Raw genomic sequence first — 141,912 nt, 5'->3', positions numbered from 1 at the left:
ACTATTCCCTTATGGTTTCTCCCCCCCTTGTATTCGTTCCAGGAGCAGGAACAGAACGAATGAATACAATTACTATGGTAATTTCCTATTTTCCGACTACACAGAGGCCATTTGGAAATCCTGGTAGCATAATGGTTGGTAATTGTTGAGTTCTTAATGGCTTCTGTAAGGTTGGCCCAATAATGCTGCAAAAAAACACGCAGGCAAAGAGCAGAGCCGCTCAGACATTCATTGCTACGGCGAGTGGACCTTACAAAAGGAATGAGTTTATGCAACTCATATTTCATGAAGGCAAAGGAAATCTCAAATGTCCTATAATTATAATAATTATTTCTGCTTGATGTTTAATTACTCTACCTAATGAGCCAGCAGCGCTATAATGGACAGGTAAAGCTCGGAAGAGATTGTCTTACTCGTGCAATTTGGTTTCTAACAGAGGAGAGAGGTTTGGGTGTTTACAGCAGCACATAATTAAATAATGTCACAATCTCCACGATTTCCAAAATGGGATTAGCTGTGGCTATCCTGCTCCTGCAAATCTCTGCCCATGCCACAGAAGCTTGAGCTAGGCTGTGCACGAAACTCCTCTTCCTCCAAGTACTTCTGTTGATATTGATTATGTCACAAATCAATGGTCAGTACTGTGGGAGCAAGCTGACTATAATGAGGGGTCTGGGGGGAAAAAAGGGGACAGTCCATTAGGATCATCTGGAAACTATTTAAAACAAAATAGGAAGGATGTTGACTTGCTGGAACATGTCCAGAGAATGACAACAAAGTTGGTGAGGGGTTTGGAACACAAGCCCTATGAGGAGAGGCTGAGGGAGCTGGGGCTGCTTGGCCTAGAGAAGAGGAGGCTCCAGGGAGAACTTATTGCTCTCTACAGCTACAATGTGGATTAAATTAGAATATATTGGTTTGATTTTGGGGTACTCTAAAAAGCAGTGGATAAATGGCAGTAGAGTGGTTGGTCTAGAAAAGGACTTGGCCACAATCTACAGAACAAGAAGGAAAGTAGGATGCAAGCTTTCTGGTCTCACAGACCAAATGTTAAAGGACTCATCAGAAATTATGGCAATTCAGGTTCAAATCTCCCATTGCACTGACTTAGGGCGGCAATCTGACCCAAACGCTCCTGTGTTTAACCCTAACCCCCTACCCTTCAGCTATTGATCAGCACTGATCAGATCCCCTCTGGGGCTGCTCTTCTCCAGGCTCAACAGCCCCAGGGCTCTCAGCCTTTCCTCCTCACAGAGATGTTCCAGGCCCCTCAACATCTTTGCAGCCCTAGCTGAACTCTCTCCAGTAGTTCCCTGTCTCTCCTGAACTGGGGACCCCAGAACTTGACCCTGTACTCCAGATGGGGCAACACTAATGCAGAGCAGAGAGGGAGGAGAACCTCCCTCCACCTGCTGGCCACACTCCTCTCAATGTATGAATGTCTTCATTTCAAATGTCTGTCCGGAAGCCCACTGTGGAAGGACCACAGTGCTGACATGAATGGAGAAGACTCTCTCACTGTGCTCCACTATCAGGAAAAAAAAAAAAACCCACAACAAATAGAGTCAGTTTAGAGCCTACTGCTGTGTTACCCAGACCTAGGAGGAAGCAACCTGTTTCTGTAGAATTTGTCCTGACAGCTGGCTGGTGTTTGAATGCCATCAGGCTGCAGGTGAACGTGAGCTGCAGAAATGGCGCCGGCTTCGCTGTAGTTTGAAGTATCAAAAACTGCTGACAATTAAACTTAATTGTATGAATAAGCTCCTTAACAGAATGCACTGCTGGGCTTTCATCCAGCTGAGGGCTGGCAGGGAGAGAGAAATCTGTATGCAGAGAGCCTGTCAGCATCCCCCAACCTGGGAGAACAGGGCTTTAGCACAGTGTAGTAGGAACACAGATGCATCCTGATCTCCCTGACTTCCCAAGAAAACTTCGTTTTCCTCTCTCTTTCATCAAGTGTTGCATTAATAGTCCTTATCCTCAACAACCTGCTTTTCCCTCACCAGGTTCTCTTGAAGGTAAATTTCTAGGGGGGGGGGGGGGGGGGGGAAAGGATTAAATCTTTTCATAAAGAAGTTTAATTATAAGCTTTGGCTCTACCTGCCCAAACAACAGCCATGAGGAGTCTGGAGAGAAAAAGCCCAACATCTCTCTTCTGAAGATAGCCCTTCTGAAATATTAATGCTTCATTCCCTCCAGGGTGGCTTCTTTATTTGCTGCTTCTTCCACACCCAGTTTGTTACCCCAGCTGCCCCTGCAAGTAGGATTGCAGGTAACAAAGATGTTCTTGAGGCCCAGGGGTCAGTTGTTTTCCATTTCATTTCTCTGTGCTTTAATTTTAATTTGTTTTCCCTTACTCTATCACTTACAGAGATCTGAAGGCAACCATTCAGGCTGCATAAATCTAAATACCATTACTGGTAATCAAATATAGCCTTAGCATGGACTTCTGTAACATTATAAACCTATTTTCATGCTACCTAAAGTAGATTTAAGGAAAGGGACAGCTGACCCGTGCAGCATTGTGGGGCTCAGAATTCTTGGCCTAAGAACCAACCGATTTTCTCTTCATGTTTTTTTCATGTACTGTGATTTCATCCTCATAATTACAAATGGGCTAAGGCCAAACCCCAGCCCACAGCCCAGAAGACTACACAAGGCTTTAGATTCAGTTTCCTGTGCTGATCATTGATTTGTTTCTAACCCTTGCGGTGGTAAACGTCCACAATATTTATTTAACAGCCGTGAACTGCGGCAGAACTGTTTCCCTTTCCACCCCAACAACATATCTCAGGACCCTCACCTTACAAAATACAGGTCTTGACTGCAATTTGGGATAAAATATGGGCCAGAGGAAAGTTCATGGGGGCAAGAGAATGTTTGGATATTGTGAGCAACATAGGCAGCATTTAAAACTCCAAGGAGGAAAAAATAAATAGAGGTGGAAGAGGTGAAGGAAAAAAAAAAACACAAACCTAAAGCAAAACAAAATCCACAAAGTTGAAAATTGAAGCCCTTAAATGCAGGACACAGAATGGTCAGTGGGAAAGCACAGAAAATTACATGCCAGGTAATGGATCCACTGTTGATGCAAGGTATGAGGCTTCTAGATACTTGGGTCTGACTTGTTTCCTCTCTGTGAATGTAGTAAGAAGTAGAATGTAAGTAGTAAGGGACAGTTTACAATCCTGTTGCTTCCCTGGCAAAGGTAAGGAAGGTCTAGAGACAAAGAGATCCACAGATCCTTCAGTGGAGAAAAACAACTGTTCTAGAGGATGCTTACAGGAGCAGAAGACAAAGCAGCACCAAATTATAAAAGCCAGCAGAGCACCTGTACCTGAGAAGAAAGTTACACAGAATCACAGAATGACAGGGGCTGGAAGGGACCTCTGGAGATCACAGAGTGGCCTAGGTTGGAAGGAATCTCAGAGCTCACCTACTCCAACCTCTCAGCCATGGGCAGGGACATCTCTCAACCAGACTCAACTGCTCAAGGCTTCATCCAGCCTGGCCTTGAACACCCCCGGGGAAAAGGTGTACACAACCTCCCTGGGCAGAGTCCAGAGTCTTACCATACTCATACTGAAGAATTGCTTTCTAAGATCCAGTCTAAACCTCCTCTCTCTCCATTTAAAACCATTCCCCCTTGTTCTCTTGCTAGATACTCTTATGAAAAGTCCTCTGCATCCTTCTAGGATCCCTTCAGATAATGGTTCCCCCAGAGTCTTATCTTCTCTAGGTTGAACAACCCCAGCTCCTTCAGCCTATCCTCATAGCAGAGGTGCTCCACCCCTTGGATCCTCTTTGTGGCCTTCTCTGGACTCTCTCCAGCAGCTCTGAGATCATCTCATCCAATCGCCCTGCCAGAGCAGGGTCACCCAGAGCAGGTTGCACAGGATGGTGTCCAGGACTCCAGAGAAGGAGACTTCATCTCTCTGGGCAGCCTGTTCCAGTGCTCTATCACCCTCAAAGTAAAGAAATTTCTCCTCATGTTTAGTTGGAACTTCTCCTGTTCCAGTTTGTGCCTGTTACCCCTTGTCCTGTCCCTGGGCACCACTGGAAAAAGCCTGGTCCCATCCTCCTGACACCCATCCTTGAAGTATTGGTCAGCATTGATGATCCACACCCCTCAATCTTCTAGAAGTTTTTCACCATGAGGGTGGTGAGACACTGGAACAGGTTGCCCAGGGAGGTGGTGGAAGCCTCATCCCTGGAGGTTTTTAAGGCCAGGCTGGATGTAGCTCTGAAAAATCTGATCTACTGTGAGGTGTCCTTGCCCATGGCAGGGGACTTGGAACTGGATGATCCTTGGGGTCCCTTCCAACCCTAACAATTGTATGATTCCCTTCACATTCCTCTTTCCAGCTTTGAGGAGCCCAGAACCATGGTCCTTCTGCTTACAAGTACTCATGCTTCTCACCTCAAGTCAAGCTGCAGCACCATGCAGGTGTCCTAGGGTGGATTTATCTTTCCCTTGCTGTGCACTCGTGTGTATGCTCTGGTATTTCAGTAAGCTTTCAACTCTGTTTGAACGTGGTTCAGAACAAATCAAGCCCCCAAATTGATTCATGAGGATTTATGGCATTTTAATTACAGAGTGTGGTTTGGAATGATTTAAGGGCTGATAAGAGCTCAAAGTAGCCCAAGATTCTGTAAGCAAATGAGAAACATGACATTTTGAAAAGGAAACCAATTTTCCCTCAACTTAAACTGTTGCTCATATAAACCAAATTATAAATGTACCCTGTGACTGTAATGCTACCAAGGACTGCTTATGAAGATATGATTAGCAGTGCAATTTTCTTAGGTTTCAGCTGCTTTCTTTCCTTTGCTGCTGCTAATGCAGGAAAAATCAACATCCTTCCTCCTCACCCACCCATCTTTCTCAATGAAAACAAAACAACAAATCAGCTTCTGCAGGAGAGCTTGGAGGTATCCTGCTGAAGCTCTGCTGCTGTACCAAGAGAACTCAGGACAGTGGTGGAGCAGAGAAGAAAATGTACCTGTACAAAGTGTAAAGACATTTCAACGTGGTGTGGTGGGTTGAAACTACCACACATGGCTATGACCCCACAATTATGCCTCATCTAGTACCACAGTTCCTAAGAGAAACAAAGGCCAAGAGATGCAGCAATATGTCCAGCAGGTCTAGGGGGGTTCTCTTCTCCCTCTACTCTATCCTGGTGAGACCACACCTGGAACACTGTCAGGTTTGGGCTCCCCAATTCATGAGAGACAGGGATCTACTGGAGAGCATCCAAGGGAGAGCTGCAAGGATGATTAAGCAACTGGAGTATCTCTCCTGCAAAGAAAGGCTGAGAGACCTGGGGCTGGTTAGTCTTGAGAAGAGAAGGCTGGCAACTAAACCATGGCTTCAAGTGCCACATCCAATCCCCTCTTGAACACCTCCAGGGATGGGGAATCCACCACCTCCCTGGGCAGCACATTCCAATGGCCAATTTCTCTTTCTGGGAAGAACTTTCTCCTCACCTCCAGCCTAAACCTCCCCTGGTGCAGCTTGAGACGGTGTGCTCTTGTTCTGGTGCTGGTTGCCTGGGAGAAGAGACCAACCCCCTCCTTGCTACACCCTCCCTTCAGATAGTTGTAGAGAGCAAGAAGGTCTCCCCTGAGCCTCCTCTTCTCCAGGCTAAGCAACCCCAGCTCCCTCAGCCTCTCCTCACAGGGCTGTGCTCCAGACCCCTCCCCAGCTTTGTTGCCCTTCTCTGGACACCTTCCAGCGTCTCAACATCTTTCCTAAACTGAGAGGCCCAGAACAGAACACAGTGCTCCAGGTTTGGCCTAACCAGTGCTGAGCACAGGGCAGAATGACCTCCCTGCCCCTGCTAGCCACACTATTCCTGATCCAGGCAAGGATCACATTGGCCTTCTTGGCCACCTGGGCACACTGTTGGCTTATGTTCAACCTACTATCAACCACTATCCTCAGGCCCCTTTCTGCCTGGCTGCTCTCCAGCCACTCTGACCCCAGCCTGTAGCACTGCATGGGGTTGTTGTGGCCAATGTGCAGAACCCAGCACTTGGATGTGTTAAATCTCATGCCCTTGGACTCTGCCCATCTTTTCTCTGTTAGTGCAGCCCTAGAAAAACAACGCTGTAACTTCTCCCATGCTTAGTTCCTAGTGTGTATTTAACCCCCTGCATTCAAATGGTAATGGTATACCTTCACCAGCAGGTGACTGGTGTCTCTGATACCTCTTCATTACACCCCCCCAAGTGAACTGTCTCTGTTTTCTCTTTTTAATATGAATCTCTTCAGCTTTCCAAAAGCAGTGGCACACCTCATCCTTTTAAGTTCCAAGCAGAGGACTCATTCTATTACTCCCAAGCCCATGCAGAGCAAGGCAAGAGACTGGCTAGTTTTGTGGCTCCCAGAGCTCTAGATGAGCTGGGGGGGATACTGGCTGCAGTGGCATTGGAAATACCTGGTTAAAAATCTGTATGGGTTTGTGTAGTGCTCTAGCCCCAAATCACTTCCAATGGGAAAATTACAACATAACAAACTGGATTTCTGGTATTGGAATGAATCTGGCTGGAAGAAGTGGGCAAATCAATAAACCAGCAAGCCCCCTGCCTGTGAGTAGCCACAAACTGCCAAGAGAAAAGCACTCTTGGATGTGCTTGTTCTCTCAGCAGTCCAGTCACCATGGCAGCTTCCAAGCTGCAGTACTGGAGGTGAGGGGTGGGAAGGGTTATGTGTGGAAAGAAGTTACTGCAGTATAGGCTGGGATGTGACTTTGCAGCATGCTGCCTTCTCCATAGTAACTCAAGAGCCTGCCTGCACACAGGCTCTAATCCCAGCTTCGTCTGAAGGGATTTCAGATGTCTTACCCAACAGGGGAGGGGGAAAAAAAAGAGGGAGGGATGAGCTACATTGCATTTACCAGGAGGTTAAAAGCAGGTACAAGGGCACTTACAACAGAGTAGCTAACAAATTGCAGGTCTGCAGCCTCGCTCACCCACAGTGACACCTCCAGGTGCTCAGCCTCCCTGGAACAGCAGAAAACGCTTCCCCTGTGCGCACTGCTAATGGCAGTAATTGGGAGATACCATCCTGAATGCTGAACTAGCAAAAGCCCTGAGCTGCCCACACGAACATCCCCTAATGTTCAATTAAGATAAGGCTTAGTACATTGTTTAGTCTGCAATGGACAGTTTTTTTCCTCCCCCCTGCTTCTGCTGGGTTGAAGCTTTTGAGATCAATAGAAAATGGAGAAAAAAATTATTAATAGAGCAGATAATTTCAGTTACACCAGAGCCCTGTTAGAGCTCTGCTCTCCACTCAGCCCTTCTGCCTAATTGCTCCCTGCCCAAGCACATCATTTCTTGAAACCCTTTTATCTTCTTCCATTTCTCCTGGATATTGTTGACTGGAAGAGTCTGTTTGACACTCAGCAGGTGAGATTGGGTTGCTGGCAGCAGCATGGCTGAGCACATGCCTTGCCAGGACCTGGACCTAGGGTTGCTGTGGTGCTGTCTGCTGCAGCTCTGTGGAAATGAGGGATGATTGTGCAATGGGTACCAGCAACAGCTGGGGTGGGAATCGTTGCTTACAGGTGCTCCCTCACACCAAAAATCTCAATGATTCTTGGTTTTACTTTGGAATCATAGAATGGTTTACATTGGAAGAGACCTCTACTTCCAACCCTGCTGCCACAGGCAGGGACATCTTCCACTAGCTCAGGTTGCTCAAGGCCCCATCCAACCTGGCCTTGCACACCTCCAGGGAGGGGGCATCCACAGCCTTACTGGGCAGCCTATTCCAGTGTCTCACCACTCTCACTCTCAATAATTTCTTCCTAATCTCCAGTCTTAATCTTCCCTCTCCCAGCTTCAATCCACTGTCCCTCATCCTGTCACTACAAACTGAAAAAAGTCCCTCCCCAACTGTCTTGTAGGCCCTTTCAGGTACTGGAAAGACACTGTTAGGTCTCCTTAGAGCCTTCTCTTCTCCAGGCTGAACAGCCCCAACTCTCCCAGCCTGTTCCTACAGAGGAGGTGCTCCAGCCTTCTGATCATCTTTGTGGACCATGAGGGTGGCATGTGCCCACCTCTCAAACCTGTCCAAGTCCCTCTGGATGGATCCTTTCCCTCTAGCCATGTTTGTGTCATCTGCAGACTTGCTGAGGGTGCTTCCATCCCACTGTCCATGTAACTGACAAAGCTGTTAAACAGCACTGGTCCCCCGAGGGATGCCACTCATTGCTGTTATCCATTTAGACATTAAGCCATTAATTGCAACTCTCCAAGTGTGGCCATCCAGCCAGGTCCTTATCCAGCTAGTAGTCCATGCTTTTCCAGTTTGGTGCCCAGGATGTCACATGGGACAGCATCAAACACTTCACACAAGCCCAGGCAGATGGCAATGGTTTCTCTTTGTATTCACTGCTGCTGTAACTTCTTGGAAGGCCAAACTCATCAGGCTTGATTTGCCCTTTGTGAATTCATGTTGGCTAGCACAAATCACCCTAATCATAACCATAATCATCACCAAACATGGCCATAATAAAAAAATCAAGTAAATACAGGTTAATCTCATCTGAAAAATACTTGTCCAGTTAAACACTTGTAGTGGCATGTTCAGCTTTGGGGTTTTATAAACATACACTCAAAACATTTAATCTCCAGATTTTGAAATAAAGATGAAGGGAAATTTGGTTTACAGGTGGGACTCAATCATCTTTGAGGTCTTTCCCAACCTTACTGATTGCCCATAGGAATGGGCTGCCCAGGGAGGTGGTGGAGTCACCATCACTGGAGGTGTTTAGGAGGAGACTTGATGGGGTGCTTGGTGCCATGGTTTAGTTGATTAAATAGCATTGGATGATAGGTTGGACACAATGATCTCGAAGGTCTCTTCCAACTTGGTTTATTCTATTCTATTCAGCTGAATCTTGAAGCCTGAAGTGATGTTTTTCACTTCTACCCTCACTCACTGAGAACAGCATCACACCTTTCACTGTGCTTTCACCTCAGACGATTATTCTATCCCACCTCGCAAGCCTGGCCAAGAAATCAGCTATTTATACAACCTTCACTTCACTCAGCCTCAGAGGATCCCAAGAGTAGAGCCAGCTCCACAACCTGCCCTCTGTGCCGTGGGATAGCCACGAACGCCCAAGCAGATGACGACGTTTGCTTGCTGCCCTCCTGTGGCCACGCCGTGGCCACTCAGCCGCTCTGGCGCGGCGCTAAAATCGCCTTTGCTTTTGACACGATTATTGTTTGCTCCTGGCTCTCCACCTGGATTGTTTTCTCTCCCCAAATGCAGCTGCATTTACCGAGACAATTGGCGCTTTTATGTGAAAGGAGCCAGGGATGTGTTTCTAGATCATAAATTTTAATCCCCACAAACCCCTCTCAGGTACCCAAGGATTAATATTTAATGGCAGTTCTATAATGTAATTTCTAGAGGCCAATCTTTCATCTTCAAAACTTCATCATCACAGAGCTACAATAGTAAAGACTTCAAGATGACAACAATACCTTATGAACACAGTGATGCCTGAATTCCCCAGCTCTGTCCTCCAGGCAATGGAGGTGTTCCCAGGAGTCTTAAAATGAGCTAACCATTTTAATTGTCTTTTAGCTCTTCAGCTTAGACTCAGCATGTGTGTGAAATGCTAAAAGGAGCTAGGTCAGTGTCAGGACAAGATGACAACCTTCCTTTTCTGGTTAACATACCTGTAGAAGCCTTCCTTGTGGTACATCACATTTCTTTACAGCCCTTGCCAAGCTCAGTTCCAGTTAAGGCAAGTACAGCTCTCTGTGATGGTGATTACTCTAGGGATTAAGAGAGGTCCATCTCCAGCCTCCTTTCTGGTCTCCCAACATAATGTAAGTTAAAGTCTTGCACAACAAAATATGAGGAGCTGCCTAAAGGACAAGATACTGGTCATGATTCCAGTTTGGCAGCAGCTTGTGTTTGTTAGAGGCCTGGTTACTTTCCCAACAGTAGTCACCCTTGCCTTGACAGCAAGTAAAGCCCTTACTGACCCTGAGGTGAGACATTCCAGACACCCAAAAACTCTGAATAGCCCCAACATCAGATGATGTCTCCATCACTTTCCAATAAACAAACCTTGCAGCTAGCAGGTGTTAGCACCCAGAGCTCCTTTCTGATCTAGAGTGAGATTATGAACAAATCCAGAGGAGAAAGCTTTTACACACACTGACTTGTGGTCACAAAGCTGCTGCAATCATCTGAAAAATAAATCCCAGCAGAGTCAAGAGTCAGGACAATGCCTCTATCAAGTCACCTTCCTTCAGAGTGTATCCATACAAGCATTTTGGTCTCAGTGATCTTTAAGGTCCATTAAAAAAACAGCATGCCCTTGAACTTGTGCTTCCCAGGAAGGCTTTTCTCAGGGTGTACAAGTAAGCAGGTTTCTCTGGAGCTGTGGAACACAAGCCTGTGTGGGACAGAGCCATATCCACTCCAGGCAGAGCTTTGTAGATTATTCTGATATGCAGCCTGACTGAATTTTTTTGATTGATGGCTGTCTCTCCCCAGCCTGTGCTGCTGACTCATGGAAACCTACAGCATTTAACCTTCCTTGGCCAAAGTGGAGAGTTGGGGCTGTTCAGCCAGAAGAGAAGGCTCCAGGGAGACCTCAGAGTGGCCTTCCAGTACCTGAAGGGGGCTGAAGGAGAGCTGGGGAAGGACTTTTGACAAAGGTTTGTAGTGACACTAGGGGTAATAGCTTTGAGCTGGAGGAGGGAAAAATGAGATTAGGAAGAAATTCTTTCCAGTGAGGGTGGGGAGACACTGGAACAGTTTGCCCAGGGAGGTTTTGGATGCCCACTCCCTGAAGGTGTTCAAGGCCAGGCTGGATGAAGCCTGAAGGAACATGGGCTAGTGGGAGGCATCCCTTCTCATGGCAGTGGGATTGGAACTAGATGACCATTAAGGTACCTTCTGACCTAACCCATTTTAGGATTCTATGAACATGTGAGCTCTTGGCTTCCATACAAGGTCAGAGTTGGATGGAGACTCTTGCCAGGTTTCCCCAGCTCAGACCACTGACAGATGGGACAATCCCTGATGTTTCATTCCTGAGTGTCTCTGCTATGCACTGCCTAATGCAGCAGTACAAAATAGCTCCTTCCCCCCTGCATGAGGTTTTTGAACAAAGAAAATTGTATCCAAGTTAAGCACGCTGCAGAGCTTTCAAATCACAAGTGACTCTGATGCTCACCTCTGTCCAGAAAGCCAACAGCAGCCTTACTCTTAAAAATGATGATGACAGAGTCAGTTACATCTGTTTAAAATGTGCTTTCTAGGTTAATTGCCAAGAGGGAGCAATATTTTGGCTAATTGTTCTTCACACAAAAGCTATCAAATCTCAAAAGAAATCCCAGCTGCAAGTACTGGCAGTGATCCTCCAGGATCATAAGTTCTATGGAAAATACTTCTCTGCTCAACAGCTGTGTTCAGGAGCACCTTATTTTTCATAGAATTACAGCACCACAGAAACATTCAGGTTGGGAAAGTCCCTCAGGATCACCAAGTCCAACTGATAACCCTACCCTACAAGGTTCACCCCTAAACCAGATCCCCAAGCACCACATCCAAATGACCTTTAAACACCTCCAGGGTTGGTGACTCAGCCATCTCCCTGGGCAACTCATTCCAATGCCTGACCACTCTTGCCATGATAAATGTTTCCTAATGTCCAGTCTAAACCTACCCAGTTGCAGCTTGAGGCTGTTCCCTCTTGTTCTATCACTAATTACCTGTGAGATCAGCACCAGCCTCTCCACAACCTCCTTTGAGGTAGCTGTAGAGCTATGAGGTCTTCCCTCAGCCTCCTCATTTTCAAACTAACCAGCCCCAGCTCCTGTTTTTCAGCTAGCTATGAGCCTGGGTTTACTCTAGAAGCAGGAAGGCATTATCAATCCCCACAAGCTTTACTCACTGCCAAAGTATTATCTCCACCAGCTGCTTCCCTTGCTGAGGAGGGGCCACAGGAACAGCCAAGGCACATGCCCAGTTCCCCAGACTGCCTTTGCAGGATGAGATGTTGGTTGTCAAGTCACTTGCTTTTCAGTATTTGAGGTCTGATTGTCCCAGTGCAAGATGCAGAAGCTCATTCTACCTCTCAGAGCATCTCAAGAGCTTTTGGAGAAGGAAAGCAGAGGGAGGCAAGGAACAGATCTGTGCGTTCCTCCCTGAGGGCTGATCCTCAGGCTTTCACAAGAAGGTGAGATGACAATGAGAACCCACCTCTCAATGCACACTTGAAGCAGTTCCTTACCCTTATAAATCAGAACTAATTGTGTCCCAAAGTCAATGAAAATTTCATCACACCCACTCTGAACAAGCTCAAAGAGGGCCAGGTGCCCAACTAGTGCTTCCCCTTTTTGTAGCTGCAGATCTCTTTGGGATATGTTTTGCTGTAACATCTACTTCTGATGTGTTTGCTTTTTTCCCCCCCTCCCCACATGCATAATGTTCTTTTCATCCCCTCAAATTCCATATTTTTTGTTTTTTAAACTTGTGGGCTTTATCTCTTAAAATGTTAGTGGAGGATTTGGGTTGTGCTGCAGACAGAACAATAATTTCTACTGTATCAGTCAGCATCACTCCATTGTCTTAATCTTTCATAATGGTTTTTCTGCAGCTTCCAATTTTCCTCTGAATAAAACAAATTACTTAGCAAGTGGAATATCTTCTTGTCATAATAATTTAATATTAAAATGTCAATAAGATTTGGTACACACAGCAGAGGGCACAAAGGTACAGAGACAGAGCAGAAATGAAGTAAACCTAATAAAGTAAGTGAGAAGGTACAATGGGGATTGAGTCTGGCTCCTGCACTTGATATGAAAGAACCTTTTTATCCTGCAGTGCAGAGCAATTGTTGTGTCAGCAATAATATGATTGCAGCACCACTTATAGCTGCTGCCTGCCCACTTAGCTTAGACCAGGCCCAGTATACACTCCCTGGGCTGTGTCCTCCTCAGGGAAGGGATTCATAGAATGGTTTGGGTTGGAGGGGACCTTAAACAATCTAATTCAAACTGCCCAGCATTGACAGGGACACCTCCCACTAGCCCAGGTTACTCAGGGCCTCAACCCAGGTGATTCTATCATTCATCCACTCTGGGAGGCTTTTCCTTATTAACTGCTGCCCTCCTACATGTAAAACTGAAGTGATAAAGAGCAAAGTCCTCCTAAGAGTCACAGTATGGAATCTCAGGATGACTTAGCTGTCAAGAGCTGTAACCTAAACTGCTAGACAAGGAGGACTTTTTGCAGCCTTGTGCTAGCAGACTGTTTGCTGCTGTGTGGTTTGTTTCCCAGTTCTCAGCCTATACCATTTTAAAACCACTCAGCACTTTTCTTGAGAGCTCATTCAACAGGACTAATTGTTCTGATAATAGGAAACTGATGCTGATGTTCAGCCAGTATTTTCCTGGCCTCCCTAGTGAGCACTTTCTGGCTGCCACCAGGAGTCCCTGACTCTATCTGTACGTTGAGGCATTTATCTACACCCTAAAGACTTGTTGATGCTCACTAGCTCTCTTCCTCCCCCATTCAAACATGAGCTCAGCAAAACTCCCATAAGGCAGCTTTTGGACATCAGATAACTCTGTCCTTCCTCAATCACTTGTCATGTGTTTTGTTTCTTTCTGGTGCTGAAATGGTCATAACTGAATGCAAATTTCTGCATGTGCCCAGCTGCTGCTTTATGGACAGTATTCCCTTCCTTTCCCTCTTGGCCATGCTTCTGCTCATCCAGACTTAATTATGATCCACTCACTTGCAGCCATGCTGCACTACCAAAAGCACTCTCAAATACCAGCTCTTGGCTCTTCTTGCCAAGTGTGTCCCACCTACCAATACCAATCAACACCACTTACCAACCCATCCATCGGTTTCACCTAATTGCATCTCCTCTCATTTCTTTTCTCCTGTGGTCCATCAGTGGTTTTTTTCCAGGATGGTTTTCCTATTGTTGCTTGCTACACCTTCCAATTTAGGTATCACCTGGGAATTTAATTAATGTGCTTTTTACCTCGTTTTCCAGGTCGTTAGCAGTGCTTCTGAGCAAGACTGGACATAATGAAAGCCCCTGAGGTAATCCCAGCAGAGCTTCCCCTAACTAGACATCTCAGACTGATGCCTGTTGTGCACAGGTAACAGCTTTCCAGACACTTCTCAGCCCCTGTGAAATGACTTCCCTCCAAGGAAATCAAAGTGAGCGAGTTTTGGAGTGAGGGTTTGTGAGGCACTGGATAAAATTGTTTACTAGAGTACAAAGTGACCAGAGACACAGCACAGGCTGGAAGCTGTCTGCATTTTCAAATCAAATAAAGCAACTAATCCTTTTAGCAAAGAAACAACTCTTAGTAGAGAAGCTTCCTTTTAGTAAGAAGCAACGCCCATTCTTCCCTTGACATCACCCCTCTGGCCTGAGGTTTATACAGGACCACTTAGCTGCTGTGCATCAGTAGCCTGAAGAGTTGGGGCTCTCATTCCTGTCTGCATCCTGCTTGGTCAGGTCCTGGTGGGGAGCAGCAGTACTTTTGGCTAAAGGACAGCAGTAGGTTTCTCTATCAGAGCCACCACTACTAGCCTCCAGTTCCCACAAGTGCAGCACATCATGTACTAAACATACCCTGATGGTTCCACAGCAGCCTCCTCTGGGCAGATTTGGTTCAGACACTGGCTGTGTTCAATAAAAATAAACATGGAATGAGCCTGACACTGCACTGCCCAACAAAATGCTTCTCTGACATTCAGAAGTCACCTATTGTTCTGGTTGCAGCTGGAACAGAGCTGATCTTCCCAGTAGCTGGCACGGGGCTGTGGTTTGGATTTGTGCTGGGAGCAGTGTTGATAACACAAGGATGTTTTCCTTATTGGTGAACAGAGCTTACACAGAGTCAAGTCCTGTTCTGCTCCTCTCCCCACCCACAAGCAGGCTGGGAGTGCACAAGAAGTTGGGAGGGGACACAACTGAGACAGGTGAACCAAAAGGTTGCTCCAGACCATATGATGTCATACTCAGTATTACAGACTCCCCAGGAAGGTGGCTGAAGCCCCATCCCTGAAGATGTTTGAAAGAGGCAGAGATGTGATGCTGAGGGACACCATACAGCACTGAACTTGGTAGAGTTAAATCACAGTTGAACTTGAAGATCTCAAAGGTCTTTTCCCATCTAAGCAGTTCTATGATTTGCTAAAGCTAGGGCAGGAAGGAAGGGGAGGACATTTGGAGTAGTATTTTCTGTCCTCCCAAGTACCCATTACACATGATGGATCCTGGCTTTCCTGGAGATGGCTGAACACCTGCATGCTGATGGGAAGTGAATGAATCCCTTGCTTCACTTGTGCAAAGCACAACAAAACTTGCTTAACAGGCAAAGCAAACTGTCTTTAGCTCAAGCCATGAGTCTTCTCACTTCTACCTTTCTGATCCTCCCTGCTATCCCACTGGAGGACAGCGAGTGAGCTGCTGGTTGGAGCTTAAGCCATGACACTTGTACAGAACCACATCTAAACCCTCCCCACTGTGCACACTGCACTGTGTGGGGCTGTTTATTTCCCAAGCACTGCCCTAGATGTGAATAAATTGCTCAAATGCGATTCCCTTAGTCACTCACTTCTTCTGCAAAGGACTGAGAAGAAAACATGCCCAGAAATTATTTGTAGGGTAATTTAGCAAAATCCTTTCAAAATATGAAGGGAGATGGAAATAAAAGCTGTGCAGAGCAAGATTGTTAAGTAAAGCATGAATTATGCACTCTTACCTACCCATCACACAGCTGTGTGCCTTCCTACAGAGCACTGGCTGCTCTGTGACAGGCCAAGAACTGCAGATAGATTTAGCTATCACCCAATTCATAGCAAAGCCTAATGAAGCAAGGTTTGTGAAGCACCTGAGACCTGCAATTAAAAGTGTTCCACTTTATTATTTTCCATATCAGAACACTTAGAGGAAGAAAACCAAAACCACACAAAAACACACACAGAAAACCCCCCGCCCAGCCCGGTAACCAATTGCAGAGCTATTACACCTAAGTGTGTGTCCAGGCAGAAGCACTAGAGGTGGGTAATTACAGTCTGCTGACAGGAGGAACGTGAGCTGGAGATGCTGCAGAACTGCCTCAGCTCTGTGGGAATCCCAAATGGCATTCAGAAAACATTTCAAGGGGATCAAAGCTGCCTCACGGGCGCTATACAAATTCCCCATCATAAACACTGAATAATACATTACACTAATCTGATTGCTATTGACTGCTACAGTTGCATGTGTGACCTTGGGCATACATTAATCAAAGGGAGCCGTTCAGATTTCCATCCTGTATCCTGCAGCGATGAGCAAAACTCATCTCAAATCTCTTCCAGCCCCTGTATCACTGAGCTCTCTGATGTCGTGTGGAAGTGGAGGCTGGCATTTGGAAGGAAGTGGCTTTCTCTGCCCTCCCCTCTGAGCACACACACACAAATGCTCTGACACAGCACAATCAAATCATGCACCTTCTAGTCCATCATGTGCTCTCTAAACCCAGTTTAGCAAGCATCACAACCTTAAAGAGCTTTCAGGCTTCACAGCAACTGGTCTCCCAGCAAAGACAACAATTAAGCAGAAACACTCTTAGGAATTTCACCAAGTCATAGACTAGAACAATAGCGTGGTCTGGGTTAGGAAAGGACCTCCAAAGGTCATCTAGTTCAAGCCCCTCTGCAGTCAGCAGGGACACCTCAACTAGATCAGGTTGCCCAGAGGCTCACCTTGAACATCTCCAGGAATGGAGCCCCAACCACCTCCCTGGGCAACCTGTTCCAGCATTCCACTACCCTCATAGTGCAGAACTTGTTCCTAACATCCAATCTAAATCTGCTCTTCCCTAGTGCAACTAGAGATCATTTTCTCTTCATTTATTGCTATTTGGGATACCAACCCCTACTCACTCCAACCTCCTTTCGGGTAGTTGTAGAGAGCCAGGAGATCTTCCCCCATTCTCCTTTTCTCTAGACTGAACATGCCCAGGGTCCCTCAGGTGATCCTCAACAGCCTTGTTCTCCAGACCCTTCCCCAGCTTTGTTGCCCTCCTTCAGCCCTCTCAATGTCCTTCTTGTAATGAGGAGCTCAAAACAAAGCCCAATACTCAGGGTGCTGTCTTACCAGTGCAGAATACAGGGGGCCAATCGCTTCCCTGCTCCTGCTGTCATTCTATTCCTGATACAGGCCAGGATGCTATTTGCCTTGTAATGAAACAACAAAACCAAAGCAAGGACATAAAGTTGTACTCACCCCAGCAAAAACACAGCAGCCACACCAAAAAGAGAAAGCAGTCCTAGGATGAAGGAGCCAGAAGGAGCAGGAAGCCACAAGCAGAAGATGGCCCTCCTAAACCTTTCCCCTTTATACTGAGTGTGATGCTCATGGTCTGGGATACACCTGGAGTTGAGTCAACTCAGCTCAGCTGTGCTGGCTGACTCCAAACTACTAATGACCTGAAACCCATAGCTGGCTGAGGATTCTGTTCCAGTCAAATTAGGACATTGTGTTACCTGAGAGCATGACAGGTAATAGATTCAGGTAAAGGACTCAAAGAAGCTGGAGTTACTCTCCAAGCAAGTGTTGTAAATAGAGACCATTTATATCTAAGATAAAATTTAAACAAGTGATGGTAATGCTGATACTGTGTGAGTGATTAGTTCTGCAAACACAGGGACTTGCTTCTGAAATGTTTGATTTAAAAAGAAATGAAAACTGAAAATCCTTGCAATGTGTTTCCTACAATCTGTCTCCATGCATGCCAAGAGGCAGGTGCTGAGGAATACCTGGGCACCAGGGAGCAGTCAAGCAGAGCAGGATGTATGCTTACTCCTGCCATCCAAGCATCCTCTCTCCTGACAATGCAAAAAAAAACCCACCCTGACTTAATTAAAAGTGCCAATTTTATCTACAAAGCCTTTCACAGTCCATGACCTTTGCTCAGACACACTTACTTTTTCCATCAGTCACCCCAGAAGCTGCAGAGTGTTGCCAGGGGACCCCCTGGAAGCTTTCTCCTTCATAAATGTTTCATGCTGGTTCTATTACCTGGAGTGGACTTCCACACCACAAGAATGCAGCCTGGTCCCCCCAGACCTTTATCAACCCTCACTGCTTATGCCAGGGTGAAGAAGCATAGTGCATGTAGACCACTCTTCCTCCCTTTTTCATTTTGCAGCAGCCCTTCAGCCCCTAAGAGAGCATTTCAGGATGAATTAATGGATATTTTAGGAGGTTTGAAGAGAGGTCTTAGAAAGATACACCAAATTGAGGAGAATCTCAAGGCCAGATTAATGCCTTGGATAGAGCTATGAATGGCCATTCAGACTGGAAGAAAATTAGAATCATTGTGGTTGGGAGAGACCTTGAAGAGCATCAAGTCCAACCTTAGAGATGGAGACTGATTGCAGAGTTTTGATGGCTCTGTGGGCTCTTACCCAGATGACTCAACACGAAATGGTCACGCATTGGAAATCACACTGCAAAAGTATTTTTCTTGTCCCTGCTAACTTCTCTTCTCACATCCCACAAAGAAAACTTCATCAGCCCCCATATGGAAGTCCTGAAGGGAGGATTGCTGGCTGTTGCAGATAGGGATGTTTCAAGGGGGAAAAAACTGACTCCAGGGGAGAGAATGCAAGAATTTGTTCTCCTGAAATCCAGGTTCAAGAAATAATTGAAAAGAATGGCTGCAGCCTGCAGCCTGCAGTGCCTGGCTGCCTTGTCCTGCTGTGAGTCAGACAGCTGATCTGGTTAGCTTCAGGAGAGGCTGGAGTTAAGGGACTTCAATCTCACTTACACAAGTTTCAAGCCAGCGTAACTTCTGACTCTCGTGGGTGTTACTTTTGATTTATACTCACGATGCCGAGGAGAAAATCGGATCAAGGGAATATAAATCAAACACAGATCAATACTGAGCATCAAGGTACTAATTCTATCTCCTGAAACAGCCCTTACAAGCTGCAGGAGGCTGGGAGGCAATTCCCCTGGCGCAAGCACAGCAGATTTATGTTGATCTGTGGTCCTGGTGCAGCGGAGATGTTGGAGGTGGAAGGGGATGGGTCTGCACTGCACGCTATTAAGAATCTGTCTGTCTGGGCTGTCAAACATTCTGTAGGCAACTTTGGGAAGTTCTCATAAATCAGCACACTCTTGCACTGGGGACTGTTGATGAGAGCCAAATCGGGTTAAAATTATCTTTTCACTGTGTTGTGCCTTCAGGAACCACTACAGAACCTGAGCCTTGTGCTTCCTCTCATGGAAGGACCACAGGATAAAGAAATAATAGCTGGCTGAGAGCTCCTCTCCAAAAACAAACTCTCCCAAATGGCATAGCAATGTTCCATCATAGAATTGTTTCAACTGGAAAAGACCTCTAAGATCATTGAGCTCAACCATCACATCATTTACACAGAGAAAGTGATTGCCCCTTGGAATGGGCTGCCTGAGGAGGTGGTGGAGTCACCATCACTGGAGGTGTTCAGGAGGAGACTTGATAGGGTGCTTGGTTGCATGGTTTAGTTGATTAGGTGGTGTTGGATGATAGGTTGGACACAATGATCTTGAAGGTCTCTTCCAACCTGGTCTGGTCTATTCTATTCTATTCTATTCTATTCTATTCTATTCTATTCTATTCTATTCTATTCTATTCTATTCTATTCTATTCTATTCTATTCCATTCCATTCCATTCCATTCCATTCCATTCCATTCCATTCATCAGTCCAAGACCACTATGGCCCTTAAACTGTGTCCCAAAGTGCCATGTCCACATGTTTCCTGAACACCTCCAGGGAGGGAGACTCCATCACTGCCCTCATCTTCCTCCAGCGACACAACACCACAGCAAAACTGCTCTTTAAAGTGTGATGAAATGCTTCATGGCTTGAGCAAACTGGTCCATGGGAGGACACAGTTCAGTGGTTCAGTGAACTCTGCAAGCAGTGCTCAAAGCGTGGGGCAGATGTTCACACCAGCCAACAGCTTGTCTGGTGGAGCCTTAATTTGTTTTTAGGAGATATATTAAACAGGTTGAGGCCATTTGGCTGCCTCATGCCAGCACTGGTAAATGTGACTGTATATATTACACAAGCCTGAAATCAAAGGGCTCAGAAGGGGAGGAGGTGGGGAGAGGCACAGTAAAAGGGGCAAGTATTTTGTGCATTAGAAAATGGCACAGGTTATTGATCAAAGCACAAATTCTGCAGCTCCTTCCTTTGTAGAAATTTGCAGAGCTGCGTGATTGAAAGGGGACATTTGTTTGGGGGTGCGTGAGGGGCTGGTTGGGAGAGATTGATGGCATGTTAAACTGCAATAGCTGATAGCATAATTAAGTAATAAAACTCTCCAAGCAGTAATTATAAGACGTGTCAAACAGAGTTATAAGGCAGGAGGCCAAAGGCCAAGTGATTAACCAGCTGAGAAGTGTAACAATTCCCTGGAAATGCCCAGCCCAGGGTGCTGCTGCTGTGGTGAAATATAATTTAATAAATGCCAGCAAGTAGGAGCAGCTTCACATTTCAACCCTGAGCACATGGCAGTGCCTCACATTAGTCTCCCAGACTGCAGGAAAAAGAGTCAGGGGAGCTGCCCAGGACCTCATTAGGAGGCTGACCACACATTTCTGCACTTGGTGCCCATGCAGCCCAGCCTTCCCCTGACTCATCTGCTCAGAGCTGGGCTGCAGGACCCACCATGACCACGTCTGACCTCTCTCAACAGCTGCTGAAGCTGGTGCTCACTGAGCCCTTTGACTTTAAGACATTGAGGTGCTGTAGCAGGTACAGAGAAGGGTAATGAAATCAGTGAGGGGTTTGGAGAGCATGTCTTGTGAGGAGAGGCTGAGGGAACTGGGACTGCGTGCTCAGAGGAGACTTCATTGCTCTCTACAGCTACCTGAAAGGAGGTTGGAATGAGGCTGGTGTTGGCCTCTTCTCCCAAATAACTAATGACAAGACAAGAGGAAATGGACTCAAACTGCAGCAGGGTAGGTTTAGGATATTAGGAAAAGATCCTTTCCTGCAAGAGTGGCCAGACATTGAAACAGGCTGCCTGGGGAGATGGTGGAGTCACCATCCCTGGAGGTGGTCACCATCCTTACAGGGTAGAGTCTAGTGGGCACGGAGGTGATGGGTAGAAGGTTGGACTTGACGGTCTTAGAGGTCTTTTCCAACCTTAATGATGCTATGATTTTGCTCAGGACAGGACCAAGAGAGCTCAGTTAGCTGAAGATAAGATGTGGTTTAGAAAGGTGCTTTTCATCATCTTGTAGCAATTGCAACTGTCTCCTAGCAAAGGTGTGGTGCCTTACTTGAGTGTATCTAAGATACCTACTGAAATGTGAACTGGGGATAATTCCTATTGCTGGAGAATTCACACAGAGACATTTCTACTTCATTAGTTTCAAGGCAATAAAGGGGGGAAATACCCTGACCTCTGTCTCAGTACAGAGATCTGAAATTGCATTTTTCTCTGAAAATCATTCTGGCTGGTGCTGCTTCAGGATCAGAGGCAATAAACCCATTAATGAGCAGAGGTGATTTATAGCCATTCAGACATCAGCTGGTGGTTGGGCTGAGCTCAACTGGTGGCTGGGCTGACAGTCGTGAGTTTTACTCATTACAGGTCAATACAGATGAAGTATGCTTGGACACCATTCACACTGATGCCAGTCTTCTGTGGAGGGTTGCTACCCCACTGCAAAGAGTACAGAAAAGGTCTGAACTTGTTGCTGTTTAATTCCATGTTATGTGCCTCCTGCTCAAGGAACAAGAGTTCTTGGCTCATCTTCTTTAAACACTTTGCTTTCTCTCTCTCTGCCATCACCCCTTATTCCTCTTACCTCTAAGAGATATTGTTCTAATCTTTCAATCTCTCCACACACTGCAGCTTTATGTTCCCTGAATCATTTTCCCTGCCTCCCCTGGACCTTTTTTATCTCTGCCCTGCCCTTTGAGGAGGTGGTGGAGTCCCCATCACTGGAGGTGTTCAGGAGGAGACTTGATGGGGTGCTTGGTTGCATGGTTTAGTTGATTAGGTGGTGTTGGATGATAGGTTGGACATGATGATCTTGAAGGTCTCTTCCAACCTATTCTATTCCATTCCATTCCATTCCATTCCATTCCATCCTATTCTGTAAGACCAGGGAGCAAAGCTGAGCAAAATATCTGTGCTGAGCTGTCACTTCATATAACAGAGATGTAAGAATTTTGTGCTTTCATCTAACTTTTTCTTAATGCAAATGAACATTTTGTTTGCTTGTCTGGCCACCTCTTCCTAGTGACTAGATGTCTTCTTGGCAATGCCTTGTTCCCCTCCTGACTTCAGTAAATTTAACACATATAAGTGGTTGAAATTGTTCTCTTTGTCCTTTTGGTCTGCTTTAGCTTACACTCATTCAGACTGGCCTGACCCCTGGGATGCTGTGTAGCTCTTTAAGAGACTCCTGGAATGTTTTACATCTTTTTTTTCTCCTGCTTTTGGCAATCAAAATCATTATTTTGGCTCAAAGTTAGGGCTGCTCCTGGAGCATCACCCCACCAGCCTTACCCCGCCCCAGTTATAACTCTTTCCTTCAGAAGAGAAGCAATGCCCATGCAGCTGCTTGCTCTCCCAAGAAGTGTTTAGAGGAGAAAACCCCATTGAAGCTTTCTCTGCTCTGCTACAGGGACACTAAGAAGCGTAACAGTCTGGAGAGAAATGATTACTTTCTTTTCCAGAGGAGTCCAGTTCTGTCCACAAGATGCCACAAAGCAGCAGTTTCTAAGTGCTGTAATTTTTGCTGGTTTATTGATTAAGGTGAGTATTATAGAAACATAGAATCAATAAGGTTGGAAGAGGCCTCAAAGATCATCAGGTCCAACCTGTCACCCAAGACCTCATGACTACTAAACCATGGCACCCAGTGCCACGTCCAATCCCCTCTTGAACACCTCCAGGGATGGTGACTCCACCACCTCCCTGGGCAGCACATTCCAATGGCTAACAACTCTCTCTGGGAAGAACTTTCTCCTCACCTTGAGCCTAAACCTCCCCTGGCACAGCTTGAGACTGTGTCCTCTTGTTCTGGTGCTGGTTGCCTGTGAGAAGAGACCAACCCCCTCCCGGCTACAACCACCCTTCAGGTAGTTGTAGAGAGCAATAAGGTCTCCCCTGAGCCTCCTCTTCTCCTCTTTGCTTTCCAGGTGTTTCCTAGCATGAGAAATTTGCACATATTATGCACCTGACACTCCTTCAGCGTAGTGTGTGCTCAACACTGCATAAACAACTGGTGTGAATTCTGGTGTCACCTCAGAGAAGCAGCCTCCCTCTTTGGATAATGCAGACCATGAGAATGACTCTTTTGTTTATTAAGCACATCGAACCCATCCACACCAACTATAACTAAAAGATAATTTCTTTTCCTCTAACCACAAGAGGTCTTTTCCAACCTTATTGATTCTATGATTCTATGGTTCTATAATGCATGAATGCAAGTGCTACCATCCCTGGAGGTGCTCAAGAATCATGTGGACATGGCACTTGGGGACATGGTTTAATGGCTGTGGTGCTAAGTTGATGATTGGACTTGTTGATCTCAGAGGAGTCTTCCAATCAAAACACTTCCATTCAAAGGCTGTGGTGGTGGTAAGTTGATGATTGGACTTGTTGATCTCAGAGGTGTCTTCCAATCAAAACAACTCCATTCAAAGGCTGTGGTGGTGGTAAGTTGATGATTGGACTTGATGATCTCAGAGGTGTCTTCCAATCAAAACAACTCCATTCAAAGGCTGTGGTGGTGGTAAGTTGATGATTGGACTTGATGATCTCAGAGGTGTCTTCCAATCAAAACAATTCCATTCAAAGGCTGTGGTGGTGGTAAGTTGATGATTGGACTTGATGATCTCAGAAGTGTCTTCCAATCAAAACACTTCCATTCAAAGGCTGTGGTGGTGGTAAGTTGATGATTGGACTTGATGATCTCAGAGGTGTTTTCCAATCAAAACAATTCTATGCCAAGACTGTGGTGGTGGTAAGTTGATGATTGGACTTGATGATCTCAGAGGTGTCTTCCAATCAAAACAATTCCATTCAAAGGCGGTGGTGGTAGTAAGTTGATGATTGGACTTGATGATCTCAGAGGTGTCTTCCAATCAAAACAATTCCATTCAAAGGCGGTGGTGGTAGTAAGTTGATGATTGGACTTGATGATCTCAGAGGTGTCTTCCAATCAAAACAATCCTATGCCAAAGCTTGTGGAAATCTATGTGTAAAATAAAAATGGCACTCAGTGAAAAGAGGCTTCAGCAATTCTTTGTTGTAAGGGATACCAAGCCATTTCTTTTTCAGGCAGAGAGACAGTGTGCTTCTGGCCCTTAGGAAACTCCAGGTGATTTCTGTGGCTTGTGGGAAATGGTGAATTATTCAGAGTTTTCAAAACTCCAAGAATGTTTGAAGCCTCAAATCAGAGTTTTGAAAAGCCAGGTTTTCCTATGAAGTGGAAATTTCAGGTGCACTTGCTGGCTGTATGGAGCATTTGGCTCCTGGCCGTTGCAGTCTCAGTGCTCCCCCATGTGTTTGCACGTATCCTCTAGCTAGAATTTGGGCTCCAAATTCCCTGGAAGCCTGAAAGAAAAAAGTAAGTAAAAAAGAAAGCAAAAAAAAAGAAAGGAGGGGTAGGAGGAGGAAAGATCAATTGCAGCAAAATTCCTAGGCCATCTCCATGAAATACCTCCCAGAAAAGGAAACAGATATTTAGGGTTCTTAGTCATGGTTATACTTCTCTCTCAGTGGTCTTTCAGGAATCAGACTCTGAATTGCTCCACAGGTTGCTTTAGCTCACAATGAAGTCTGTAGGGGGTGGGACAAATGTTGGTAAGGCTGTCATCTCCAGCTCAGATGCTCCCAGGACCTCCTGGTGACAGGAATCATCCCAGGGATTCAGATTGCATAGAGTTGGAAGGAACCATCTTGTCCAGACCATCTTGTCCAACCCTCCTGCAGTCGGCAGGGCCACCTCCAACTAGAGAAGGCTGCCCAGGGCCACCTCCAACTAGAGAAGGCTGCCCAGGGCCACATGAAGTCTCCAGGGATGGGGTCTCAACTACAGCTCTGGGCAACCTGTTCCAGTATTTCACCACCCTCATTGTGCAGAACTTCCTCAAGATGTCCAGCCTAAATCTTCCCTGCTCCAGTTTCAAACCATTGCTGCTTGACCTATCTCCACAGGCACTTCTAAGCAGTCCCTCCCCAGCCTTCCTGTAAGTCCCCTTCAGATATTGAAATGCTGCTCTAAGATCTCCCCTGAGCCTTATCTTTGCAAGGCTGAGCAGCCAAAATTCTTTCAGCCTGTCCTTGTAGGAGAGGTGCTTCAGCCCTCTGATCATCTTCATGGTCTCCTCTGGACCTGATCCAACAGGTCCATGTGCTGGGGATCCAGAGCTGGACACAGTCTCACCAGAGCAGAGTGGCAGAATCACCTTTCCTGATCTGCTGGCCCTGCTTCTTTTGATGCAGCCCAGGATGCACAGCCCAGAGGCAGTGAGGAGGCAAGGGAGCCACTCGCCTTGTCTTGAGGCTGTGAAGACACTGAGAAAAATAAAACTCTTCCTGCCAAGAGCCCAATATAATGAGCAGCAAAGAAAGCACCATAAATTAGACACTCTGGTCATTTGTGCCACAAGTAGATGTCTTGGTTATCCATCAAAAATGAAGCTATGGCTAATAAACTTTCTCCCTTTTCTTATTTGCTTATTTGCTTCAGGGGAGCCACATGCATTTGGATAACAGGAATGGAAAGTTTTCCATTTCTGATGTAGTGTCTGCTTTGGAGGACTAGAGAGAGCTTGTGGGCTTGGGCTGAAGTTCTGCAGGTTGCCTGATGCAGCCCTAGGGGAGAGGTGGACTGGTTTTGAATTTTCTCATTGATGTCCTCCCCTGATTTTTCTGAGACAGTCCAGGCAAATAATTTAAACTTGGTGCCTAGGCTTACTCATGCTTTGGATGAGCAATGCATGATCTAACATCACTGCCTCCCACAGACCCCATGAGTCTTTCATTTCTGTTTGTAAGGTGACTTGAGATTCATAGATTCATAGATTCACAGAATGGTTTGGGTTGGAAGGCACCTTAAAGATCATCTAGTTCCAATTCCCTCCCTTGGGCAGGGACACCTCCCACTAGCCCAGGTTGCTCAAGGCCTCATCTAAGCTGGTCTTGAACACCTCCAGGGAAGGGGCATTCCCAGCCTCCTTGGGCAACCTGTTCCAGTGGCTCATTCCGGTCTGTACCTGCAAGATGTTAATAAGAACTCCAAAGGCAACCAGTGGCATGAATGAGCCCTGTGGATAAATGCTTTGATTTGTAGGAAACATTTTTCACCTGTGAAAACAAAAGTAAATTTTGCAACTCCTGGGCTTCTAGGAAAAGTCTTCCAGCGTGTCTCTCCCAAGGCATTACAAGTTCTGCTTCTGCCCTGCAGACTCCAGCTCCCTGGTGACTAATCCTCTCCCTCTGCAGGGTATTACATGGATCATTGTGCAGACACTCTCTGTCTGTTAGCAGACTTACTGGCATAGCTCACACTACCTTACAGCAGATCTCTTTTCTTTTAAAAACTTCTGATGGAGTATTTAACATTCATTTCCCCCCTCCCATCCTTCAATCAATCCACTCAGGCAAATTCCTAAGCAGATGCAAGAATACATTCAAGTGGAATTTCAGGGGATACTTATTGCATGTTAAATACCACTAGGCAATTATTTAATGAGGTTTAACAAGTATGTAATAGATAGATTACTTCTGACCCTGATGTGAAACCTCAATGAATATGTTTAATCAATTGGCATTCAATTAACATACATTAGGGCTTTTCCTGCAGCGCGCTGCTTTATTTCAGCTGCCTGGCTAACAGACAAGGCTTACGTACTTGTTAACCACTTGCAGCCCATAATTTGAGGTCCAATATTCTACCTGTAATAAAGAAAGAAAAAAAAAACATGATCTCATATTCTAGAATCATAGGATTGCTTCAGTTGGAAAAGCCTTCTAAGATCACAGAGTCCAACCATCAACCCAACACCACCATGGCCATTAAACCATGTCCCGAATCGCCACATCCACGCATTTCAGGGTGACTCCACCACCTCTCTGGGCAGCCTGTTCTAATCCCTGACCACTCTTGCAGCAAAAAATTAATTTTTCCTGATCTCCAACCTAAATTTCCCCTGGCACAACTTCAGGCTATTTCCTCTTGTTCAATCACCTGATAGTAAGGAGAAGAGACCAACCCTCCCATCACGCCAACCTCCTTTCAGGGAGTTATAGAGAGCAATGAGCCCTCTCCTCAGCCTCCTTTTCTCTAGAGTAAACAATCCAGTGCCCTCAGCCACTCCTTATAAGACTTATCACAGAATCACCAAGGTTGGAAGAGACCTCAAACATCATCAAGTCCAACCTGTCACCACAGACCTCATGACTAAACCATGGCACCAACTGCCAAGTCCAATCCCCCCTTGAGCACCTCCAGGGATGGTGACTCCACTACCTCCCTGGGCAGCACATTCCAATGACTAATGACTCTCTCAGGGAAGAACTTTCTCCTCACCTCCAGCCTAAACTTCCCCTGGAGCAGCTTGAGACTGTGTCCTCTTATGCTCCAGATCCTTCACCAGCTCTGTTGCTCCAGCATCTCAACTGCAGAGGCGCTCTTGGTGAGTTTATTTGCCTGTGATTACCCATTTAGAAGCATAGATCCCACCTGGTGTGTCAGTATACTCAATCATCTTCTCTGCAGTCACAACTGTAAGGACTTTTCCATGCCCCAGACACTTGTGTCCCCACCTTTGTTGTGATTCAGCAAAGGAAACCAGCCAGTTTCTTCCTTTGACAGGATTTTCAGTGCCTGTGAAGAGGTAATACAGGATTAAAGTGTAATCTAAATTTGCAATGCTGATGGATGTCCTAGGGTAGAGTTACTCTCTTGAAACATCACAAACAACCCAGAAACTCCTCTGCATCTCTGCAGTGCTACAGTTTAATTGAGGCTTAATAAAGAACAACAAATGTGTGGGGGTCTTTGTCCAGTTGCATTCATTAATTTACATGTGACTTTGTGGCTTTTTGTTCTGCTCAGCAGTAGGAAAAAATTGCCTCCAAAAATTGTCAGAAATACATGGAGCACTGTGAAATAATGTTGAAGGCAAGCTTAGCCAGGAGAACTGAGAGAGGAATTAATTTTCAGCCCCACTGTAAAAGTGCTACAGAGGCCAGGCAGCAACTAATGGCTTAAGCTACCTCTAGAGATTTGGATACACTCTTGTCCTACCTCTGAGAGCACAAAGAACTAAGCCATTTGCTTCACATGGTTGAAAGGGAAGGTTAAAAAATCCATGGATAATGCTGAAGAATATTTTCTGTAAACTGGTTAATTTTGCTGCAGAGTCCTACAGCTTCCTCCACCAGAACTGACTCCCAGAGCTCTGCAATATGGCTTCTAAAGTCTGTCCTTTGATCCCAGTCTGACTCCCCATCTGACCTCACAGGCTTCACGCCACCCCGTGCAGCACAAGGAGTAATGCAGAATTTCTGGGGAGAGGAAAAAGGTTTTGTGACCACAGAAGCCACAGTGGGAGAAGTGAGAAAACGACCCAGCTCCTGGCATACTGCAAACTGGCTTAGGAACACATAAAATGCCAGTTTTGGTTCCATTCCCAATCCTTCAAACAGAAAAAAGCCTTGGCGTGCTCTGAGGGGAGAGCTGAAGTGGAGGTTCAAACACTGCAGAATCCTCACATATCCACTCTCTGCACACAAACTGAGACACCATGTGCCAGGAGGGGAGCTGTGTGCTCCTGCCCAATTTCAGTCTGCATCTTTGTCTTGGGATAGGTTTCTTTCTGGGTGTTCTGACTCTGGCTAACCTGCCAGGTTCTGCACTTCCAAGCACGGCTCTTTAGCACCAATTCTCATAGTCCCAGGCAAACTTTGGTGTCAGAATCTGAAGGGCTACAAAGCAAGAAGATGCATTTTGTACTTCTCTTCTGCAGAGAGGACACCCTGCAAGATTAAAGTAACTGGGGTTTGATCAGCATTTCCCATTTGCACTGGGCTCTTTACGAATTGAAATGTAAAAGGTCAAAGCTCCAAAAGCATTTTTCATTTCTAAAGAGGTTTGTTCACCACTGTAATTTAATAGCCATGCCAAAGCTGATAAGATTTTGGAACCTGTCCATGGCGTGTATTGATGTCACAGGTCAAAAATAAAGGCTTCAATGTAATTTATTTCTCCAAGCACAGTGAAGATAATAACTCAAACACAGAGCAATATGTTAAAACTAAATTATGTTCAATAAAGATGACTTATGCCAGTCTTCTAAAAACTAAATACACTTGGCTCGTTACTGTGGCATGGGGGCCTTCAAGAGGCACTTCAGCATTGCACAGTGGCCAAGGTATGGTTCTGGGTCTCAGCCGTGGGGTTTGAGAGCACTGCAAGGGGGAGGAGATGGTTCCTCCTTTCTCTGTTGAAAATCTGACTTGGAGGAGCATTTTCCTGCCCTGGCTTCTTGTTCTGGTTTGCTTTCTGCTGGATGGAATGATGCATAAGAACAAAAATTGGCTCCTGCTATAAATAGAGGCTGTGCATGTGATGCAAGGAGGAGGAGAGCAGATGCTGCACACATAGCTTCAACTGGAGTGTCATGCTGTAATGTGTGGTTAGACATGGGGGAAGGAGACACTTACAAAACACCAGGAAAGAAAATCATCAACAGAATAGGTGCAGCAGAGCCAGCCAGGAACAGCTTCTCCTCGACTACCCAAGCTGTAATATAAAGCATCTAACACTGAAGTTCAGCAGGTGGTCCACTCTGAGTCTTTCATCCAGTGATCTGAAGGAGGAAGCCGACAGTGCTGCTCTTCCTCCATGTGGATATTTACTGGCTGCAGGAAATCCCACACTGTCACCAGTGGAGTGTTTAACTTCGCCCTTGCAGCAAAACAGCAATCAGCAAGTCTCAGTCCCAGCCTTGATATATCTTTCAGCTTTCACCTCTCTTTAGCACTCTTTTAGCACATTGCTTCTGCTTCTAAGAGTTTTTTTATGTGACCAAAGGTTTCTCCTCATGCCTCTTGTTTGAGGCAATGAGACTTGATTTGGGCTACTTGATTCTGACTGGATGCCACTGGGTTATTTTAGGCAGTGACTCCTCCTGAGAACTGGTGAAGTCATAAAAGGGTTGTATTTAATTTCAGAGGATTTCATAGGGTTGTGTCATCAGGCTATGGATTCAGCTCCTGAGATGACATAAGAGCTGATGAGGCAAACTCTGCCTCCCAGTTGCAGGACTGTGGGACTGTCCAAGCTCTGGAGGCACCGTAAGGAGAACATAGGTTGCTCTTCTCATAGCCCTGGTTGAGACACAGCAAGGGAGAGGCAGAGACCCTGTGATCCCAGTATGCAGCCAAATGCTGCACTGGACAAACCTGCAGGATCTATAATGGGCCCTAGGATCCATAAACCAATACAACACCAGCTGGTGTGCTGCTCCTGAGCTGCAGGCGCCTCTAGCAGCAAAGTCCTGCTGGGAGCAGCAATACCTCTGTACAGGTTGGCATTGAGGTTGAAATCTTTAAGTTATCTAGATGATTTAGATTTCAGTGCAGTGCCTGCACAACTAATTTTGAGTAACTTACATGTCAGAATTGCTTCTAGGCTGGTTCCCAGTTAGCTGATTGTAATTTATTTAACACCACACACTTAAAAAGAGCTGCAGGGACGAGAGTAAGGGTCAGGGCTTTAGCTGTCTCCAGGCTCTAATGAAAATCCAGGCATGGCTTCCTCTAAACAATGGGAGATTTCAGCAGGAAAAAAAATCAACCACTGTGAGGAAAAGCAATCAAATAGCAGTCCTGATTATGAAAATCAAAATAGTGAAAGGTTGGTGACATTTACCCTGCTATCACAGCTGCCAGTGCAGAACAACCAATGGTGCAGACTGAATGAGGTTTAGAAGGATTCATAATGTGCATGGAAAGGTTTAGGATTAAACTAAAACCCAAATAAAGCTCTAATTCATTAACAACATTGACAGTGGAAGGCGGTAAGAAAGGCAATCAATTTCAATTTGAACTGAAGAATAAATCAGGTGCTACAAGACACAGATTTACAGGTCTCACATGTTCCTGCAGGATGCCATCAACCAGTAACAGCCACTGCAGTTTACAGGCAAGTAAACCTAAACTCAGGATAGATGAGGCCATCTACCTCTGTAGCACCTCCCCTCTGGGGACAGGATGAAAGAGCTGGGATTGTTCAGTCTGGAGAAAAGAAGGCTTCAGTGAGACTTTAGAGCAGCCTTCCAGTACCTGAAGGGGCCTGCAGGAAAGCTGGAGAGGAGCTAACTACAAGGGCTTGTAGAGATAGGATGAGGAGCAATGGATCAAAGCCAGAACAGGGGAGACTAAGACTGGAGATTAGGAAGAAATTCTTTCCAGTGAGGGTGCTGAGACACTGGAACAGGTTGCTCAGTGAGATCATGAATTCCCCCTCCCTGGGGGTGTTCAAGGTCAGACTGGATGGAGCCTTGAGCAACCTATCTAGTGAAGGTGTCCCTGCCCATGGCAAGGAGATTGGAGCTAGGTGATCTTTAAGGTGCATTCCAACCCAAACCATTCTATGAGTCTCTGATCTAGAGTATGTGTGAAAGAGTTGAAACAGCACCATCATCTTCTCCAAAACACCCTCACAAATGCAGTGGAAGAAATTCTCTGTAAAACAGAGAACAATACTGGAAAATGCCATCTGGGTTAGACAAGAGGAAGGATTTGGATCATGAAGCCAAAGAGGCTTTTCAGAGAACTGACAGGAAAACACTTCATCTGCTTGTTCAGGTCCTTTTGTCAGGTTGCTGCAGCTGAAGTCCCTCTTAGTGATTAATGAAGGAAGATTGTTAATAGGAAAAAGCAAAAGGTAAAGTGGCCAAACCACTTTTAAAAAGCACCAAACAGACAGAAACTCCATGCAACTATTGACTCTGGCAAATAAACTTCTAGCACTGAGCAAAACAACAGTGAAACAGCACAGAAAACTCATCTCAGGCTTGCTCAAAGCAGAAGTCCGTCAGTGGTACTGGAACAGTGACTAGGGTGGATGCATGGAGGAAAGCACCTGACTGCTCTGCAAAACCTTGGCTAACAAAGCTCTGCAAGGAAACAGAAATGACTCTGTGGGCCCAATGGGAAAGAAAGAATGTCAGTAAACTGGGAAGGTCTTCTGCAGTGGCCTTCTCTGCAGAAGAGTTGGTTGTGGTAAGCTCTGTGAGAGGAGTATCACTGTTTGAACCAGAAAACCATATGTTGAGCAAGCTGCCCAGAAAGCTTGTAAAGTCTCCTTCTCAGGACAGATTCCAAACCCTCTTGGACATTGTGATCCTGGGCGAGCTGCTGTGTGTGACACATTTCATACCCTCAAGAGATTTGGAGAATATTTGCTTTTGAATCATAGAACCATAAAATCATTTGGGTTGGAAAAGACCTTTAAGATCATGGAGTCCAGCCATTCTCTAACTCTAGGAAGTCTGGTGCTAAACTGTGGCCCCTGAGCACCACATCTCTGCCCCTTTTAAACACCTTCCAGGGATGAGGATTCAGCCATTTCCATGCAGAGCATGCTCCAGCATCTGAGAACCCTTACAGTAAAGAAGTTTATTCTAATATCAGCCTCAGAGGTGGGGGTGGCAGGAGGGGGTGTGTGTTGACTAGATGATCTCCAGAGGTCCCTTCTAACCCCCACCATGCTGGGATTCTGTGATGCTGTAATTAAAACAAACAAATGATTATAAGCAGATGAGTGTCTAGGCTCAGGGAAGCATCATCATGTAACTTCTAGGCTGCAAAATGAGCTTGATGGTGTCTGTTGCAAGTGCAGCTGGGAAGTCAGGAGGTCTAATACAATGCAAATAACAATGTGCCCTCTGCCAGGTGCCACCTCAAGGCCAGGGCAAAAGCAGTGGCATCTTGTTTGCCTGATGCCAGAGCAATGCTGAAGTCAAAGGCAAGCTCTCCCACACCTACTACTCAGGATCGCCGCAGACTTCACTGCAAGAAATGAAGAACAATTTCCCTTATGAAATCCATGATGTGCTCCCAACCAGAGCTATGCTAAAAAAATCAGATATGGTACTGACAGCATCACTCTTGTACATGACAGCTTAGCCAACACTGAAGTGAGGACCAGAAGGCTATGTGGGGAAAACACAGATAATATTCATGTTGCAAACGAGCTTTGCAATCACTGCAATAGTTTCAAACTCAAGAAGGTAAGGGGCAGCAATCAGCAATGCTCTCTGCATGTGTGCCATGGAGATTCCAGGAAGGAAACGATGTTAGAAGATGGTCACTGCCTGTACCACCTTTAAAAACAAACAAACAAACAAACAAAAAAGATTTGGTTATTGAAACTCTGCAGCTTAGTGTCAAAAAAGAGCATTTTGGGGTTTGTTTTGTTTTTCATTTCCATCTTGTCTTGTGGATGTGAAAACTGAAAATCTGTAGCAGCTACAGGCAGCTATGGAATGCCTTTGAAAGGAAATGCTGTAGGAAACTGTTGACAGCAAATAGAATTCATTTCTGCAATTAATGAGCTCTTGTGGTTTAACCCCAGCCAACAACCGAGCACAACGCAGCCACTTGCTCACTCCTCCCGTCTCCCAGTGGGGTAGAGGGGAGTGGGATGGGACTATAACAAAACAAAACCTAAGCCAAACCAAATAAACATAAAGACAAACATCAAACATCAAACCAAAACCAACCACCACCACAAAACCAAACAAAAAAACCCCACCACAGACAAACCAAAACAAAACAGAGCCACAAACAACCTGACTTGGAAAGGTTCCAGTGTGTGGGCATCTCTCTGAGAAACCTGGGCATGACTCTCACCACTCTCAGTGCAATTCCATCCTTGCAAGTGTAAATCTCCCTCTTTTAATTTCAATCCATTACCCTTTCTCCTTGTCACAACAGACCCTGACAAAAAGTGTGTCTCTAGATTTCTTCAGTACTGAAGGGCCACAAGTTGGTCTCTCTAGAGCCTTCTCTTCTTCATGCTGAGCAACCCTAACTCTCTCAGCCTGGCCTCAAAGCAGAGGATTTCCAGCCCTTGCATCTCTTTTCTGGCCTCTTCAAGACCCACTCCAACAGGTCCACATCCTTCTTGTGTGAGGCCTCCAGAGCTGGACACATGGTTTCCATCCACCCAACACAACCCAGCTACAGTTAAAACAGGGATCTTATCTGTTGGCTTTCAGTGACTGCTACCACCACTGCTCAAAGTCCCCCACAATGATCTTAGCACCCCCAGCCTGGCCTGCTGCTGCTGCACCAGGGGAGCAAACCCCAGCAAAGCCCCAGCTAAGCAGCTCATCAGCTGCTGGCAGCCAGGAATGTCCTCACTGATAAATAACAGCACAACCGTGCTGCACCCGTGACCAGGGGGCTGGTGTCAGGCTAATGGGAAAATATCACAGGGCATAAATAGGAAGGCATCCTTCCCACTGCTAGCAGCTCATTATGGCTCTGACCTAGGGGGATCTGGGCTTATTTCTGTAGCTGGTGGAACTAGTGGTTTACATATAAATTATCTGATGAATGTAGCCTTGTTTTCCGTTCATGAATCATTCATGCCCTGAGTCCAGTTTTGGCAAAAGTGTGTATATTCTGTAAGTATCCTCTGAACCCTCTGAGGAGCACTGAGCTCAGGGCTGTTTGCTGCACACAGCCTGCAACCAGGCAGGTACCACTCATGATCCGATTTCTGCCTTCTTCTCTGGATAACTTAACTGTTTAAAACCAGGTGTAAAAATGATGGCACCAAATAGTAGTTTCCTTCAGACATTAATTCCTTTGCTTCCTTCAAAGTTGTGTGTTTTACAGGCTGCACCTGTTCTTCCAACATCCCTAGAGACAAAAAAATCTTCTCTACCTCCAACTGGACTGCCATCACATAACATATTCCTCATCTAGCTGGAGATGTCCCTGCTCACTGTAGGGGTGTTGGACAAGAAAACCTTTGTGGGTCCCTTCCAACCTGATGCATTCTGTGATATTCCAGCCCACCATCCTCAGGCTGCCCAGTCCTTCCTGAAAAACATCACATAGGAACATTCCCTGGTGCTGACACCCAGGTCCTGTTGGCCTCTTGAAGCTCCATTAACAAGCCTTGTAATACACTCTTCACCCTTCACCTCCCATGGCTGCTAAAGGGGCTTGCTCCTGCTGCCTGCTCTGTAGACTTGCTGCTAATTTCAAGCCTATATTAACTCCTGGCTTATTTAAACCATTTGTCCTCATGCCCATCACTGTTAGTTCTGTTCAGCAGTAATTGTCTCCTTTGGGTGTTTTTCTCCCCAAATGTTCCACTCCAATCTTTACCTAACTAAACTAAGTGCTTTTTCCTCTCTCTCAAACGAAGAGCCCTTGCATTCCTCTGATTGTCCAAATCCCTTTGCTGGACCATTTACTGTTTGAATTCTTCCCTCTCACACTTGGGGGAACAGAACTGTGCACACTGCTCTGATGAGGTCAGACCAACCTTTGCAAAATTGAATTGGTGCTTTGCTAGACTTGTAGGCTTAAGTGGCAATCCAAGGTGGGTATATTTGATCATTACATGAGACCAGATAATTGGCACTTAATAGTTACCCTGTGACATCCAAGTACCCTCGAGTCTTTCTCACCCTCAGTCATTTCTAACAAATAGCTGAAATTCTCTCTACAGCTCCATAAGTACTTGTCCATATGGTAGATATTATTGCATTTTATCCATTTCCCATTCCTTCAGTTTTCAAGGTCAGCCTTCAGTTAATAGCCCCATCCTGGTCTGCATTGACAGTGCTCCTACCATCGCATCAGCTCCAAGTGTCATTGGCACGTTCATTTCCTTCCAAGGTCAATACAGAAATGAAATATGTTCAGGCCCACTCCTGATCCTCAGGGATGTTTACTGGTAACCTCACTTCAGAGTGATAATTCCCCTCTCGGTGTTCCCTGTCACCAGCTCCCCTTTAGCCAGCGCTGTGCCTACTTTACAGCTCCTGTATAAATCCTCAGTGCTTTTGCTTGAGCTGATAATTTCCCATGTGGCACTATATCAAATGATGCCTTCGGCCCAGATAGATGAGGTACCTTGCATTTCCTTTGTCTAGGAAAATCATTTATCTTATCAATTTTATCATGAATGGACACAGTTTGCCCAGAAGAATTTAATCGTCAGCAGGACGCTCGCGACTGCAACAGAAAATCAGAGAGCAGGCTGCGCTCCCCCGCAGCTCTGCTGGGTGCTCTCACTTATCCAGGGGACCCTCATTCCAGAGACACTATTTCCTGCACTGCTATGCCTTGAAATGACCTCTTCTGCCACCTGAGGCTGCGAGTAGATGGTGACTCTCGTTCCTGCTATGGAGGCTGAAGTCAGCAGAAGTGATGCATTTTCACACAGCTGCGCCCTGGCACTCCGAGGGAAGCAGCCGCAGCGTTCACCTGGTTTGTTTTGGTTGCTGTTATATATCAATTTGTTTATTGCAAGGGAGAAGGAGCACGCTTTTTACACAAACCTGATATGTTTAGTGCTTTCATTTTATGTTTTGAGCAGTTAAGCTATTCAGTGTTTTAAAGGTAGTATTGGATCTTTATAACTCTGTGCCGACAATAGGAGGCTGAGATAATGGAGCCTAAAGAGAGAGATTTTTCCATTCCCACATTGTTTCTGAAATATAGAGCGATCAAAGGCACTCAGTAGAAGGTTTCTATCAGTAAATCTTCAGTAAAAGTGCCTTTAAAAGTTAGGCAGAAAGATTGTGGAAGGGAAAATGGCTTGAGGTTATGGTAAGAATTTGCAGAAGTTTTGTGAGAATTCCTTAAAGGCACTGGAGCAGGTTTTCTTTAATGGTGATATCCAAATGCCTCTCACATCCTTCTCAATCTGGCAGGTTGGATCCATTTCAGCCAAGCTCATGAGTAATGAACACCTGTATTAACTGGAACAGGAAACAAACATTCTTAACATACTCACCTGGAGTACTGTGTCCAGCTCTAGGGCCCTCAACAAAAGAAGGACATGGACCGGCTGGAGAAAGTCCAGAGGATGTCCACAAAGATGATCAGAGAGCTGAAACACCTCTCCTGTGAAGACAGGCTGAAAGAATTTTAGGCTCGAGCTGAGGAGAAAGTTCTTTACTGAGATAGTCATTAGTCATTGGAATGGGCTGCCCAGGGAGGTGGTGGAGTCCCCATCCCTGGAGGTGTTCAAGATGGGATTGGATGTGGCACTTGGTGCCATGGTTTAGTCATGAGGTCTGTGGTGGCAGGTTGGACTCGATGATCCTCGAGGTCTCTTCCAACCTTAGCGATACTCTGATACTGTGATACTGTGAGTTGTTCAGCCTGGTGATGAGAAGGCTCCAGGGAGACCTTGTAGCAGTGTTATCAGAAAGGGACCCACAGAAAGGCTGGGGAAGGACTGTTTGAAAGGGCTTGTAATGATAGGATGAGGGGCAATGGCTTGAAATTGGAGGTGAGTTAGATTGAGGTTGGACATTAAAAGGAAGTTCTTCACAGTGAGAGTGGTGAAATGCTGAAACAGATTGGAGATGTCTTTGCTCACAGCAGGGGTTTTGGACAAGATGATCTTTAAGATCATCAACTCCAAACATTCTCTAACTCTACAATGAGAATGAGAACCCAGGAATCAGTATCTCACTTTTCCTCATCTTCTGCACATCTCTTGTCTTGCTCTGGACAGGAGAGGGAATGGTTAATATGAGCCATGCTGTCCAAGCAGAGCAATCTCCATCTGAAGCTGTGGAAGGCTGGTGCTGGTCCCCTCTGGGTGCCTGGCTCTGCTGTGGGGTATCCTGGACGTGCATCATAAATATCTTCTCATTTCTCAGGTTCATAATCTTCACCAAATCCTGCCTGCTGATTACAGCCTGGACGCTCATTGTTTCCTTTCCAAAGGAAAATTTCATCCCTCTTGGGTGTCTGCTTTTCAATTCCTGCTTGTGCACATTTCCTGAAGTGAATAGAAATGTGGGACTTATCTGCACAGGCAGCTGATAGGATCTTCTGCAGAAACCTGCCCATGGGCAATTATGCATTGAAAGGGCAATTACACACACAGCCACCCCATTTGCATACAAAATCTAAATTATTGCCAAGAATTGCATGTACACCTCTGTGCAATATTCAGCAAATTGGGCCCCAAAGACATCAACACTTTCTTCTGCCATCAAATAGCTTTTTAATTTCAGCAAGAAATGGAATATATATGAGTCCTATTAGAACAAATATTATTATCAGAAAATGCAAATGGCTACAACAGGTCAGAGTGCAGGGCTGGCCCTGCTCTCACCCCATCCCTCTGTTGGCCAGCACATCCCAGGGTTTACCCAGTGTCCTCTCCCAGCTGCCTGGACTCCATGGCTCAGGGACTTTCAGAGTCAAAGAAGGGATCTCAGTATTTAATAGCCTGACAAATGGATTATTCTCACAGATAAAAATTCAAATACAGAATAAAGCAATTCTGTTGGCACACATTTGTCCATATCAATGTAGCATCTGATGGGTAAATATGCCTCAGTGAGCAGATTCCCCTTCCCTGCCTTTGCACTTCAGTGGTGACAGGGCAAGGAAGGGTGAAAAAACAGGTGTCACTGCTGGGGCTGGCAGTGTGTGTCCATAAAGACCTCTGCCAGCACAGCAGGCTGTCAGAGCCAAGGAACAGACAGCCCTCCTGCAAACCTTCTGACAGGGCAACTTGGGCCTTGGCTGCAACAAGGAGAAGTGGCAGAGCAAGGGGAAACCACAACTGGGCAGACCCCACCTGTGCCCAAAGCCTGTGCAAGCATCAGACAGAGCCTGGGTTTGGAAAACAGACACTGATCTATTTATTGGGAAAGACAAGCAAACATATTTATAGAAGGGAATAAAGAAACATATTTATGGAAAGAGATAAATAAATGAAGAACAAACAACAAGTCTTTAAATCACCACCATCTCCACCAGTCCCTACATCTTCATCACACCTGGAAGCAAAGGCAGCAATGTGGCCATTGGCCTACCGAGCAGCCCCTGATGGGCACTGGATGTGCCACAGCCCTGCTAACCTGTTCCAGTGTCTCACCACCCTTACTCTAAAGAATTTCTTCCTACTCTCCAGTTTAAATCTCACCTCTTCCAGCTCAAAGCCATTGCCCTTTCATCCTATCACCCCGTGCCCTTGTCAAATTTCCCTTCTCAGCTCTCCAGGTACTGGAAGGCTGCTATAAGGTTTCACTGAAACTTTCCAAAGGCTGAAGAGACCAAATTCTCTCAGCCTGTCCCCACAGGGGAGGTGCTCCAGCCCTCTGATCATCTTCATGGGCCTCCCACTCAAATAGTTCGATGTCCTTCCTGTGTTAAGGGTCCCAGAACTGGATGCAGTGCTCCAGGTGGGGTCTCATGAGAGCAGAGCCGAGGAGGGGAAGGTTTATTTCACGACGTGTGGAGACACCTTCATGAAACTGTACATTTTTTAGTGTCTCTGCCTCGGAGACAAAAAGAGGTGGGGGGTAAAGCAAGGAAGCCAGCCATCAAGAAAACTGTTTATTTGCTTCACAAACCACCTGTTAGCGAGGCCAAGAGAGCCTTCCTGCCTGACAGCCCACAAAACACCCGGCGTGCTTGGCTTTGTCACCGAGATGTGGCCAATAAACTTTCCTCCAGTAAATGTTCTCATTTAGCCAGTATATTTCCATAGCCCCACTTCCCACTGTCACAGGTATTCAGATTCAAAAATAAAGCCACACTTTATAGAAGTCCACTTAATGAGAGCTTAACGTTGGTGCAGTAAATCTGCGAGCAGCTGGATGTGTTTTTAAGTTGCCTTGACGCCTTTTATTTGTTTAATACATGGGTCTATAAAAACCACTTCTCTGTGCCTGCTAATGAGCAATAGGGGACTTGCAGCTATTTGAAACCTGGAACAAGGCATCAAAATGAAGAATGGAGCAAAGGCTGCTGGAGCAGGGAGCTCCAGATGTGACAAATGGTGCTTTATGGTGCAGGAAGATGGAGCACCAGACACGTGGCTGCAGTGTCACACCAGATAAGGGTTTGCTCACAGGAATCCAGAGCATTGCTTTCCTTTGGGCTGAACACCAGCTGACAAGCTTGCTTCCTACAGATGCTAGTGAGCTTGGCATTTCACAGAATCCTGGCCTTGTGGGGGTTGGAAGGGACCTTTACAGATCACCCAGTCCAACCCCTCTAAGGGTCAACCACAGCAGGCACCCAAATCACATCTAGGTGAGTTCAGAATCTCTCCAGGGAAGGAGATACCAGAACCTCCCTGGGCAGCCTGCTCATGTTCAGGTGGAACTTCCTGAGTTCCAGTTTGTATCCATTGCCCCTTGTCCTATCACAGGACACCACTGAAACAAGCCTGGCCCCTTCTTCTTGGCATCAACGCTGCAGATATTGATAAACATTGAAAAGATCCTCTCTCAGTCCTCTCTTTCACAGATTAAATAGCCCCAGGTCTCTCAGTCTTTCTTAATATGCAAGATGCTTCAGTCCCTTGATAATCCTTGTAGCTTCCATTGGACACTCTCCAGCACATCCCTGTTCCTCTTAAACTGGGGAACCCAGAACTGGACACAATACTCCAGATGTGCATCATTCTTTTTAAATGTTGTTTGATGCATTAGTCTCTTTTCATTCCTGTTTAAAAGCATTTCTAACTGTATCTGGCTCCACTACACACACACACACACATCAGACACTCTACCCTCGATCCCTATACAAACCCCTACACTCACATAGAGGCATTCAGCCACATGCAAGCACAGTTTTGCTCAGCCAAAGGCATGTCCCTTCATCTGTGTGACCTGTGAGATCAGTTCCCCTGAGCTGGCTGGAACATCTCCATCTCAAAATGGAAAGATGTCTATTGGGGATGTCACTCCACGAGAGCCTCCCCCTGCCTGACGAGGAGACCGTTTCAGCTGTACCATACAGCGTGATGCGAGGATGTGCATAAACCTGTGTTGCAACACCTCCCTTCAAAGGAGCCTGAGCCACCTCTTCCCAGAGACATCAAATATTCACCAGTGTGGAAGGATGTCCATAGCCCAGAGCCCGTGGCCACCTCATATCCAGTTCCCTGTTGCCTTGATTACAGCAACATCTGCCTCGTCTTAGCGGATTCTCCTCTCAGGCGGCCAAGTTGTTTCTGTCAATAATAAAAATAAGCAGCAGAGCATCCAATGTATTATTGATCAGATAATAAATATTTTACTCTTTTTCAATAATTCAGCATTATCTTAAAAAAAAACAAAACCAACAACCAACCCAAAACAACAAAAAACAGCAACCAACCCAAAGGCCCATGAACAACGGAGGAAAATCCCTCAAGTCCTGAGAGGGCTTTGGGAAGAATGTAAAAAGGATAAAATCTGTGTTAAAAGTAGGCATGTCTCTCTCATTTTGAGAAAAAACCCCTAGGTTTTCAGCTTGGATTGAATAGTAGAGAGTTTGATGCACTTAATGATTCGCCTGAGCTGCTTGGGAGGGTAAAATATCTTTCCTGTCTCAATAATTTATCAGAAATAATGTTGCAGGGGGAAGTATACAAAGGGCTGAACCCTAATGGAGCAAAACAGCAAGTATCTGCTGCAATGCCATGGAGCTGCATATTTATGTGCTACCTCTTTCTCTTCTCTTAGGCTATAGTTTGTACCAGATTTACTCATTTTTACCCCTAGGTGAAAAACCCAGTCTTCTACTTTCAGTTGCAGTGGGATGTAGAAGCATAGACCTGGTGGTAGCCTGCTGAGCATTAAATACTCTTATGGCTTTTCCCAGTGCATTTACTGGCAGAGCTCTCACAGATTCCTGGCATTGTGGGTGTTGGAAGGGACCACTGGGGATCATCTTGTCCAACACCTCTGCTAAAGCAGGGTCACCCACAGCAGCTTGCCCAGGATCACAATGTCCAGGTGGGTTTGGAATCTCTCCAGAAAGGGAGACTCTACAACCTCTCTGGGCAGCCTGCTCCAGGGCTCTGGCACCCTCATGGCAAAGAATTTTTTCCTCATGATCAGGTGGAACCTCCTGAGTTCCAGTTTGTGCCTGTTGCCCCTTGTCCTAACACTGGGCATCACTGAAAGGAGTCTGGCCCTGTCCTCTTGATTAGAATAAACTTTATTATTAGAATAAACCAAACCAGGTTGGAAGAGACATTGAAGATCATCGTGTCCAAACCATCAACCAATCCAACCCACCCAAACAGCTAACCCATGGCAACTCACCTTTTAGCTCTTGCTGAGCATTGATCAGGTCCCCTCTGGGGCTGCTCTTCTCCAGGCTCAGCAGCCCCAGGGCTCTCAGCCTTTCCTCCTCACAGAGATACTCCAGGCCCCTCAGCATCTTTGTAGCCCCTGCTGAACTCTCTCCTGTAGTTCTCTGTTTCTCCTGAACTGGGGAGCACAGAAGTAGCCCCAGTAGTCCAGATGTGGCCTCAGCAGGGGGGGGTAGATACACAATCAGTATAGCTCCTCAAAACTATGAAGGTCATAGGGAAAACATTTCTGCTCTGAAACTGGACTGTGTAAACACGGCACTAGCAACTCCATGGCTGCTATCTTTTCCCACATTTCTCCCATTTACAGCTCCAGAGGGATGGTTTCCTAAATGCTCAGTGCTACCTCAGCACCCACACCTGGTGATGAAGCCCCTTGGCTCTGAACCAGTAATCAGTCAAAACTTCAGCAGTGGTGTTATTTAAATGATGCCTGCACTAGAGCAGGATTTCCCTTCCTCCCTGAAATTCCCCCAACAGCTGTGAAATGATGGAAATACCTTTTCCCCATGTTTTTCTGCCAGAATTGTTTGCCTCAGCAGTTGACAGACTGAGATTGGGTAAACAAAATCAATTTAATTCCTACAAAATCAACACCAATTTATGAATTGAATCAGAGTAAGAACGTGGTGAATACAACTGGATCTGAAATACATCTCTGCTACCTCCTCTGCATCAGTAGTGGAGGGGGGAATGGAGGTCACAGTCAGTCCCAATCTGTTCCATGTTGTTCCTGCCATTTCTTTCTCTTCAGTGAGAAAACTCCTCATAGGCTTCCCCTGCAGCAATGTGAGGAGCACTCAAGGGCCGGCTTTGGTTAGCAGAGCTAGACCAGGGGATGTATCCAGGGCTGATCTGAAGTGGATGGCAAATGGATAAGAGGGATCTGCTTGTGATGCATCTCTGCAGCCTCTTTGAAGAGCAGCTGATGGTGACAGGGCTCTGCCCAATGATTAAAGCATGAAAGTCCTCTCAAGGTGTAGCACAAAACCTCCTCAAGATCCTACTGAAACTCTGCTAAGGCACATGAAAAATGAGGAGGTGATTGGTGGCAGCCAGCATGGCTCATCTGCCTTAAAAAGAGAGAGGCTCCATAACAGTACTGATGAAAGTGGATACCTGTGAGAAATAGAGGGGAGATTTACAGGCATAATTCTCTGTCCTCTTTCATTTCTTTAGCCATCACTCTTCTTTCCATGTTGATAATAAACACTGGTGTAGCTCTGAGAAAGCACCTTGTACACCATAGAATGCTACTACAGAAGATACGTCCATCTCGGTCTAACCTAGTGCAGTTCAGCTCCAACGAAGGAGGAAGTGGAGATTGTTTGACAGTGCTGACACCTCTCATGACCCATGTGCCCCCACACTCAGCTTGTGTGAGCCCACGTTAAATGTTCATTCTGCTGGGACATAGAAACATGGAGTTGTTTTTGTTGGGAAAGACTTTTAAAATCATCAAGTCCAAGTGCTCTCTAACCTTAGCAAGTCTGGTGCTAAGCCATGGCCCTCAGCACCTATCTGCCTCTTAGAAACACCTCCAGGGATGGGGATTCAGCCACCTCGCTGGGCAGCCTGCTCCAATGCCTAAGAACCCTTTCAGAGAAGAAACTTCTAATGTCCAACCTGAACCTCCCCTGGTGCAACCTGAGGTCATTTCCTCTTGTCCTATCACTTGTTACTTGGGAGACCAACCCCCACCTCACTCCAAACTCTTTTCGGAGAGCTCTAGAGAGCAATGTGGTCTCTCCTCAGCCTTCTTTTCTGCAGTCTAAGCAACCCCAGTTCCCTTAGCTGCTCCTTACCAGCCCTGTTTTCCAGACCCTTCACCAGCTTTCTTGCCCTTCTCTGGACCTGCTCCAGCCCCTCAATGTCCTTCTTGTAATGAGTGGCCCAAAACTGACCCCATTACTCAAGGTGTGGCCTCACCAGTGCTGAGCACAGCACTTAGCTAGCAAACAGTCAGGTTTGCTTTGCTCAGCCACTCTCAGAAAGGAAGATGCTATTTGATTTTATTTTAGATGCAGACCTTTTGTTTATTGATGTGAGCTACAGCAGCATGGACTGCACCTAACCCCCACAAATGGCAGCTCATTGAAAGAATGCCCTAGCCGGGGGAGAAAGGACCATTTCTTATGCCACAGGGAGGAGGTTCAGGTGCAACATGTTGATGTTGCTGATTCTGTCCTCACTGAGCTCCAGCTCCTAATAGAGATCAAAGATCTCATTAGATGTATTTGATGAAGAGACAGTCCCTCATTATAGACTTGGATCAAGCTGAGCAAAAGAAAAAGCCATTAAAAAACCACAGGGTCTGCCCTTTCTCTGGGCACAGAACCTGGTTCTTCCTCCAGCAGGCATGTGCTGGTCTGAAGCATCCCAAGCAAAGATTTTACAGGCTCACTTCCCAAACTTTCTGGATTCCTACCTAATCTGTCCTGCTCTCCAACATGGAAGAAAGGGTGCAGGAATAGCTCTTTAGTTTAAGTTAAAAATAAACAAGGGGAAACCAAGGCATTAAGGCTTGATTGCAATTTAAATAAGCAACTTCTATGGGATAAAAGTGAGAATTCAAGCATTAGAAGAGCTTTGGGGTTGGGGAGTTTTTTGGCTTCTACAGAGGGACTTCAGCTGTGCTCTTCCTCCTAATGCCCAGGGGAAAGCCACACTGAGAAAAGACCAGAAGCAAAGCTGGCAGGGATGGTGTTTATCAAAGTGTCCTGTTGAAGGCAATCCTCTTGTCACTGCCTACCAGAGGAGCTGCTCTATCACCTCTGAAGCCTGCACTTGCAGGCCAAGCAGCTAAGTCATCTTTCCAACAGGCTTAGTGTAGCCTACAGCAGCTGGTAAGGCTCTTTACTAGCCAAAGACACCACCTCCAGTACTTTTCCTGTCCCTTCTTGGCCACTGTATAAATATCTCTATGTTCTGCCTGCCCTTGAGGTCCCGTGGCATTGGCATCCTCTAATGTTAGATTAACATACACCACGGACCAGACAAGGTGAGAATCAAGATTTGCATTTCTGTGGCAAACATATTTCAAAACCTGGTGTCATTTTGCATTGTAACTCTCTTCACCTTCTCCTTATTGATATTAACTCAGTATTCCTGGGGGAAATAAACAAACCAAAACAAACAAAAAAAAATCAACACAAACCAACAAATGGAAAAAAAAACCAACCCCAAACAGCTACATATTTTTTAAGTCTGCTTCAGCTTATTTGTTAAAATCTATGACCTTCATTTAGACTGGAGATGAGGAAGGAATTCTTTACAGTGAGGGTGGACTGGAACAGGTTGCCCAGGCAAGCTGTGGATGCCCCCTCCCTGGAGGTGTTCAAGGCCAGGCTGCACATGGCCTAGAGCAACCTGGGCTAGTGGAAGGCTGTGGGGTTGGAACTAGATGACCTTTAAGGTCCCTGTGATCCCATGATTCATCAGCAGAAGTTCAGCCTGATACACTTTTGAGGTCCAATCTGTGGGGTATTCTGGCTGTCTGCCAGCTTCATCTTCCCTTGATGACTGGAAATGTCTTTCCCTAGAGTGGCAAGTCCTCTACCACTTCCCAGCTCCTGCTGCTCAGTGCCTACATGTAGAGAACAAAACAGAAACTCAGTGCAAGAAGCTTCCAGTTTGATAGAATAGAATGGAATAGAATAGAGTAGAGTAGAGTAGAGTAGAGTAGAGTAGAGTAGAGTAGAGTAGAGTAGAGTAGAGTAGAGTAGAGTAGAGTAGAGTAGAGTAGAATAGAATAGAATAGAATAGAATAGAATAGAATAGAGCAGGTTGGAAAAGACCTTCAAGATCATCGAGTCCAACCTATCACCCAACACCATCTAATCAACTAAACCACAGCACCAAGCACCCCATCCAGTCTCTTCCTAAACACCTCCAGTGATGGTGACTCCACCACCTCCCTGGGCAGCACATTCCAATGGTCAATCTCTCTTTCTATGAAGAACTTCTTCCTAACATCCAGCCTAAACCTCCCCTGGCACAGCTTGAGACTGTGTCCTCTTGTTCTGGTGCTGCTTGCCTGGGAGAAGAGACCAACCCCCACCTGGCTACAACCTCCCTTCAGGGAGTTGTAGACAGCAATAAGGTCTCCTCTGAGCCTCCCCTTCTTCGGGTTAAGCAACCCCAGCTCCCTCAGCCTCTCCTCATAGGGCTCGTGCTCCAAACTTAGTGCAGCCCTGTGGCTGCAGCCTCAGTCAGCTGCACACTAAACACTTTAGTTAATTGGCAGCAAATTGGGAGCTATGAGCTGATTGCAATAAATATTTTATTAATTTCAAAAAACAAAGGGTTGCCTCCCTTCTAGCCCCATTTGATTGTGCACAGTCACACGTATTAACGTGTAATTGCCACATCAATTGGCAATCGCGGGCTCAGAAGGAGCTCATTATGAGCAACACTTACGCCTGTAGCCTCAGTAGGTGTCAATCAGCAGCCTGCCATTGAGATCAGTGGAGCTCAGCTTATTTATAGAGCTGCAGCTCCAGTGATTCACCTGGAAAATAAACCCTACACTATTTCCTCATGTTTAAGCTGGGCAGGGAATGGAATGGCATAGAATGCAATGGCATAGAATGCAATGGCATAGAATGCAATGGCATAGAATGGCATGGAATAGAATGGAATGGAATAGAATAGAATAGAATAGAATAGAATAGAATAGAATAGAATAGAATGGCATAGAATAGACCAGGTTGGAAGAGACCTTCGAGATCATTGTGTCCAACACATCATCCAACACCACCTAATCAACTAAACCATGCAGCCAAGCACCCTATCAATTCTCCTTCTAAACACCTCCAATGATGGTGACTTCACCAGCTTCCCAAGCAGCACATTCCAATGGGAAATCACTCTCTCTGTGTAGAATTTCTTCCTAACCTCCATTCTGAAGCTCCCCTGGCACAGCTTGAGACTGTGTCCTCTTGTTCTGGTGCTGGTTGCCTGAAGAACATGTTTTTGTTGACACAAAAATGCAATTTTGTCTGCACCTCACCTATTCTTGGAAGCAAGATATTATTCTTTTTTTTTTCAGTAAACCCCTCAGCTAAAATATAAATACTCAAACCATGGTTCTCCGTGAGCCATGTTTGCCACCTTGGTTTTAGGGGATGTTTGTCAAGGGTAAGGGCTGGGCCAGTCACTAGATGAGTGACAGTGGCCCTCTGTGAACCCTCTGCCTTCCCAAAGGGAAGAGAGGAGAGAGACTTATGGGGTGGGAAAGAAACTAAACCAGCTGGGATGGAAAGAAGAACAATCCAATGAAATAGAGACAAAGAGACACAAACTAATGTAGACCCAACTGCTGGTGGCAATGACATCACCATTGCCACCACTGATGCTGGGGTCAGGCACTGGAGGAGTCCCAGACTGGACTCAGTAACAGAGGAGAAGCAGATTCAGGAGCTGGGTCCTGAAAATGGATTCCAGAAATGGATTCCAGGAGACACAGGATTCAAGGCAGAATGGACAGAGTCCTCTCTGGCCACTGGCCACTGAAGAAGAGGCTTGACCCTGGTGATCCCTCAGTTTGACCCTGAAGATTCCATCCATGGGCTCCAACCTCTTGTTGGTCATTTGAGGGTCACCTGTCCTGTCTGCTCCTCCCCACAGGTGCCAGCTCTGACTGACTCCACCCCAAGATGTGGCACAAGATGTGGCTGTGCCCTTGGTGTGCCCAGGAGCAAGTCTAAGCCAGAGCCTTTCTGCAGCCCAGCCCTTGGCAGGAAATCTCCCCATCAGCTTCTCTCTGCTAGAAGCAGCCTCTGGCTGTGCAATCCTGCCCTGAACTTCAGAAAGTGCCTCACTGGGCAGAGACTGAGCTGAGGATTCAAATCCCTGAGCAGAATCAGTTCTGGTCTAGCTCAAACAAGGACAATATTGCTGACATGAGCCACAAGTTTTCCTGATGCTGCTGGTGGTACCTGGCTGCTGCCCATCCCAAGCAGAGCTGCAACCCACACCCACAGTGTGGGGAATGTTTCTGGCTGGGGAGGGTGGAATTGGGAACCCACATTGTGCTCTTTCCATCTCCAGTTTTAAGGTTCCAATGATAAAATCAAATGCAGCATGTGACAGAAACGTGTGGCAAAGCAGTGACAAGAAGTGGTTGAATTACTCATGAGGAATGAATTAGCGATGAGCACAGCCCCTTCCCAGCTCAGGAAGATTCTGAGAAGGGCAACAAAGCTGAGGAGGGGTTTGGAGCACAAGCCCTATGAGGAGAGGCTGACAGAGCTGGGGTTGCTTAGCCTGGAGAAGAGGAGGCTCAGGGGAGACCTCATTGCTGTCTACAACTACCTGAAGGGAGGTTGTAGCCAGGTGGGGGTTGGTCTCTTCTCTCAGGCAAGCAGCACCAGAACAAGAGGACACAGTCTCAAGCTGTGCCAGGGGAGGTTTAGGCTGGATGTTAGGAAGAAGTTCTTCATAGAAAGAGAGATTGGCCATTGGAATGTGCTGCCCAGGGAGGTGGTGGAGTCACCATCACTGGAGGTGTTCAGGAGGAGACTGGATGGGGTGCTTGGTGCCATGGTTTAGTTGATCAGATGGTGTTGGGTGATAGGTTGGACTCGATGATCTCAAAGGTCTTTTCCAACCTGGTTAATTCTATTCTATTCTGTCTCTGAGATTATGGAGCCTTGCATAGATCAAGAGCACATCGAGTTAACTGCTGCTGAGAGGAAGCTGGCATTGTGTTCAGGCCCAATATTTAGAAGCAGGCACTAGAGCTGTCATTGTGTTTTGTTAGCAAATGTGGTTTTCATTTTCATCAAAATGTTGCAGAGGAAACTGCTGATTTCCACAACATTTTTGATGGGCAAAAGTCAAAATAAAGTGCTTCTCTCATTCTGATGAGGAAGAAAACATCACATCCTCTCCTTTGCTGACTCGATTCAGTTCTTTGCTTCTCTGCATGATTCTGATGTTCTTGCACTTTGGAAACAGAGAGCCACAATTAGATCAAATATTTTATTCTGGTTTGTGTAACATGCTTGTTCTGTAGACAAGATAAAGAGTTACTTGGGATATTTCAGCCTAGCACATGCCTGCCAGAGGAAGAGCCAAGCTGGTGAAGGGTCTGGAGAACAGGTCTTGTGAGGAGCAGCTGAGGGAACTGGAGGAGGCTGAGGGGAGACCTTCTAGCTCTCTCTCCTCTCAGATTGGGGTCAGTCTCTTCTCCCAAGAAACAAGTGATAGGACAAGAGGAAATGGCCTCTTGAGGTTTAGATTGGACTCCCCACCTGAAAGGTTTCTCAAACACTGGAACAGGCTGCCCAGGGAGGTGGTTGAATCCCCATCCCTGGAGGTGTTTCAAAGACTTGCTAGAGTGACAGAATGGTTGGACTGGATGACCTTAAAATGCTTTTCTGACCAAAACAATTCTATGGTTCTATAATTTTTCTCCTCCCTGACTTTTAATGTAAGGGTTTTGTGTAGCACACACATTCCCTTCTCTGACCATTCTGTGGAAGGGATGAATAATTTTTCAGGCTGTATTTTAATCATAAGTTGTTTACTTTGACTACTTACTAGTCATTCTGTGCATTTGAGCTGTCACTGAAGTCATTGTGGCTTTCCTTCTGCTCCTGGAAGAGAGGACAACGTGTTTAAACAGAAACCCAAAAAGCAACAAATTATGAAGAGCAACTAAAGAAATGCAAAGAATTCATAAATACTTCTTTCTGGCCAGCCTGGCACTCGTGCATGGCACAGCCCCTCTCAAGCAGCTACACAAACACATGCTGTGTGTGCAGCACTGCTCACAGCCTCTTTCTTGGCACTATTTGTCAACAGCAGCCTGGAAGAAGAGAGAACAGAATAAGAATTATTAGAATAGAATTAGAGTAAACCAGGTTGGAAGAGACCTTCAAGATCATCAAGTCCAACCTATCACCCAACACCATCTAATCAACTAAACCATGGCACCAAGCACCCCATCCAGTCTCTTCCTAAACACCTCTTCCTCCACCACCTCCCTGGGCAGCACATTCCGATGGCCAATCTCTCTTTCTATGAAGAACTTCTCCCTAACATCCAGCCTAAACCTCCCCTGGCACAGCTTGAGACTGTGTCCTCTTGTTCTGGTGCTGCTTGCCTGGGAGAAGAGACCAACCCCCTCCTGGCTACAACCTCCCTTCAGGTAGTTGTAGACAGCAAGAAGGTCTCCTCTGAGCCTCCTCTTCTCCAGGCTACAAACAGTTGTACTGGGCAAGATAAGACACAGCAAGATATATTTTCCTATCACAACTAAACATGATTAGTCCCATCTCAGTGGTGTCTGATATGATATAGAGTTCAGCATGGTGCAAGGGCTCAGGATTTGCAAGGTGGTGATCAGCCTGTTAGTCTCACAGCTTACAGTAATGTCACAAAGCTAAATTCATCAGGTTTATTAAATGTTTGGAGGCTTTGCAGAAGGAGTGGTGCAGGCTGAGGCCATGGACACTTGTGGCTTCTAAGTGTATCAGGCAGGGAAAGGAGCAAGCTGGACTCATTGTAAGGGTTCCTGTGAGACTGGGAGAAGTGATGGGGAAGGAGGAGCCAACCTAATAATCACACTCTCCAACACAAGGTCTCTGGGAAATAACTCCATCAACAATGGTAAATATTTCCCAGGGAAGCATGTCTCCATCTAAGTTTCCAGAAGCACTAAATCTGTCCAAGAAATAGAGCCAGACGTTTCTCTTGGCAACTCTTCCACCTTTCCCACGGTGCTTTGGCAGTTCTGAAACAGAGATAAGTCATTGCACAGCTGACCAGAACAACACCAGCTGCTCCAGGCTCCCAAGGACCCCATACCCAGCTGCTCAGACCCAGTCTCCAGGCACAAGGCAGAACCTTCTAATGGTGGTGGCCATGGGCCACCCAAGAGATGCTCCACACTAGCCCATGCCAGCAGCTGGCTCTGGGAGGTGTGCTCAGAGAGCTCAACCTTTCATTTCAAGATATAGCTGAGGAAATAAACAATAAAGAATGAAGTATTTTAGACTTCCCACTTTAACATGGGCACCAAGGGTTTCTCCCACCTTATTGTATTCTTTATATTGTCAACAGGGGGAAAAAAAAGTGACAGGAGTATCTAGAAGTGAGTGGCTAGATTTGGATGACCCCTGGAGCCAGCTCTCCAAGTGAATCATTTACCCCCATGAAAGTACAAATTTACTACTGGCTCCCTTCCAGCTCTTTTCTCCCTTAATTTCTCTTTTCTTCACCAGCACAGTCAGTCACTGAACTTTTCTTCTCCACAAAGGGTCATTATTTATACAAGGTGAAACAAGAAGGGGAAGAGAAATGGGTGGCAGGAGTGCCAGGACTCTCTCATACTGTAAGTCTAGCTCTCTACTGTGGTTTATGGTATGACAAAAACCCCCACAACAACACACCAAACAAACAAATCATAAGCAAACCTCCTTCCTTACCATTCTTCCAGCAGAGAGAACTTCCAGGGTTGGAGCAGAATGGGTGAAGTATTCCAGTGGCCCCCTGACATCACCCCGCAGAGAGCTGCCAAGTCCCCTCTCTCTTAAATCCCTCTTTGTGTTTTACCCAGCCTAATTAAGTTGCTTAATTCCACTTGGTGGATACATTGTGGGAGCAAAGCTCTGTTCCAACAATGCTAATGAGCCTGGGTTAGAAGTTAAAGCAGCCGCTAATGTGTTTAAATGAGTTCTTACTTTAGCTTCACAATCCACTAGAAGACGCCTGGCTGGTACTTTTGGTGGCAGTGGGACTGGGTAGGGTCAATCTCAGGTTAAGGTCTCTCTTCCCACACCTCAGCTCTCACTCTGAGCTCCTCAGATTAATCACAGCCTGCTGAAACCTCTTGAAGGAGTTGAGACATTCCCACGTACCTCTTGAGCTTTGCCCTTTGGGATATCTTTGAACTTCAATGATTTGGGTTTTTCCTCAAACAGTTCCTCCTGGGGCATGTCTCCATCCCAGGAGGAGAAGGGATTTTATTGCACACCAGCTGCAATAAATTTCTGCCTCCTCCTGCCAAGAAACCCTCTCAGTGCCCAGCAGATCCTTCACACACACCCAGGATCAATTCTGCAGAGATAATTGATGGCTCCTTCATCAAGTCTTTCTTCTCTCAGTAAATGCACTTCCTGGTAGCAGGCATTAGCATAGTCAACCGAACTCTTTGCAGGCAATGGCTGAGGGTGAGGAAATTGTGCTGAGCAAAAGATTGCCTTAGCAAACTTGGAGCCTTGCTGCTGGGGCAGAGCAGGAGCCCTGACAGGAGCAGCGTTTGGCTGCTCTGGGGCTGGTTTATTCCTATACTTTTTTTTGTGTACTTTGCATAATAATGCAATAGAGTTGACAAAAGATTTATTCCCAGTGTCTATAAAATGACACAATACAATGGGTTTTAAATGGAGAGGAGGGGGGGGGGGGGGGGGGGAAAGCAAGAGAAAAGGTAATTATGCAGGTTCTTCTTAAAGCCTGTAAACATTATGGACAGAAATTCAATTAGTGCAGAGGAAGCTGCAGAAGCACTCATTTTACCTTTCTGGGGTTTTGTTGGTTTTGGGTTTGGTTTTTTTCCAAGCCTTTTAATGTCCAGGCAGCAGGGTATATTTAGAAGATGCCAGTCGTGATGTGCACCAGCATGCAGGCTCATAGACTCACAGAATTGTTAGGGCTGGAAGGGACCTCAGGGTCCCATGGGCAGGGACACCTCACACTACAGCAGGTTGCTCACAGCCACATCCAGCCTGGCCTTAAAAACCTCCAGCAATGAGGCTTCCACCACCTCCCTAGGCAACCTGTGCCAGCCTCTCAGCACCCTCATGAGGAACAACTTCTTCCTAACATCCAATCTGAATCTACTCATTTCTATTTTTTTCCCACTTCCCCTAGTCCTGTCATTACCTAACACCCTAAAAAGTCCCTCTCCAGCTTTCTGGCAGGCCCCCTTAAGATAGTCGAAGGGCACAATTAGGCCTTACATTGCTGCCACAATTAGGCAGCGTACATCTGGGTGGAGCTGAGGAGGGTTTTGCATATCTGTGAACTCTGTGTCAGATGACCAGAGGAGCTGGAGCTCATGCAGACCATGCTGTTGCCTGCAGCAAGCTGCAGCACCAACCCACAGACACAGCCAAGCCCTGGGGGTATTATGGAATGGAATGGAATGGAATGGAATGGAATGGAATGGAATGGAATGGAATGGAATGGAATAGAATAGAATAGAATAGAATAGAATAGAATAGAATAGAATAGAATAGAATAGAATAGAATAGAATAGAATAGAATAGAATAGAATAGAATTAACCCAGTTGGAAAAGACCTTTGAGATCATCTTCCTTCTGCAGAAGGATGTCTCTGGGAGATGGTTCTGAACAGGGTTGCAAGGAGCCATGGAAGAGCTGACTAGTTGCCTCCCCTTTCCAGTAAGGGTGATGAGATGCTGGAACAAGTTGCCTAGAGAAGCTGTGGATGCCCCCTCCCCAGAGGTGTTCAAGGCCAGGTTGGATGGTGCCTGGAGCAACCTGGTCTAGTGGGAGGTGTCCCTGCCCATGGTAGGGGGATTAGAACTAGATGTTTTTTAATGTCCCTTCCCACCCAAACCACTCTATGATCCTAACCTTGTCTCAAGTCCCACGTTTTGCACTCTGAAGACGTTGGAATTGCGATCTGACGTGCCACCGCAGGGGCACAGCACTGCAGGGGGAGCATGGCTGCGGTATGCGAAATGAGCCTCAGCACCTTCATGAAGGACAGCTCAGTGCACTGTATACACTATGATTTGGAGACTGTCCCTATCAGAAGACTTAGCAAGGCTAATAAAATGCTTGGGCATCTCCAGTTTTGCTTTCTGAAGGACTGTTTGACGAAGGTCTGGCTGAAGAATGGACCATCTCTTCCCGGTGTCTGCAGGCAGCTAATGCAAACCAAGAGCACCACCTGCTGTCGTGTTCTGCAGCACTATCGACGTTCAATAAAGGAGCTGTTTTTCCAGCCAGGTTTCCTGCCTGTTGCACCGAACGTTGCTCAATACCTTATTAGAGTTTACTAATAAGGAAACCTCGTGGAGGAATGGATTTTTCTGTTCAGCACTTGGGCTGAAGGAACCTGGTATCCTAGGCTTTGTCAGCTCTGCAGAAAAGAGCTTTTCTTAATGCAGTGTATGAGTCACATGGCCCAGGGCTGGGGTCCATCATCACCAAGCTGTGCAGTGGCCTATCTGCAGCCTGCCAGCAGAAACACTTGTGTGCTCTAGATGTTGCTCCCCGGATGTTTTTCCATGAATAACCCAGTTTCCTAGGGGAAAACAAACAAACAGGGAAAAAACCCAACCAAGCAAACAAAACCAAACCCCTTTCTCCAGAGCATGGCCACAGGATGAAGTAAAGGTTGTGAGGCATGGAAGTACAGGATAGCACTTAAGGAAGGACTATAATAATGCTGGGGACAGACTTTATAGCAGGGCCTGCTGTGACAGGACAAGGGCTAATGGTTTGAAGCTAAAAGAGTGATTCAGACTGGAGAGAAGAAAGGAATTTTTTACACTGAGGGTGGTGAAACCTTGGCCCAAGTTGCCCAGAGATGTGGTAGATGCCCTACCCCTGGAACCATTCCAGGTCAGGTTGTTTGAGGTTCTAGCAACCTGCTCTAGTTGCAGATGTCCCTGCTGACTGCAGGGGGATTGGACTGGAGGAGCGTGAAAGGTCCCTTCCAACCCAAGCCATTCCATGATTCCATGTCTCTGACAGTGGTCATGAGGATGGGGCAAGATTCTGCTCCACTTAGTATCTTTATTATTAACCTGAACCCCACCTCGACTGGGAGTCCCTGCTGTGGCTGCAAGAACAGAAGCAAACTGGAATTAGCCCTTTCTTGGTCATCATGAGGCCACATCTGCACCCCATTTGGGCCACCCTCTAGAAGATAAACTTCAGTGTGAGCACTGGGGCAGGGCTAAGATGCACCCTGCAGCTGGCAGCAAGCATTGCCATTTTACACCCACTTTGATTTTTGTGTAACAAACAGCCAAGGCACAGATCAACTGCCCTCACTTTTACAGGGAGGCTTTGAAACCCTTTGCTGCCAGATGAAGAAATGTACCATTTGCAGTCAGATTTATCCACAATGCATTTCACAGAATCACAAAATGGTAGGGGCTGGAAGGGACCTCTGGAGATCACTGAAGACAACCCCATTGCCAAGCCATGTTCACCTAGAGAAGGTCACACAGGAACACATCCTGGTGGGTTTTGAATGTCTTGAGAGATGGAGACTCCACCACCTCTCTGGGCAGCCTGCTCCAGTGCTCAGTCACCCTTAAATTAAGGAAGTTCTTGCTCATGTTTAGATGGAACTCCTTAGGTTCAAGTTTCTTGTCCTGTCACTAGGCACCACTGAACAAAGGCTGGTCCCATCCCCCTGGCACCCACCCTATAAATATTTATAAGCACTTATGGGATCCCTCTTAGTCTTCTCTTTTCTGGATGGATTTGGTTTGATGCTTGCTGTCAAAATGAAGGTGGAGGTGAAAACCCACATCTAAAGAACTTAATTTGCTTCATTTTCTGTTACTTTCCTTTTGGTTTCCACTTTGCACATGTCCCAAGTTCCAGCAGCTCACAAGAGCTGCTGTAAGTGCTGGGGCCAGGCTGCGACTGCAGGAGTTTTCCTCTCAGTCCTATCGATCTCTCTTGATGGCGTCTCATTTTTCTTGCCATTGCTCCCATGTCCACTGTGGGACATGGGAGAGGTGGGGTCCATCACAGAACTGAACACTGCCAGGGGCAGGGTTGGGCTCACCAGCTTGGTGTGATTTGTGACTAGCACCTGCAGCACAATGAGGCACTCCAGAAAGCGATCGCTTCGCTTTTGATGTGTTCTCAGAAAACAATTAACAGCAGGAGTGATGAATGCACTTCTAATTATACCCTCCCTGTCTCACTCCCTCCTAATCGTGAACTACTTTAACAGGAAAGGGCATTCAGTAAAACAACTGCTTCATTCAGTGACGAGAAACTCAATGGAGGCTTCCCACACCTGGTCTAGTGTCCAGTTCTGGGCTCCCCAGTTCACGGGAGATAGGGAACTACTGGAGAGACTCCAATAGAGGCTACAAAGATGCTGAGGTGCCAGGAGGATCTCTGTGAAGAGGAAAGGGTGAGAGGCCTGGGGTTGTTTAGCCTGGAGAAGTGCAGCCTGAGCAGGGATCTGACCAATGCTCAGCAACAGCTAAAGGGTAGGAGGGCAAGAGGGTGTTCCAGTATTTCACCATTCCCATTGTGAAGAACTTCCTCCTAACAGCCTACCTATACCTACCCTTCTCCAGTTTCAAACCTTTGTCCCTCATCCTATCACCACAGGCCCTTCTAAACAGTCCTTCCCCACCCTTCCTGCAGGTCCCCTTCAGATACTAAAATTACTATAATAGATCAGATATTATCATTCCATCTCCATCATGTGCATATGACCCCAGGGCTGCACGTGTGGGTCTTTGTCTCCAGGCACTTTTCTTCTCCCCTCTCATAAAAGGTCTTGATAGGCATATCTTTAAAATGTCTCATCATGGATGTATCACCTGAGGATCTATTTCTAACCAAGGCTGGCACTGAGCAAGCATTATCCCTGGTAGAATTTTTCATGCATGAGGCTGGAAGCAAACGTTGATCAATGGGAGTTAAAATAACACTGAGCTACATAAACACAGTGCTTTATTTTGTAATTATTTGTGATACTCCACTAGAAGCTAGAAAATAAAATTTGTCTCCTCAAGCATGACCTTCTCCATGTGCTGGGGCTGTTTAGCCTGGAGAGGAGCAGGCTGAGAGGGAATCACCTGAGCAGCTGAAGGCTTCAGACTTCCCTGTGAGCGAGCAGCCCAACCAGTCTTGGGAGAGGAGTGTGGTTTGGGTGCTGGAGAAGAGCCACCATTTCCAGCCTGGGAGTGCAAAGGAAAGGGTAGCTGCAATGATTCGACATGATGCCCTAACCTTGAAAAGATATGGGCCACAAACTACATCTAAAATGGGTTAACACCTGGATTGCCAAGTGCCAGCAAACAAACTCAGCTTTGGTAAAGGGCACCGAGCAAGACAAGGTGGGGCATGATCAGAGTCTGCTGCAGACCACGGCTCCTTGCAGTGTGCTCAGCGACCCCAGCAGTGAATAGGGCAGGGATGCCATGGTTTTTCCCAGCATTGGGGCAGGCTGAGGTTGCCTCAGCAGCAGGCAGCTGTCAGAAAATCTTCTTCACATCTCTTTCCTGAACTCCTCTGATGACAGCTCTGTGGTGGCTGAGGCTGGGACCACAGCTGGTTTGCAGTCACTGAGGCTGACTCTGTATAATTTTAAATCTATTATCCAAAATACATAGCACCCTGCATTTTACACCATAATTGAGACTTCTTTTTTCCACTGTGGATTTATTCTTTTCATGACTTGACTCATGGCAATCAGATAGATCTCTTCATCTACCCCAGGAACACTTCCAGTTCATTAAAACCCTTCTTTCTTTTTACTTCTTTTTGTTGTTCTTTTGCTTCCCCCCCCCCCCTTCTCTTTTTTTTCCTTTTTTGTTGGTTTTTGTAATTAATATTTTCTATTTGGAATCCTGTTATTCGTAGACAGTAGCCAAACATGTTTGGTTAGCAGCCAGATGCTAAGCATATGCAGTAGAGGAGCGAGAGGAGCGAGATGAAAGGCTGTAGGGAAACAGGGAAGACACAAGCTGATCGCCAGACCCACCGACCTCCCCCCACCGAGCTGCTGCTCCTGCTAACAGAGATGCCAGTCTGCAAGGTAAAGGAAAGCCAAATTCTGATGGAAACCAGAAGTGATTTGGAGGATAAATTTTTAATTTAAAAAAAAAAAATAAAAAAAAAAAGAGGAAAAAAAAGAAGGAAAAAAACAACAAAACCAAATAAAAGGCAGTGTGGGATAGCAGGTTTAGAAAGATTGCTCCTAAAAGCTTAAGGTTCTGTTTCTCTTCTCTCTATCTTCAGCCTTTTTTGTTTTTATTGATGTGGAATGAGGAAAGAGCTTCTTCTAGGCACAATGCAGGAAAGCCCAATTCCTGCTATAAGCATCTTTCTCATTTCCATCCAATATTATTGCTCTGCTCCTTGAAAGGCTGCAAAAAAACCCCTCCAAGTAAAGAAGGAAGGGGCTATCTGCTTGCCAAATTATGTATTTCAAGCAGGGAGCACATAGGTCCAGAGCTGTAATAGCTTTTAATTATCTTGCAGGGGTAATTTAAATTAGTTCAACTCTTATTTAGAAGGGTGACATTTATTTCTTTGTATTGCAGCCACTCTTAAATGCCTTAACATGGGATCAATACCTCTTTGCACAAAGCCAGACCTGCATGATGTGCTTATCCCCAGAAGGCATTTGTTTTGCCAGCCAGGGCTTTTTACTTGACCCACCTGGCAGTGAAGAAGTGAAAGAGGTTCTGCAAGGTGATATTTGCTTCCTGATTGCTTGCTTGTGTGTGGTTCCTGGTGTCCAGCCAGGAATTTTGGTGGCAATGCCACCCACTCACCACAGCACTTGTGGCCTTTTGCCTGGATAGAGATAAATCTCCGTGTGTGTGATGTGAGCATTGCCCTTTACTCCTTGCCCTGTCTCTGTGCACCACTGAACAAAGCCTGGTCCCATCCTCCTGACACCCACTCTTTAAGTATCTATCAGCATTTATGAGATGCCCCTCAGTCTTCTCTTTTTAATTTGGTTTGATTCTTGCTGTCAAAATTAAGGTGGAAGTAAAATGCCAAATCTAAAGAAATTAATTTGCTTCATTTTCTGTTATTTCCCTGTTATTTTTGTTGATATCCAGACAGAAGACATCAGATCTGAAAGCTTTGTACTGGAGTAGAGATAGAGTTCAGACCAGCCTCAGTCAGTTCTGCAAAATTCAGAGACAGGAATGTCCTGACAGTGCCCAACGAACCAACTGCATGAAGTTCATCTATCAAACCAAAACTAGAGTCTCAAAATCTGGTCATTGGAAGGTAATTCAGCCTGTACTTCAGGACCTAAAGTGGTGTCAAGGATGCTGTCATGCTTAGAGTGTATCAGCATGGACAGACACAGATAGCTGCCTGTTATCACCATCTCTTCTCCAAAGCAGACAGTTCAGAGACAGCTCTAGCCCTGATAATCCTAACAGTCATATTAGCATGGCACAGAGCCCAAGGTAATATGCCAAACCTCTCATCCTATTCCTACATTGTTTGTGTGTGTTTATAATCTTTAAATCACAGCTCTCTCACATCCTAAAAGATCCCAAACAGATGCAGCAATTCAAGACAAACAGATTGTGAGGCAGAGAGAGCAGAAAACAGGACTGGTGAATCATGAGCACTGAAACCAAATAAATGAATCAGTCCTAAATAGTGTAATTAATAAAGGTTAATTTATTTGTCATCCCAGCTAACCTGGTATCTCTGAACTCATCTGAATTAATGCAAAATGAACAAAGCACAGAAAGGGCAGCAGTAATTGGAAAGCCTCAGTAGATTCATTTTCCAGAAGCTTCTTTCCCTCCAGCTTAAAAAGCACCATTACCACATCAGCATGGTCAGGGTGCACAGACCTGGTTCACAACAGCCTAATTAAAAGGATGTTAATGGATTAACTCTTCTTGAATTAGAGACAGATCCCTTTTCCTTTTGTCATGAGAGGCATTAGAACCCACAGATAAAGTGGGTTCCAGTTTGTGCCCATTGAGCCTTGTCCTGTCACTGGGCACCACTGAAAAGATTCTGGCCCCATTCTCTTGCCCCCCACCCTTTAGCTCTTGCTGAGCATTGATCAGATTCCCTCTTAGGCTATTCTTCCCCAGGGCTCTCAGTCTTTGTTCATTGTAGAGATGCTCCAGGTCCCTCAGCATCTTTGTAGCCTCTCCTGGACTCTCTCCAGTGGTTCCCTGTCTGTCTTGGATCCAGTACTCCAGATGTGTCCTCACTAGGGTAGAATGGGAGAAGAACCTCCCGCTGGTCACACTCTACTTAATGTACCCAAATCTGAGATTACACAGCAGAGTCCAGGTCATAAAGTTACTCCTTTGCTTTTCTTTCTTTCTTTCTCTTCTTTTCTTTTTTTTTTTAGGAGTCTTTTTTGATTTCTGTACCCTGTACACTGTAGGTGGCTGTTTCACTTCTAAAGGCAAAAGTGGCTGTCACTTAACAAGCAGCTACCTGTGGGAAATGGCAGGAAAGCATGTCAGAACCTTCACTTTCAGATGGACATGTGTATTTTTCATTACTTGCCTTGGCAGCTCTGCAGATGTTAAGGAATCTTTCTTCCTCTCTCAGAAGTGAAGGAGACGACATTTAGGACTGTATTTGTCTGGAGTTTAAGAGCTAAGTGCACTTTTTGGAAGTGCAGGTAACTTCCCACTCTCTCTGAGCAGACCTGGGAGAGCTCTGAGGTGTCACTGGAGAAAAGAGCAGAGCAATTCTGGGAGGATTTATAAGTCATGGCTTAACTGAACTGTAATGGACTTTCACACGTTGATCCATTATGATTAGTGTTTGCTTAGCAATCAAAGGTTGTTTGATTTGAAGTTATTTTACTGCTCCTAGAACCCAGAAACCCACAGACTGCTCCAAATTTGGTTATTCCACCAAAACAAAAACAAACAAACAAACAACTGAGAAATTTTAATTCCAGCAAGGCTCTCTTCTTCCCTTCACTCCAGACTTAACTTTTCAACACCCAGATGCCTGTGGAGACTTTGCTTAGCTCTAGAGAAACTTCTGCTTGGCTTTGGCTTCTTTATTATTGTGAGCACTACCCTTTAATATCTCCCAGCTTCCAAATGGATATGGTCAGCAAGATTCTTCAGAAGTGGCTGCTCAGTGAAAGCATCAAACATGCTTACTAGAGGTAAAACAACTCCTTGGTGCTTTCTGCATTGTTATACTCACCCATGCAAGGCAGTCAGGGGTTGTAGCCACCAGAAGGTCCCAGGGTTCCATGAAAAGAGTAGAAACTCTTTCACCTTTCATTTCCACAGGTCCTGGTGACTTTATTGCTGACATCACGAAAGAGCAGACACCTCCACAGCCTGAGTGCCCAAGTGGTTTAGTGAGGAATCACTTCCAATTGCTTATTCATTGACTACTGAGGGGAAGAAAGCTGCAGATGTTTCATTTGATGAACATAATCTCATCTGTTTTGGTTTGTTGTTTGTTTGTCTTTTCAATTACCAGTAAATAAGAAAACAGACAGTTTAAAAACTGTGTATAACTCCCTTATGAATTACCAGACATTCTTGGAATAGAGTTGTGATTATTAGTCCAAATTCTCATCTCAGCCCCAGCTTGGCAAATTTAATGTCTTCTTAACCTTCATCTTACAAGATCAGTTTGCTGGATCCACTGGGGTTTGCATCTCTAGGAAGTTAAATTTTCATAACAAAAATTATGGTGATATAAACCTCAATTTCCTGGTTGAAAAGCAGTGAATTTCATACAGGTACATGACTCCACCTGGGACTTGCTGAGATGCTGCAGAAGAAAAGCTGAACCACAATGGCTAGAGGAAGTGCCTGAAGCTCCTGGGACATGACTTTAAAATTGCAGCCAGGTACTGAGCATAACTGGCACTAACAGGTATTAATCCCCAGGGTGGCAACTGGGTTTGTTTGGCTCTGCACAGCAGCTAGCAGAAGAAGGTCCTGGGCACAACAGTAGGATAAATAATATAAATAATTTGGGCAGTGACCATATGGGACCAGACCTGAAGCTAGAGCAGGATGAGCTGATCTCCTGTGGAGGATGGAACCATGCCAGCCTATGCTGAGGAAACAGCCCAAGTTCATCATGTTTATGGGAACCAGATGGTGCCTTCTGATTTTTTATTTATTTATTTTGATTTAAAGTTCCTCAGACTGACAAGGGGAAAAGTGGGACAAGAGATGTGTGCTGGAGCAGGTTGGTGGGTTATAATGTGGAGAGGGGAGGAAACGGCAGCATTCCCCTAGCTTTGTGGAGTATGATGTGGAACAAACCAGTGCTTGACACTCTTGGATGTGAATATGTATTCCTGCTACTCACAGAATGCATCAGGTTGGAATGGACCCTCAAAGGTTATCTTGTCCAACTGCCCCACAGTGAGAAGAGACGTCTCCAAATAGACCACGTTACTCAGGTTGCTCAAAGCTTATAGGATAGAAGCTTTTCCATCTTCTGTTCCACTGAAGCCAGTATGGGACCTGGCTGGTTTGCTCCATCTGTGGGTTAAGTCTACGGCTCCTGCATGTTTATCCTCCTCATTGGAGGCTACAAGGAGACTGCTAACAAAAGTGAGCCCATCAGTTCTCCTGCAGGTTTCTCCACTCAAACCTCTACCCACGTTTCACCAATGGAAAGAGTGAGTAAACTACCACACTACTTTACTCCTATCCTTCTTTACTTAACCTGAAATGTTGAAGAGCAACAACTCCACAAAGAGCAATGTGGAGGCTAAGAAGCTATTTAAGACCTTCCCAGTACCTTCACCTTTTGGAGAAAATTAATAAGCTGCTAAGCAGGCAGTAGCACATAGTGACTTTTCAGAAGAGAAGAGCTCAGCAGCAGCTCTGCCTCACTCTGCCAGGCAGAAGCTCCCCTGGAGAGCTTGCCTGACAGATGAATGGCAGGAGCCTTGGTAGAGTGGCTGTCAGGCCACTGACAGTCCCAGCATGAGTGTTCATTTGGGCTTCTGCCTTTGTCTCCATCTGTGGATGCGCAGCTAGAGGTGTGTGCCATGCACACAGACAGAGCTACAGACCCTCAGTCAGACTTGTGTAATGTGGATCCTGAAACATCATAGTTAACAATTCTGCAATGGCTCAGAAAAGTCATTTGAAGTCGACCCAGCTAAGGATTGTCAAGTGATTGTCTCTTAAGTGGGTGCCAAGGAGGCACAGGGCTCCTGGTGCAGACCCTGTTATTCCTGGCCAACCTTAAACTGAAAAGAGCAGTCAAGGTGGGCAGAGTAGTCAGAAATTATACCAAGACATCCCACAGTCAACCAATCAAAACTCAGTGGTTGTGATCACTCCCTTGCTGAGAAGAACCAGCTGGTCCTCCAAATCACTTTGTGTTCACTGCTGGGCTAAGGGTATCTCCTGCCACCTCCCCTCCTCTGCAGGGTATAAGGACCAGATCCCATTTCAACATTAGCATCTCCCAGCACCTGCTTCCCACTGTGGAGAAATTTGCCCAGGGAATGGCATCAGTAGCTCCAGACTGAGCCTATCTGCTCTTGGGGAACACTGCAGAGACAATGATGAAACCACCGATACTGCTTCTAATTGCAGACATTACCCCTGGGAGACGTGGTCTTAATTAATGCAATTATGATGTAGCCAAAGGCAGGCAGTGCTTTTGCTGACCTTGGGAGGGGAACAGGCCTTTAGTCACCAGGGAAATTGCTTCTTCCCCTGGCAAATGGCACAGAACCCAGTATGCTCCCATTCCTGCAGGTGCACCAGCCTGTCATCTGACCCCGGTAAGTAAATTCCTGTTTGGTGCCACCTCCCTTGCTCTTGCAAATCAGCCAACTGTTTTCAAGTCAGTCTTTTGGTAAAGGAAAATCAACAATGAGTAAAACTCAAAATTGTACTAGAAGTGCACTCTTATGTCTTGATTTACCAAAAAAAAATAATAATTTAAAAAGTAGCAATAACAACCCTTAAAGAGTACTAATTACAATTATTCAGAGCCCTGATTGAATTGTAATTTGATGCTTCAGTTCAATTAGCCTGAAGGCATTCAGCATGGAGACCTGCTTTCAACAGAAATGTTTCCAGAAACTGAGGTTCTCTATCATGGCAAGAAGCTGCCCTTAACAGCAACAACAGGGTGATTAGGTGAACATTCCTTAATCCTTCAAGAAAGAGATCGGTGACCACATGCTACAGACTTGTAACCAAAGCAGGTTATAACCTCAAAGCATCATCTACTCTTACTCAAAAGAACATCTGAGAAGGTTTCATACATGCTTTCTAAGTACAAATCTGAGAGAGGATTACCAATTGTGTTTGGACTGTAAATGATGGGGGGAAAAAAAACCCTCTTCTCCAGACATTAGTCCCAGATCTGTATCTCCAGAAGCTCTAAGAGTGCACTAACTACCACCAAGATTTGAGTTTCCCCATTTAATAGATCAATCAAAGAAAGAACTAAAGGACATGCCAGGACTGGACATCTCAGTTGGAGTACTCAAGACAGACAGTGAGTAGAAAAGTAAGAATTGTTACTTTAAATCAAATCATACTGAGACCTGGAGGAGTGGGATGGCTTGCTCAAAGTCATTCAAGAAACTGTCAACACAGTTATGGAATGTCCTGGTGGCATTGTCCCTACCTTTGCTGCTGCTGGCTGTGGTGTGCTGCTGGTGGCCCCAGGATAGCCACCAGGTCTTTGGCTGGGCTTCACTGCAGAAAGTAAAGTTGCTGCCTTCAGCACTTTTCACCCACAAAGACCTTGTTGGGGGTCATTTGGGTTTTGTAAGTCAAGAAGACCTACAAGATCTGTTTTTTTTTTTTTTTCAAAGTACCAGCAAAAAGGATGAGACCTGCAAGGTCATTTTCTAAAGGAGAGGACTGAGAATGAAGAAAAATAAATTAAGGCATTCAGGAGCTTGAAGGGCAGGTTGGACAGGTTGCCTGCACCTACCCTGAGGACCCTTTTCTTTGGTGCAACAGGTAGATGCTGTGATGAGGCCCTAAGGAACCATAAAGGCCCAGAGAACTAAACACCTTCACATATTGTGAAGGAATGAGACATGGACAGATGCTTTTAGTCAGATGATTCATCTTCAAGAAGCCTAAAGGCCAGAGTTTTCAAAGACATAATAATACATTAATCAATCTTCAAGTAAAGGCTTCTGTGGACCTCAATATCTTAAAATAATGATGCCTTAGAGTCTTGGCCAAGGTTGCACAGAAACTCTGACAGTTCCTTTCAGCCCTAGACCACCCAGCTGCTCTTCCTCAGAACAAACACCCATTAACGAGCACAGAGGGATTTGCATGACTTTTACTGTGCTGCTCACAGCTCATGAGAGCTTTGCCTTTTGCATGATGCTGTACTTCAGTCTCCTACTGTTAAGCATGAAAAACTGCCATAAAGCAACAGCTGGTGCTAGCAATATCTGCTCAGTCCCTAACACCGCCCAGCATGTACTGGTGCTGAATATTGATGAAACTCAGATCTCATTACCATATAGCACAATATGTTCCTTGCCTATAGATTCCTTCCAAAAAAAACACTCAACCCTGAGATGCAAAATGAGGATCCAGGTCAAGAAGAGGAAGCTCTGGAGCTCGCCAGCTCCTGCCTGGTTTTGTTAACTGCAGGGACGGGAAGTGCCTGCCGAGAACGGGTGGGTGAGACAAGCAGGTGGGACAAGCGCCGTCAGTGCCAGGAACACGTTCCCCCACCTGCACCTCCTGGTCGTGTCAGGAGATCCGAGAGCTGCCGGCGTCTATTCCCCCTTCCAGCTGCAGCAACCGGGAGAAATTCTGTCCCAAACCCGCAGCTCCTGGGGCTGATGGCTACCGCCGCCCTACCCGATGCGATGCCTCCCAAAGCCCGGGGTGGGGCGGGGCCGGGCCGCAGCTGGCGGAGGGCGGAGAGCCCCTCCCGCCCCGCCCCCGGTGCCGCCGCGGGAAGAAGCGGTCGGTGCCGGCGCCGGGAGGGGTGCTACACACCGAGTCAAGTCCGCCGAAGCGCTCGGCGTGAGTGCGGGGCTGGGGTGCCGCTGCTCCGGGCGGGGCTCGGCCGGGCCGGGCCCGGTTCGGGCTCTGGCTCTGCTCCGGTCCCGGTGTGCTGCTGGTTCTTGACTGTGCACAGCCCCTCCGGTGTGGTTGGGCGCAGGGGCTCTGCTGCGGGGTCTCGCTGTCTGGGGCTGGAGCAGGACCGCATCGGTGTCGGTCCCGCCGCACCCTGGCTCGGTGCTCTGCTTCTCCCGTGCTGCCTCCTGCGCCCCGTTCTGCCCCGCGCTCTGTGGCTGGGTGTGCTTTGCAGTGCACGGCTATGGGGGGCCTTGGGGGCTCCTTCTGGGGGCGTGCGCTGTGGGGCTGTGTCACGGAGCTGGTGCGGGGCACCTCCGTGTCCTGCTCTTGGTGGTGGCTTCTCCGTGACTGAGTGTTCAAGGTCAGGCTGGACAGAATTGAGTGCAGCTTGCTGTGGTGGGAGATGTGGTTGTCCATGGCAGGGGATTTGGAACCAGACGATTATTATGAGCCTCTTCCAGCCTTAATCGGTCTGTGAATGCTTAACGCACTTTTTGCTGGTGTGTGCAATTCAGGGTCCGTTTATTTGGGGAATCCACAGGGTGTCTCAACAAGTGTTTTGGGTCTTTCAAGAATTAAGGTAGGAACCTCCAAGAAAGACTTACAAGCTTCCAGGGCAGGAGCTGTGTTTCTTTTTTCTCAGGCATTACCTTGGGGATCCCAAGTAGTGATGATCACCTTCATGTACAACTTTATATCCAGTTAAAAACAGTGGGAGGCTGAGCATGAGTTTTCTGTTTTGGAGACCTTGTGAGCAAGCTGAGGAATTGGGAAAGGCTGAATAAATACTTGTGATGGCCTTGTTAGAGACGAAGATATTGGTTTGGAGCAGTGTGGGCTGCAGGGCTGCTGGTGGGAAACTGTTCTCCTGGCACAGCAGTGCCTGCAGCAAAGCAAACCTGTGCTCCCTCTGGAGGGGGGCCATTAAGGAGGGACTAAAATGAAAGTGTCTGGTGGAGAAAGGCTCTTTCTGTCTTCTGGGAAACTGAACTCCATTTTATTTCTGTTGGTTTTCAAGCATTAAAAGATGTCTATGGTGTGTCACTCTGCTCCATGGGTGTGTGCAGCTTGCCTCAGCTCAGCTTTTGCACCAGCATTGAAATGTCCCTGAAAAATTTGGGAACTGCAGTATCTTTGCAGCTTCCCAGGCTGCTGGGAAGCTGCTTCCCAGGCTGCTTGCACTGCTGTGGTAGAGCCAGCCCCAGCATGGGTCTGTGGTTGCTACGTGGGATCTGAAACCTGTGCCCTGAAGCCTTGGGTCTGTCTTCCTCCACAGCTGAGCTTTTTGGTTGATCATGAACGCTAGTGGCCCAGGCTATCCATTAGCCTCTCTTTATGTGGGAGACCTCCACCCAGATGTGACTGAAGCCATGCTCTATGAGAAGTTCTCACCTGCTGGGCCCATCATGTCCATCAGAGTCTGCCGGGATGTTGCTACACGCCGGTCACTGGGCTATGCCTACATAAACTTCCAGCAGCCTGTGGATGGTATGTGCCAATTAACACAGCCCCAAGGAGCTGCCTTGCAGTACAGGCTTGGGGTCTGCAGCAGATGGAAGGGCAGTGGTGGAAAAGGGAGGGCACTTGTGTGAGTGGGTGGATCAGCTGTTGGGTCTTGGGCAGTACTGTTTAGTGGTGGTTGTAGCTAAACCCAGTCTACTCTTAGGTGGTGACCCATCCCACTCCCATCCCTTTTTAGGGACTGGGAGAGGATACAGTGGCTAGGCTTTGAGCTTGGGGGTGGGGGGAAAGAAGCTTCTCCATAAGTTGATGAAGAAGGCCACCAAAATCCCTTCTGCCCTTTCCTGGGGCAGCCAGCTGCCCAGTAGATCACAGCATGAGGTGCAGCCCCTCTCCTGGCAGGCATTGCACTGACATACTGCTGTAACCTAAAGGTGTTTCATGCTGGAGTGAGGCAGATGAGATGGGAAGGTGTTGGGTTAGTTGCCCTGGAGACCAAGATCCTTACTGGGTAAATGAGTTGGGCATCTGCCATCCTGTGAGAGTCAGACATGCTTTGGAGAAGGGGAAAAATAAATTAAAAAGGAAGGAGTGGTGTGGCTGGATGAGAAGAGAGCAGCTCCTGCTGGCCCTGCTGCCCTGTAAGGCAGAACTGCCAGCCTCATTTAGGTTAATGAGTCCCTGTGCCTGTCTCAGCTGTTGTAGGACATGAAGGGGATCTGTCTTGGCTACCCTCTTTACTCCTCCTGTCTTTGCTTCTTTGCCAGCTGAGCGAGCCCTGGACACCATGAACTTTGAAGTGATCAAGGGCCGTCCCATCCGCATCATGTGGTCCCAGCGGGACCCTGGGCTCCGAAAGTCAGGGGTTGGAAACATCTTCATCAAGAACCTGGATGACTCCATTGATAACAAAGCTCTGTATGACACATTCTCTGCCTTTGGAAACATCTTGTCCTGCAAGGTACATGCTCTCATGGGTCCTGCAGGAGAGGGCTTGCTGCAGAGATGCCCTGGGTTCTTGGCAGCATGCCCCAGCCAGCTGAAATTCACTTTCTTATTTCCTTCTTCCCATGAAGTTTCCTCTGAATTCCCACCTGCTTTGAAGCCAAAAGACCCTGCTGTGTTTCACTTGGGAATGTGGACTTTCCCTTCTTCCCTGTCCTTGCACAGAATTGTTGTGTGCTGTTCTGTCAGAGCTCAGTGCACTGATGGCACAACCACTTGGGCATCATATAAAGTACTGGGTGCTGGCAGGCAACCACCTTGGCCTCAGCAGGGCATCTGGCCCCGGTCAGTCACAGGGCATAGAGCTGACTTGCTGCCAGCACCTCAGTACAGCACAGCTGGAGTGGGAGGAGTGGGATGTCAGGGAGGGAAAATTCCCCTGGAAAATGGCAATAGGTTTTCCTGTGACTTGCTTGTGCAAGTGTAGAGAAACCCAGTGTCTGACTCTTTCCTCCTCCTGGCTCTGCATTCATAGGTGGTTTGTGATGAGAATGGATCTCGTGGCTATGGCTTTGTTCACTTTGAGACTCATGAGGCAGCAGCTCGGGCCATTGACACCATGAATGGGATGCTGCTCAATGACAGGAAGGTGTAAGTGCTGGAGAGCAGAGTGTTTCCTGGCTCTGCCCTTGCCTTGGTGCATGCTCAGGAGCAAACCCCTGCCCTGCTTGGGTTGCCACCTCCTGCTGCTCTGTTTTATCTTCTTTTCCCATCCTTTCCTGCTGGGCACGGCTCTGCTGTGCTGTGTTGAGTCACTCCTGGTTGATGCTGGCGGAAGCATGATAGTGGTTTGGAGAAGTTCCTGATGGCAGGGAGGGAGTTCAGCCCCAGGCTGTGTGGTGTTGCTGAGGCAGTGTAACTAGTGCCCACAAAGCAGGGCTGGTCCTTGATCCCAGCTGTCAGCATCAGATAGTCTGGGCAGGAATAGTGTTTGTTGTTCTTCAGTTCTCTGCTGACATTCCATCACCTTACTCTCTTCAGCTCTCTCTGGTGCAGAGGCAAGCAGCTGCCCAAAAAGGGCTTGGAGACACCTTGGAATAAGACAGCTGGCACATGGTGGCAACCTTTGGCCTCTTTTGTGGTTTGCTGTGCTGTCTTCCCCAGGATGTGTCTGTGCCATGTGTTACCAGCCTCTCCATTTCAGTAGTGCCAAGTAGGGTCTTGGGAGGGGAACAGCAAAGTGGAACATGCTGCAGTTGGTGGATGTGAAACACAGGGTGGGTTTATGGGTGAGCAAAGCATGGCCTGAGGTGCTGGCATCTCTCTTGGCCTTTACTGATATAGGTGAGCCTGTGTCCAGCTTCTCTCTGCAGGGGACACAGGGGCTCAGGTCCCTTTCCTTGCTGCCCGCAGGTTTGTTGGCCATTTCAAATCCCGCAAGGAGCGTGAGGCCGAGTTCGGGGCTCGGGCAATGGAGTTCACCAACGTCTACATCAAAAACTTTGGGGATGACATGGATGATGAGAGGCTGCGGGCAATCTTCTCCAGGTTTGGTGAGTGCAGCTGCTGAAGGCAAACCTCTGCTTCTGAAAACATGGGCTTGGGGCAGTGGTAAGGAAAGTCAGGGAGAGTGGTTGACTGAAATACTGAGCCCCTCCTCTTGGTGGGACTTGACTTGCTTAAAACCACCTCTCTGAAGGGCCTGAGTGGCTTAAATTATCAGGACATTGTGTGCTTTCCTGCTGTGATACTGTGATGATTTGGTTTGGATGCTGTCCTGTAAAAAAACCAAACCAACCAACCAAAAACCCCATCCACAAAACAAAAACCAAAAAGCTTTTACTTTCCTGGGCTACAAAAGTGGAAATTTTTGGTTGATGAGTTTTGGGGCTTTTTTTCCAGTTGTCTCAAAGCCAGTGTGCTACCTGGGTGTAGGAGCCCTGGGAACAAGAGGTACTGAGTCTGAACTGAAAGCACAAAGGGCTTTTTAGTTTAGCCCGTAACTGGAGGATGCCTCTTTGACAGGGTGTAGGTGTTGCATCAACCCATGGACCATACTGTCCATGCTTGGCCAGGGTTAGCTCTGGTGATTTGTGAATACCCCTCCATACAAACCCAGTACCTGTGTTCATATGTAAAGGAGATGAGAACTTCTGACCACAGGAACTTGCTGTGCTGCCTGGAGAAACCAAAAAAGCTAAGAGCAGTCCAGGGTGGGAGGAGTTGCCTTCACCATACACATAGACTCCCATTTCTGCCTCATCGTGGTGATTCCACTGTGTCCTCCTGTTTGGATCTTCCATACTGTCATAGCCATCCAATCTCCTTGCTGGACTGGCATCTCGTGGTGGCTCCTGAGCATGGTGCTGTATGCCAGCAGCACTCCCTTGGTGGGCACCTTTCTTCAAATGATACTTTGCTTTTGCAGGAAAGACTCTAAGTGTCAAAGTCATGATGGACAGCACTGGCCGCTCCAAGGGCTTTGGGTTTGTCAACTTTGAGAAGCACGAAGAAGCCCAGAAGGCAAGCAGTTCCTCGCTGCCCATCTGCTGTCTCAGCCCTGAGCTTGCACCCTGCTCATCTTCTCACCTCTCCTCTGGGGGAACTTCACCAGCTTCATGCTTGCCTGGGGTGTCTGGGTGGGCAGGACCTGGGAAAGGGGAGCAGAGCTTCTTCCCTGCCCTTGTGATGGGGCTGGAATGGAGTGGTGGGTGCACAGCAGGGATGTGGCTGCCAGCTTCTCTCTTCTGAGAGCCCTTCCTTCCATGGCAGGCAGTGGCTGACATGAACGGGAAGGAGATCAATGGCCGCATGGTGTATGTGGGCCGGGCCCAGAAGCGGCTGGAGCGCCAGAGTGAGCTGAAGAGGAAGTTTGAGCAGCTCAAGCAGGAACGAGTGAGCAAATACCAGGTAAAGGGAGAGCAGGATGCCCCTTCCAAGAGGTCTGCACCAGGGACATGCCCTGAGCATCCAGGGACTTCTCAGCACAGGGCTCTCCAGAGCAGATCAGGGTGGTGGGTCCCTTCTGTAATGGAAGACCTGCACAGGGGTCTAGTTGCTGCCTGGTAATGTCCTGTGAAGCGGTGCTGGGGGAGAAGAGAAAAATCTAAACCCAGGATGATGTTGGCAGGTGAGCAAACAGATCTGCTCTTTTCCAACAATTTAAATACTAGCCTGGAAATGAAGGAGCTTCCTGAGGTCTTAGAGCAGCTTCATAACAGTGGTCTGGGTACCCTCTTCACTAAGTGTCTTGCCTATGAGTGGAGCTCATGTGTGATCCTGGCTCTTCTCCACATTGCTGGTCCTGTGGCAGCTTTGGAAAGGATGTCTGAAATGTTGCAACCTCCATCTGAGCTGCTGGTGAAGGACATGTCCAGCTTGAAAATCTGCTGCAAACTTTGGGAGCCCAGCAGCCAAACTGCTTTTTTTGCCTGTTTGCAGGGGGTCAACCTGTATGTGAAGAACCTGGATGATGGGATAGATGATGAGAGGCTGAGGAAGGAGTTTTCTCCCTATGGCACTATCACTAGTGCCAAGGTGAGGCACCAGGCCTGTCACTGGGGCTCTGGGGCTGGCCAGCTGGTGTGCTCAGTGCTGGGAAATGGATCAGGATTATCATGCTGTTGAGTCATGGTTCCCTGCTGATGGCTTGGATCTCAAGCCAAGTGTGAAGGACATGCCACTTGTACCCAATGCTGTCCTCAGGAGCTTCCTGACCTCAGCAAATATTTGGTAGCCTTACTGAGTTACCCCAGCCCTGGTGAGGAGCAGGGTATGGGACCTTAAAGCCACATAATTGAGTATTGCACAGCTGCTCTGCAGTTTTGGAACCAAAGTCACACTGACACAAGTGGAAGTGACCCATGAGCCACTTTGCTCTGGGGAAAGCAGGGTGACAAGCTGGCATTTGGCCTTTTGGAAAACTATAAACATGTCAGTCTTGCCACCCAGACTGGTGTCAACCTTCTCAAAGGCTGCATGCCTGAGTGCAGAAGGATGGTTTAGCTTTAAGGTCAGCTGCCTGTAACCTGACAGATGTAGGGGACAGATATTGCCTGGCCCTTAGGCAGGGCATGGTGTCCTGCTGATCCCCAGCATTCGTTGGTTTCTGTGGCATTAAGCACTGGAGCATTGCTGTCCCATGGTCTGGGGCACAGGTCCCCTGGAAAGCCACAGGCCACAGAGCTTGGGCTGGCACAAACTGCCATTTCATTTCCCAAACCTACCGGATAAACCTCTCCATGGTGCCCCAGAGGTGCAGCCCCATCTGTCCCACAAGGACAAGGGGGCTGCAATGGGCTGCTGGGAGCCACAGTAAGGTGCCTGCGGGTGGTGGGTCCCAGGTACTTCCCCACTGTGCCACACATTTTGTGAGTGCTGCAGTGATCTGTGGACTTAGCTGTCTTGTTCTAATCCAATTTTAGGTGATGACAGAGGGTGGCCACAGCAAAGGGTTTGGCTTTGTATGTTTTTCCTCTCCAGAAGAGGCCACCAAGGCTGTGACAGAAATGAATGGGAGGATCGTCAGTACTAAGCCTCTCTACGTTGCACTTGCTCAAAGGAAAGAGGAGCGGAAAGCCATCCTCACCAACCAGTACATGCAGAGATTAGCCACCATGAGGGCCCTGCCTGGCCCTCTGCTGGGCTCCTTCCAGCCCCCCCCGGGGTACTTCCTGCCCCCAATCCCCCCGGTGAGTCTCTGCCCCCAAACTCCTTACACTGGGACCTCAGTTTGCCCTTGCTGCCAGAGTGGGGTGGCCATAAGGCTCGGAAGCACGTCTTGTTGTGCAGACCCACACACGCGCTGGGGTGGGATCAGTGGGGCTGGTGGGATCGGCTCTGGGCTTCTTTGTAAGCAGCAAGGCTTGCCAAAGGGGTTGAGTGGGGGTGTTCTAGGCAGTGGGCTGGGGATTTAGTAGCTGCTGACTGCTTCTCAGAGGAGGGAACTGAGGAGTTTGAGAGGGTGTGAGCATAGAGCACAAGTCTGATGATGAAATGAGGGAAAGGAAAAGGGTGACAGAGGTGCAGAAGCTTGTGAGGAGGAGATAAGTGGAGATGAAAATGGACACGCAGGCAGCAGGGCTGGAGGCTGATCTTTCAAGTGCTCTGGCGTGCTGCAAGAGGTGGTTTTGGCTTGTCTGTCCATGTGCAGCAGCCACTGAGTTAGACTGGCTCACTTCAGCTCCCAAGTCACCTGTAGATGACATGTTCTTTCCTAGCCACAAACCAGAGCAGCCTTCTACGCCCCCAGCCCAGTGGTCCCAGTCCGTCCTGCTACTCGCTGGAGTGCGCAGCCCTCGCGGCCTCCCCGTGAGTCAGCCTGTCCCTCCCTGGGGCTCCAGGCTTGAGCTGGGCTTGGTGAGGGGCTGAGGGTATCTAAAAGCAGCACAAAGCCCGTGGCCACAGGGTGCTGTTGCCTGGAGAAGTATGTGTGGGTTTGGTGCAGGGGTCGTGGTGTTGGGCACCAGGGGATATGTTAAGGTTGACCTCAGAGGTGAGGTGTTTCTGGGCTTTTCCCTGGTGCTCCCCACCACATCTTCCACAACTCTGCTACTGAGAAGCTGTACTGATCATGCTCCATCTCTGCCACAGCATATCCTTCATCTACCCCCATCCTGAGGGCTCCTGCACCACCCCGGCGCCTGCTGTCCAACATCAGCACCATGAGACAAGCCTCTACCCAGGTGCCCCGTGTGCCCCACCAGGCCCAGAGAGTGGGTGAGTGGGGGAAGGACCCAGCTTTAGTGGCTGCACATTGGCAAGGGTGCTTGCTGTGAGCTTGTGCCTGCCTCTGAAGATGGATCACTTGTGGAGGAGTCCAGATAGTGACCTTCCATGTGATGGGGCTGGTCAATGTCTGCAGTAGATAAGTGTCACTTCTGGGGTAGTTTGTATTCTTTCAGGTGATGGGACAGGTCTCTGATCTGCAGATGGGTCTTGCTGGCAGCTGCTCCTTGAGTGTATGTTCATTAAAGATGATGATGATGCAGCCAGAGCACTGTAAGCTTAGTGTTTGGATTGAGATGGAGATTGCGAAGGGACCTCTTGGGCAGAAGCAGAGGTTCTTGCTGGCTGTGGCTGAACTGATGCCCAAGACTAAGCCTCCAGTAAAAAACATCTGTGTTAGATATGTTTGGAGCTGTGACCTGAGAACCAGACCTTGCTGACATCTACAGTGCCTGGCTGTCCCAGGATGTCCTCTCCACCTTGCTGGCTGTGCTCTTGGTGGGGTGGTGACCAAGCTGCTGTCCTGCCCCAGAGTGCTTCAACCCCATTTCTGTCCCATCACCCCTCTGCCTGAAGAGGCGGCTCACAGCACAGCCCCTGTTGAGGCTCCTCTGTAGACAAGCTTTGAAGAGGTGCTGAAGTAGCACAGGGTGAATGTTTCCCTCCCAGTGAGATGGTGAAGGTCTGATATCCCCCAAAACATAGGACTGTTTGGTGGGACCATATCTACTTGCAACCATCCCAACTTCATGTAATTTGTTCCAAGGTCATCTTCAGTGTTGAGTGCTTATTGCTGGAGTGAGCAGAGGGACAGGAGGGAACCCAGGAGTTCCACCTAAACATAAGGAAAAAATTCTTTGGTGTGAGGGTGCTGGAGCCCTGGAGCAGACTGCTCAGAGAGGTTGTGGAGTCTCCTTTTCTGCTAAACCTTCCTGGACCCTGGTCCCGAACAAGCTGCTGTGGGTGACCCCTGCAGGCAGGATGACAGTGCCCTGCCGGTCTTGGGGAAGCTGCCTTTGACCTGGGGGCTGCTTTAAGTCCCTGAGGATCCCTCTGGTTGAGCACACTGTCCTTGTGCCTGCAGCCTCCTTGGCACAGATACCTGTTTAATGGATTCCTTCTTACAGACGTTCCCATCCCTATTGCAGTCAACATCGGGACACAAACGGTCAGTGCCCGGGTGCCCTCCTCGCCCACCCTGCCACGGGGACCCCCCCAGTACAAGTACTCCTCCACCATCAGGAATGCCCAGCACATAGGACACATGCCCCCCATGGTGGCCTCACAGGTAACTGATTCCCAGGCACTGCACCACGTGTGAGCCCTAGCCCTGCTCTGGACTAATGTGACTGCTGACCCCAGGCATCCCCCTGGCTCTGGCTAGTGCTACAGGGGACTTTTCTGGGGGCTGTTGGGCTAATTGGGGCTATGGATCCAGCAGTCATGCAGCTGGGATGCTAGGCAATGCTGGAGTCTGCATCAGCCTCCCAGAAAGGTCAAATACTCCCCTACAGTTGGGGACCAGCACAATTCCTGCAAGCTAGGGAACTCAGGCATTGCTACCAGCCTTTGACTGTGGCTCTCCTCTGGTTTACCTCCAGGTGGGAGAACCTGCTGTGCATGTCCAGGGGCAGGAGCCACTGACAGCATCCATGCTCGCAGCAGCCCCCCCTCAGGAGCAGAAGCAAATGATAGGTGGGTGTCACAGCTGCCCTGCTGGTAGAGGCTGGGCTTTGGGTGTGGGGATTTGCATCCACCGGGGAAAACTTAGCAGCCAGGAGAAGCTGTAATGCCTTTGTGGGATTACTATTCAATAAAAAAATGCCCAGGCTGGGTTGAAAGGGCTTGGAAGCAGCAAAGCCACTCCCTGTCTGCATTGTCTGCCTGGCAGTGAGACAAGTGTCTGGTGGAGCTCTACAGGAGAAGCAGAGCCCCATGCTGCCCCGCTGCTCCTGGTCATCCACAATGCTCCAGAGCTCTGAGCTATCCTGCACCACTGCTTTTGGGCTCTGAGCAGCAGTTTGGTGACCACAGGGCTTGGGGTCAGCCCCACTATTATGTTCCTTGTGCTTTGGGCGCTGTCTGATGTCCACTGCCCTGCTCCCACAGCAGGTCACTGCTGCTGTCTGCCTTCACCCAGCAGCTCACCTGCTAGCAGACACTGGTGCTGTGACATGCTAGAGTAGGTTTTCGTGTGAGCAGTGTTTTTTTTCCACCACCATCCCCACCCCTGTGTCCCTTTTCAGTTGAAAGGACAGAGCTGGGTGGGCAGGAGGGCTTGTACTGGGTGTGAAAATGCTGGAGATCTTGCACAGGGCTGATGTCTTTCCTGGTGTCTGGAGCAGGTGAGCGCCTTTACCCTCTCATCCTCTCGATGCATCCATCACTGGCTGGCAAGATCACTGGGATGCTGCTGGAGATAGACAACTCTGAGCTGCTGCTGCTCCTGGAGTCTCCTGACTCCCTGCGCTCCAAGGTAGGAGGCACTCAGTGCCCTAGCAAGCCACATCCCAGAAGGCTGACTACCTGCTGCTGCAAGGGAGGTGATCATGGCCCAGAAGATGGCCAGGGACATTGGTAGCCACTAGAAGAGCAAATAGCTGCTCTTTTTGAAGTGAAAATTGAGCAGAAAGGCCCCTGGGTTGATGGCACCCAGTGGTCAGCAAAAAAAGCTCAGAGCAGCTTCCTGGAGGCACAGGCCAAGCTCTGAGAGGAGTTTGGAGGTAGCTAGGAAGTGAGAGGAGAAAGGCAGGGTGGGTGTCACTCCCCAGAAGGAGATGGACAGTTGCTTTTCCTCAGATTATAAACCAGACAAAAGTTGCCTCTCTGCAGCTTTTCATGTTTCCTCCTTAATCCTGGTGAATGTTTGGTTTTGCTTCCCATTAGAGCAGTTGCAGCAAACTGATTACACCTCCTTGGAGACAGGATTTGTTTCCACCTTTTCACTGATCTTTTCTTGGTTCTGCTGGGTGCTCTCAGACAACTTCACCTACAGAGAAGTCCAATTTCTCTGGGAAGTCCTGACTCCTACAGAAAGGGAGAAATGCCCTAGCATTTCCCAAGGGAAGACACAGAAGAGGTCTTTAGGCTGATCCTGTGGAAGCAGCAGGCTTGGATTTTGGAATTATTATTCAAGTCCCTGACCTCTTGGAAGTGGCCTGGAATGTTGCATTTTGTGTGCTGTGCTCTTACACTGGAGCAACTCAACCTCTCCTTGCCCTGTGCTCTGTTGCCAGATCGAGGAGGCAGTGGCTGTTCTCCAGGCACACCAGGTCACAGAGACATCACACAAGGGCAGTGCTGTGACATTCCTGCAGTGATCCTGGGTATGTGCAAGGAGCTGTCATAGGTCTTGGCATGGCTGTGGGTGCGCTCAGGGTTTCTGTGTTCTGGCTCTGAAACTGGGGATTTGGTTTCTTGTCCAGCCCAAGTCTGATGAGAAACTAAACTATCTCTGACTATAGTATTCCACTTCTTAAACTGCATTCTCCATTTTCCAGACTTAATTGTGCTGCAGAGAGCTGGTTCTGTGTGGGTTTGTTGGGGGGTTTTGGGTTTTGTTTTATTCTTGGGGGTCTCTTTTCCTGTTCCTGTTGGTGAGGGCAATGACTGTACAACCAGATAGGAAGGTAGGAAAGGACCTATTTTTTCTGTAGGTCTAGTGGAAACCAGCACAATCTTTCCTGGGACTGCCCAGTGCTTTTGCAGACCTCTATCAGTATATCCTCCATATAATGTTAGCAGCCCTGCATTCTCCTGGGCTGGGCCAGGAGAGCTGCCCCTGCTGCTGAGACTAGGACAGATGCATTGGCAAATGAGTCAGACTCTAATGTAACTCTCTGAAGATTTTCTTGGCTTGTGATCTCAAGGAAATAATGTTAAAACAAGTTGAGGTGAATTTCACCTTGTGTGGAAGAAGTTCTTCCTCTAGCAGCTGACAAAATGCATGTGTGGGTTCTGTTTCTTGTAGACTTTGAGCCCCGAGAGCAGTGCCTGTGAAGAACAGCAGCAGCAATCCCACTGTGCCCTGCAATGACCCTGGCTCATCTTCAATGCCCCATCCTGATGTTTGTGTGTATTCTAAGCCTCCTACACTTGTACCAGAAAATATTCCCACATTGGTTTTTGTTTTGTCTTTCTCACTATTGACAGCACCCTGTAAAATGTAGTGTGGAACCCAGGCTGGTTCAGTTACCCAGGGAATTGCCAAGTGAGTTTGTTGGGTTCTGTAGCTTTATTTGTTCCTGACACTAATAAAAAACTGATGCTTCCACACCCAAAGCATGGGTTGGTTCCCTCTGCAGAAAGACAGCAAATAGTTCTTCTGTTTCATGGAGGTGGAGGGCTGGACTTGGGTCATGCTGCTCTTTGAAGCTTGCAGTGCTGGTGGGGCAGCAGTCCTGAGAGCTGACAGGAAGGGCTGTGTAGGTTTAAATGAACAAATTGCCAACCACCAGGCTCTCCTGATCATTCTTGGCTCTCTAGGACAATGGCTTCAGACAAATTTCATGTGATCTGCCTGGATCTCATGCTCTCTGGGTAGCTGTTTCTAATTTCCTTTTCAAAGGCACCATCTTCCTGTGGTTCATTGGAACAGGCTGCCCAGGGAGGTGGTTGAGTTGCCATCCCTGGATGTGTTCAAAGGTAATTTAGATGTGGTGCTTAGGGGTGAACTTTGCAGAGTAAGGTCAATGGTTGGACTTGATGATCCCAGGGATCTTTTCCAGCCTGAATGGTTCTATGATTCTCTGTGTGTAGACAGCCTTGTACACCTGCAGGAGTGCTGACACCAAGGGTCTCCTGCTATTCACCACACCATGTGTGTCTGTGGTACACAAACACCATCTTCTGAGGTGGTGTGGAGTAGCTGTAAATCAAAAGCTGCCTTTGCAATGTATGGTGTCGAGGAGTCACTGATGAGGCTGGAAACATTCATAAGCACACTGTGTCCCACTGGGACTCTCCTGTTTTCAGGAGTATCTGGGACCTGTTATTGCTGTTTTCTGCCCTCTGGGCCTTCCCCAGAACATGTCACTGTCTTCATCCTTGCCTTAATGCTCTGCTTTTCCTAGTTTGGAAAGAAATTTTGAGTCCTTAGAAGCTCTTTTGGTACTTGAGACTGGTGATGTATTGACCTTACTTGACTGCTCCCTCAAGCTGACAGGAGCACACCTTCATCAGCACCACCTCCCTTCTTTCTATCTTGAGTGCTGGTGTTGCTGTCTCAGTCTCCCTTCTGTGCTGTGTCATGCTCTCACTCCAGCTCGCTGCTGAGTCATCCCTCCTACCTTGTTTCCCTTCCAGCATTTTAACAGAATCACAGGTTTGCTCCTGCATTGTGGCTGCTCTGCCCGGCAGAGGCAGCAAGTCCCTCTTCCCTTATTTTAAAACCACTGCAACAGCGCCACGGCAAGGCAAAGGGCAGGCATTGCAGTGGAGAACGCACCCCTCTGCACACCTCCCTTTATGATTTGGAGGGAAAGCCCCTGCCAAAGGGTGTAAAAGGACTGCACGGGCTGGGGTCCACATGTTGCATCTACTTCACCAGACCCTGCTGGGATGTACAGCTCCCCCTGAAGGATCCAAGGAGTGGTGGTACCCTTTGACTTCTTTTTATCCCCTCTCCTTTTTCTTCCCCTTTTCCCTCTGCTCCAACCCATTACCAAGTCTCCCTTGGCTCTGACAAACCCCCCTCAGCAGCTCTTTGGTGTCTGTTTGCTTTAATCTACTCCAAGGGCACTTTTAAAGCTTAGCAGGACCTCTCCTGCTGTTGACAGGGTTGTGACAAGCACTCTGCCCCTGCACTGTGTAAGGCTAAAACAAGGGTGAGAAATCTTAATGTACTCTCAGTGTTACAGAGGAAGGCACTGCACAGCAGTGCTTGAAGCCCTCTGACAGAAGAGGGAAGACAGTATGGAGTGGTTTAAAGAGTATTTCAGTTTCCCTATAGCATTAATCACAAAACCACACAGCTCTAAAGTGAAAATAAAAAGGGCTTTAATGAGAACTGGGTTCAATGGTTCATAGAATACCTCCAGGTATCTCCTTACCTCCCATTTTGTCAGTGCCATCACTATGAGGTAAGAAGATCAAAAAGTATAATCATGCATGAAGTAGCAAGCCAGACCTCTGCTGGGATGTTACTGCATATCCTCCTCCCTCTTAACATCCCCTAACAACTGCTCCAAAAGGCACAGAGGAGCTAAAGTGGTGTAAAAAAAACAACCCCCAAAACCTCCACAACACACTAAACCCCAAACAAACAAAAAGACCCCCCCTGAAACACAACTGTAAAATTCCCAAGCACCCAGAATGCACAGTGGTAACAAAGCAGGCTTAACTTGCTGTTGTTTTCTTACATGTGCAGAGTAATCAAAGTTGAAGTAAAGCTACTACTGTAAACATCTGCCCAGACACACTAAGCAGCAGAAACTCAGCTGAGGGCCAGCAGGCATCAAGGGGGTAAGAGAACAAGCTCAGCCCTGCACAAGTAACTGTGCCTCCATTACAAGAATGGTACTACTGGTGCAAGGGTAACTGCAGCAGTTCCTGAAGCAACCTTAAGTAATAGCAGCACAAATGCCAGCAGAACTGTCACCTGATTAAGGACAAAAAGCTCTGTAGCTCCTCAGAAAGAGAATAGCCACTTCACATGCATTTCAGCCAACCTAAAAAGTCCCTGAGGCCAATGGTTACAGAAAAGGTGACTTCACCCAGGGAAGTTAAACTGTATGCCCCTCAGAGAGGGGTGTTAACTTCGAGTGATCACAGAGCCAAACAGCAGAGCTTGATACAGATTGTGTCTTAACATTCATTGTGCTGGCACAGAACCTGGTACATCTCAGCAGCAGTGAAAGATAGATTTCAACACTGATCCTGCATTAAGATTGGTCCCTCTAACAGCAGAAGGGAAAAAGCTTTCTTCTGTAGTGGAAAACAAAGCTTTCCTTGTTGCTTGGTTACCCTAGGTTCTGTTCAGTTCTTGCAGCAATCTCAGTGCAGCTGTGTTCTTTGGTTCAGTTTTCAACAAGCTCTTGATATCAGCAATGCTTGATTTGTAATCCTAGAAGGAGAAGAGTTTTTAAGTGTCAGGGCATTAGAAATGCTAAGGCTGCAGAATTACCACCCAGCAACAGGCAAAGGCAACACGACTAAGCCTGTGACTCCCTAATGGCTTAAGCACTGGCATCAACGTGGCTGTTCTAAAACATGCTCAGACTACAGCTGACAAGACAACACTTGCAGTACTCTTGTACCTTCTGAGTCCAACACCAAAGCAGCATGTCATCCAGTGCTGCCCACAGAACCTCTCACCAGCCATAAAAAGATAAAGCTCAACACAGCTGCTTTCAGCACACTGGAAACAGGACCTAATGCTGAGAAACTCATGAGATGCAAACAGTGAGGTGAAAGAAAACCCCCACTCTTTCCCTACAGGTCTCAGCTATCTGATGACAGATGTTGGCTAGCACAGAAATAAGTTCTAAAGGGCTTCTCTGGCCCTGATCCTGCATGCACAGGATAGCCCAAAACCATCCAAAACCTGACTTACCTTCAGTTCTTTCAGTGCTTGAGCACGTCTGTAGAGTGCCTTAACGTTTTTGGGATCTAACCTCAGAGCTTCAGTACAGTCCTGTACTGCCTCCTTGTACTGCTTCAGAGTCAAGTAACAGAGAGCTCTGCAACACAGGAACCTGGTTAGAGTCTGACGCTTCTGCAACACACAGAGAAGATCTCAGCCAGCCCCAGCACAACACAAAACTGGACTCCAGTAACAGTCTGTATCTTTCCACATGATGTCATCTCACTCCTTCACCTCGAGTTTGTTTCAATTAAAAGAATTAAAAAAAAAGAGAAATAGGTTTTTTGGTCTGGAAAACAAAAGAGGATTTGAAGAGCAACCTGCTCTAAAGCTGAGAAGCTGCATTTCAAGGATGCAGGTCCCTATCTACACCAGTCCAGAACATCCTGTGCTGGCTGCAATTGTTTTACATGTACTTAGGAGTCTTTAAGTACAATAGTCTACAGCCTGTGGTTCCTGGGGCAGCAGACACCACTCAAAAATACCACAGCCCTGACAGGCAAGCATTAAAGGGAGAAATCCCTGACTGCTTCCAAGAACATTACACAACTACAGGGAAGTCTGCACTCAGGGGGTCTGTGTGTGGGTGGTTTGGGTTTATTCACTTGTAGGAGCAAACAATAGGCAGCACTGTCTAAAGTACCACAATAGGTTTTAGCCAGGGTCAAGGGGTACTTGGGCAAATTTCTGAGCAGTACCTGTTGGTGTAAGTGGCACATTCCTGGTTGAGCTTTAAACTCTCACTGTACTTCTCCACTGCTTTTTTGTGGTTTCCTTTCTTTACAAGTTCATTTCCTTCTTCCTTCAGAGTTCGAGCTCGCTCTCTGTCAGCAGCATACTGGTCTGAAAACAGGGTGAAAGAGAACAGAACACCATAAACCTGACAAGAGCAGCACAGCCTCTCAGAAAGCAAACACTGCCATACCAGAGGCAAGACACAGAGACATCAAAGGATCCAGAGTTGACTGAAGAGGCTGTGGCAGAACCAGGCCCAGGTTTCTCCAGGCCTCAGCCACAGCTGCAGACATGCCAAGCAGGCACAGCAGCTGTCCTGTGCATCATCCTTCTGAGCTACAGGGCTCTATGCCCAGTTCAGGGGCATGCTCTCACCTGGTTCTCCACTCGGTGCAGCCACAGGAGAAGCGTTCGCCCCAGGGCCTCCAGCAGGACCGCTCCACCTCGTCTGGGCAGAAACTGGGACTGTGGGGATTGGCGGGAGCTTCTGGCGCCAGTTCACACCATCCTTCTCCAGCAGGGCTTTAGTCATCCTGGGAGAGACAGGCACCCCAACTGCTGGGCAATGCTGTAGCCAGTAGGGTCACTTTTTAATCTGTCTCAGGTAGTGAGGGCACCATCTCTCCAGTAACCCCTCCCCATGCATCTAAACTAAGTTAATTCTACAGACAGGACATTAATGAAAGGACCTTCTTCATGTCAGCAAGGCTAAAAATATCATGGCACAAGGACTGAAGCTGTCAGTACTCAGCTGGTAAGAGACATGCCTGTCACTCCTCAGTCAGCAATGAAGTGAAGCAGACAGCCCCAGGAGGAAATAAGGAAGAACTACAGCAGCCTGTAAACCTAGTCAGCATAGGGAGGCTTAGAGGACAGGGCACTGGAATTTGTACATATTACTTCCTTTAAAGCAAGCACACAGCAAAGCACGAACAGTGCCAGGGAATTCATCCCCAGCTCTCAACCAGCACCTTGCAAAGAGTACTAGCAGACAAAGGGAGCATGGCTGAGCCTTGTGTGAAGCAGCAGAGGCCTGCCTTGGATACTTGATTTAGGGTGCCCTTAGGACAAGAGGAAATGACCTCAGGTTGCATCAGGGGAGGTTTAGGTTGGGTATTAGAAGAAACTTTTTCACTGAATGGGTTTGCAAAGACTGGAACAGGTTTCCCAGGGAAGTGGTTGAATGCCCATCCCCAGAAATGTTTTAAAAGATGCAGAGATGTGCTGCTGAGGAACATGGGTTAAGCACCAGCCTTGGAAGAGTTAGAGAATGGTTGGACTTGATCCTAAAGGTTCCTATCCAAACGACTCTATGATTCTGTAACTATGATTTGTGTGCTTGGGACCCAGCTTGCTCCTGCCACGATTGCAGGAGCAGCACCAGGCCGGCAGGAGCAGCTAACAGAGCCGTGGTGCTTCCGGGCCCACCGGTACCGAGCAGCGTTACCTGTTGACGCCGTCGTGAGCTGCCTGGATGGTGCAGTCCACCTGCAGCACCGTCTTGTAGTCCACGTAAGCTAGGCGGTACCTCTCTAGGGCCTCGTAGGCCGCGGCCCGCCGCAGGAGGGGTTTCACCCCGAAAGGGACGAGCTGGAGGGCGCTGCGACAGAGAAGAGAGCGGTCGGGTCGGCGTGAGACCGGCGGCGATGGGCGGCCTCGGGCACGGCGCGGCCGAGTCAGGCATGCGGTGCTCTGGAGCTGACACCGGCCCTGTCCCGCCTCCCGCCCTAACCTTACGGTGAGGATGCAGATGAATGAGCCCCCCATCCTCGCCACCCCTGGTCCCCCTCGCCACTCACGTGCTGCAGTCCGCGACGCAGAGGCTGCAGGCTCCGTCCTTGAGGTAGCAGGCGGCACGGTTGGAGAGCAGCAGGCTGCGCTCCTCGGCGGCGGCCTCCCCTACGCCGGGACACAAGCGGGATTGGTGATCACCCGGGAACCCCCTGCCCAGCCCAGGCCATCCCGGCTCGGTCCGGTCCCAGTCCGGGAAGGACTGTACCTGCGGCTTCCAGCAGCTCCAGCGCGCGGGTGTACAGCTCGGCAGCCGGCCCGTACTGCCCGCGGCGGAACTCCTCGTTCCCGGCCCGCCGCAGGGCGCTGGGCGATGCCGCCATCGCGCCGCCGCTACCCGCGCCGGGCCGGGCCAGGAGACCACGCCTCTCTGCGGGGGCCGCGGGGCGAGGCCAGCTCCCACGGCGCCTCCTGCCGGCGGGGCGGACACTCGCCGCTGGCTTCCGGCGGCGGGCGGAAGTGGTGGCGCGGCGGGCTGCGATGGTGAGGGAGTGATCGGCCGTCCGCTCGCCTGCCTGTCTGACCGACTGTTGCTGCACCGCGCCATGGAGACGGTGCAGCTGCGGAACCCGCGCCGGTGAGCAAAGGGGTGCATACCAGCGGGGACCGGGGGTGCTCCGGTCCGGCTGGCTCCGCATGGGCCTTCCTGGTGCCGGCGCGTCCCAGTCCTGAGGGGCGTCGGCGCGGGTCCTAGGATCCGTGGGAGCCAGGTAGCCGGCCCCATTGAGTCTCTGCCTCTCCGTCTCCCCGGGGTGCTGCCGGCAAATCTCACCCCGGGTTGGCGGGCAGCAGCTGAGGAGTGCCGGGGCTGATGGGGTTGGACGTTTTCGTACCGGGACGAACCGGGCAGTCAGCGCAGGTTGAGGCTTCGGCGGCTGTGAAGCTTGCACCGGTTAATGTGACTACACCGGCGATGTACTGACCAGAGCAGGTGTACTGCCAGAAGCTCTCGATAACTTGCTCGTTCCTGCCGCCTCTTTGGGGGGGTTGTGGGCAGGTTCGTTGCCTCCCTGGTCCCTGCCTAGTCGGGGCGCACCCCACAGCCCCTGTCGAGCGCAGCCCCATCGAGGGGCCAGCCCGGGGCCCCGGGAGGTGCCGGGACGAGCTTCGTCTATCTCTGTCCGTCGGGCTGTGGCGGAGCGGGTCTGGCAGGGAGCGGTTCGGAGATCAGCGCGGTTTGAATGGAGTGTCCGTCTGTCAGGGTGCTGCTATCAACCCCCTGCAGCTGGGGCCGGGAACAAAGGAAGCCGCTGGCCTTCGTGGCCAGGGTCTGTTTAACAAAACAGCCATATGTCTTCTGTTAAAAAATGAAAAGTCTGGCAGTTTTCTGTAATGGCTTAGGCCGGTGTGTAACTGGAAGGTGATCGAGATTAGATCAGCAGCTTGGGCAAGGTTGGGTTTGTGTTGCTGTTACATGGCGTGGTATAAACAGACAGGGAACAGAGCAGGCAGAGTGTGTCTGGCAGCAGCAGGGACAGGCTGGACCCTGCACAGTAACTGCACTCCTGAACTGCACTCCTGAAATGAAGTAGTTTGATGCAAGCACAGTAGTTATTTGGTGATTGAGTGTTGATGTGTGAAAAAGTGTTTTTGGGGGGTGGGTTTTTTGGGTAGAATTTAGGCCTCAATTTTATCTAGAAGGATCTGCCTCTTGCATTTGCACTTCTGGACTCCTCGGACACATTTTGGGCTCCTTGCAAATGGCAGCTTGTGTGGTCACTGATGCATAGATTGTTTATTCTCTCCTCTTCCCACACCTTCCTCCCTCCCTGTTTTCACAGGGACAAGTAATGTTCTGTTGGTTGACACTTATCTTTGCAGGGAAGCAAGTGACTACTTTCAGTATTTCACCACTTCCTGCGTCTGCTTCTTTATCATGTTTCCTTTGCTTCAGGAAGCCATTGTATGTACTCCATGCGTGAGCTGCCCCTCCTGTATGGCCTTTGTACATAAACATAATAGCCAGGGGTCCATGAGTGGTTTCTCATTCAGTTTCTGAAGAAGTTAGGAAAGAAAAAAAATGACATATTTAGTGTCAAAATTAGCAGGCTTGTGGCTAGGACTGAGATCTTCGAGAGCAGCAGTAAGAGCTTTCAGCAGGGTCGGAGTGGCTGGAGAGCTGCCAAACAGAGAGGGACCTGGGGGTGCTGAACATGAGCCAGCAGTGTGCCCAGGTGGCCAAAAAGGCCAATGGCATCCTGGCATGCATCAAGAATAGTGTGGCTAGCAGGAGCAGGGAAGTCATTGTGCCCCTGTACTCAGCACTGGTTAGGTCACACCTTGAGTCCTGTGTCTAGTTTAAGAAGGATATTGAGACACTTGAATGTGTCCAGAGAAGGGCAACAAGGCTGGTGAGAGGCCTCAAACACAAGCCCTACGAGGAGAGGCGGAGGGAGCTGGGATTGTTTAGCCTGGAGAAGAGGAGGCTGAGGGGAGACCTTCTTGCTGTCTACAACTACCTGAAGGGAGGTTGTAACCGGGAGGGAGTTGGTCTCTTCTCCCAGGCAAGCAGCACCAGAACAAGAGGACACAGTCTCAAGCTGCACCAGGGGAAGTTTAGGCTGGAGGTGAGGAGAAAGTTCTTCCCTGGGAGAGTTGTAAGCCATTGGAGTGTGCTGCTCAGGGAGGTGGTGGAGTCCCCATCCCTGGAGGTGTTCAAGAGGAGATTGGACGTGGCACTTGGTGCCATGGTTTAGTCACGAGGTGTTGGGTGACAGGTTGGACTTGATGATCTTTGAGGTCTCTTCCAACCTTGGTGATTCTGTGATTCTGTAATTTGCAGTTGCAGCAACCACATGCATTTAACTTTAAGCATGGCTCTTGGTGAGGGCAATGAGTTCTGAAAAACCTGAGATTAGCAAGTTTCTGTGTTTCAAAAACTTGTATGAATTGGTTTGGGAAGTTTGGAGTTTGAGGTTGTTTTGGTTTGGGTTTTTTTTTGGGGGGGGGGGGGGGTAGCTTTTGTGGGTTTATTTTGTTGTTGTTTCAAATCTTTGTTTAGTTGGTGTGGAAATGTCTGTGGGCTGGTCGGCAGTTTCAGAACACTTTTAATTCAGCCCTTGGCTAATTCAGGAGGTTTGATGGTGAATTGCTCTCACCCGTGGTAGAGCAGGACTGAAACAAACGCAGCTGATCTTGGTGTTTTGTGTACACAATCTCCCTGAAAGCTGCACTGGAGTCCAAGTGAAGTATCACAGTGCACACAGGGTGGTTTTCCTCTCTGGCAGTTATTTCAGCTGACTCTTCTTAGCAATGCTTTTAAAAGGGATGGACCAAGCAGCGCTAAGATCTTAAGAGTCAGGTCCCAATTTCCTTTCATTCATTTTCCTTTCTGATAGACTTTTCCTAGTATATGTCCAGGCCCACACAGTCAAGATTTCAACTTTGGATGTTACAAATGTGCAAGTGAGATCAATATTGCCTCTTTTCTCCCATCAAATGTGTTCCATGTGTACTGTGGGGCTCTGGGGAAGATGATGTTCCCCTTTGCATACCCTTAGCACATGGCCTTACATGATGTATCTTTACATATCCATATGAGATATTCAACTTACCAGATGCTTTCAGTAGCTGCAGGGCTCTGCAGTGCTGTGTTGGTATTTGACCACCAGCCTCTAGATGCTGAGGTGTGTTTCCATCCAAAGGAACTGTAGATTTGTGTTGCCTCATCAAATTCTGCCCCCTGTAATTCCTAATCATCTTTTGCTATTGGATGTTAATAATATTCACTCTCCTGGTCAGGTGAAATAAACTTAGGAAGGCCTTGTAGCTCTCCACAACTACCTGAAAGGTTGTAGAGAGGTGGGTGTTGGTCTCTTCTCACAAGTCATAACTGATAGGACAAGAGGAGTGGCATCAAGTTACACCAGGGGAGATGTAGGTTAGACCTTAGTAAAAACTTCTATGCTGAAAGGATTACCAAGGACTGGAACAGGCTGCCCAGGGAAGTGGTTGAACTGCCATCCCAGGATGTATATAAAAGTCATCTAGATAGGGTGCTCAAGGATATGGTGCAGTAGTGGCCCTGACACAGATTATGATTTGACTTGGTGGTCTTAGAGGTCTTTTTCAACCATGGTGATTCTGTGATCATCAATTTTCCTCAAGCTAAGCCTTGTGTATGTTCAAGTGATGCTCTTTATTCTTCTCTTTCAACAAAGCCCAAACTGCTGTAAAATAAAATGTAATCATTTCTCTGTTCTTACATATACAGGCAGCTGAAGAAGTTAGATGAAGATAGTTTAACCAAACAGCCTGAAGAAGTGTTTGATGTACTGGAGAAGCTTGGAGAAGGGTATGTGTTCATGCTTCTCTGAGAACAAACCTGTTTAATGCATACACATTCAGTGATCTTTGATTTGTCACTTTCATCATGATGCTGTTACTGCAGAGGTGTGTTCTACCATAGGGACTGCTGGTTAACAACAGAATAAGGAATTCTTTCCTCAAGAGTGTGGTATGTTAATCCAGACAGCATCTTCTGGGTCAGCAGTAGAGAGTTAAAGCACTGCTCAAAAGGCCAGTTTGGAGTTGACAGAGCTCTGTGGGTACTAGAGAGGTGAACTAGAGAGGTTTTGTAGCTCATCCCTGGCAGAAGATCCACATAGAAATGAACTTCTGTTGCTTTGTGCTACTTGGTGAGGCAGAGCAGCATGGGAACGCTGGGCAAGTGACATGTCTGCCTTCATAAGCAGTCCATATGAAAAATGAGCTGTAAGTCTGCTTGCCTGATGTAAGTGAAGAGGCTGGAAATCAGACAGATAATATCTGACAAAACCAAGCAAACCTCTGACCAGAGCTGTAGTTTGTACTGGTGCTCACCTGGTACTGTGGGCTGGAAAAAGAGAATTGTATTTGTTTGATTTGTGTAAAAGGCCCTTCCAGAGCTATAGGCAGTGTAATGATGGTTGGCTCCTTTCTGACTGTCTCAGTGTGCTGTGATTAACTTGTGTTTTTGTCACAGAATCACAGAATATTAGGGGTTGGAAGGGACCTCTACAGATCATCCAGTCCACCCCCCCTGCCAGAAGAGGATCACCTAGAGCAGGTCACACAGGAAGTTGTCCAGGCAGGTTATGAATGTCTCCAGAGAGGGAGACTCCACAACCTCTCTGAGCAGTCTGTTCCAGTGTTTTGTTAGAAACTGGAGGATGGTTATTTACATTAATGTGATGGTGACAGAGCACTGGAACAGGCTGCCCAGAGAAGTTTGGAGTCTCCTTCTCTGAAGCTATTCAGACCCTGTCTGGATGTGATCCTGGGCAACCTGCTCTGCTTTAGCAAGGGAATTGGACTAGATGATCTCCAGAGATCCCTTCCAACCCTTGTTGTTCTATGAACCTGTGATTAAAAGACAAATATTTTTGGCAGGAGGATTTATATATTTTTTTTCTGATGTCTGCACTTGTAAAAAGCAAACCCACAGCACCTGCTGCTGTTAAATGTTACTGTGCTTGGTGTTTATGTAATGTTTTGTTTCGTAGCTCCTATGGCAGTGTGTTCAAAGCCATTCATAAAGAAACGGGTCAAGTTGTTGCAATTAAACAAGTTCCTGTGGAGTCTGACCTGCAAGAGATTATAAAGGAAATATCCATAATGCAGCAGTGTGACAGGTAAGCACGTCCTGCAAACCCCACTGTCAGCACACAAAGAAAAGTGCTGGCTGTGATCTGGCATTTAATCACATAGAAGACATGATCACAGTATAACCAAGGTTGGAAATGACCTCGAGGATCATCGAGTCCAACCTATCAACACAGGCCCCATGACTAGACCATGGCACCAAGTGCCACGTCCAATCCCCTCTTGAATGCCTCCAGGGATGGTGACTCCACCACCTTCCTGGGCAGCCCATTCCAATGATGAATGACTCGCTCGGTGAAGAACTTCCTCCTCACCTCGAGTCTAAACCTCTCCTGGCGCAGCTTGAGACTGTGTCCCCTTCCCGGCTACAACCACCTTTCAGGTAGTTGTAGAGGGCAATGAGGTCACCCCTGAGCCTCCTCTTCTCCAGGCTAAACAATCCCAGCTCCCTCAGCCTCTCCTCATAGGGCTTGTGCTCAAGGCCTCTCCCCAGCCTTGTTGCCCTTCTCTGGACACGCTCAAGTGCCCTTCTTAAACTGAGGGGCCCAGAACTGGACACAGTACTCAAGGTGCGGCCTAACCAAAGCAGAGTCCAGGGGCACAATGACCTCCCTGCTCCTGCTGGCCACACTATTCCTAATGCAGGCCAGGATGCCATTGGCCCTCTTGGCCACCTGGGCACACTGCTGGCTCATATTCAGGCGGCTGTCGATCCGTACCCCCAGGTCCCTCTCTGTTTGGGAGCTCTCCAGCCACTCTGACCCCAGCCTGTAGCTCTGCATGGGATTGCCATAGCCAAAGTGCAGCACTCGGCACTTGGACTTGCCATCCTGTTGGACTCTGCCCATCTGTCCAGTCGGTCGAGGTCCCTCTGCAGAGCCTTTCTACCCTCTAACTGACCAACATCTGCTCCTATGATGTTGCCTTAAATGTTTTTCAAAAGGCTGGATTTGTAGGATCAAGTTGCCTCCTGCCACCCAAGTCATGTGAGCTGACCCTTTGGGTAGTGGTAATCCAGGCAAAGGTAAGAGCAGAAATGGAGCTTGGCAAGAGGGCATTGAGCTGAGTTAATGACCTTGCACTTGCTGCAGCACAGAGCTGAGTGTGTGAGCGGTGACCGCTGTCCCCCCCGCTGTGCCATCACCTGTTGAACTGTATAATAACTCGACTGGGTGCTGAACAGCAGCTCCCATCCCCAAAGGGGTAATGAAATCCGAACAAGTTTTGGTATGGAAGTAGAAAACTTAGAGGAGGTGGTTTTGTTTGTTTTTAAGGGGCACGTGGCTGAGAGCCACTAACGCATGATTGCTCTTGCATGTGAGCAATGTACCTGCTGTCATCTGCTGGAGTGGCAGAACTGTCCTTCCTGGCTGTTTTCTGCCTGTGCAGGTTCTAGTGCAGTACAAGCTATTTGCTGACCTGAGCATCCCCAGAATAACTTGCTGGCACCTCTGCAGGCTGATGGTTGTCTTGTGGATGAGCTTATGGATGAGGAAGACCTCCTTAAAGCGTGTCCTGGGCTGAAAGTTTAAAATACACCAATTTCTTCTGATACTATGGATTTAGCCTTGAGAAACACTACTATGATGGACTTCAGGCATGGAAAACCATTTAAAATAAATGACATTAGCAATATAAAACTATGGTCCCAGTCACTCACTCTACTGCACTTCACTCCCTTTACATGAAGGTGACTGGTGGCAGGCAACAAAACGTAACTCGGAAAGAATTTGTTTGTGACAAGTCTTGCTGTGTCACTTGGGCAGCATTACTAAGTGTCTCTTTCTTGATAGAAGTTAAATATTAACATTGCAAGGCCTAAAATGAGACCTTACAGTTAGGAACAGCAGAGGGAGTGCATCACTGGAGCGTCACATTTTCTGTGCAGGCATTGAGGGATGCCGGGTAGGTGACTGATTTAGTTTTGCTGGGTTTATGCTTTTCATTGGCAAACATTCAGCAGAGAATAGACCAAATGCACTTAAGTTTCTTAGCTCTATTCCTATGAAGTTGGGATTCATCTTTCTTAGTTTTCTCCTTTGCCTTTTGCAGAGGACAGGTGGTTATTCTGACCAGTATAGTTTGCTTTTTTGTGAGATAGTCTGAGGTCATACTAGGTTCCTAAAATACACTGTGGACAACACTGCCGATGCATGTGGTAGTGGGGGAATATTCCTCTTAATATTACAGCTATTTTCCAGCAAACTTTGGACCTTATTTTACATTTCCATTGTGCTGCCACTGCTCTGCAGCAGGTTTCAGGGACCATCATGGTCTCTTTCCCATTCCCTTGGCCTGCCTTCTTGCTTGCTGCAGCACTGACCTTGTAATCCTGTTCAGGGAGCTAAACCAGATGAAGACCAGTGGCTCCTTATTTTTATAGGGTTTATTTTCAGGTGGTTTAGCTCCCTGAACTGGCTTAGGGGCAGGCAGGTCAGGTGAGCACTGCTGTGGGGAAGCAGCTTGGCAGGACTGCAGTGGCCCTGTGCAAGTTCAGACTAGTTTTGGAGTGCTTGTGGTTGAGGCTTCGGTGACGCTTCCATTTTTAAAACTTACTGAGGGGCTCTGCAGTATATTGTGCTTATTCAGTTGTGCTGGTTCCTGGTATTTGACCCTTGGTTTTCTTCTCCTTTTTTTTTCCATCTCACAGTCCTCATGTGGTGAAATACTATGGCAGCTATTTTAAGAACACAGACCTGTGGATAGTCATGGAATACTGCGGCGCTGGCTCTGTCTCTGACATCATTCGCTTACGAAATAAAACCGTATGTTCTCTCTCCTTTGAGTGTGAGAGTGGGAAATACAGCTGTCCAGCAGCTCAGGGAAGCCAAGTAATTAGACAGCAGTTAGATTAGACATTAGGAAGAAATTCTTCCCCATGAGAGTTGTGAAGCACTAGAACAGGTTACTCAGAGAAGCCTTGAACAACCTGGTTGAGTAGGAGATATCTCTGACCATAGCAAGGGGTTTGGATCTAGATAACCTTTGGGGTCCTTTCCAACCCAGCCCTTGCAGGATTCTATGAATTTGGGCATAATTCTCATGGTGTTCATTGTCTGACACTGGCCATAGCATGAGATGCAGGTCCTTTGTTCCTCTAAAGATGGAAAAGCTGATTGCATTGATCAAGTTTTGGTTATCTGGGCAATTTTAATTGGTGGAGGAGATTTGGAGTTGGCTTTCCTGAAAATGCAGACTGACTCTGCATAACAGATTCTGCCTTACTTTGGTTATTGCAGGATAAGAATTAACTAGTGGAGAAAGGGGCTTGGTGTTTGTGTGTGTTGATTGTAATATAATTCAACATAATGCTGTAAGTCACTAACTCCCCATTAGTGTGGCAGCCTTTAGTGAAGGCAATTAAATGGCAATTAGAGAGTCTCAGGAAAACAGGCTGATGCAGAGTCATGTAACCTCTCAGCAGCTGATAGTTTGGCTTTTTTTTTTAGCTCACAGAAGAGGAAATTGCTACAATAGTGCAGTCCACACTGAAAGGACTAGAGTACCTGCATTTTATGAGGAAAATACACAGGGATATCAAGGCTGGCAATATATTGCTGAACACAGAGGGACATGCAAAACTGGCTGATTTTGGAGTGGCAGGACAGCTTACAGTAAGTAAACCCATGACAGCTGTGTGCACTTCAGTTTGTTGTTTTAACCTGCCTATGAGGGTGATGTGCTTGTAGAGTCTTTGAGAAATTGTTCTGAACTGTTTTTTAGCACTTTACATCCCATAATGAAATACTGGAACAGCAGCACTTTAGAGCAGATCTTTCTCTGGGGAAGCTGCTATACCTACATGATGGTTTGCCGTGGCATTTGCAGTTTGCTTCAGGGTATTTGTGACTTCTGTAAGCACATTTAATTTCCTCTCTGCAGCCCTCCATAGCACAGTCTTGCTGAATTTAACAGTGTGTGTGTGTACCTGCAAATGGAAGGTAATTTGGGTGATAATTCATTAATAAATGTTTATGGCTAACACAGTTGCCATTGTCTGGATCTTTGTCTCGCTGCTCTTCCCAGGACACCATGGCAAAGCGGAACACAGTTATAGGGACCCCATTTTGGATGGCTCCAGAAGTGATTCAAGAAATTGGGTATAATTGTGTGGCAGACATCTGGTCTCTGGGGATCACTGCAATAGAAATGGCTGAAGGCAAACCACCATATGCAGATATTCATCCTATGAGGGTAAGGACTGTAGCCCTTGAAAATCTGCTGCGGTATGGAAAGGTTTTGCTGTCACAGCTGGCTGAAAAACATATCAATTTGCCACCTTGCTTTTGGTTTAGAGTAAATGACTTGTTTTCTGGCAGTTCTTTGTGTTGTTGATTAAATGAAAACCAAGTCTTTGAGAAGGAGAATCTGCATGGGAAGGAAAATCAGGAGCCTCTTCTGTTATGACATAGCTGCTGGGTGTGAAGAAATGTATTTTCAGGTTTATTACCAAAGTGATTTTTTCATATAAGCACAAATTTTTAAGGCTTGAAATTGGCAGATTCACACCTATTGGGAGACATAATGACTCAAACAGACATGTAAATACCTAGTAAGAAGAGAGTGATTTCTTCATCCCTCTGAGCAAATTGATGATATTAGCACAAACTCTCCCGAAGCAGCAAAGGTGAAATGTCCATCATTCCTTGGTGCCAGTGTATGTGTGGATTTCTGTTGTATTGGTGGAAATCTTTTAAGCTGTGTTTGCCAATCTGGAATGTTCTTCTGTTCTCAGGCAATTTTCATGATTCCAACCAATCCACCTCCAACATTCCGGAGGCCAGAGATCTGGTCAGACAACTTCACTGACTTCGTAAAGCAGTGTCTTGTGAAGAGCCCAGAGCAGCGTGCCACAGCCACACAGCTTCTGCAGGTCTGCCTTTTCATAGTGGAATGTAAGCTCTAGAGAAGGCCAGCTGGGGTAGGCAGTGCTGCTTGCCTGTTGAGATGTTTGGTTTGGTACTTGCTCTTCCTGCTCACTCCGGGTTTTACTTCTTGCTGTCTTATTTTAAAAATCTTAACGTTTGACTGCGACTTTTCTTCTTTAAGAGCCAGTCTAACATCAGCTTCCTGCCTTTTTCTTCTCTGGGTGGTTCTTTTGTTAGTTTGCCTTTTGGAGAAGTTTTTCCCTTTCAAATTCTCACCAGCACTGCCAAGAAACTGCTTCATAAAGCACTAAAAAAGTGGAAACTAAGTGAAAGTGGTTGCTGAGAATGGTCTAGGCATGGTGATGAGCTGTGTGCATGATTCTTGACAGCTAAGCTGCTAAGGAAAGAAATAAGGGTTTAATACAAGTTAAATGTGGGAGGGGAATGAGCTTAAGGCTGTTGTAGATTAAGGGTTAACTATTGGACCCTGAGATCCCATGGGTTTTTGCCCTGGAGGCTTAAACCAGGACAAAGTCTCACAGCAGCAGTGCCCTTTGAAGCGTGATCTCGTTTGGAGGGTGGGAGGTCTCCCTCCTGTGCCAAACAGAAGCACAGCATTTTTATTTGAGTAACACACTGAGTTAAACCTTAATTTTGATAGGAAGTAGACCATAGTAAGAGTGGTTTATGTCTTGATTGGGATGCAGTGCTCATTTGTTTCTAAACTGCTTCTCAGCACCCGTTTGTTAAAAGTGCCAAAGGAGTCTCAATTCTGCGGGACCTGATTAACGAAGCCATGGATATCAAGTTGAAAAGGCAAGAGGCACAGCAACGTGAACTGGATCAAGATGATGATGAGAATTCAGTGAGTATTTAATAGCAACAGTGTACACAGTCCAAACCTTTGCTCCTTTCACAAAATTTAGCTGCTTTAGTGTTTGATTTTGCAGTATTTTGTCCAGTTGCTGGTGGAAATGATTTAGGTATTGAGTTCTCTGGTTTAGAACTGCTTAAGCTGAGGCTTGGTCCCCGCTCAGTCTTTCTATTTGAAGGGAATAGCCAGCATGTGTGGCTTACTGCTTAGCTCAGAGTGTAGCACAAGACCTGTGATTGAACAGGGCTACGAAGTAATGTATGCAGAAGACCTGCTTGGCTCTCCCAGTTGGACTGTACTACATTATTTACGTAGCAGTGAGAATTCTTCACTGTAGATTCAGGTTTTACACTGCTCTCCTAGTAGAAAATAATATCTGTGATGCATTATGATATACATATGTTGTGTTGTTTTACTATTGTTGTGCTTTAGAACCCCCCTTATAGAAACTTTCTACTGCACAAGAGCAACCGACAGAAAGCCAAGGTGAGGGCATGACAAATGGTTCAGGGGATTGCTGTGAGTTGAAGTTTGGGCTCCTTGTTCCAGTGGTTACAGCATGTGAATATGGAACGCATGTTGGGTTTGAGCCTCTGCTTGCTTCAGCCTGAATAAATGAACAACAAAAGGCTTTGTATGCCACTTCTTTTCAGAGGTCAGACCTGAAGAGCATGGTCCATGGTATCTGTGCTGAAGATCACCTAGTTTTCCGGTTCAAGGCCACCTCTTTATTCAGTGTGGAAGCCACTTTAATGGTCATGTTGGCTTAATGTTGGCTCTGAGTGTTGTCCCTACCCTCCCTTCTTCATTTCTGACCCATCTGGAGTCACATTGCTGGGAGATGGAGTCTGTGTAGTGGAGTTGAATTGTCTCTGTCAGTGTGTGTGTTTACCCAAACTCTGTCTACTGGCAGAAAAGTGTTCCCAAGCACTTCCCAAGTGCTGTGGAAGTTTCTGCTGCAGTCCTTTGTTAAACGATGTGTAGCTAACAAATTTATTACTTTCTCTCACCCACTCATCTCCACATAAAGTTACTTCTCCTCCATTAACCTCTTGTGCAGTTTTCTTCTCCTCTTGCTATTGGTTTTGAGGTTGAGAAGTAAACTCTATGGACAGCTTGGCTGAACAGATAAAATGCTTGGAACACCAGAATGTGGAGGGGTCTAGCTTCTCTGTGACATTGAGATGTAGTATTGCAGCTTGATGTGTGAGGCCTGTGGTTTTTTCCTCTAGCACTGATAAAGGTCAGTAAGTCCATGTCACACAGAACAGTGAACTTTGTCCTTATAACAAGAGCATTTCATCCAAGGTGTGATGAATAGAAACTCTACAATAAACCTAGGAAGTGACTTCTGTTCTGGTAGGTACTTGGTCCACATTTCTAAGAAACTAACTGGACTGTGGAAATTTTGACCTTGTTCTTGATTAAATCCTGGTCAGAATATATGCTTAGTGAAGCACACACCACCTAATGAAGCTCCTACCTCTGGCTAATTTAACTGTCTGCCACAAATTGTCCTACCAGAACTTGATTCAGGAACTTATATTTTTCTACAGTCAGTCTCTTGTGCCTTGACAGCAGTAATTCCACTTCTGTACTATTAGCACCTATTAACAGATAGAGAGACCAATAATTTTAATTTTAAAACAATTTACTAGACCTTAGTAATTTACTTAATTCCTTTTAACAGATTTGCAAATTCAGTTAGTTTTGCTTCAGTGCTTCTGAAGTTTGTAGCAGGTAAAACTGTCTAAATGCTAAAGAGAGACTCCTTAAAAACAGGGTGATTGCTTTTCTGCAGTGTCCCACAGGCACTCCAGACCTAGTCCTGTTGCTGTCTAATACCTAACAACTCCTCAGTGAGCTGAACCACTTGAGATAAGGGGTTTAGTTCTACTGTTTAAAGGAGCAGCATGAATAGAAACACTGAATGAATATTGTAACCTACTCTTATGGGCAGGTCACCAGGTCAGAAATGAGCTACAGCTTGCACTGAGGAGTTTCTGCTGATTATCTGTTCTCTTATGGTTTTTCATGCTGGCAGAAAAGTATGAAGACTTTTCCTTACCTGTTTGGAGATGACAGGGAGAGAACCAAGTGCATAAACCAGAATGTTGCTTCTATGTGTATTTGTGTAATTAATCTCTGAATTAGTAAGGCTTGCCAGTGTCCTTGGCTACAGATCTTCTTCACCACCATGAGTAAAAAATCCTTTATGGCATCCTTGTCCAGGAAGAAGATGAAACTGATTCTGGGACCATGGTGAGGGCAAGTGGAGATGAAACTGGTACCATAAGAGCTGTCAACACGCTGAGTGATGGAGCCAACACCATGATAGAACATGATGGCACCTTGGAATCCCAGCTGGGTACAATGGTCATAAACACAGAAGAGGAGGAGGAGGAGGGCACCATGAAAAGTAAGGAAACACCTTTAATAATAATAATAAAAATAAATAATAATAATAATAAACCAGGCTGGAAGAGACCTTCAAGATCATCATGTCCAACCCATCAACCAATCCAACCCACCCAAACAACTAAACCATGGCACCAAGCACCCCATCAAGTCTCCTCCTGAACACCTCCAGTGATGGTGACTCCACCACCTCCCCCAGGCAGCCCATTCCAATGGGCAATCACTCTCTCTGTATAGAACTTTTTCCTAACATCCAACCTAAACCTCCCCTGTTGCAGCTTGAGACTGTGTCCTCTTGTTCTGGTGCTGGCTGCCTGGGAGAAGAGACCAACATCTGCCTGTCTACAACTTCCCTTCAGGTAGTTGTAGAGAGCAATAAGGTCACCCCTGAGTCTCCTCCTCTCCAGGCTAAGCAACCCCAGCTCCTTTAGTCTCTCCTCATAGCGCTTGTGTTCCAAACCCCTTACCAACTTGGTTATCCTTCTCTGGACTCGTTCCAGCAAGTCAACATCCTTCCTAAACTTAGGACCTAATGTGGGCTGTGATGGGTGTTTCCAGCCTGGTTTGATATTTTGGTGGCTTGTTGTGACGTCTTTTGGTTCTGGAGAGGTAAAGGTCTTAGGTCCATGCCTGATTTTAGGTAGTATGAAGGCTTTTTGTTGATCCTTTTTTACCTGTTTTGTGAAAATATAAAATAAGGGTAATCAAAACATTTTGTGTCACCTTAGAAAGTGATCTGGCTGTAAGCTGGCATCTGTAATCAGCAAGCTTGTTTCAGAAGTGGTGCATCAAATTAAGGGCTACATGTGTGAAATGACAAATACCTTGCAGGGCTCAAGCACAGCAAGGCACGTGGTGGGAGAAGCAGGCATCTGTAGGCTTGTGTGCATCTGTAGTGGTGCTTCAGTCACTAGGAACAACTAAATAAACTGCTGCTGTTCTGAGGCACTCAAGGTGAAATCTGTTAGTCCTAAAAGAGAGAAGCTTGCTTTAAAACTACAATCCTTGTGATAGGATGTAGGGTTTAGAAATATGCAACTTTGATCCCTGATAGTCTGTGGAAGACCTCACAGCTTGAGCTGCAGAAGGGTTAAAACTGTGTCTTTGATTAAAGAAATGGAAGGGAGACCCTGCCCAGAAAGGTACAACTAGAACAGAAGGAATCTTTTCTCAGTTCTGGAATCTCATGGAAACCTGTTCCCACTGACTGGGTAGTGGGAACACTGTCTCAGCAGTGTTGAGGCAGAGGTAGTCATAGATGACTCAGCTGTTCAGCATAGATGCTCCTCCAAGGACAGGGTGCTGAGTTGGGGCTCAGCAGTAGTAAAATGTGGTCATCATAGGTAAGGCTTGTTGTGGCTCTTGCACTTCTTCCAAAGACTTCCTGATTTTGGACCTTTAGCTATTGTGGGAGAAGAAAAAAAATCTCAACAGGTGTTTGGGAAAATCCTTTTCTTAGGTGTTTCTCTGTTGAAAGCACCTTCTGTGGGGGGGCCTGTAAGGCTCATGGGTTTGTAAGTGAAGTTTCAGCAGAAGCAGTTTAAAGAGTTTTCTCAACTTTGGCAAACACTGATTGAGTGTCAGAAACCAGAGGTGTCAGCCCACAAAGCAGCTTCTGGCAACAAAGACAATGGTGTAATGCCCTGAGGTTTTGTGGAACAAGGTAGCTTTAGCAAGGAGACCGATGCTGAGAGTAGCTAAAAAGTCATCCCAGGAGTGGGATGACTTACTAACCTTTCCTAAACCTGGTGAAATCTGTGGTTTTCTTTACAAACAGAGACAGCAGTTCATTTCTCATCCTCAGTGTGTGTGGTTGCATTTTGTGGTTCACAGGGACAGGTTTTCCTGTCTGTGGTGCTCCTGCACTGGTTGCCAAGGGTGTGCCTCTCCCAGTCTTCATCACAAGCGTATCTTCTCACTGTCCTGTCATGGTTGCAGCGCTTGTATCTCAAGGCCATCCAGTGCTCTCTGTAAAGCAGTGTACAGAAGTTTGAGGAGATGTTATTAGAAGCATCCCCTTTACAAGGACATAACTAGTTTTGAGCAGCATCGGTTGTGAGGATGTAGCAGTGTCTTCAATGCAGTGCAGTGTCTAAACTCAAGAGGGAGCTCCAGAACAAGCTCTGGGAGCTCCCGATCTCTGGCTACTAGAAAGTCCAGGTTTTATTTTAACCTCTCCTATTAGACTGCAGATTTCTCAAACCCCTCTGTTCTCCAGCTGCTGCTCTGTAACAGTATTGAAAGCTAAGTGTGTGGCAGTTCTTGAGCAAGTTTTGCATTCTGGAGGAAGCATCTTGAGAGACTGGGTGCAAGTGATGGTTTACACTGGTGTCACTTTGATATTGGTGGGCTTCACACAGCACTGTCTAGTGAGACCCAGCCACAATCAGCACTCTGCTGCAGGTTGTGTTGCATTTTAAACCCTTCTGCTTGATTCCAAGAAATCTGATGTTCATTAAGTGATTGCACCAGACTAAAATTTAACTTCTCCTTTACACTTTGTTCTCCTCCTTACCCAGCAGCCTAATTCTGAAGTCCTGGCTGCTGCACAGAGCAGGTCTGTGCTTGTTCTCTGGATGCTGTGCACAGCAGTGTCTCTGAGCAGCATGCCCTTCATGAGAATTGCCTATAGCTCCATTTCTCAGCTCACCATTTCCATATTCATGCTCTCATAACATTCAGTTCAAGTGATTTAACTGCAAAGCTCATCAGCCTGCTGCAGAACTCTCTGGAGCAAGGTCTTTTTGTGATCTTAAATATAAATGTGATAATACTGTTTGGAAACCACAGAGTTTGAAGAAGCACCATTGATTCATACTTTTAAAGATGTCTATATTTCATTTGGCAGCTTGTATTATGACTCACAATAAAACCTAGTTGAAGTCAATAAAAGAGTTCTTGCATGGCATTAGCAGGAGAATTTAGCTTCACTGGGTGTCTTGGGCTCTTTAACTGCAGGCTTCTGCGCTTGTGTTTCAGCCCTTCCGTCTCAAAAAGACCTCTAACTTCATCAGTTTGGGGGTTGGTTTTATTTCTTTTTAATGTAAAAAGTGCTTCTAGGACATTAAAATACAGTGTTTCAGATAGGGTTGTCTTAAAAATCTCTAGCACAGAGTCACTGGGTACTAGCAAGTCCTGGTTTGATTTTAACCTCCCCTCTTAGACTTCAGATTTCTTAAACCCCTCTGTTCTCCAGCTGCTGCTCCATAACAGTATTGAAAGCTAAGTGTGTGGCAGTGCTTGAGCAGTTTTGCCTTCTGGAGGAAGCATCTTGAGAGCCTGCTGAGGTTGGAAGAGACCTTTTAGATCATCAAGTCCCTTCCAGTATAGGCTTGCAAGAGATTCTTGCCTAAATTAATTCCTGGTTCTTCAGAAGGGAAAGGATTCCTCAGTTCCAGCTTTTTGCATTGGGGGGGAAAAGTTTTGTGTTGTAGGCAAATGAGCTGGAGTTCTGTTTGCTTAAATTCTTTCCTTTGCTTGCCTTTCTCTATTTTTCTTCTGGGCACTCAACATAACTACTGGGGCAGCATTACAAATGTCACAGTGACATTCTGTTACATGTTTTGAAAGCTCTCAGGCGATTGCCTGAAACCACAGATACTAAATGAGGCGGCAGCACGTTTTACTGGGACATCGATCCCTGACAGATTGCTTATGGATGGCAGCAAAACTCTTCCAGGAAAACTCCAGAAGTGGCTTGAAGGACTGTAGATGAGCAGTGCTTTGGCATAACTGGCCTGCAGTAGATTCACAGAATGGTTTGGGTTGGAAGGGACCTTCAAGATCATCCAGTTCCGATACCCCTGCCATGGGTGGGGATACCACCGCTAGCCCTGGTTGCTCAAGGCCTCATCCAGGCTGGCCTTGAACACCTCCAGGGAGGCAGCATGCACAACCTCCCTGGGCAACCTGTTCCAGTGTCTCACCACCCTCACTGGAAAAAGTTTCTTTGTAATATCCAGTCTGAATAGAGTAGAATAGAGTAGAATAGAATAGACCAGGTTGGAAAAGACCTTCAAGATCACTGTGTCCAACCTATCATCCAACACCACCCAATCAACTAAACCATGCAACCAAGCACCCTGTCAAGTCTCCTCCTGAACACCTCCAGTGATGGTGACTCCACCACCTCCTCGGCCAGCCCATTCCAATGGGCAATCACTCTCTCTGTGTAAAACTTCCTCCTAACCTCCAGCCTAAACCTCCCCTGGTGCAACCTGAGACTGTGTCCTCTTGTTCTGGTACTGGTAGCCTGGGAGAATGTCCCCCTCTTCAAGCTTCAATCCCTTCCATCTCGTCCTATCACAACAAGCCAAACCCAAGCTGTGTTTCATGAAAGTTCTGTTTTCATGCAGAAATGAAACAGCCAGAGAGGGAAGCACATAAAGTGGCAGTGGTAGTTTATTATCCTGAAGAGTGCCCTAGGATTTCTCCCTTCTTACTGCAGGATTGTTGGATTAGACGACCTCTAGAGGTCTCTTCCAACCCAATTCATTCCATGATTCTGTGATTTCCTCCCCCCCCCACACACCAGTACAAGTGACTGAAAAGCTGGTGGGCTGCAGCAGAAGGCTATAGGGACACCGAAGTGGCATCCACCATACAGAAAGTGTGGGAAGAAAGGGTTTTTTCAGCCTGGGGTTGGCAGGAGAGACTCTCACTGCAGTCTCTACCCCAGCAGGCCATCAGACCCCCGCTCTCCCTAGTGAAAGGATGACAGAAGAGTCTGAACCACATCAAGTATGAACACTCAGCTGAACCTAAGGAATTAAGTTTTCACAACTGGGATGGTTGTGCAGCAGAGCAGGGCTGGAGAGACTGTGCAAGGCCCTGGGCAGCCTGGTCCCAGCCATCACACAGGCAACCAGACCAGTGACTTCCAGAGGTCCCTGCCAAGCCCAGCTCCTCTGACTCATGCTCATCACACTGTCAGACCCCCCCAGTCCTGCAGTCACTTCAGGTCTTTCTATGATGTGCTACATTTCATCACCAATTTTAGTGCGTGTCTACACATGGCCATGTAACACTGCATCTTTGTTTAGTGTTAGCTGGGGTTTTGTTTAAGCTAATTAAAGTAGAGATTGCTTGCTGGCACACAAAAAATGGGAGAAAAGATGTTATCAAATGAAAACCAGCCAGAAGACGTCAGAAATGTTCACTGCTGCTGTGATCTCAGTGGGGGTGCGTATGCAACAAGACCGACAGAAACTGGAGACTGAAAGACATCAAATCAATCATCATCCCAGCACAACTGGATTTCTTTTCCTCAGCCTGGGCACTTAACAGCAGTGGTATCTTTCCAAAGATGATCTGCTATTAATTCACTGCTATATCTTTAAGAGTTTGATAACAGGCGGCCAAAGACAGAAATCGATCACTGCTATTTGCAGAAGCAGCTCCTGCTGAAAGATGACACAGCACTAAATGAGTCTGTGCCAAAACCATTTAACTTCCTAGTTTTATAGGGTTAGACTGAAATATGAACATTTGACAGAAAGTGAGATCACAGCTGTGGCAGAGAAGAGCCTTTCATGAGAAGGTCACCCTGCAGGGATAAGAAAGGCTTCACCGTGCATTGATCCTGAAACCGGGAGAGCTGCTTATAAGGATGAGCTATGAGAGCTCCCTGGAGCCATGAACAGGCCCCCATTTCCATATGCAGTCATCTTTGAGGAGCTGTATTAATTACACAAATGGAACACCACAGCTCTGCTGGAGCTGGTCCAGCTGACTGCAGAAGGGCAGGTCTGTGTTAGCTGCACAGAGCCACAGGCACTGTGAGGACCAGAACTGCTCGTTGTTCAGCCTGTTGTGTGGTGAAGAACAAAGTCCTCCATGGAACACTTACAAGCACTGCCTGGCATAAAGCCATGGTTAGAAAAGTGTAAGAACATCAACATTGTGTGTGAGAACAGAAAAAGATGTGGAATTGGTGGTTTCAAAGGTAGAGAATGCTGTAAATTGGGAGCAACAAACATCCTCCTAGATTCTGATTTCACAGGAGCACCACAGTGAGCTCACTGCTCTTTCAGTACCAGCATACCTCACTCAGCACTGGAAAGCAAAGTCCAGCTGCACGTGGTACCATGCAAGTTGCAACAGTCCCTACCCAAAGCACAAACAGCCCAGACAAGCCTAAAGACAACTGACAGATACAAGGAGGGCACTACAAGGCGAAGCCAGCAAGGCCACACCTGCAACAGGCAGTGGCCTCAGCATCCTAGATCCTCTCCTCTGCCTCTACACAGCAAGGGCAAGTTTTAAGGAAAAACTTTACCAACTCTGTGCTTCCTCCCCAGAAATGTGACCTGAGGGGATGGCTGATTGCAGCTTTCAGACCTCCTTACATCAAGCTTTTTTGACAGAGAACATGAGGAGAATCTGCAAGCTGCTTGCATTTCTGTGTGATGCTGCAGAGAAAGTAGAATGATAAAGAAACAGTGTGGTCAGTTAAACCAGAGAGAGCTTTACTTTTCTTTCCAGCAGTGAAGACTATCCATGAAACCAGATTATCCAGAGTCATCTAGTCCTAAGAATCAAAGCACTCATTTTGTTGATTTTTGTCAAATTAGTTCTCACAACTGAAAATATCTCAGAAGCCTGTCAGCTTTATGGAAGGCTTCAAAAGGAAAGTGGGAGTTACAGAGTTCTTCTGTCTGAGCAAGCTTGCCAAGTAATGAAACTGAAATTTTTGCCTTTCTCAAAAATTATTCTTCCCTGCTCAAACTCTAGAGCAGAAGAATCCTTGTTTAATTATTCTTTCCTCTGGAAAGAGATTGCTGTTGTCTACCTAGGGTGAGCATGCTGTTTTCTACCTAGGGTGAGCATTCTAGAGTCACAAAGATTGGCATAAGATAACCCCACGAGCACTGCATGCTCTCTGCCCAGGTCAGTTTATACAGTTAATACTTCAAACATCTACTCCTGAAGCCATGGTGAGAATCTTCCTGCGTTATATCACAAAATTGGAGCTAGAGTGATGGCTTGGAACAGTCAGGGCATGATGCTACATATTTGTCTACAAAAGGTAATGCAGATCAGAAAGGAAGCAATCACTTGCTAATTAGCAACGTCAAACTAAACCATGATAGGTGGTACATGTGCTTGTCAGGAGTGCAGGAGGCTGCAGGCTGCAGAAAGACCACTGGCCTCAGCTCTGGAGAACTCTTGTGTCTAGGAAATTGAGGTTTCAGAAGCAACAAGGCCAAGAATTTGTACGTTGGCTTGTGCTAGGGAAGTATCACAGACACCAGACACAGCCCAGAAAGATGCAGCCCAGGGAGCAGGAGCTCTGGACAGCCCTGCGGGAGTGCAGTGAAAAGCACTGATGGTAGCTTTAAAGGAGGCAGAGCTATCACTGCCTTTGGTCAGATGCAACACCAGCAAGGATCCCCTGGGACAAGCAGCAGTCGTCTGCTCTTGGATACAAGCTTAAATAGTCCCTTTCACAGCAGGATCAGCATCTGTCACAAGGCAAGTGGCTTGCTTTGTCCTTGCAGCTGTCAGACTCATTCTGGAGTTACAAACTCTCTCATTTCCAGCCTGAAGTTTTTGTGCGCTCGCTCTTGAGCGTGCCTCAGCTCCTTAGTATTCAAACCAGCCTCCTCCACAGTGTGTACTCATTTTTAATTGTGATTATTTAGGAGGTCTCATATCCAACTTCCTTTTTCATTTTAGTGGTCTGAGTAAGCATAGATCTTCCACTGACTTCCTATGTAAAAGGCTTAGCCCCCAGTAGTCTCAGGAAGCTTCTGTCTGCTTTAGTCTAAGTTATGGAACTTTAAGGCTTATAATGCACATACATTTAGGATGCACAGAAGAGTGCCTGCACTTCATTAATATTAAATTTCAAATGGAATTGCAGTTTTGTTTGCTTCAGGCTCTTTCTTGAAGATCACAGATAAACTTTAGCAGCTGGACAGCATAATTTGTACAGTACATTCAGAACTGAGTCCTTTTAAGCGGCAAAGAAGAGAGATGCCAGTTTATTCAACCAGAGCAAAAAGTGCTCCATCATTAATGAACTCACTCCATGGCAACACAGGCTGAGATTTCCTCACATTAAAAGTTGGCCACATATCACTTCATGTCTATTGAAGCTTATGAGGACAAGTCTTCCCATAATTATAGCCTATCTCAAACTAAATCAAAGCAGAACATTACCTGACAGGTCTTGCTAATAAGAAGGTGACCTTAAATGACCATAAAAATCAACATTACATATCCTAACCTCTTTTAATTAATATAGGATATCTAAGGAAAAGAGTACTGGCAGTCACCCAATGCCATGGTGTCAAAAACTGAGGATTCTTCCTGAAAGAGGAGAAAGTCCTCACAGTAATTAAAGCTATTTAAGACCAGGTTACCTCCTTTTGGATCTCCTCTACACAAAAACTCAGAAAATACTATAAATATGTAGTAGATTTCTTCTGCCATCACAGATTTTCAGCAGAGACCTCACATCTTCCACCTTGTTGGCTTTCATTGCTAACTAACTCCAGCAAGTACATGACCTAGGCAGCGAGTTGTGAAAGTGCATCAATAAGAGGTGAAGGTTTTCTATCCTACATCAGCTGGCTCAGCTTCTGATGAACCTTAATGAGGAACAATCTCATCAACAGGGATGAAGTCTTCGGATCCAGCACACTGTGGGCCGGAGCTCAGGCACCCTCCCCAAATGATTTATAACCAAGGAAGCATTTGCTACCACCCATTCTATCCAAACCCCAGAAACTCATTTGCTTATCTAGGGAGAACAGAAAACAGCATAGCAATGAACACTTTTCTTTTTCCCCTGAAGCTTGAAAATCTGCTGGTAAAAAGCTAATTTGGTTATAAACTTCTGCAATTAAGGAATTCAAAGTTTATAGGTTTTTCCTTATTCCTATGCAGGAGGAAAGCTTCCTCCAGGGTGTGTTTTGATCCAGTCAGAAGTGAGTTTATTCTTAGAAGAGACAGGTTTGCAAATAGATGCAGTGTATGGGACAGAGCCATACTTACTCTGTGGTTTACTGCAACGCTGTCTCTTGGTTGAGTCTCCTGAACCATGCTGCCTCCTGTATGCTGTTCAGGGCTGGGGCAGTCACACTTCTCACCTTCCTCAAGACAGCACTTGTGTCAAAAACCCCTATGCCCCTGCTTTCTGTGCCTCACCATCACAAATGCAGGAGCTTAATGATAAAGTGTTGGGAACAGCAAAACCAGCTGTGGTAAACACAGACATATTTCTCCAGTGTCAGTGTTTCTGCAGATACTGATATTAACACATGATTAACTTTGTCTTGGTTAAAGCTTTGTCAAATGCTCAGAACAACGAAAGGTAGGCAAGCATCCAACTTAGATATAACTCTTCATGCATCAGTCTGTGCATTGCCATTATTCCAAGTCCTAGCATGCTGCAGAGGACCATTGTTCAAACAAAGCCCACAGCAAAAATCTCACAATGAAGTGACCGCATGTACAACTCCTCCCATGGCTCAAAAATCCTGTCTGCTGGGCTGCACAGCTTGATATCCTTTCTTCCTACTCTTTCTTCACAGAAAGAGTAATTGGCCATTGGAATGTGCTGCCCAGGGAGGTGGTGGAGTCACCATCCCTGGAGGTGTTCAAAAAAGGATTGGACATGGTTTAGTTAGTCATGAGGTATCACAGTATCAGTCAGGGTTGGAAGGGACCACAAGGATCAGCTAGTTCCAACCCCCCTGCCATGGGCAGGGACACCCCACACTAGATCAGGCTGGCCAGAGCCTCGTCCAGCCTGGTCTTAAACACCTCCAGGGACAGGGCCTCGACCACCTCCCTGGACAACCCATTCCAGGGCTTCACCACTCTCATGGTGAAGAACTTCCTCCTCACCTCCAGCCTGAATCTCCCCACCTTCAGGGGTTAGGTAATAGGTTGGACTTGATTATATCTGAGGTCTTTTCCAACCTGGTTGATTCTATGATCCTTAAACTGTGCCGGCCATTCTATGTCAAGTTTGCCAGCAAGGCTGCTAGGAAGAAAAAAGTCAAAAGTAATGCAGCTGGAGGAGTTATCTGTGAAGATTTGGCTGTACAATGCTGATGCAGTTCAAGAAGAATTTCATCACTGTAGGTGTTTCTATAAACAGTGTGGTATTTAAATGCATAATGCCAAGAGTGGTTTATGGTCCAGTTATGCCTAAATCGATCCATTTATTTTAAACACAGAACTGTACCACTGGACATTAATAACACTAAGTAGTGGGAAGCTGCTATGAAAAGCTCTTGTCTCCAGAGCAAATTAGAAGCAAAACACAGCCAATAATTTTGACATAGCTATGATGTAAATCCTGACAAGATGTGGGGTGCCTGCATCAGCTCTTTGGCTAATGTGCGTCTGATACAGCACCAGTTACAGCTACCAGTAATACTTTATTCAGTTATAAGCCTTCTGCCATCCATACTCATTCTTCTGGTCACATTACAGCTTTTATGGTCATTGCATTAGATGACAAATCACAGGTTAATTAGCGGGGAAGAAAAGTTTCCTGAGTCTTGGCAGTCGCACTTCTCTGATTTAGGTTGAAGCGTCTCCCACTGGCTGTCTCACCAAGCCACCAAGACTAACGAGCTTACTCTGAATCATTTTTCTAATAGGAAATTGCCAAGTTTGCATCTTAGCTCATTTAATTTGCTAATGAAACCCAATCTGCCCTCAAAAGGGGAAATGGCTTTTGAGAAAGGGCACGGCCACGCTTAGCAGTGTAGGCATGGGAAAAGCGCAGTGAAACCCAAACCATCCCCAACTGCATGGCAAGAATAAAGCCTGGAGCTTCTCACTTGAAACATTCACTGACTGTTAATGCAGTGTGCAGGTAAGAATTCTTATCTAGGCAAAGGCAACAGGAAGAAAGGCAGCAAGAAAGACACTCAGGGCAGCAGATGTGTCTTTTATTTCCAGCATGGGTAAACTGACTGATGTACTCCAGTTTGTACCTTCTGTTTTTGTATAATTAGTTCTAGTCTGTAGAGCAAAAAATTCGTATTTTAACCTCAAAATATTTCGAAACACTCTCCTAACATGGTAATTATTTACCAATAGTGAAGGCTGGAGTCTTGCCTAATGTAGGAAATGGGAAGTGCTGTGCAGTAGTGCAATATTCTGACAATTTCCTGTCAATTTCCCCTGAAGGATGCTGGGCAGAAGGGAGGTGAGGGAGGTGGCAAGGGGCAGGGCTGGGCGCGGGGGGGGGGGGGGCACATCACCCTGATGGCACAATGCCATCACCTGGCAACGGCAGCACAACAGGGGCAGTGCCCCGGGACACTATAAAAAGGAGCGTCCTCCTGTGTCAGCTGCCAGATCCTGGCCTGGGAGCAGCCCAGAGACATCCCAGAGGAGGCCCTTGAAGAGCCAGTGGAAGTAGTTGGTGAGGGCTGAGTGAGGAAGACGAGAAGCTAGACTAGGTTGCTGGCTATGAGAGGAGCCACCAATTTCTGGAGGTGCCTGAGGAAATCAGGATTTTTCAGCTTTGAGGAGCACTGCAAAGCATCCCTTCTGGAGCCAGCAGTTGTAAGAAATGGGATGTAGAGATGTTGCCAGGGCATCCAGTGCTTTGGAGCACCCATTGGTGTCCTGCCAGGCACAGGAAAATATTCCTGCCCCGAGGGTCGTTCAGGCCAGGGGCATTTAACCCCTCTCAAAATGCCCTGAGGTGGCTGCAGGTTGAGGGAGAGCAGGGCTGGGGCATCTCTTGGGAGGCGTGACCAGCCTGTGGGAGGAGGAAGCAGGTCCTGCTCACATGCTCAGGGAGTAGCCGATCGCCGGGGCCGGGGTCAGGAAGGAATTTTTTCCCCCGGGGCGGATTGGCTCTGGTCCCTGGGGGTTTTTTGCCTTCCTCTGCAGCACTGAGCATGACCACTTGTCAAAGCTCCTCTGGTCCCTTTTGGCTGGGTTACTGCCTGCTGCTCATGCACCACGAAGATGGCCTCTCGTGCCCTGCAGCTGGGGGGAGGAAGGCTTTTTTTCCCCAAGTGAGATAGTAAATGCCTGTGGGGTTTTTTTGCCTTCCTCTGCAGCACTGAGCACGGCCCCTTAAGGGCCAGGCCTCCTTTGGGCCATTCTGGCCAGGAGCCTGCTTTGTGCTTCCACGAAGGTGGCCTCTTGTGCCCCGCATCCGGGGGGAGGAAAATTTCTTTACTCCCAGGACGGGGAAGCTTCTTGGGTTCCCCAGGAGCTGCTTTTTCCTCTGTAGCATTGAGCACATCCCCTTGTCAGGCCTCCTCTGGTCCTTCTTGACTAGGTTCATGCTGCTGCTCATGCACCACAGAGATGACCTCTCGGGCCCCGCATCCGGGGAGAGGAAGCTTTCTAGACTCCGCGGCCGGGGAAGCTCCTTGGGTTCCTCAGGAGTTGTTTCTTTTCCTCTGTAGCACTGAGCACAGCCCCTTGTCAGCACCCCCTTGGGCCCTTTTGGCTCGGTTCTTTGCTGCTGCTGCTGCTCATGCACCATGGAGATGGCCTCCTGTGCCCCGCATCCGGGGGGAGAAAGCTTTCTACGCTCCTAGGACGGGGAAGCTCCTTGGGTTCCCCTGGAGCTGCTTCCTTTCCTCTGTAGCATTGAGCACAAGTCTTTGTCAGGGCTTCTATGAGCACTTTAGGCTCAGTTCTTGCTGCTCATGCACCACGGAGATGACCTCTCGGGCCCTGCATCTGGGGAGAGGAAGCTTTCTAGACTCCATGGCTGGGGAAGCTCCTTGGGTTCCTCAAGAGTTGTTTCTTTTCCTCTGTAGCACTGAGCAACAGCCCCTTGTCAGCACCCCATGAGCCCTATTGGCTCAGTTCTTTGCTGCTGCTGCTGCTCATGCACCATGGAGATGGCCTCTCGTGCCCCACATCTGGGGGGAGGAAGCTTTTGATGCTCCTAGGACGGGGAAGCTCCTTGGGTTCCCCTGGAGCTGCTTCCTTTCCTCTGTAGCATTGAGCACAGTCTTCTGTCAGGGCTTCTATGAGCACTTTAGGCTCAGTTCTTGCTGCTCATGCACCACGGAGATGACCTCTCGGGCCCTGCATCCGGGGAGAGGAAGCTTTCTAGACTCCACGGCCGGGGAAGCTCCTTGGGTTCCTCAGGAGTTGTTTCTTTTCCTCTGTAGCACTGAGCAACAGCCCCTTGTCAGCACCCCATGAGCCCTATTGGCTCAGTTCTTTGCTGCTGCTGCTGCTGCTCATGCACCATGGAGATGGCCTCTCGTGCCCCACATCTGGGGGGAGGAAGCTTTCGACGCTCCTAGGATGGGGAAGCTTCTTGGGTTCCCCTGGAGCTGCTTCCTTTCCTCTGTAGCATTGAGCACAGTCTTCTGTCAGGGCTTCTATGAGCACTTTAGGCTCAGTTCTTGCTGCTCCATGCACCACAGAGATGACCTCTCGGGCCCCGCATCCAGGGAGAGGAAGCTTTCTAGACTCCGCGGCCGGGGAAGCTCCTTGGGTTCCTCAGGAGTTGTTTCTTTTCCTCTGTAGTACTGAGCACAGCCCCTTGTCAGCACCCCCTTGGGCCCTTTTGGCTCGGTTCTTTGCTGCTGCTGCTGCTCATGCACCATGGAGATGGCCTCCTGTGCCCCGCATCCGGGGGGAGAAAGCTTTCTACGCTCCTAGGACGGGGAAGCTTCTTGGGTTCCCCTGGAGCTGCTTCCTTTCCTCTGTAGCATTGAGCACAAGTCTTTGTCAGGGCTTCTATGAGCACTTTAGGCTCAGTTCTTGCTGCTCATGCACCACAGAGATGACCTCTCGGGCCCGGCATCCGGGGAGAGGAAGCTTTCTAGACTCCGCGGCCGGGGAAGCTCCTTGGGTTCCTCAGGAGTTGTTTCTTTTCCTCTGTAGTACTGAGCACAGCCCCTTGTCAGCACCCCCTTGGGCCCTTTTGGCTCGGTTCTTTGCTGCTGCTGCTGCTCATGCACCATGGAGATGGCCTCCTGTGCCCCGCATCCGGGGGGAGAAAGCTTTCTACGCTCCTAGGACGGGGAAGCTTCTTGGGTTCCCCTGGAGCTGCTTCCTTTCCTCTGTAGCATTGAGCACAAGTCTTTGTCAGGGTTTCTCTGGGCCCTTTTGGCTCGATTCTTGCTGCTGTCTTGCACCTCCAAGGCACCACTCAAACCCAGGCATCAACTCTGAAACAGGTTAAGGAAAACAAAAATAAAGTCCTCTTTCCAATTGTAACCTTTGTGTTGTGTGTCCTTGAAAGAGTTTTGGGGCTGAACACCTCCTGAGATTTCAGGCACAAGGCAGTCTTACTGTTGCCTGATTCATGGTGAGTGCAGGGAGTGGAATGGAATGACAAACTCTGACACAGGTCCAGGGGCTCCATCCACAAGAGCTCTCTGCAGTTAGGCACACTTCTAAGAGACTCCTAAGTCTGGTGTGGCCAGCAGACTATTACCTGCTGCTGGAACCAGCAGTTTCCTGGACACCCAGGAGCTAGGAGTCAGGGAGAGGAATCAGAATGAGGTCATTACAATAGATGAGGCAGTGGTCAGTGACTGCTACACCACTTAGATGCACACAAGTCTATGGGGCCAGATGGGCTACACCCAAGGGTGCTGAGGGAGTTGGCAGATGTGCTCCCCAAGCCACTATCCATCATTTACCTGAAGTCTTGGTTAACTGGGGAGGTGCCAGTGGTCTGGAGGGTAGCAAATGTAACACCTATCTACAAGAAAGGAGGATCTGGGAAACTATAGACCTCTCAGTCTGACTGTGTCAGTCTTTCCAGCAGTGTGGCTGGAAAGCTGCCTGACAGAGAGGGAGTTGGGGGTTCTAATGGGCAAGCAGCTGAATATGATCAAGCAGTGTGCCCAGGTGATTGTCCCCCTGTACTCAGCTCTGGTGAGGCCACACCTCAAGTATTTTGCTCAGTTTTGGGCACCTCAATACAAGAGAGATGTGGAGGTGCTGGAGCCAGTGCAGAGGAGGGCAAGGAAGCTGTGAAAGGCCTGGAGAATAAATGTTATGTAGATCAACTGAAGGAGCTGGTGCTGCTTAGCTTGAAAAAGGAGGCTGAGGGGAGATCTCCTTGTTCTGTACAACTACCTGAAAGGACTTTGTAGGGAAGCTGGTGGTGGTCTCTTCTCACAGGTAATTAGTGATAGAATAAGAGGGAATAGCCTCAAGCTGCAACTGGGTAGGTTTAGACTGGACAGTAGGAAAAAAAATATTCACAGAAAGAGTGGTCAGGCATTGGAATGAGCTGCCCAGGGAGGTGGTTGAGTCACCAACACTGGATGTGTTTAAAAGTCATTTAGATGTGGTGCTTGGGGATATGGTTTAGGGATGACCTTGTAGAGTAAGGTTATCAGTGGGACTTGGTGATCCCGAGGGTCTTTTCCAACCTGAATGTTTCTGTGATTCTGTGAGTAGTTTCTGGTCTACCTCTGCATCAGACACTCCAGAAACATGCAAAAACCACCCATCCACACCCACAATTCTTTTACCATCTCCAGATCCCTCATTCATTTTGACCCAAAATCCAGACAGCCCACCTCAGGCCACTGCTGGCAGCTCTACAGTCTCCAGTGTCCTTTTATTTGGTACTTGAACAAGCCAGAGACACTTCAACATAGAACATAGGACAGATTACAATACCAGACAAAGTAGATCCTGTTTCACTTGGATCTGATCATATTGCAGTGTCCAAGGAAAGCAATATGTTTATCTGCTTTATTATTAAATTAAGTCCCACTCTTTAAATCCAAGAGACAAACTCATGCCAAGTTCCCACTGCCTAAAAGCCTGCAGCAAACAAAGCATAAAAAGGGCAAGAAAGAGTAAAAATGCTGCACTGCTTACTGGCACTGTATATTCTCACAGAAAAATTAAAACCCCAATTTCATACATGCTAACAGTTCACAAAATTATTCTGGCTCTCAAGCACAATGGAAATTGTGGCAAAGCATGCTCAAGGAGAAGGACTTGTGGGTGTCAGCTGATGATAAACTCAACATGAACCTGCAGTGGTTGCTGGTAGCCCAGAAGGCAACCATGTGCTGGGCTCCATCAAAAGAGGTGTGACCAGCAGGACAGGGAGAGGACTCTGCCCTGTGCTCTGGTGAGACCCCCACTAGGAGCATTCTGTCCAGTTCTGGTGCCCCCAGCATAAGAGGGACATGAAACTGCTTGAGATGGTCCAGAGGAGGCCAGAAAGATGATCAGGGTGCTGGGGAATCTTCCCTATGGGGACAGGCTGAGACTTGGGGCTGTTCAGCCTAAAGAGGAGGCTCCAGGGAGACCTTAGAGCAGCCTTTCAGTACTTGAAGGGGACCTACAAGAAAGCTGGGGAGTGACTTTTTACAAGGGCTTGCAGTGACAGGACAAGAGGGAATGGATTGAAGCTTGAGGAGGGCAGATTTAGACTGGAGATTAGGAAGAAATTCTTTCCAGTGAGGGTGGTCAGACATTGGAACAGGTTGCCCAGGGAGGTCATGGATGCCTCTTCCTTGGAGGTGTTCATGGCCAGGTTGGATGAGGCCTTGAGCAACCAGGGCTAGTGGGAGGTGCCCCTGCCCATGGCAGGGTATTGGAACTGGATGATTTTGAAGGTCCCTTCCAACCCAAACCATTCTGTGAATCTATGAAATGCCTTTTGATAATTCAGTGGTGCTGCAGGAGGTTGTTGTTCAGCAGTTGTAGTTAGTCATTTCCAAATACTGTATTTCCCCCCAAACTGCAAGATGTAGGGAAATGAGCATGATTATTTTAAGGGGCACTCTGAGTTCAGCTCTGGTATGTGCAGACAAGCTTTATGTGGCAGTTTGGGCTGGGTGCCTCCTGCTGCTGCCATACAGGGTGCACCTCTGGTGCCCTGGGTGTCCAGCCCAGCAGGTGGACACAGGAAGCTGCATATTCCATACCCATAATGTCCTGCACCCTATAAATCAATCTGCAAGGTCTCACACTTCCTCTTTCTTCCCTTGCTGCCCTTGTGGGAGATGCTCCCTATCTGGTAATGGAGGGGGAGTTTCACAGTATCACAGTATCACAGTATCGCTAAGGTTGGAAGAGACCTCAAGGATCATCGAGTTATCTCAAGGCCTCTTAGGCCTAATGCCAGGAGGAAAAGGGGAGAAGGGCAATCTCAGATCTGGCCAGCTGAGATTAGCCTAACAGTGGAGAGGGGGGAAGAAAGAGCCCTGGGGGTTTTGGCTGTACCCTCAGGTAGGGAGCAGGGAAGTGCTGGGAGGTTTCTGGGTATGCTCTAAGGGACTCTGTGTGCTTTGGGATCTCTTCTGTCACTGTGCTTGTAGCTTCTGTAAAACACTCACTGCTTTCCCATTTAAACTTTCCATCACTTCTGCAACCCCTTTGTCTGAGTCTCCTTCTGCCCCAGTGGGGGGCAAGGGAGGATCTGCCTCAGACTGTGACACTTAAAAAGAAAACCCAAAAAATAACTAAGCCAGTGTCATTTTAGTCTCCCATGCTGCAGACAATAGTTGTCAAGACACAGAGTAGAAGCTTGATTTACATTTTCTTCTTTTCCTTGGGAAGCCTGAATTCCTGAGCCCTGGGCTGGCTGTCAGTAAGCCCTGTGTGGATCAGCCCAGGTTGTTACAAATTCCTCTGTTTCTGCAAGATGTGCTGGTGTTAAGCACTGCCATGATTTGCCACAACAGCTCACCTCCTGCTTCAGCCAGGCTGGGCTGCAGCAGAGTACAAAGGGGGTGTTTGCTTCCTTCTAGATAAATGTTTTATCACTTAGCAGTAATTGGATTGCTGTTGTGTTGCAGTGATTATTCCCAGCAGCACATCTATTCTGCACTTCATAGATGTGTTCCCTGCCTGACCTTCACGCAGAGCCTGTCTGAAGGTGTCTGTCTTTCTGTGCTGGGTTAGGAACTGGCTGGAGGGCTGAGCCCAGAGAGTGGTGATGAATGATGCTACATCCAGCTGGCAGCCAGACACTAGTGGTGTCCCCCAGGGATCAGTGCTGGGCCCCATCCTGTTCAGTATCTTTACTGATGATCTGGATGAGGGGATTGCATCCATCATTAGTAAATTTGCAGGTGACACCAAGCTGGGGGCAGGAGTTGATCTGTTAGAGGGTAGGAGAGCTCTGCAGAGGGACCTTGCCAGGCTGGACAGATGGGCAGGGTCCAATGGTATAAGTTTGAACACATCTAAGTGCCAGGTTCTACACATTGGCCTCAGCCAACCCCATGCAGTGCTACAGGCTGGGGTCACAGTGGCTGGAGAGTGCCCAGGCAGAAAGGGACCTGGGGGTACTGGTTAATAGTAGGCTGAAAATGAGCCATCAGTGTGCCCAGGTGGCCAGCAGGAGCAGGGAAGTCATTCTGCCCTGTGCACTGCACTGGTTAGGTCACACCTTGAGGACTGCATCCAGTTCAGGCTCCCTCAGTTTAGAAAGGATATTGAGTTGTTGGAATGTGTCCAGAGAAGGGCAACAAAGCTGGGGAGGGGCCTGGAACACAAGCCCTGTGAGGAGAGACTGAGGCAGCTGGGGTTGCTTAGGCTGGAGAAGAGGAGGCTCAGGGGTGACCTTATTGCTCTCTAGAACTACTTGAAGGGAGGTTGTAGACAGGCGGAGGTTTGTCTCTTCTCCCAGGCAACCAGCACCAGAACAAGAGGACACAGTCTCAAGTTGTGCCAGGGGAGGTTCAGGCTGGATGTTAGGAAGAAGTTCTTCACAGAAAGAGTGATTGGCCATTGGGATGTGCTGCCCAGGGAGGTGGTGGAGTCACCATCACTAGAGGTGTTTAGGAAGAGACTGGATGAGGCACTTCGTGCCATGGTTTAGTTGATTAGGTAGTGTTGGATGATAGGTTCGACTTGATGATCTCCAAGGTCTCTTCCTACCTTTCCAACCTGGTCTATTCTATTCTATTCTATTCTATTCTATTCTATTCTATTCTATTCTATTCTATTCTATTCTATTCTATTCTATTCTATGCTGTGCTATGCTATGCTGTGCTATGCTATGCTATGCTGTGCTATGCTATGCTATGCTATTCTATTCTTGATCTAATTCTGTACAGTGAGGTTTTGGGGTTTGGTTTGTTTGGCTTGTTTTGGTTTGTTTGGCTTGTTTGTTTTTTTTTCCAAAGGGGAACTACTGGCAGAGGTAGAGCAATTTGTCTTTGCTCCAGTTGTCCTGGTGCAAAAATGTAAGCATTCAGTTCATGCTTGAGCTTTTAGCTGACCCTGGAGAGGCAGTGCCATGCAGGGCTTTGCAAAATGCCTGGTGACATTGGAGGCTGTGTGGAGCCACAGGTCTCTTGCTCTCAGAACCCAACCACCCTGCCAGCAGTTCTCAGACTTGGCAGAAATGTGTTCTGTATTTAACATGTCTGTAGACAAATAACTTCCTACAGTATGTCATAGCTGACCAAGGAATTGATATGTACTTGTCTGAGGATGAGACAGTATCTGCCAAGGAATTTCTGGATCACTGGATGGCAGTTTTATGGAACTTTGTGTATTTTGCAGTGCATGCAACCTGGCTGGGATGACACCCCACACACACCTTTCTACTTGGTAGCAGTTTAGAATAGAATAGAATAGAATAGAATAGAATAGAATAGAATAGAATAGAATAGAATAGAATAGACCAGACCAGACCAGACCAGACCAGGTTGGAAGAGACCTTCAAGATCATTGCATCCAACCTATCACCCAACACCACCTAATCAACTAAACCCATGGCACCAAGCACCCCATAAAGTCTCCTCCTGAACACCTCCAGTGATGGTGACTCCACCACCTCCCCAGGCAGCCCATTCCAGTGGGCAATCACTCTCTCTGAGTAGAACCTCTTCCTAACCTCCAGCCTAAATCTCCCCTGGCACAACTTGAGACTGTGTCCTCTTGTTCTAGTACTGGCTGCCTGGGAGAAGAGACCAACCTCCACCTGTCCGCAACCTCCCTTCAAGTAGTTGTACAGAGCAAGAAGGTCTCCCCTGAGCCTCCTCTTCTCCAGGCTAAGCAACCCCAGCTGCCTCAGTCTCTCCTCACAGGGCTTGTGTTCCAAACCCCTCACCAACTTTGTTGCCCTTCTCTGGACTCGTTCCAGCAAGTCAACCTCCTTCCTAAACTGAGGGGCCCAGAACTGGACACAGGACTCAAGGTGTGGCCTAACCAGTGCAGCATACAGGAGCAGTTCTTCAGTGCCTTAAGCTTGGTTGCCTGGTACCATTGTTTGATGGGTGGGCTGCAAGTCTTGAGGCCAATCCCTCCAGCATTGTAATCACTTGTATGGTGGACTTTAAGCTTCTCTTCTGCAGTTTTCTCACTGTGCAGTCAGTTACACGATCAAATAGCGGCAGAAAAATCGTGCTTTGAAAAAAGCACTTGAGCAGCACTACCTGGTTCAGTCTGTGCTAAAGAAAAAAACCAAGAAAGAAACCCCTCTGGGGTATAATCTAAGTCTGTATGACTGAAAGGATATTTTTCAAAGCAACTGATCTTTATTTTTCATTGGTAATATTTCCAGGGAGGGATGAAACGATGCAGCCAGCCAGACCATCGTTCCTTGAATATTTCGAGCAGAAAGAGAAGGAGAATCAAATCAATACCTTTGGGAAGAATGTGTCTGGCCAGACGAAAAATTCATCTGATTGGAAAGTACCACAGGATGGAGACTACGAATTTGTAAGTCTATACTTTGAAATCTAATCAGTGTGACAATCTTGAAGAGTTTCAGTCCAAGCTGCTATAAGATTACTCTGTGTTTTGACAGGCTAATGGAAATATGAGGAGATTCTAATTGCTAATGCACTTGGAATGGGGCTTTTTGGAAGACTCATTTTCTGTAGGTATTTCTTGGTAGTTACAACCAGTCATCACCTGCATACTTCCCTGGTTTAGAAGAACAGAATAGAATAGAATAGAATAGAATAGAATAGAATAGGTAGAGTAGAATAGAATAGACCAGGTTGGAAGAGACCTTCAAGATCATTGCATCCAACCTATCATCCAACACCACCTAATCAACTAAATCATGGCACTAAGTGCCTTATCCAGTCTCTTCCTGAACACCTCCAGTGATGGTGACTCCACCACCTCCCCAGGCAGCCCATTCCAATGGGCAATCACTCTCTCTGTAACTTCCTCCTAACCTCCAGCCTAAACCTCCCCTGGCGCAGCCTGAGACTGTGTCCTCTTGTTCTGGCGCTGGTTGCCTGAGACAAGAGACCAACCTCTGTTTGTCTACAACCTCCCTTAAGGTAGCTGTAGAGAGCAATAAGGTCACCCCTGAGTCTCCTCCAGGCTAAGCAATCACAGCTGCCTCAGTCTCTCCTCACAGGGCTGTGTTCCAAGCCCCTCACCAACTTTGTTGCCCTTCTCTGGACACGTTCCAGCAAGTCAACCTCCTTCTTAAACTGAGGGGCCCAGAACTGGACACAGTACTCGAGGTGTGGCCTAACCAGTGCAGTGTACAGGGGCAGAATGACCTCCCTGCGCCTGCTGGCCACACTGTTCCTGATGCAGGCCAGGATGCCATTGGCCCTCTTGGCTGCCTGGGCACAAAGCAAACAAATGAGAAAAAAAAAAGCCTGAGGATGGAAGGGTACATCTGTGTATCACAGGGTCTGGACCAAAGACATAATCCCAGTCAAGTCAGATCCTTCATTTATCTCATTCACCTTACATGCTGTAACTTAATTTAATGCTAAACAATTAATTTCCAACGTGTGGTGTTTCCCAGGGGAGGTGGGCTGGTTTGGAGTGTCTTGGAAGTCTTTTGTAGTCTGCAGAAGATGGCCCAAGGGGAAACTTGCTGTAATTATTTTACTTTCTAATTTGGTTGATAACAAGTTTGGCAATTACCCTTATTTCCCCTGCATAGGATGAATTCCACCCTGCACACTGGAAGCTGTGAGAGCTTTAGGTGCAGGCTACACCCCTGAGGCTGCACAGGCAGCAGAAGGCATGAGGAAAGGTCAGTGCCATGCCAGCAAACAGGACCTGCCAGTATTTTTAGAGTATGCAGAGCAGGGGTTTGCCACACATGTGACCCTGTTTACTGATTTCCATTAGGGGTGCCATGTGCATGGATTACCAGTGTGCTGGAAGCATTAAAGGCAGGCAGTAAAATCTAGCAATAACTTGGGCTTTGGGTCACCTTCATGTAGTAATTTGTTGACAATTTGTTTCCCAGCTCTCTGTATTTCTCTGGTTCAGCTGTGGAGGAATCTAGCAGCCTGCCTTGCATGCAGATTTTCTAGCAGAGCTACTCTCTTTTCTGTAGAATAAAAAAACCCCAAACAAACTTGAAAGCAACCTTACTAAATACACCTGGATACTTGTATAGTCCTCCTTTGAGGGTTAGGAGCAGTAACCTCACATTGTGTGAGGTATTTGTCCCATTTGGTTAAAAATGGATCCATTTGATGGCTGGCTGTGGTTAAAAGTCATGTTTATTCATGGTTTATTAATTGGTGTCACCAATTCATTCCATTCAGTCCATTCAGGGACTTGATCTGGGAGCTTTTTCCAGTCTTAATGATTCCATGATTCTATGCAATAAGCACTTTGGAATAAGAAAAAAGTGTATGTTCCTTAGGTGTATCAAGTACATCTGCCCTCAACCTGCCTGCAGCTAGGGCTTGTTTCTGCAGTAGCAGAGGAGACAGGTTGGAGCAGACTTTGTCTGTAGAATTTGCAGGATTTCAGGAAGAGATGAGATCAGGGAGATGCTGGGTGAGTACTAGTTCCTCCTGGGCATTAAGGAATGATTGAAATATTATTGCTTTGTGCTACTGCAGGCTAGATAAATATGCCTTGTCTTCTCTTCTCTAGTCCTCTCCCTGCTATGTGATTAGCACCTGGAGTCTCCTGTCCTCCAGAAAAAAAGAAAAGGCAATATTAAATTACTGATGATTTTTGCTCTTTTCCCTCATGGCAAAAGCACTTGACCTTTTCTTGACTAACATTGTTCCTCTGGAGCAGGCAAATAAGACACTATTTATATCACAAAGGCAATGTCATGCTGGATAAGGGTTAGACTGAGTCAGCCCCATCCACCACAGAGCTGGAAACCAAGAGATCCTATTCTAAGAGGTGAGGAACTCCAGTCCTCCCAGACATGATGCTCTGGCTGTGTCCTGGTTGTGGTCAGGGATGGCATAAACCCAGCACTGTGTTTCAGCCTTGAATTATTCAGTTACTATTAACTGATTAGTCAATGCCTGCTGTTGTTCATGTTTATCCCCACTCATGCTCCAAAGGATCTCCAAAGATTTCAGGCCAGCTTGATAACAAAGAATGTTTTCCAGAACATTATGATTACTGTAACATGGGGAGAAGATAACAATAATTATGGGCAAAAATTCTTACTTTTAAGAAACCTGTAACAAACCATCAGAGGAAAATGCTGCAGGGGGGTAGGCCAGTAATGGGCAGGCTGCATTGGATGTGGAATTATTGCTGCAGTCAGAGCTCCTAATTTTTGTAGGTGAATTTAATTTTGCCAGTGAACATTAGTCACATACTGTTTCACAGACTTGAATTAATAATGTTGGAAGATTTGTTTAGACAATGTCATCCTCTTTTTTTTCCTCTTCACTTTCATCTTTCAGTAGTACTGTAACACCCAGCAGAATTAATTGGGCAATGTTTCCTGCCCTTGGACACAACAAACTGCTGGCTTGTTCCTGTTTTAAAAGCCTTTTAACTGGTCTGAGCAAGTCAGTGTTCTACTACTGCTTGTGACTAAACTGGAATCACTGGGGTTGTTTTGTTCTGGCCCTGCTTGAAGGGCCTCCTTTCTTGCCAAGGCTAGTGTAGCACATATTTGTGGATCATCCAGTCATGAATGTTGTGTGTTCTACCACTAATGCTTTTACTGACAGCCTATTTTGGTAGCAAATTAGCAGGTGCCAGACATTCATGGCTTGTGGTGACTATGCCAATATTGAAACCTCTCCAATTTTATTTCATGAGTGTGGTTTCACTGGTGAGGGCCAGTGGCAGTAGAGTCCCTCTCAGCCTGGAATTTTGCCATTGTGATCAGCTGCTGTCTTATTAATACCTGGAGAGTTAGCTTACATTTTGCTGTAACTCTAATTGGTATTTTTCACATATATCAGTGAATCCATGCAAACTAAGTACCCTCTGAGCTTGATTTTTAAGGCCAGGCTGGATGTGGCAACCTGATCTAGTGTGAGGTGTTCCTGCCCACGGCAGGGGGTTTGGAATTAGATGATCCTTGAGGTCTCTTCCAACCCTAACAATTCTATTATTCTATGATTCTAAGCCTTTACTTAGTAGTTTGAAGCATTATATTGGAAAGAGATACTGGAAAATAAGTAAGTAAAGCCACTTTACCAGCAGAGAAGGGCAGTGTGTTAGTACAGCAGTGTCTCCAGCTTGTTCAGTTGGACAGATGGGTGTTGGTTTGCAGGAAAACCACAAATGTGAATCCTTTTCCTTCTAGTTAGACAAGGGAGGGATTGGTGTAATAGCAGGAGACTGAAGTTCTTACTGAAAGGTTTTTAGAAAGCTTCATCCCTTCAAAGCAAGTCAGATCACATTAGGATCATACTGGTGGCAGACACCAGCCTGGCAGTTCCTGCAGCTCAGTCTGATAACACATACCAGGTGTGGTCTGGGTGGTGAGAATGCCAGGCACGATGGATTGTTGCATGCTGGAGTCCAAACCAGGGACATGCCATGGCTGATAGACACTGCAGCTCTGCATGCAGCTCAGCCCTGCCAGGATCCTGCAGAAGCTGCATCTGGTATCTCACTGTGCACAGTGCTATGGCTCTTGCATTGCCATCCTGCTTCCCCTACTCTGCTGTAGAGCAACTACAGTTAAAAAAGAGCGTGGCTCAGCACAGTGTATTTCTTCTCCCAGCTCAGGGCTGTGGTGAGGAATGGCTGCATGGTGGAGCCATCTGTTTCTTTCATGGTAAGTGATTTATAGGGAGGAACTGTTAGTGGGCAGGTGATTTATTGCTTATCAATAACAGTAAACACACTCTGTTTTACAATGACCAGAGCCTCTAATTTATTGTATTCTGTCTGTGAAGGTGTCATTTGTCTTGTGAACAGCTTGTTGTCTACAGTAGCTGGAACATTCAATGTCTTTGGTTTCTCTTGAACATTCATTTGGATAGCATTTATTAGCAGTCTAGCAGTGATGCTTTAAAGCTTTGCTACCTTTTTGTCCTTCGAAAAGTTCGATCGATGCAAAACTTGGGAGCACTTTCTGTGCAGTTGCAGGCTGGAAAATGATGACAGGCTAAATAATTGCCCCTTGTTTGGTTGGCAGTGGTTTTGGGGTGTTTTCCAAGCAGCAGGAAGAAAGCATGATGAGGATAAGGCAGGTGCTAGAGGAAAAGAACCTGCGCAATGTGGGTAAGCTGCTGTTGTGTGACTTTTTTCAGCCAATCATTCTGCAGTGTTTCCTGACTCTGCTGTGATCTGCCCAGCTTCATCTTCTTTTTACTTCTGTCTTTTTAAGCAGCTTGGTAAAGGTTCAGGTTGGATGTTAGGAAGAAGTTCTATACAGAGAGAGTGATTGCCCATTGGAATGGGCTGCCCAAGGAGGTGGTGGAGTCACCGTCATTGGAGGTTTTCAGGAGGAGACTTGATGGGGTGCTTGGTGCCATGGGTTAGTTGTTTAGGTGGGTTGGATTGGTTGATGGGTTGGACACGATGATCTTGAAGGTCTCTTCCAACCTGGTTTGGTTTATTCTAAATAAAGGTGTCAGATGCAGGACTCTGTACAGTAATCTTTCTGTTCCTCCTTTTTGCCATCCAAATTACTCAAGCGAATAATCTGAGCTGGTTGCCAAGACTCCAGAAAGTCTATCCACTCAGATAGGAGCAAAGAAAAAACCAGCCCTTCATTAGAGTCTGCACATTTGCAGGTCATTTAAAGGGATTATTCCAGAATCAAACAATCCTGAGACTTGCATTGAATTACTATGAAACGTGCCATACAGTCTTTCTTTGCCAAGAGAAAAAGTTACTCTGACCTTAGTGTGATGAAGATGGATTGTTCCAGAGATGCATTTGGAGAGGTGTAGTTTTGCCTAGAAGAAAAACAAAAAGGTAATGCTTGGTTAAAGTGGAGCTTGTTTCAATCACATCTTTTTCCTGAGACTAAAATGAACACTTGGACTGAATCTTCTGGGATTTCTCTGTCCAAAAGTTTCTTGCCTTCATCTATCATGAACTCCTGTTTTCCCAGCAGTAGCTGGGGTGAAAATTACTTCTCAGGCACTGATTTCTTCCAATAATCTTACTTAGATTGTGAAGTGAACTTCTTAACCAGGGCATTTCTCAGTTTGAGAGATAAACCCAGCTCTGGGATGGCTGATAGATATTCCTGCCTAGGCCCCATGGCACTAGGGCAGATTCCTAGTTGGGAAAGAAATGAACTCCTTTGTGCTGTGCTGGACCTGCAGTAAAGCTTGCCTGTACTGGGGGAGCATTAGGACCACAATTGCAGGGGGTAGGGGAACAAAACTCAAATAAAAGGACTGCCTTTAACTGAGAACAGTAGGCAGTCCAGAACAGACAACAGGCTGGGTGCAGAGTGGCTTGGGAGTAGCTCTGCAGAGACTTGGGTGTACTGATAGATGAGAAGCTCAGCAAGAGCTGGCAGTGTGCTCATGCAGCCCAGAAGGCAAGAGAGGAGATTCTGCCCCCTTGACTCTGCTCTGGTGAGGCTGCAGCCTGAATCCTGCATCCAGTTCTGGTGTCCCCAGCATACAAAGGACATAGCTGTTACAGTGAGTCCAGAGGAGGCCACAAAGATGATACAAGGGCTGGAGCACCTCTGCTATGAGATTAGGCTGAGGGAGCTGGGGTTGTTCAGGTTAGAGAAGAGAAGACTCTTTGGGGACCTTAGAGCATCCCTGCCAATACCTGAAGAGATCCTACAGGAAGGCTGGAGAGGGTCTTTGCATAAGGGGACAAGGGGGAATGGTTTGAAGCTGAGGGAGAGCAAGGTTAGACTGGATCTTAGGAAGAAGTTCCTCAGGGTGGTGAGACTCTGGAACGAGCTGCCCAGGGAGGGTGCCTCCTTCCTGGGGGTGTTTAGGGTCAGGTTGGAGGAGGCATTGAGCAACTGAGTCCAGTGAAGAGTAGATGATCTCAGAGGTCTCTGCCAACCTAATTCATTCTATGATTCTAATGTCCACACCTGAAATCATGCTATGGTACCTCCTGCTGATGGAGGAAGAAGTAAAATGTGGTACCTAGATGCAATTTCACTGTGAAGTATGATTTATAAAAAGAGACAGGGTTTTGTGATGTTTTATTCATTTGTTTTAAATGTCACCTGTCTTGATTCATAACATTGATGTCCCCTGCATGGATTTCCTTTTCCTCCAGCCCTCTGCCAAGAGCTGTTAATGTTCTGCTAGATGTGTTTCTTTTGAGCATTACCTTTTCAGCCTATTTATTATGTTCTTCCCAGGAAACACTTTCATACTTGTGACATCCTTCTTTAAGGGGAAAATGGTTCATTTTGACACTTTGTAATCAAACATACAGTCATTTTAAAAGTAAGCCCAGGAAGAGCTTGCTTACCTTCTTGATAGTTGGTTAAGTGATCTTGAATCTTCTGTACCATTTGCATGAGGAAGACACTCTGAAGCTTACTGCAAACCTCACTGAGTTCACAGCTGCTTCAAACCACCATTGTCATTTACAGCAAGTCCTGTGTGTGGAGATTTTAGAAACCTTTCCAACTTCCCCTTACAACAACCAGGGGAAAGCCCCAACAAAACAGAAGGCTTTGAAGTTTGCTAGCAGTAGTTGAGATTGGAAGTGGTAGTTCAGTGGCTTGACTCTTTGATCTGCTGCAGAGGAGAATAGATTTCTGCTGTCTTCCCCTTGGTAGCAGGGTCATTGTTCACCACCTGCTTTCACTTTGGTGCACATTGACATTGATTGCAAAGCACTTACTGCCACAACTTGCTGTCAAAATCTCCTTTTTGCTGTATTTTTGTATACAGCAGGCTTTCTGTGACATAAGGCTTTTAAATGCAACTTGCGGTGAGTGGGAAGTAGAATGAGTTGCTGTTTGTGTTGAATTACTTAGGTCATAGCTCTTAATGGAGACTGAAATACTGTAACCTGAAATCCACTTTACATGAGAGTGTTCAGACTTGTAAATTCAACATCCTGGATTGTCTTGGAGGCCCCTTTCCTACCTTCATCAGCTGAGACACTGACTGAAAGTTAGGTGGCTGAGCTAAGTAACTAACAGAACTTCATCCAGGCTCTTCGGCTGTGGGATTTGTTCCACTACTGCTGCATGTTTGAGGTCAGGCTGCAATGTGCATTTCTGCTTTGGAGGAAGGGAAGAGGAATTAATAATTGAAGGTGTGATGCTGGAAAAACATCTGAGCATACTGAATTCTTCAGAAAACCTGTTTGAGCCTCCTTATGCCTTGAGATCTATTTTCAAGGCTGGGTGTGTTCCTGGCACAGCATCTCCCTTAAAGAAAGAACACTGTGGCTTAAATGACAGCTATTTGAAATGCTTCTAAAATCTCCTTGCAACTCCTCTGTCAGTATAAATGTTTGTAATGGGTAATGTAGCTTAAAAAGACAAAGTATGTCCAGGCTTTTCTCATCTGTAGCAAAAAGGGCTCCTTCTGGGGACTCTCTGCATCAGGAGCCTCTTGGAGGATGGAGAATAAGGACCATAAGGGAAAAGCCAGGGATAAAGTCTCCATCAGGCTTCTCCAAAGGGCCAGATCTCATCCAAACAAGCACCTGAAATGCTGTGCCATGGAGGAGCAAAGTTCTCTCAGCTCTGACTTCAGGATCTGGTACATTTGCCTTTGTGCACCCTCTCATATTGCTATAAAGCCTATGGGGAAAGCTAAATGTTGCTTATTGACAGTGTTATTTGTTACATGTAGTCACTGGATGTCTCCCTGCTTTACCCCACCAGGAGACTTTGCAGCAGGGAGTTTCATCATGAGTGAGGCATGTTTGAGGTCTTGCTCATATAGAGAAGGTAATGGACTTTGCAAGTAGCCACAACTGCTTCCAACAGCCAAGGTGTCCTGGGAGCTTGGCCTTAGCTTTTATTTCAGTAACCTCAGTGCCCAAACAGCTTCAAAACCCAAGTTTTGACCTTCAAGAAAGAGTGGCCTAATACACAATATAGCCTGATACAGTCTGAAATTGAATGCTCAATTCCTTCTTGTTTTGTGACTTACCAGCATGCAGGATTGTTACAAATAGTGAACATCTGGGAAAACCTTGTATGGTGAGGTGTGCAGGTTCATGAGACATAGATTCTGTGGAGATGGTTCACTGGGGGACTGTTTCACACAAATATTTGTCTCTGAGTTATTAAACACTTGCTCCTGGTTTTAAGGACACCAGCTTCTCCCCTGGTCATGCAGTCATTCATTTTTCAGAATGCCCTGGGAATCTCTGTAGCTCAGTCTTTCCTCAGAAAGCTTTACATTTTCTCTCCCATCTTCTTTGCTATTGCTTCCTTTCCCTCAGCAGTGGAGGAGAGGCAGAGCAGCACCAGGCTGTGGTTTTGTGACAACAAGCCTCACTTTTGGGTATAGCAGGTAGGGAATTGGTGTGGACTGCTGGGAAATAGACCTCCTGCAGCAGCTCTCCTGGACCTGGAAATAAATAGACTATGACTTTTTGTTGAACAAAGGTTAATACCCATAAGTGTTAAGATAGTTTAAAACAGCTCTAACCTAATACCATGGATGATGTAGTCTAAAGCCTTTGAAAATGAAACTGGGTGTCTTAAGCCTTCATTTTGCATTCAGATGTAAGTGTGAAGGCTTCAGATACTTTAATGATGCCAATACACCAGTAAGCAAACTTCTCAGTCTCTAGTAGCAGAAGACTATTCCCACAGCAATCTAGTGTTAGCTAGTTGGTTTCCATGCCAGTTCCATTTGTGTTTCATGAGTTTAGTACACTGAATGATACTTCACCAAGATCCCTTTGCTTCAGGATAACCTTGCTTCAGGTACTCTCAATTTTACTCCTTCAGGAGTTCTGCCTTGCTAAGTGATTCTGACTAAATCAATTAATTGTTAATCCTCAGGTGAGTAGAGCCCTTAGGAGCAAGGGAGAGAGGAGGAAAGGGTATGTCAGACTGGAGGGAAATTCTGTTCCAGACCCAAATACCTTTTGTAGCAGAACCTCAGATTTCTAACAAAAATGACTTGGTATAAAAGAATCAATGTTTTCTGACAAATTGCTTCTCTTAAGAAAGAAGGAAGAAAAACCCCCACAGTGGCCAGCTGTGTACTTTACAGCAAATTTGTGCAGCTAGCCAGTGCCTCAAAGCCCAGTGACATGATTTATGTCCAGAAGTGTTTTGTTATTCTTACTTAAGAAAATTAAAGCACAATCACTTAAAGAAGGGGAAAGAAAAAAGCCCCTCTGCTTTGTTTTCCCTTAATCAAATCTCTGGCAAGCAAGTGTTTTCTCTAACCAATTGATGCTTCTTTCTTGCTTTTTTTCTTCTTTTCAATCTTCCCTTGTCCAGACAGACTGCCCTTTTAGCTTGGTTTCTAATTCAGTTGCTGGAGAAAAGCAGCAAGGTAACTTGTCTTTGTGCTTGCTGGACTAGTCAGCTGCTTTCCAAGTCCCAAAAGGATTTTCCAGTTTGGACTTCCTGAAGTTCACTGCTGCAGAGTGACACAGACAAAATGTGTCACTTGCTTTGTTCAGATTGTTTATGGTACTCAGGATGATTTTGGTAGTGAATAAGGTTATTCATACTTAAAATTGATACTAGGACTTAAACAGGAAATGTAATTGTGGAGCTCAGAGGATTAACATGCATTGCTCTGTTTAAAACCCCTTTTAATGACCACTTATATCAAAGAGCAGAGCTTTGCATGGATTTTTTTTTCCTTGGTCTGGCTTCTCTACAGAGCTGAGGGCAGTGACAGCATGCAGAGGTTATATGGTTGGGCTGGCTGTAACACCAAGGCTTTCTTGATCCTTTTAAGGATTACAGTAAGGATTAATAAAGTGCACTTCTTGGCTAAGAGCAGCCCAGGGATGCCAATGTTATTGATGTTCCTGCAGTTGTAAAATCTTTGGTCTGTTAGTAGCAGCTCTGCACAATTGCTGTGTGGTTGTGTCTGGGTAGCCAGAGTAGCCAGGGAGATCTGGGTGTTTGCTGTAATTCTCTGAAATTGGTTTCTGTTGGGGGGGGGTGGGGGGGTGGGGGTGTTACGTTGCCAGCAGCAAAGCTTCCCCCTGAGTCTTACAGGCTCTTGAGAAATGGGGGGGGGGGGAATTGCTAAACTGTGGGGAGAGTGAGAAAGCAAAACAAAGATGCCTCTTAGCTGCTGAAGGAGCAGTTTGTGTGACTGAAGCTGTGATGTCTTTTCCATAGTGGTCACAGGAATTAGCTGCTGGAAGCGTGCTTGAGGATGGTCCTTGCTGAAGCAGCAGGATCCAACACTGCATGTGTAACTACAGCCTGACAGAAGAGGTAGTTGAGTAATAAAGCTGTGCAGTTCTTGCTAGAGATGAGCAGCAACCTCAGCAGCCACTAGTGGGTGAAATTCCATCAGTCAGTGCTGCCAGTGGCAGCTTCCCAAGAAGCCCTTCAAACTGTGATCCTGTGACAGCTTGACAGAAGCCTTGCTAAGCTGTAAGAAGTCTTGGCAGTTGTCCTTCCTGCACATGCAGGACAGAGGGAAGTTGCCAGTTCAGACATGGTCTTCCTGGTGTGTCTGACAGGAAGCAGGGCAGGAAGGAGACTGGCACACACCGCCTGCCAATTGTTCTGCAGGCATAGTATGGATGCACTGGCCTGGTGTCATGACCTTTATTTTAAACATGCAAGCAGAGCTCCCTAGAAAAATACCACAGATCCTCACAGGCATTGTAGCAGGAAGATGTTTCACTTTCAGCAGCCAGAAAACTCCACATTTGTGAAAGTAAGGTCGAACCTTGCCCAGCGTGTCACGTGAGGAGGCCTGGGTCTTCTCTGAGGTAGTTTTATGGCAATACTTCTTTCCAGTTCTCATCACAAAAGGTGATGATGTGATTGTACTCATTTAACCATCTGATCTGCTTGACTTGCACTGTGGCTTAAGTTGATTTGTCTTCTGAACCATGCCTGGGGAGGTGGTGGAGTCACCATCACTGCGGGTGTTTAGGAGGAGGCTTGATGGGGTGCTGGGTGCTGTGGGTTAGTTGATTAGATAGTATTGGATGATGGGTTGGACATGATGATCTCAGAGGTCTCTTCCAACCTGGTCTGGTTCGGTTCGGTTCTGTTCTATTCTATTCCATTCCATTCCATTCCATTCCATTCCATTCCATTCCATTCCATTCCATCCCATTCCATTCCATTCCATCCCATTTGATGATCTAGTGAAAACTGAGTGTTACTTCTTTGTGGGAAATCTTCTGCTGTCCAAATGAGGTGGCCTGAAACAGCTGTCTCCAGATGTGCCCTCATCATGGGTCCTCTACACTTGGCTTTGGGAGGTGCTAGCTGCTGCGCTGGTTTGACATGTGCTAGAAGCTTCAGCCCATGATGTGTTTTGCTAGCACATTGCCTAAATAATTAAGATGCATTAAAAGCAGAGGCTTGTGCAGCTGAGACTTATTTTTCAAATCCTTTGAAAGATTAATATCTGTGTCTTTAATCTTGCATGAAATCCCACAGTGAGTGCCTTTCATCCATTGCTTTCACAACAGTGAGGAACTTTCCTGATGCTAAAAAGAGGGGGCGAAATCACAATAGTTGATGCTTGTGTAGGCTCTGAGGTTGTTCTGATTTACTGTAGCCCCTCTGTAGGATGGCTTCTTGATGGGCTTGTGAAGTTGTAGGGACCTGCCAGTCATGTTGTACAGTGGGTGGTAAGTGCCTGTAGGTTCTTAAGATTATTGTGTCCCTTGTGCCGGACAGTTTACAGTGAGTAAATAGTTAACGCCTGCTCCTACATTACAGCAAGGCCTCCTTCTGTTAGAAACATAAATGAGAACAAGGCACTTAATTTTTAGATCAGTGATTGAAAGTATGCCAAATGGTATGGAGCCAGCATTTCAGGAAAAATGCTAAGGAGAAGAAATGGCACACTATTCCAGCACCAATTTATGTCACCGTTTTCAGGACCTGAAGTCTGGAGCGCTGCTTAGCGTGAGAAATCACCCTCTGCATTTAATTTTGGCCAGAGAAGTGGAATGCTTTTTTTGCTGGTATTAAAAAAAAAAAGAGTGTATAGTACTATTCAGTAATCTGTTCCCTCAGAGTGTATTTGATATGAGCAAATTAATTGATGGCCTGCTTAACCAGTCCTTGAAGCTGCAGAAGGCTAATTCCAGCTTAATCCCGGGTTGTATCTTGTCAGAGCTCACATTCATAAACCAGTGAGATGTGACACCTCTCCCTAGCTGGTGCTCTTCTCTAGCACCCATGCACTCTCGCCTGCTGCAGGCTGCATTACACTCCAAGGTGGTTGCCACAAATAGTTGCAGCAAGTGGTATCCAATGGGTGATTGCCTCCCAAAAATAAAAGCCTGCGTGAGGAGGTGACAGAAGAGAAATTCAGAAGTTGTGGTAGGTACATGTTGAACTGGTCTGCAGGACCCTGGAGAGGAACTATGAGTGTGCCCTTGGGTTTATCTTGATAGCATTGCTGGCAGCCAAGGTCAAGTGAAGCAAGACTTCCATGAAGAGCTTCCCTACCCAGAGAACATCTGAACACTTACTAGGCTAAATGCAGGAACTTTATTCTACTCATTTCTGGTACACAGCCACTTCTGATGTGGAGTGTGATCATCAATAGCCTCCTGTGAAGGACTGACGCACTTCCCTGCAGTTGTAGTCCCAGTTGAATGTTTTGATTCTGGTTTTGGTTTGTTTGTTTCACAGTAGCCTGTTGCTACTGTATTATAGTGGTAATATTTTTTCATTACCTCCAGCAGCAAATTCCTGCTTGGCACTTAATGTTTAGTGGAGCTTGGATAAAGTGGTTTGGATACAACCCTTCTTTGAGCCACGTTGAGGTTTTTCCTGTCCAGATACTCACAAATAAGTGAAGACTCCTGCTCCCTACTGATGTGATTCAAGCTGTCTCGACTGTCTCTAGGGGGCTTTCATAACTGGGCACGAAGTCAAGAACTGTTAGATTGCAGCGTAAAACTAGGCAGAAATGGAAGATATAACAATAAAAGCTATGCTAAATAGACAATTAATTTGTGTTTTCTTTAGTTCCCACCTAGCTCATATCTTTTCCACTAAGAATTTATTTTCCTGTGTAGCGTGGGAAGCTGCAATTTTATTACTTCTGTATTTTAGTCTTCAAACTCCCACTGCCCCTTATGAAGTGATAATTGCTGAAGCCAAGTTTTTCTAAGGCTATTTAAAACTTTCAAGTTTGACATTAGGTTGTGTTGAGCAGTAAATGCCACCTGGAATATTTGGGTGAAAGGCAGCTGAGTGTTTCCTTTTGAGCAAGCCCCAGGCTGTTGGTGGTAAAGGTGGGAGGATGTTCAGAGGGTATCAGGAACATGTGGAAGAGAAGTGTTCAGACTCACAGAAATGGTGGCAGAGGGAGTGTGCCAGGAGGCTAAGGAAGGGAGAACAACATCCTCATTTATTTGTAGGGTTTGCTCTAGCATCAAGACTTGAAAATCTTCTCCTTCTGCAAACTGTTCAAATACTTAGACCATGAGTCAAAAAATATCTTACCAAAGTCATTTGTCTTCCTTTCTTGTTTGAGAAGACAAGGTACTCCTGAGCATGATGGTAGAACAACTGCATCCTCCCTGGAGATGGAGGGCTCGTGTTTGACACAAACTTCAAGACTTCTAAGGCAGCATTTACAAACAAAGCCCAGCTAGCTTGAACTGTTGCAAGGAAAAGGCTTTGTGCAAAATCCGGGGATCAAATTCAGTGTTGGCAACTAAAAGGCAAGTTGCAAGGGGAACATGTTGTGCACTTGTCCCAAGGTAATATTTTTTGATTCCTGTGCAGCCAGTGAGTTAGTGCTCTGTGGAAAGTCTGTGTTGGAGGAGAAATGTGTGAAAGCTGCTGGGGAAACAGCTCATTTCTGTTTGATGCTCATAATTCATGCGGCAAGAAGATTTTGCTGGTAGTGGTTTTGGTAGAGGAGCAAATAAGAATGATAGCGGAAGTGACTCAGGGATTACTGAACATCGTATTCATGTCAGTAGTGCAGACTGGTCTGAGTCAGTGGTGACCTCGTGCTGCTGAAGGGCCATTGAGGGACCAGAGGAGCATGCTGGGTCCCAAACTGATCAAGGCACAGACCCTGCAGTAGGGAAGGCAGACAGGGGTGTTCTTCAGTGTCAGGACTGTGGGTACCAAGGGAACTGTGATAAATGATTTGCTTCAGCTTCTAATTCAGGAAGTTTTCACTCTCTGGGTTTTTATTCTTTTTTTCATGGGAAGGGGCTGAGCTAATCCTCTAGGCTATTTGTTTTACAGTAGATCTTGTGTGAAATGTAAATGTGGCATGATCTGCTTAAAAATACCGTGGCAGGGTTTTACACTGCCTCTTTCTCAGGACAGAACTGCAGAGGTACAAATTTCAGACCATGGTGCCCTTGAATATTCAACTTGGGGCAATGTCTAGCATGACTGCAGAGAGCCTTTATTTCCCTTTTGCTGCTCAGATGCATTTGCATTCAGTAGAATATCATCTTACAGTGACACTTTACCTGACTGTAACAGATGGAAGAGGTATTTTTTTCCCCTATTTAAAATAAGCTGACCTGAAAGGACAACAACTCAGAGGCAGTTTGATGTGAACATTGTTCAGCAGAGCAGTTACAGATTCACAAACTGTGTCAGGTTGGAAGGGACCCTCAAAGATCGTCTTGGCCAAGCCCCTGCAGTCAGCAGCGACACCTCCAACTAGATCAGGCTGCCCAGGGCCACAAAGAGTCTGACCTTGAATGTCTCCAGGGACAGGGCCTCAACCACATCCCTGGGCAACCTGTTCCAGTCTTTCACCACCCTCATTGTGCAGAACTTCCTCCTGATGTCCAACCTAAATCTTTCCTGCTCCAGTTTCAAACCATTGTCCTCATCCTATCCCTACAGGCCCTTCTAAACAGTCCCTTCCCAGCCTTCCTGTAGATCCCCTTCAGATACTGAAATACTGCTCTAAAGTCTCTCCAGAGCCTTCTCCTGTCCAGGCTGAACAGCCCAAATGACCTGCAAATCTGTGTGAAGTGCTGGCAAAAGGGATGTCATGAACTGCTTACAAATCTTCTCAGGGAAGGACTTGTCTGTCAGATGAGCTGTTCCTGATTTACCCGTTGTAGCTGTGTGTGCATGGAAAGGCTGTAGGTTATGTCCTTCTGAGGGGTGCAATTAGCTATGTCCTTCCCAACTGTATAGTGGAAATCATCAGCACATTAAATGAGTTGCTGTCCGTGGTGTCTGCAGCCTGAAGAGCAACAGTCAGTGTGCATGGCCATGGGTAAGAGGCTTTGAGGTGAACGCTCACACTTCTGATGTTTGTCTTCTGCTGGCCATTGTTACAGAGCTAAGATTCTCAAACCCTTGAGTAAAAATACAGCTGTTAATCAAATGGTTAAAAATCAGCTTTCTGCCCATAGAACCTCACTTGAACAGTTTCACTGCACTGCCACCTCTCTCTGGTGACAGATGTCTTTGACCATCCTTAGAACAAGTATTTTGCATCAGCCTTTACATTTGAAATGTGATGCTTTCCTTGAGACGTTTGGCTTGGCTATTTGATTGCTGGGGACAAAAATAGATGGCTTTTACAAAGACACTCAGACTCCAAACAGCAGAGGGGTTGCTGAGGAGAAGTGAGGAGAGCAATGGGACTGAGCCCGTGGCTAAAGCCAGCTCTAATTGCAGCTCTTCAGTGCTGAGACTTTACCCTGAGTAACAGTCTGTCATGAGATGCTCTGTCCTTCTCCTTTCCTTATTTTGCTTCTGGCATTTCTCTAAGAGAGTCATGTCAGAATCCCAGGAGTCTGCCACTGCAGAGACAGTGGAGTTTAAAAACTTCATTTCTGGGAGCAGGTCTCTCTGTGGCATTGGCTTACAGTGAAATGCCACACCACAAAGTGAAATGGAGGCCACCATATTCTAAGTTCTTTTTGTTCCTTTGCAAAGGTGCACGTGCAAGGGGAAGGACAAGCTGGGTGACAGCTCAACACAGGTCACAGGGCTCATGCTGTTAGTGGGAGCAGAGGGCTGGGCACAGGCACTTGGCTCTCATTAGCAATTGAGTGCTGTCAGCCTCACTTTGGCTCATCTCTGCTGAGCAGTCACATTCTAGACCTTTTACTAGCATTGCCCTTTGGCTTTTCTGCCTCTTTTAGGAGTGTGGTGGCATTCACAGCCATGCTGCTGCTATTCCAGGTGAAGACTCTGTAATTAGTTCACCCTCATCAACACACAGCATTGTGCACAGGGTGCATTTCTGTGCTCTTCAGCCTTTTGCCCTGCTTCAGCATGCCTTGCTTCCTTCTCCCACCAGCCCTTTCCCATTTAACCTGTGAGCAGGCTCCTTCAGTATCTCCTTTGTTCCACAGCACACGTCTGTGCGGGCAGCCCACTCCCAATTAGCTCATGTTAATATGTATCTATGGACTTTTGCCCACTCCAGACATAGCTGTACTGTGTGTCTTCCATCCTGTTAGCCATCTGTCCTGGCAGACACACAGTCCCAGCAATTGTCAGAGCCACTGCATCCCTTGTTTACAGTTAGCAGAAAGACTTTGTGTGTTGGTATCCACAGAGGGTGTCCCATGATGCTAGGATCATGTTCAACAATATTAATAGAGCAATTTTTTTTCTTCTTACTACCACATTCTTGGGGTCTGGAGAGACCATCACTGTAAATCTGCTCTGCCCCCAGGTCCACCAACTCTGACACTTTGTGCCTAGCTGTAAGCAGTGCCCAACACATTGTGAGGATGGTGGAGAAGGCTCAAAGGGCATCCCTGGAGGATTTCAGCCCTGGGGCCATTTCTGACATCCAGTGGTTGGCTTAAGCCATGAGCAAGGTGTTCTAGATGTGTTCTTAAACTCTCTTTGAGCAGTCTGGCACTGGTCACCCTGGGAGAGCTGATAGCCATTTGCTCTGATGTAACTGCTTAATCTTTGTGCTCAGCACTTGAATTAATATTTTCTTCCCCCCTCCCCCTCTTTTTTTTTTTCCTATTTATTTTTGCTTTGCATTTTCATTTGACTGTTCGATTCCCTGGACTGTGAGGAAGGGGAATGCTGAATGATTACCTACTCCATAATAAATTAGTGTGAAAAGGCAACTGGTGCCATGCATCAAGTTAAACTGCTGTCTGGTGCAGTTGCATTAATGCATATAAATAATGTATATCTCTGTGCAGGAAGTGCTTTGTCTTGCTAATGAACAGTTGCCTGATTGCAGAGGCCGAAAGCCTGTGTACCCTTGCAAGAAAGAGTTTGTTTCCTGTGTGCCTGGATTATTAAAGTGGATTCATCATCCTGTAGCTGCAACTAGGAAACATCTTACATAGCTGAACGTGCTAAAGGGTTTTAAAAGAGCATGTGAGGAATCAGCCAGCAGGTGACACTGTGATCTGGGGGCTGCTGTCTCTTCCAGTTCAGGAGGAAGGATCAGGATTTCCCTGCTTCAGCATTTACATGTGTTTTAAGGACTGATGCAAACAGCCAGTGATTCTGTCGTTGCTGATAATAGGCAGCAAGTGTCTCACTCTGTGTTTTGCTTCAGAAATGGCTTGAAGAACAACCACAATAGCTGACTAATGAGCAGCTAAATCAGGACAGCAGCATCGCCTGCGCTTCCGTGATGTGAAGAGATGAAGTCACTCAGTCACGACATTTGCTGAGCATTTGAAAACTGATGCTTCACTCTTCACAAATGTGCACAAAACCTCCAAATTATTTTGCATGTTCTTAGCATCCACAGCAGGTGGTCACTGAAAGCAGTTGCTGCAAATAGTCATCCCCATTCTGCTGCAGTGACTCTGGAACAGTCTCTCTTGTGTCTTGCTGGCGGTCTCTTGGTCTTGGTTGGGAAAAGGCCTGGTACTTAGGTGAAGATTTGAAGTTCCTCCAGTGCCCATATTTTTTAATGCTGTCCTAAAATCTTGTCTGTTCCACAGGTTGTGACTGTAGAATACTCCACAAAGCTGTGCCCACATAGCTATGAACAGTCTAGATTGTCCCGGGCCACACTTGGCATCTCTAAACACAGAATGAAACTTTGCTGTGCCAGTTCTCAGCAAGCTGGCACACCCAAGAGAGCTAGTTCAGCAAAGGGCAGGCAGAGAGGGACTTCAGGGAAGGAGAGCTGGTCCTGACTCGCCTGACATCCTTATGTGTATAGTGAAATACAAATTGTATTGTACAAATTGCAAATGATGCCAGCACAAGGCTGACCCAAAGCGACCTGAGGTGTGTGTTCTGGGGTCTCTGGCTCAGCAGGGTCTGAATTCCTCACCATGATTCAGGTGCAGCCTGATTGTACCCATATACTTACTTTTCAAATGCAGCTATTATCAATGATTTTTTTTCCCTTCCTGTTCAGTCTCCTTTTGTCACTAAGAAGTTGCAAGGAAAGGGAAGGGAGAGAGAACTTTGCTTCTGTTCCACCTCAGTGCAGGATTTCTGCTCTAAGCCTGCAAAATGAAGCGTTAGAAAAGCAACTCAACAGGAGAAACATTGCACAGGTTGTTTTGTGTGTTCATGCTGCCACTAAACAGCACTCAGGAGAAGTTTAGGCTCGAGGTGAGGAGAAAGTTCTTCACAGAGAGAGTTGTTAGCCGTTGGAATGGGCTGTTCAAGGCGATGGTGGAGTCACCGTCCCTGGAGGTGTTCAAGAGGGGACTGGACGTGGCACTTGGTGCCATGGTTTTAGTAGTCATGAGGTCGGTGGTGACAGGTTGGACTTGATGATCTTTGAGGTCTTTTCCAGCCTTACTGATTCTATGATTCTGTCATTCATGTAACTGTAAAACCAGCAAAGCAGCCCTGTATCTTGAGGCTGGTGCCACTCTCCTTGACAGCAGCAGTCTGGAGCAGAACTCTTCCTCCTACTGGAACACTTGTTGTGACCATCAGATGGGCAGCAATGTCCCTGTAGGTGCATAGATGGTGACTGCACTGATGCTGATGCCTGTTCTTCTTTTGTCTCCCTGATAGCTAAAGACTTGGAGTGTTGAGGAACTTCAGAGGAGGCTTTCAGCCCTGGACCCCATGATGGAGCAGGAGATTGAAGAAATCCGCCAGAAGTACCAGTCAAAGCGGCAGCCGATCCTCGACGCCATCGAGGCCAAGAAGCGGCGGCAGCAGAACTTCTGAGCTGTGGCTAGAACCTTCTTCCATCCTCAAACAATCAGCTCCTCCCTTCTGTGACTACTAAAGAGATTGATTTCTATTGAAATATGCTAGCAAAATAGAGGGCAATACTTCTGCTCATTTATTTTTCCATAGCACCTTTGTGAACTCAGGAATGCCAGTAGGTGGAAAGTCCTGATGGTCTCTTCTAAGGTTAGAGGTGTATTTAAAGGAGTTTTGTTACTGGGTTTAAGGGGAATTGTTTTTCAATCACAGGAACAGGTAGAAGTAGGGTAATGAAACCTGGCTCGCTCTCTCTTCAGCTGCACTGCCAGCAGTCCATTTTGGGTGAGGTTAATATGCAGAGTGGTATTTAACAGCTGCATCTCCTGTGGGATTTGGTTTTGGCTTCTTTTGGCACAGACTCAGTTTCAAGCAGTTAACTGTATCTGTTAAGGTACTGCTAAGTTTTAGGTCACCCAAGAGAGCAGGTGAAAACGTGTACAAACTGTTCCAGCCTTTTGAAAGAAACTTAAATCTCATTTTCCACAAAGCCTGTAATAAGCCCCATGCCTTACACTGTGTGCTTTAAGCAAGTGTGGTGTCTTGAAGACCTCAGTTTTGTCCCCTTTCAGCATACTCTCTGAATCACTTCTAAGTAGATGAAACATGTTGTGCCTCCATCAGAAATGACATTCTGTAGTTTCAAATCCACACTGACTTCAAACCCAACGCCAGTTGGTGATCTGTTGGAAATGGTCTCTTGGTGATCTGTTTGGTTGTCTGTTTGGAAATGTCCTTCAGGGAGACCCTGTTGACAGTGGAGTGCTGGGAGGAGGAAACAGTATTCGAGCGGGTGGAACTCGTGTGACCCTCTCTCAGGAATTAGGTACTTCTGCTGTGTCTGAGAGGTCTTAATCTCCACACTTTGTGAAATGTTTTGTAGGTTTCATTTCAGCTTTGGGTCTGTAGATGCTCAAATAAGGACTTCATTTCACAATCCTTCACGGTGCTGCCAGGTTTAGCACATCCGAGAAGTTGGACTGAAAGTAAAGACTTGGTTGAATTGACAAAAGTATTCATTTGTGGGGTGGGGAGCAAAGGCAGAGTTGATCTGGATGAGAAGACAATTGCTGATGTCTGGAGAGATTCAGTCTCTTCAGATCCTCTGGATCCTCTTGCGTTCTTCCTTTGCATTTCCTGCCCACAGTAGCTCAATCAGCGTGTACAATCGCCGTGAGGACAGTGCGATTAACTCACACCTGTAGACTGGAGGAGCAAACAGAAGCAGCAAAGAGCCTAGTGCAGGGCAGAGGGTGATGCCTCTGCCTACTGGGCTGTAACAGCAGAGCTGTGCAGTCTGGGATGTATCTGGCACATGATGAAGGGTTTGGATACAGTAAGTATTTGTGGCAATTTATTTCTGCTTCGCTCTGGTAGAGGGACCAGCTTCATCTCATTCTTCTGAGACAGGCCTTGGTACACCACCCGGATAATTAAACTAAACAGCAGTGTCTCCTGAATCCAATGCTGCTAGAGAGGTGTTCATTTCACGCCTCCATAGGCTTTCATTTCTCCTTGGAGCAGGCTCTTGGCTGCTGCTAACAGATGTGCTCCATTGCTGTGAAAGGAACCAAGCCATTTTTACCCCTCGGCAGATCTGGTTGCGTCACTTCGTCTCAGTTTGATGCACAATGTGAGTACCGCTGTCTGGAGATCAGACACACCAGCTGTCCCTAGGGAAAGGGAGACAGCACTGCCCCTGGGGTGCTGAAGTAAGAGTTTGACCCGGGATAAGCAGCTGTTAGATAGTCTCAAGTACTGGGAGAGTTTTAAATTGGGAAAACTGAGTAATTAAAGGCTTTATTGCTGTCACTGAATTAAAATCCCTTAGTCTGGACTCTCTAATGAGGTCTAGTGAAGTGCTGAGTGAACACCAGGGCTCATGCAGTGCCCATCTGCAATCTGTGCAATACCTTTTGCACTAAATGTGTCTATTCTGAGCAATATTCACGAGCATCCTTTGCGTCAAAGAAACTCCCCCTACTTAAGAAGGAGTTCTCTGGTCAAGTGTTGGATCCTGGGTGGATCTGGCCTAGCACCTCTGGCATGACAGAGATGTGGGTATGTGCCATGGTAAATTGTGCACTGATTGTGTGTGGTGTGGACTGAGCAGATTTTACCTCTGCACTGTGTAGTTAACTTCCTAGTGATTGGAGGGCATTAGAAACCCAAGTTTTAGGTGAAACACCACAGAGTGGTGTCTATTACAGAATATGCAACTTGTGACTGCTGTAACTGAATGTAAGCACTCTTGAAATCCTCTTCTTTGCTGATGTGATTGTCTTAAAGTACAGCAAATGAACCAAAATAGCTAAAACTGGTCCAATGGCTTAGCTGTCTTTGAACCTTTCTTAAATGCTTGCAGTGGCAGACACTTGAGGATGTTTCTCACACTTGGAGCTCTAATGCAGAACAACTATTTTCTCCTTCATCGATTTTTCAATCTGTTAGAGAAAATAATTCCCTTTGTGCTCCCTTTGTAGAGTGTGGGGGGAGCATAATGACCTGCTCACTTCTGGGAGTCCCTCCAGACTGAAAGCAAGGCTTGGAGCCAGAAGGGAAGGCTGTTTGGCCACAGTTTTTAAGGGAGAAGTTTGTTTGCTTGTGAAGCTGCATTTGTGGGCTCCTCGGGTCCATCTGCGTTGCTGAAGGTGTTCTGGACAGACCATTCTCTTTGCTTCTAACCCCCCCAGCCATGCTGATGTTCTGTCAGTCACGTGTGACTTAAAAAAAATGTGAAGTTTGTAGCTTTAACTTCTTCTGGTTACAAAGAAAATTAGCAACACTGGCATAAAGTGCTGACTTGAAATGTTCTTTTGTAAGACCTGGCTGTTTGTATATAAGAGTGTTTGGGTCCTTAGTTTGTATATGTCTGGAATAGTAACTTTTATTGTGTTCCTCTGAGTTTGATACAGGAGGTTTGGGTTGATCTTTCTCAAATACCTTGCCTTACTTGTTCCAAGGGACAAATAAACTGTCCTTCCCTGAAAGCATCAGTGTTGTGACTCATATTTCTGTCTTAGAACACCCTGCTGTGTGTTAGTGCTTATCAGGCTGAGTTTTAACCTGACCTGCCTCTAGCCAGCCGATGTTGTGCAGAATTCTGGGGGGGCACACAGGCTTTAATAAACACCAGCAGTAGAGGTGTCAGAGACACGTTTGTAAACAGGCAGTTCTTTAGCCTTCAAACATGGCTTGTTCTGCACCTCGAGGAGCAAGGTCTGTGTGCTGCCAGCTCCGTGCAGCTCAGAAGGATGCATGGTAGATGCTCTGGTGGTTTCCTCACAGCAGGAGCGCGGGCAGCCTGGAGCTGCAGTGCAGAGGAGGTTCCTTTGCCCCAAGTAGTGCTCTGGCAGACAGCTCTGCTGTAGGCACTTGCTGTCTTTGCTCTTCACACTGCAGCCAGGTTTGGGACTGGGTACCCATCAATGTATCCACATCCCTGCACTGCA

At 46.9% G+C, this 141,912-nt stretch overlaps 3 protein-coding genes across 4 annotated transcripts; 2 read left to right on the top strand and 1 right to left on the bottom strand.

Annotated features, from left to right (window-relative positions):
• The first annotated feature begins 66,084 nt into the window (after positions 1-66,084).
• LOC137447134 (embryonic polyadenylate-binding protein-like) lies at positions 66,085-78,551 on the top strand. Of its 2 annotated transcripts, none has more exons than XM_068150394.1 (16): positions 66,085-66,116; positions 67,450-67,661; positions 68,402-68,595; positions 69,115-69,230; positions 69,993-70,132; positions 71,008-71,102; positions 71,352-71,489; positions 72,021-72,116; positions 73,004-73,270; positions 73,799-73,889; positions 74,172-74,297; positions 75,455-75,594; positions 75,908-76,001; positions 76,652-76,782; positions 77,543-77,632; positions 78,277-78,551. In XM_068150394.1, exons 2-15 carry the CDS (start codon positions 67,469-67,471, stop codon positions 77,624-77,626), a joined length of 1,905 nt encoding a protein of 634 aa, XP_068006495.1. In that variant the 5' UTR covers positions 66,085-66,116; positions 67,450-67,468; the 3' UTR covers positions 77,627-77,632; positions 78,277-78,551. The 2 variants fall into 2 exon arrangements, with proteins under 2 accessions (XP_068006495.1, XP_068006494.1); XM_068150393.1 differs by having other exon boundaries at positions 75,434-75,594.
• Positions 78,552-80,281: 1,730 nt separating this feature from the next.
• TOMM34 (translocase of outer mitochondrial membrane 34) lies at positions 80,282-84,757 on the bottom strand. The gene is made up of 7 exons (XM_068150102.1): positions 84,623-84,757; positions 84,423-84,522; positions 84,071-84,223; positions 82,999-83,156; positions 82,587-82,731; positions 81,859-81,985; positions 80,282-81,369 (listed from the first exon to the last, which is right to left on the bottom strand). The coding sequence occupies exons 1-7, from the start codon at positions 84,735-84,737 to the stop codon at positions 81,271-81,273; spliced, it is 897 nt and encodes a 298-aa protein (XP_068006203.1). The 5' UTR covers positions 84,738-84,757; the 3' UTR covers positions 80,282-81,270.
• A 111-nt stretch (positions 84,758-84,868) lies between these two features.
• Positions 84,869-141,450, top strand: STK4 (serine/threonine kinase 4). Its single transcript, XM_068150101.1, has 11 exons — positions 84,869-84,991; positions 88,628-88,708; positions 89,898-90,026; positions 92,648-92,762; positions 93,447-93,611; positions 94,024-94,191; positions 94,733-94,870; positions 95,602-95,730; positions 97,972-98,158; positions 118,613-118,770; positions 138,263-141,450. The coding sequence occupies exons 1-11, from the start codon at positions 84,960-84,962 to the stop codon at positions 138,419-138,421; spliced, it is 1,461 nt and encodes a 486-aa protein (XP_068006202.1). The 5' UTR covers positions 84,869-84,959; the 3' UTR covers positions 138,422-141,450.
• Positions 141,451-141,912: the final 462 nt, after the last annotated feature.

This window comes from Melanerpes formicivorus, unplaced genomic scaffold (genome assembly GCF_026170545.1).
Source record: "Melanerpes formicivorus ecotype bairdi unplaced genomic scaffold, bMelFor1.0.p_v2 SCAF_19, whole genome shotgun sequence".
In the NCBI taxonomy this organism is placed as follows: Eukaryota; Metazoa; Chordata; class Aves; order Piciformes; family Picidae; genus Melanerpes; species Melanerpes formicivorus.
This window is presented reverse-complemented; position numbering and strand designations above follow the sequence as displayed.

Excerpts from the sequence above, each read along its gene's own strand:
- STK4 (XM_068150101.1), top strand. The coding sequence starts at position 84,960 with ATGGAGACGGTGCAGCTGCGGAACCCGCGCCG. Across the intron at positions 92,763-93,446 it reads TTCGCTTACGAAATAAAACC|CTCACAGAAGAGGAAATTGC; the intron begins GTATGTTCTCTC and ends TTTTTTTTTTAG. Across the intron at positions 93,612-94,023 it reads GAGTGGCAGGACAGCTTACA|GACACCATGGCAAAGCGGAA; the intron begins GTAAGTAAACCC and ends TGCTCTTCCCAG.
- LOC137447134 (XM_068150393.1), top strand. The coding sequence starts at position 67,469 with ATGAACGCTAGTGGCCCAGGCTATCCATTAGCCTCTCTTTATGTGGGA. Across the intron at positions 67,662-68,401 it reads CTTCCAGCAGCCTGTGGATG|CTGAGCGAGCCCTGGACACC; the intron begins GTATGTGCCAAT and ends CTTCTTTGCCAG. Across the intron at positions 73,271-73,798 it reads TCCTGCCCCCAATCCCCCCG|CCACAAACCAGAGCAGCCTT; the intron begins GTGAGTCTCTGC and ends GTTCTTTCCTAG.
- TOMM34 (XM_068150102.1), bottom strand. The coding sequence starts at position 84,737 with ATGGCGGCATCGCCCAGCGCCCTGCGGCGGGCCGGGAACGAGGAGTTC. Across the intron at positions 84,523-84,622 it reads GGAGCTGCTGGAAGCCGCAG|GGGAGGCCGCCGCCGAGGAG; the intron begins GTACAGTCCTTC and ends GTCCCGGCGTAG. Across the intron at positions 84,224-84,422 it reads TGCGTCGCGGACTGCAGCAC|CGCCCTCCAGCTCGTCCCTT; the intron begins GTGAGTGGCGAG and ends TCTCTGTCGCAG.